This window comes from Aythya fuligula, chromosome W (genome assembly GCF_009819795.1).
Source record: "Aythya fuligula isolate bAytFul2 chromosome W, bAytFul2.pri, whole genome shotgun sequence".
Taxonomy (NCBI): domain Eukaryota; kingdom Metazoa; phylum Chordata; class Aves; order Anseriformes; family Anatidae; genus Aythya; species Aythya fuligula.
Genome location: NC_045594.1, coordinates 14,873,272 through 15,017,450, shown reverse-complemented (window position 1 = coordinate 15,017,450; position 144,179 = coordinate 14,873,272). Strand labels below are relative to the sequence as shown.

The window sequence follows — 144,179 nt, the reverse complement described above, 5'->3', positions numbered from 1 at the left end:
TGGCATCTGGGAGAATTTGCCTTGTGCTACCAAGGACTTGATGGGAAACTGCTCAAGACTAGAGATCCCCAGGGCAGATCTCTGGTGGTACAGTGGAGGGAAGATCTTACGGTCCACCCTACCATCTAATTGGGAAGGCACTTGTGCACTTGTTCAATCAGCTATACCCTTCACCCTGGCATTTGAAAGAGAAACATCACAAATACCCAGAAGAAGTAAAGGAGGCTTAGGAATATCATTTGATGATAGAGTATACATAGATTCTGTTGGGGTACCTAGAGGAGTTCGGGATGAATATAAAGCCAGAAATTAAATTGCTGCAGGGTTTGAGTTACTGTTCTGGTGGGTAACAATCAATAAAAATGTGGATTGGATTAATTATTTCTATTATAATCAGCAGAGATTCATCAATTATACCAAGGATGCGATGAGAGGAATCGCTGAACAACTAGATGCCATCAGCAAAATGGCTTGGGAAAACAGGATAGCATTAGATATGATGCTTGTGGAGAAGGGTGGTGTATGCGTGATGCTGGGCAACCATTGTACTTTTATCCGTAACAATACTGCCCCGGATGGCACAGTAACAAGAGCATTGCAAGGGCTTACCACCCTTGCCAATGAATTAGCAGAAAATTCGGGAGCAGACACTTCCATCACAGGATGGTTGAAATCTTGGTTTGGTAAATGGAAAGGGATGGTAATGTCCATATTTACATCCTTGATTATAGTAGCAGGAGTTTTGACAGCTATTGGCTGTTGCGTTATCCCCTGTGTAAGGGGACTTGTCCAGCGGTTAATTGAAACCACATTATTGAAACAAATGACCATAGATCCACCACCCTACTCAGATAAAATGATATTAGAGGAAATGGAGAGCAAAGAAAGTGAAGAACAGGAAGATATTTACCAAATTACACTTAAAATAAATAAATAAATAAAAATAAAAAGAGTTTTTGCAAAAATCAACAGTTTATAAAAAAAAAGAAAAGGGGGGAATTGTGGGAATAGAAATGTTGTTTTTGCAGAGTTACATTGTTTAGAAGGAGGGAATGTGGTACTGAGATATGCTTATGTCGTGGTTTAACCCGGCTGGCAGCTAAACACCACGCAGCCGTTCGCTCACCCTCCCCCCTCCCTCTCTGGGACGGGGGAGAGAAATGGAAAGTGAAGCCCGTGAGTTGAGATAAAGACAGTTTAATAAGACAGGAAAATAATAATAATAATAATAATAATAATAATGATACAATGGTGATAATACGAAAGTAATAATAGTATGTACAAACAAGTGATGCACAATGCAATTGCTCACCACCCGCTGACCGATGCCCAGCCTAACCCCGAGCAGTCCGGCCCCCTCCCCCCGGCTAGCCACCCCTATATATTGTTTAGCATGACGTCAGATGGTATGGAATACCCCTTTGGCTAGTTTGGGTCACCTGTCCTGGGTCTGTCCCCTCCCAGCTCTTACTGCACCCCCCAGCCTGCCCGTTGGCAGGACAGAGCAAAGGCTGAGATGTCCTTGGCTTAGTATAAGCACTGCTCTGCAACAATTAAAGCATCGGGGTGTTATCAGCACTCTTCTCATTCTAAGCCAAAACACAGCATTCCACCAGCTACTAGGAAGAAAATTAATTCTGTGCTAACTGAAACCAGGACATCTATCCACCCCTTATTCCATACCATTTATGTCATGCTCAGGTTACACTCTTTTCCATACATTCTAATTAGTCACCTATAGTAATCATGGTAGTGATAATATACAGTATAATATACTATTTAACATGGTGCAATTCAGTTCATGGGCTATTCTCACCCAGTATTAAATCTCCTTGAGGTACACACCGGACCTCTCCGTTCTTTTGCATTACCCACCAAGTATATCCAGGTCCCTGAGCGAAAACAATTCCACGAATAGGTTTGCCTTTTCCTGAGGCGGGAGTAGCCCAGACTGTTTTACCCAGCATATTTTTTACATGCACTACAGGAACTTTATCCCCATCTACAGTACGTAACAGGTTTGATTGGGCAGGTCCAGCTCGGTTGGTAGATCCCCTAGTATTGACTAACCAGGTGGCCTTTGCCAAATGCGTATCCCAATTTTTGAATGTCCCAGCGCCCATTGCTTTCAAGGTAGTCTTTAACAGGCCATTGTATCGTTCAACTTTCCCGGAGGCTGGTGCATGATAGGGGATGTGATACACCCATTCAATACCATGTTCTTTGGCCCAAGTGTCTATAAGGTTGTTTCGGAAGTGAGTCCCATTGTCTGATTCTATTCTTTCTGGGGTGCCATGTCGCCATAGGACTTGCTTTTCAAGGCCCAGGATGGTGTTCCGGGCGGTAGCATGAGGCACAGGATATGTTTCCAGCCATCCGGTGGTTGCTTCCACCATTGTAAGTACGTGGCGCTTGCCATTGCGAGTTTGAGGGAGTGTGATGTAATCAATCTGCCAGGCCTCTCCATATTTATATTTCAGCCATCGTCCTCCATACCAAAGAGGCTTTGACCGTTTGGCTTGCTTGATTGCAGCACATGTTTCACAGTCATGAATAACCTGTGCTATAGCGTCCATGGTCAAGTCCACCCCTCGATCACGAGCCCATCTGTATGTTGCATCTCTACCTTGATGGCCTGAGGTGTCATGGGCCCATCGGGCTATAAATAATTCACCTTTATGCTGCCAATCCAGGTCCACCTGAGCTACTTCAATCTTAGCAGCCTGATCCACCTGCTGGTTGTTTTGATGTTCTTCAGTAGCCCGATTCTTGGGCACATGAGCATCTACGTGGCGTACTTTCACAGCCAGGTTCTCTACCCGAGCAGCAATATCTTGCCACAATGCAGCAGCCCAGATAGGTTTGCCCCTACGCTGCCAGTTGTTTTGCTTCCATTGCTGTAACCATCCCCACAGGGCATTTGCTACCATCCATGAATCGGTGTAGAGATAGAGAACTGGCCATTTTTCTCGTTCAGCAATGTCTAAAGCCAGCTGAATGGCTTTCACTTCTGCAAACTGACTCGATTCACCTTCTCCCTCAGCAGCTTCTGCAACTCGTCGCGTAGGACTCCATACAGCAGCCTTCCATCTCCGATGCTTCCCCACAATACGACAGGACCCATCAGTGAACAGGGCATATTTCTTTTCATTCTCTGGCAACTGGTTGTACAGTGGGGCTTCTTCAGCACGACCCACCTCCTCCTCTGATGATATCCCAAAGTATTTGCCTTCTGGCCAGTCCATGATCACTTCCAATATTCCTGGGCGACTGGGGTTTCCTATTCGAGCCCGCTGAGTAATCAGTGCAACCCACTTGCTCCATGTAGCATCAGTTGCATGATGCGTAGAGGGGACCCTTCCCTTGAACATCCAGCCTAGTACCGGTAATCGGGGTGCTAGGAGGAGCTGCGCTTCAGTACCGACCACCTCCGAAGCAGATCGAACTCCTTCATATGCTGCCAATATCTCCTTTTCAGTTGGAGTATAGCGGGCCTCAGATCCTCTGTATCCCCGACTCCAAAACCCCAGAGGCCGACCTCGAGTTTCCCCAGGTTCTTTCTGCCAGAGGCTCCAGGTGGGGCCGTTCTCCCCGGCTGCAGTGTAGAGCACATTCTTTACATCTGGTCCTGTTCGAACTGGCCCAAGGGCTACTGCATGGACTATTTCCTGCTTAATTTGTTCAAAGGCTTGTCGTTGTTCAGGGCCCCATTCAAACTCATTCTTCTTACGAGTTACTTGGTAGAGTGGGTTTACAATCAGACTGTAATTTGGGATGTGCATTCTCCAAAACCCCACAACACCTAGGAAAGTCTGTGTTTCTTTTTTGTTAGTTGGTGGAGACATAGCTGTTATTTTGTTGATCACATCCATTGGGATTTGACGACGTCCATCTTGCCATTTTATTCCTAAAAACTGGATCTCCCGTGCAGGTCCTTTGACTTTATTTTGTTTTATGGCAAAACCGGCTTTCAGAAGGATTTGGACTATTTTCTTCCCTTTCTCGAAAACTTCCTCTGCTGTGTCACCCCACACAATAATGTCATCGATGTACTGCAGGTGTTCAGGAGCTTCCCCCTGCTCTAGTGCAGACTGGATCAGCCCATGGCAAATGGTAGGGCTGTGTTTCCACCCCTGGGGCAGCCTATTCCAGGTATATTGGACTCCCCTCCAAGTGAAGGCAAATTGTGGCCTGCACTCTGCTGCTAGAGGGATGGAGAAAAATGCATTAGCGATATCAATTGTGGCGTACCACTTGGCTGCCTTCGATTCAAGTTCATACTGAAGTTCCAGCATGTCCGGCACTGCAGCACTCAGTGGTGGCGTGACTTCGTTCAGGCCGCGATAGTCCACTGTTAGTCTCCACTCGCCATTAGACTTTCGCACTGGCCATATGGGACTATTGAAAGGTGAATGAGTCTTGCTGATCACTCCTTGGCTCTCCAATTGACGAATTAGCTTATGGATGGGAATCAGGGAGTCTCGGTTGGTGCGATATTGCCGCCGGTGCACAGTTGTGGTAGCAATTGGCACTTGCTGTTCTTCGACCCTCAGCAACCCCACAACAGAAGGGTCCTCTGAGAGACCAGGCAAGGTAGATAATTGTTTAATGCCCTCTGTCTCTAAGGCAGCAATACCAAAAGCCCACCGGAACCCTTTTGGGTCCTTGCAGTATCCTCTTCTAAGATAGTCTATGCCAAGGATACATGGAGCATCCGGACCAGTCACAATGCGGTGCTTTTCCCACTCATTCCCAGTCAGACTCACTTCAGCCTCCAATACAGTCAACTGCTGAGATCCCCCTGTCACTCCACAAATATAGATGGGCTCTGGTCCTTTATAGCTCGATGGCATTATAGTACATTGTGCACCGGTGTCTACTAAAGCCTTATACTTCTGTGCGCGTGATGTGCCAGGCCATCGAATCCACACAGTCCAATAAACTCGATTGTCCCTTTCCTCCCCCTGGCTGGAGGCAGGGCCCCCCTAATCCTGGTCAGAATCTTCCTCGTTTCTGTGTTTGAAGGACTGTCTGCTGGAAGTTGGAGCAGCAAACTTTTCGGAGAATCCCTTTTTCCTGATTGTTTTCTTTTGCAACTCACGTACCCGTGCCTCTAGGGTCGCGGTAGATTTTCCATCCCACTTTCTCATGTCCTCTCCATGGTCTCGTAAGTAAAACCACAGGGTGGCACGGGGTGAGTACCCACCATATCGTCTTCCTTGTGTGGGTGAACGCCTACCCCTGACAGCTGAGACACTGCTTTGTACAGGTGCGAAGGAGAATAATCTCTCTTCAAGTTGGTGAACCTTTTCAGAAAGTTTCTCCCAAGTGTTCTCCTTTGGTCGGTGGGCACTGGTTGGTTCAGGTGGGGAGGACAATAGATTCTCTTCAAGTTGGTGAACCTTTTCAGAAAGTTTCTCCACAGCTGAGACGCAGGCCTGTAAGGAAGAGGAGAGACTTTCTTCGTACTGCCGGAGTTGTTTAGCCGCTTCACCCACTGTGGGTTCCTCATCCTCTTTCCAGGCCATTATTGCCAATGAGCTGGCATATGATGATGGTGCACTCCGTACAAACTTCCGCCACATGGGTCGTGTACACTTGACTTCATCTGGATCTGTGGATGTTTGTTTGAGGTCTGGATCCTCATAAATCACTTCCCGTACGGCTAATTCCCTCAGGTACTGGATTCCCTTCTCCATAGTGGTCCACTTGCCTGGTAGACATAAAATATCTTCCTTGAAGGGATACCTTTCCCTCACAGCTGAGAGGAGACGCCTCCAGAGGCTGGTGGGTCGTGCTCCATCTGCAATTGCTTTGTCAATGCCGGCGTCTCGAGCAAGGGATCCCAGCCGCTTGGCTTCCCTGCCGTCTAATTCCACACAATTGGCTCCAGAGTCCCAGCACCGGAGCAGCCAGGTGACAAGCTGCTCACCTATACAGCGACCAAAATCTTTTCGCACATCTCGTAGCTCGCGCTCGTTTAGGCTTCGGGTAGTTACTGTTGCTCTTTCGGCATCCTCATCTTCCTCCTCCTGAATCCTTGACGGCCCAGCGTCGTCATCATCTTCGTCATCTCTATACTTAGTTTTGGCAGAAGCCTTACCTGGATTGGCAGAAGACTCTCTGCGTTCTAAACGACTTGAATTTCTATACCATATTTTCACCTTCTCTACAGGGGCAGCTTGCACTGCTACTGCTCGTTTCTCTGACTTTGTTACAGGGTCTGCCACAGGGGTTGGAATGCCCTCTGCAGGGTCAACTTGCACTGCTACAGCTCGTTTCTCTGACACGGCCACAGGAGCTGGAGCGGCTACAGGAGCTGGAGTTGGAGCTGGAGCAGTTGCAGGAGCTGGGACTGGAGCAGCAGTAGGAGCTGGAGCTGGAGCGGCTTCAGGAGCTGGAGCTGGAGCGACTTCAGGAGCTGGGACTGGAGCAGTTGCAGGAACTGGGACTGGAGTAGCGGCCGGAGCTGGAACTGGAGCGACTGCAGGAACTGGGACTGGAGTAGCGGCCGGAGCTGGAACTGGAGCGACTGCAGGAACTGGGACTGGGGCGGCTTCAGGAGCTGGGACTGGAGCGGCTGCAGGAGCTGGGACTGGAGCGGCTGCAGGAGCTGGGACTGGAGTGGCTGCAGGAGCTGGGACTGGAGCATCTGCAGAAGCTGGGACTGGAGCATCTGCAGAAGCTGGGACTGGAGCGGCTGCAGAGTCCACCGTAGGGGTCACAGTGGCCGTTGGATCTGTCACGGGACTTGGAGTGGCCGCAGGGTCTGTCACTAAGTTGATAGCAGTATCCATGGCAGCTCGATAGGCGTAAGCCAGGCCCCAGCATGTTACAATGATTTGTGTTACTTTGGAACTTCCCGAATCGCGACACCTTTTATTCAAGCATTCTGCCAGTTTTTGAGGATTTTGCACTTGTTCAGGGGTGAATTTCCAAAACACTGGGGGTGCCAACTGGTCTAGATGCCTGCCCATATCCTCCCATACTCCCTGCCACCCACAACTATACTGCCTCCGGGCAGATCTCCGGATGAGCTTCCTAAGTAGTTGTTTAACTTTAAGCAGAACCTGAAGTGCATTCAGGAGGCAGAACAACAGGACTATGCTGGTCTGAGTATCCCAAGGATATTCAATATCTTGGAGAGCTATTGTAATAAACTCGGAGGATAAGAGGGTGGTGAAGGAGGAAGGGAGAGTGATCAAGGAGGGTACAGGGGTGGTGAAGGAGAAAGGGAGAGTGATCAAGTAAGAAAAATTATCTTCCCCTTTCCCCTCCACAGATTGACTCCCTAATGAAAAAAGGCAACAGATACAATTGCTAATAGTTTCCAAAATACAGTTTCCAAAGTATAGAATCGAAGATGTTACTGAGTACAAATACCAGGTTAGAGTCATGGCCAGATATTTCATCATCTCATAAGCCACTGATACAACACACAGTACCATAATGGTCTGAAACCAGGGCCCGGAGAGGATAAACAACATGACAGAGAGCACATACGGAAAATAACGTGCTATAATACTCAATTTGGAAAACAGGCGCAGCACAGTTGAGATTAAAGCAATCAGCATTATGACAAGTGACTATTAAGCAGGTCTAATACTTATACCAATTTTAGTTTAACACACTCTGGTCAGATCTGCCGTTATCTCAACCTTTCGTGCCCCACGTTGGGCGCCAAAAAGACTGTCGTGGTTTAACCCGGCTGGCAGCTAAACACCACGCAGCCGTTCGCTCACCCTCCCCCCTCCCTCTCTGGGACGGGGGAGAGAAATGGAAAGTGAAGCCCGTGAGTTGAGATAAAGACAGTTTAATAAGACAGGAAAATAATAATAATAATAATAATAATAATAATAATGATACAATGGTGATAATACGAAAGTAATAATAGTATGTACAAACAAGTGATGCACAATGCAATTGCTCACCACCCGCTGACCGATGCCCAGCCTAACCCCGAGCAGTCCGGCCCCCTCCCCCCGGCTAGCCACCCCTATATATTGTTTAGCATGACGTCAGATGGTATGGAATACCCCTTTGGCTAGTTTGGGTCACCTGTCCTGGGTCTGTCCCCTCCCAGCTCTTACTGCACCCCCCAGCCTGCCCGTTGGCAGGACAGAGCAAAGGCTGAGATGTCCTTGGCTTAGTATAAGCACTGCTCTGCAACAATTAAAGCATCGGGGTGTTATCAGCACTCTTCTCATTCTAAGCCAAAACACAGCATTCCACCAGCTACTAGGAAGAAAATTAATTCTGTGCTAACTGAAACCAGGACAGCTTACAGTGATAAGAAAAGTTTAGCAGGCAACCTTGTAAAATGCAGACAATCAGACTGCTTAGGACAATTAGGTGAAAATCACGGTGTCAAGTCAAGTCAGATAAGTGAAGAAACATTACCACTTCAAGCAGTAAAAATGTCAAAAGAAATTTGAAATTTAACAGGCCGGCGACTGAAGGCCATGCATTGTTTGTGAAGCATCAGATAGATTGTGAATCTGGATTACCCACTCAGTGGGGAAACAGGGGAGGGTCCTGCCATCAAAAGGTATATAAACTGTGTTTTGGAACTAGTAGATGCGCTCTCTCCTGCTTGTGGGGCGCCCGCCTTTGCAATCGCGAATAAATTACTACTTCACTGAGATCCTCGCCTGAGCCTAAGTTATTGGCTACGGAGTGTTTCTCACAACTGCTGCTCAGCAGTAGACACAACACTGCTGTTCCAGCTACAAGTACAGAGTACGGCACTGTATGGGCTGCTGCCGGGAAAGTTAACATTCCAGCCAGACCCAGTACATCTGTGTATAAATAATGGTGCTTCTGATACATGGGATTAGAAATTAGAGAGCGATTGATTAAGAATGAATATGTGCTACATTTGCGATGTACTGTGCCTGTGCTGCGCTTAGACCTCCAGATAACAGAAGCCCCTCTCGGACCCCGAGAACCAGATCAAAACAACCTCATGGTTCGGACTGTGACCAAGGGCTCAGAGATAAGGAGGACTGTTCACAAAGGGACAAGATAAAGAATGTCAAACATGCAAGGCCTCGAAATAACAGGAGCCCCTAGGATCCCAAGAACCAGATCAAAACAACCTTATGGCCCAGATTGTGACCAAGGGCTCAGAGAGCATGCACAAAGAGATGAGGTGAAAAGTTCAGCCCTGATGAAGACATCTTACTTCATCCCCACAACCCTCAGCGCCCACCACCATAAGGCACCGCACAAGTGCAGACAAGAGGAATTTATGGAAATGATTTCTTGGAGCTAATTTTAATACTAAGCAGGGACAGGTTATGCGTATGTATAGGCGTATTGGGAAACTTCATGCATATGTAACTCTTTACTGCATATAACCAAAGCAAGTTGCCACGTTAGGTGCGCACGACTTTGGTGGGATTACCCCCCATGCCACCCAGCGCTGAATAAACATACGTACTTTACAATCTTACTGATTGTGGAGTCAGTTTTCTGTGAGTCACTTCAAGTCAGAGGTTTGCTTGCCAAGCACCTGATTCTGCAGAATTAATTAATTACACTCATGTAGATTCTGACTGTGTGCTTATTGGCCAGGTACACCAGGCACAAACCTACAGATAACACAGAGAGATAGTTAAGAAAATGATTTAATCAGAAGATATAAAAAGATAGGACAGATGGCAGTCTTGAGGTGCAGGGCTCAGACAGACTGTCCCTGTTTTATGCTTAAGTGCCCCCCTTTATTTCCTTTTCTATCTACCTCCCTCTTTGTTCCTCCCTGCTCCCTTTGCCCTGCAAATCCCTTCATGGATTTGTATAGGGTTTGTATCAAATCCTCTACCCCTCCTAGTCCAGTCGTCCCCCCCCCATTTTACAATCTTATCAGATACAAAGTCCTGGTTGGGCTTTCCTAGGAATGGTACCTGTAATTGCTAGATAGCAAATCAGTTATTGACTGGTGAAGTTTGTTTCTTGACTCTGTCTTCGTCATTTGTCATCATTTGTTTTGTCAGATCTATGTCTAAGTATGTTTGTTTATTGTTTCCCTTTTTCCTTATCATCCCAATTTAGAAGTCCTTAATTAAATAGTCCCGCTGGAATAAACATTCTCACATCAGTTACTTATCAGTTACTTATCAGTTACTGCAGCTGACCGTGCTTGTTTCTGGTCATTGTCTTTATTAACACTGATTGATCAGAATTTCTGTGTTTGTTCTCCTCCCTTTCTTCCTCATCTCAATTTTGTGAAGCACTTAGACAATTTTACTTCAAATAGTAAACTTTTTCACATTCCACTTATAATTACAAAAATATACTTTAATAAGACAATTGAATGAATAATTAAAGTTGAAGTGTGAATAGAAAATAGTTAAACAAAAGCAAAACATGTTTGGGGTCCTCCACTTTAACAGGCTGCAGAACAAGCCCTGACACGTTGGGGGGAGGGACGGGGGAACACCAAAAGGGTGAGGAGGCATAGACAAGTCAGAACATGCCCAAGGACTATGAATCCCACCTACAAGACCCACCAAGGGGTCCCTAGCACAAATCCTGTCACATGCAAAGAAGAAACTGGTCCTGTGAGCTGGGCTGAGAGGCCGCCACATCTGGGTCCGACCCAAAAGATTGACCATGCAAGATTACTGGGGCAGACTTTGGGCTTTGCATGCAAGACAGGCAACACTGTCTGTAAAAATGGAAAACCAGAATAAAATTACAGCTTCAGAAGAACATGTGCATGGGGACAATAAAGAAAAGGCCCAAAGGAGATCCCAAAAAAGACCAAACAAACAGGAAGAATTGGCCAGCGGGCCTGTGAACTGCCAACTAGATTTCAAGGTAAGTGTGCCCCAGAGAGGGTGAGTACTGGTGGGGGAACTCCTTTTCCCAGTACTGGGGGGGGGGGGGGGAGGCTTACCTGTAAAACCATTACGAGGTGCAGGCTGGTGCTATATGTATTTCCTTGTCCTTAGATCGACGCTGCAAATAAGAGGCAGAAGACCAAGCACGCAGTCACGACTGTCCTGTTAAACTATCCTGACTCCTGCAAAAGCAGCAAGACCCAGGCTTTGGGAAACAGACCACAGCCCCATGCTCTTAGAGACCACAGCTACTACAGAAAGAGCAAGCGGATCAGTAAGAGCAATGGGGGTATTGCAGAGCTGAAAGACCATGACTATTATCTAGTAGAGAGGAGTAGCCAGCAGGATGCTGTTGATAAAAGGGCTGACAGTGGTACTGTGACAGAGGCTATTGCAAATCAGGGGGGTGGTCATACAAGTGCTAGTTGTGCTCATAAGGCTGTGGCTATTGTTCACAGGACATTGAAGCAAAACACCCAGTTACAAACAAGGCCATTACTTAGTACAGATAAACTAGTTGGTGGGGCGGAGGGGAATGTAACAGTAAGCAAATGTTTTTAGCTCTCGAAGACCATCATGATTTTCAAGCACAGAAGAGTAGCAGGCAGGATGGTGGTGATAAAAGTGCTGCTGGGGCTGTTAGTTCTGATGCCTTAGCTTACAAGCAAGCAAAGCAGAGAAAAAAAAAAAAAAAAAAAAAAAAACGGAAAAAAAACAACAACCGGTAGAATGAAGATTGCTAATTAGAAAAACTAAGCAATTTTTGTGTCACTGCAAACATCTTATTGACAGGGGGTTACAGGGACCACAAGGACCCTTAAATGCAAATTGTTTTTCTGAATGTGGTGGGCCAGTGAATACATCTACCATGAAGTTTGATGATGATCCCCTTGAAGGGCCTTCCTAGTTACTGCAGCCCCCTGCAGAACAAGATGCTGTGAAACACAATGAGGATGTTTCCCTGGGGAGGCTGTCTGTTGCACTTCCAAGTTCTGAGGAGGCATTTGAAATGCCAGCTTTACCACCACCCTCAAGTGTAGTACGGGTGGTAGAAGAAGCAGCAGTCTGCCTCATGGCTTCCATGGAGCATGTTAGGCATTAGGAATGGCCAATCTAGAGGTTTGGAGTTAGGCAATATGCAGAAGAATACGGATTTGTTAGTTTAGATCAGATATTGCTACATGAAGCTTGTGAAATATTTGTTTGGGGTGTAGAGCAAAATTTTGATCACTCTACAGCACCTGTTTGAACCTGGTGATTACGCTCAGCTCTGTCTTGAAGCTGCCAGAATTCGTGACCCTTTGCATTATCCTGCTATTAATCTAAACAATACGGACACTGCAAAATTTTAGACTGTGACAGTACTCCCCTGAAAAGTAAGAGAGAACTGTGTTTTGATCAGACTTTCTGCCTGTCTGTCATTATTGTGAAAGATACTGGGGACATAGTACGCAGAACCCTGCAGTCTATCCCCTGGTCCAAAATTATAGACAAAAGGTGGTGGTATTTAATTGATCTAAATAACAGTGACAATAATCTCTAGTTCCACCCCCCCTGCCATGGGCAAGGACATCTTTCACTATATCAGGTTGCTCAAAGCACCATTCAAAATGACTTTGACCATTTCCAGGGATGGAGAATCCACAAGTTTTATGGGCATCCTGTTCCAGTGTCTCTCCAACTTGATAGGAAATAATTTCTTCCTAATGTCTAATCTAAATCTACCATTTTTTAGTTTAAAACCATTACCCCTTATCCTACCACCACAGTCCCTTCTAAAATTCTCTCTCCATCTGTCTTATAAGCCCCCTTTAAGTATTATCATAGAATCATTAAGATTGGAAAATACCTCCAAGATCATCTGGTCCAACCATCCCCCTATCACCAATATCATCCACTAAACTATGTCCCTAAGCACCATGCCCAACCTTTCCTTAAACACCCCCAGGAACGGTGACACCACCACCTCCCTGAACAACACATTCCATCCAATGCCTGACTACTCTTTCTGAGAAGAAATGTCTCCTAATTTCCAACCTAAGCCTCCCTTGCCATAACTTGAGGCCATTCCCTTGTCCTGTCACTAGTTATCTGCGAGAAGAGGCCGACATCCAGCTCCCCATAACCTCCTTTCAGGTAGCTGTAGAAAGCAATGAGGTCTACCCTGAGCCTCCTCCAGACTAAATCACCCCAGTTCCCTCAGCCACTCCTCATAGGACTTGTGTTCCAGATCCTTCACCAGGTTCGTAGCCCTTCTCTGGACACGTTCCAGGGCCTTGATGTCCTTCTTGTAGTGAGGGGCCCAAAAGTGAACACAGTACTTGAGGTGCAGTCTCACCAGAGCAGAGTACAGGGGCACGATCACCTCCCTGGCCCTGCTGGCTACACTATTCCTGATACGAGCCAGGATGCCGTTGGCCTTCTTGGCCACCTGGGCACACTGTGGGCTCATGTTCAGGTGAGCATCGACCAACACCCCCAGATCCTTTTCCTCTGCACAGCTTTTGAGCCACTCTGCCCCAAGCCTGTAGCATTGCATGGGGTTGTTATGTCCAAAGCGCAGGACCCAGCACTTAGCCATGCTGAACCGCATTCCATTGGCCTTTGCCCATCGATCCAACCTGTCCAGGTCCCTCTGCAGGGCCTTTCTACCCTCCAGCAGATCGACAGTTGGTGTTGTCTGCAAACTTACTGAGGGTGTACTCACTTCCCTCATCCAAATCATCATTAAAGATATTAAAGAGGATGGACTCTAATACCAATGCCTGGGGAACACCATTCATGACCGGTAGCCAGCTGGATTTCACTCTATTCACCACCACTCTCTGGGCCCAGCCATCTAGCCAGTTTTTAACCCAGCAGAGTGTACCTGTCCAAGCCACGGGCTGCCAGCTTCTCCAGAGAGACCATGTCAAAAGTTTTGCTGAAGTCTAGGTAGACTACATCAACAGCCTTTCCCTCATCCACCATGCAGGTCACCCGGTCGTAGAAGGAAATGAGATTGGTCAGGCAGGACTTGCCTTTCATGAACCCATGCTGACTGGGCCCGATCCCCTGGTTGTCCCGCATATGCTGTGTGATTGCATTCAAGACGACCTGTCCCATCACCTTTCCTGGCCCTGAGGTCATGATGACAGACCTGTAGTTCCCCAGGTCTTCCTTACGACCCTTCTTATAGATAGGCGTCACATTAGCAAGTCTACAGTCATCCAGGACCTCTCTGGATGACCATGACTGCTGATAGATGATGGAAAACAGCCGTCTCTTCTGTCCTGAGCCTATTGAACTGCATTTCTCATCCTATCACAGAATCACAGAATCACAGAATTTCTAGGTTGGAAGAGACCTCAAGATCATCGAGTCCAACCTCTGACCTAACGCTAGCAGTCCCCACTAAACCATATCCCTAAGATATGTTTTTTCTCACTTTTTGATTTCCCCCCCCATCCTACTGTGGGGGAGCGAGGTAGAGGCTGTGCAGGGCTTAGCCGCCTCCCAAGGTTAAACCAACAGTTTTACAGTAATATTAGCTATCATTACCTAGATTTAAAGAGCCTTAAGGTTGCAAAACCCAGTACTCAATTTTTAGAAAAAAAAGGGGGGAGTCAAAGTTGCATCTGTAAGCAATCTTAATTAATCTTAATTTGTTTCCCTTGTGCATTATCATGCAATCTTCATGGTTACCTACCTACATGATTACTTTGTATTGCCTCAAATACTGTAATTCCTAACTTTCAAGTATTGTTTTTTTCACCCCATTAATGCAGAGAAAGCATTAAGGGTACATTAAACACAACATAGCCAGACAGTCAAAAGAGGTGATTCTCCCATTATATTTAGCATTGGTGCAGCCTCACCTTGAATATCGAGTGCAGTTCTGGGCTCCACAATATAGGATGCTAAGACAATTGAAAATGTCCAGAGGAGGGCAACCAAGCTGGTAAAAGAGCTGAAAGGCATGTCCTATGAGGAGAGGCTGAGGACACTTTGGGCCAATTTGGGCAAGCCGATCGCTTGCCAAGACAATGGGCTCCGGGGCACATGCATTCTGTAGCGGAGCAGGGGATCGAGACAGGCAGGGCTTTTTTTTGGCATCGAGGCCGCTCAAGGGAGCCCTCGCGAGGGAGGCTGATGAGGCGTACCAGGATGGGCAAACAGGGCGTGGTGCGTCAGAAGGGCGGGGCGGGGCAGTTCACGCAGGGAGGGCGAGCACGGAGGGCCCCTCGCCGCTCCTCCACTGTGGTCTTTCCCATCCGTACTTGTAACCTGCTTGCGAAGAGCCTGGCCATGGTATCAACCAGGCATAAAAACATGGCTTCCACATCTCTTGCGGCCTCTCCAGCCACAGTCACCGATGTGGCTACTCAGACAGAGGGCTCGGGGAAACACACTGCCGTTCAGGTCTTGGGCTGCAGGATGTGCCTGAGTCTCCTGTCGGTATCTAACAGCAGCAGCGAGGGGTATGCCTGTGGGAGGTGTTCCCAGGTTGAAGAGCTGCTCAGCCAGGTAGCGGAGCTTTGGGAGGAGGTGAGCAGGCTCAGGAGCATCAGGGAATCAGAGAGGGAAATTGACTGGTGGAGGTGTACTCTGCCCTATCTGAGACAGACTCATGAGCCTGCCACAGCACAAGCGTCTCCTGCCACACAGAAGGCAAAAGTTCCCTTATCCCTCCAGGCAGCAGGAGGAGACCTAGGCCAAGGCGGGGAATGGAGGCAGGTTCCTGTTCGGGGTGGTAGGCGAGCCCTGTCCCTGCGCACCTCACCTTCCCATCTACCCTTATATAACAGGTATGAGGGTCTAGAATACAACAGTCAGAATGATGAAGTAGACAAAAGTCCGTCCCAGCTGAAGAGGGTGCCTAAGGCAAGGCAGCCTACCCCCCGCATTGCTACATCATCTGTCAAAAAAAATAGAAGGGTTATTGTCATGGGGGACTCCCTTCTGAAAGGGACAGAGAGCCCAATATGCCAAATGGACCCAACCCACAGGGAAGTCTGTTGCCTCCCCGGGACTCGGGTGAGAGACTTTGCTAAAAAAGTCAAGTGCCTGGTACAGCCCACCGACTACTACCCGCTACTGGTCTTTCAGGCTGGTAATGATGAGGTAGCAAAGAGAAGTCCAAGAGTGATCAAAAGGGACTTCAGGGCTTTGGGGCGACTACTTAAAGGTTCAGGGGCACAGGTTGTGTTTGCCTCTGTCCTTCTGATAGGGGGGATTGATGCTGACAAGTAGGCTCATCACATTAACACGTGGCTTTAGGACTGGTGCAACCGGCACAACTTTGGGTTCTTCGATCACGGGAAGGTCTACACGACACCGGGCCTGGTAGCATCAGATGGGATGCGTCTCTCTCACAGAGGGGTAAGGATTTTTGCTCAAGAATTGGCAGGGCTGATAGATAGGGCTTTAAACTAGAGTCGAAGGGGGAAAGGGATAAAACCAGGCACACCAGTGATAAGCTAAGGGAGGGTGCACTAGAATCAGAGGGACTGTGTGCCGGTGAGGTCCTTTGGTCAGCTCCACAAGGTGCTGCATGTAGGGAGGTGCATTTGAAGTGCTTCTACAAAAATGCACGCAGTAGGAGGAATAAAATGGATGAGCTAGAAGTCTTGGCCCAGTCCCACAGCTATGACATCATCGGCATAAGTGAAACCTGGTGGGATGAGTCCTGTGGCTAGTGTGTTGCAATAGATGGTTACAGGCACCTCAGGAGGGACAGGCAGGGTAGGCAAGGTGGCAGGGTGGCGATGTATGTGAAGCAGGGGCTGGACTGTGTGGAAGTTGGCGATGGCAAAGTTGAGAGCCTCTGGGTAAGAATTAAGGAACGAACAAATAAAGGGGATGTTGGTGTGGGAGTCCCCAAAACAGACCACCTGGCCAGGACGACAATGCCGATGAATTATTCTTTGCGGAACCAAGAGATGCCTCGAGATCAACTCCTGTTGTCCTTATGGGGGACTTCAACTTGCCAGACATCAACTGGGATCACCACGCGGCTGACACGAACAAGTCCAGGAGGTTTCTAAAGCACCTAGATGATAACTTCTTGGTTCAGGTGCTAAGGGAGCCAACTAGGAAAGGTGCCCTCCTAGACCTGTTGCTGGAGAACAGAGAGGGTCTTGTGGGAGATGTGGCAATTGGAGGCAGTCTCGGTCATAGTGACCATGAAGTGGTTGAGTTTAGAATTTATGGTGACAGAAGGAAAACTGCCACCAAAACTTCAGCCCTGGATATGGGGAAAACAGACTTCAGGCTGCTCAGGGAACTAGTCAGCAAGGTCCCCTGGGAAGCTGCTTTTGAAGGCATTGGCGTCCATCAGTGCTGGTTAGTCTTTAAGCACTGTCTCCTAAAAGCACAAGATCAGGCAATTCCAAAAAAGTCAAGCAGGCGGGGCAGAAGGCTGACCAGAGGTCCTCTTCTGGAGCTTAGACAGAAAAAGAAAATGTACGGCTGCTGGAAGGAGGGTTAGGTGACAAGGAAGGAATACAGGGATGCTGTTCGCGTTTGTAGGAAGAAAATTCGTGTGGCCAAAGCCCAACTAGAGTTGAAGCTGGTCAAGTCTGTGGGAAACAATAAAAAAGGTTTTTTTAGATATGTGAACAGAAAAACGAGGACCAAAGAAAACATAGGTCCGCTACTTGATGGGGAAGGTCTCCTCACAGACAAGGACATAGGCAAAGCAGAGACGTTCAATGCCTTCTTTGCCTCCATCTTCAACACTGATGATGGGCTTCGGGACCCTTCGGGTGCCCTGAGCTGGAGGACCATGACGGTGGGAATGATAAACTCCTGACCGACCCTGAACGTGTGCAGGATTTGCTGCTCCACCTGGATCCATACAAGTCCATGGGTCCAGATGAGATTCATCCCAGAGTGCTTAGAGAGCTGGCTGACGTCATCGTGGGACCTCTCTCAATTATTTTTCAATGGTCTTGGGAATCTGGAGAGGTCTCAGTAGACTGCAAGCTGGCAAATGTTGTACCAGTTTTCAAGAAGGGCAAGAAAGAAGACCCTAGCAATTACAGGCCTGTCAGTCTCACGTCAGTGCCTGGTAAAATTATGGAGAAGATGATTCTTGAAGTTATTGAAGCGCACCTGGGGGACAATGCAGTTATTGGTCCCAGCCAACATGGGTTCACGAGGGGTAGGTTCTGCTTAACATATCTGATTTCCTTTTATGATAAGATCACCCATCTAGTCAATCAAGGGAAACCAGCTGATGTGATGTCCGCGTACAACTTAACAAAAACATCATACGAGGGGTGAGCAATTGGCTGATGGGTAGGTCTCAAAGGGTTATGGTAAATGGGGTTACATCAGGCTGACGGATGGTCACCCCAAGGCTCCATTTTAGGGCCAGTCCTCTTCAATGTCTTTAAAAATGATTTGGATGTAGGAATAGAAGGTGTTCTGAGCAAATCTGCCGACGACACCAAACTTGGAGGAGTTGTGGACTCTGTTGAGGGTGGAAAAGCCTCGCAGGGAGACCTGGGCAGATTGGAGAGCTGGGCAATCACCAACCGCATGAAGTCTAACAAGAGCAAGTGCTGGGTCCTGCACCTGGGACGGGGCAACCCTGGCTATAGACTGGGCGACGAGATGCTGGAGAGCAGCCCTGCAGAGACGGATCTGGGGGTTGTGCTTGACAGCAAGTTGAATATGAGCCAGCAGTGTGCCCTGGAAGCCAGGAGGGCCAACCGTATCCTGGGATGCATCAAGCGTGGCATCGCTAGTCGGTCGAGGGAAGTGATTTTCCCACTCTACTCTGCGCTGCTGTGGCCTCACCTCAAGTACTGTGTGCAGTTCTGGGCACCACAGTATAAAAAGGACATTAAACTGTTGTAGATTGTCCAGAGGAGGGCAATAAAGGTGGTGAAGTGCCTAGAGGGGAAGACATATGAGGAGCGGCTGAGGTCACTGGGCCTATTCAGCCTGGAGAAGAGGAGGCTGAGGGGAGACCTCATCGTGGTCTACAGCTTCCTCATGAGGGGGAGTTGAGGGGAAGGCGCCAATCTGTTCTCTTTAGTCACCAGTGATAGGACCCACGGGAATGGTGTCAAGCTGAGGCAAGGGAGGTTTAAGCTAGACATCAGGAAGTTCTTCACCAGGAGGGTTGTCGCACACTGGAACAGGCTCCCCAGGGAAGTAGTCACTGCACCAAGCCTGTCGGAGTTTAAGAAGCGTTTGGACGATGCACCTAGTCACATGGTCTGAATTTTTTGGGTAGACCTGTGAGGTGCCAGGAGTTGGACTTGATGATCCTTATGACCCTTGATAACCCTTCTAACTTGGGATATTCTATGATTCTATGATTCTATGATCTTTTTTACCTTTTTTTTTTTTAATGGTGTGATGTTTCCCTTCTTTTCCAGTCACGGGGGACTTTGCTTAACTGCCATGACCTTTCAAACATGATGGAGACTTAGAAACTACCTCAGCCGGTTCCCTCAGGACCCTGAGATGCATCCTGTCGGTTCCCATGGACTTGTGCACATTTAGGTTCCTTAGATGGTCTCCTCCTATGGTGGGTGGGACTTCATTGCCCCAGTCCCTGCCTTGAGATTCAGGGACTTGGGAGATGGGGTAAGAGGAATTGCCAGTGAAGACCAAGGCAAAAATGTTGAGTATCTCAGCCTTCTCCATGTCATTTGTAGCCAAGTCTCCTATCTCACTCATCAGAGGAGGTACAATTTCTTTTGTCTTCTTTTTCTGACTGATGTACCTGTAGAAGCCTTTGTTATTCTTCACTTCCCTTGCCAAATTTAACTCTAGCTGTGCCTTAGCTTTCCCAATTCCATCCCTACACTCTCAGGCAGTTTCCCTACATTCTTCCCAAGATGTTTGTTTCTGCTTCTACAATGGATGGGGATGACAAACTCCCAGCCGACCCTGAACGTGTGCGGGATTTGCTACTCCACCTGGATCCCTACAAGTCCATGGGTCCGGATGGGATTCATCCCCGGGTGCTGAAAGAGCTGGCGGACGTCATTGCAGAACCTCTCTCAATTATTTTTCATCGATCCTGGGAATTTGGAGAGGTCCCGGTAGACTGGAAGCTGGCAAATGTTGTGCCGATTTTCAAGAAGGGTCAGAAAGAAGACCCTAGCAATTACAGGCCTGTCAGTCTCACGTCAGTGCCTGGTAAAATCATGGAGAAGATGGTTCTCGAACTTATTGAGGCGCACCTGGGGGACAAAGCAGTCATTGGTCCCAGCCAGCATGGGTTTGTGAAGGGTAGGTCCTGCCTAACTAACCTGATTTCCTTTTATGATAAGATCACCCGTATGGTGGACCAAGGGAAACCAGCTGATGTGATTTTTTTGGACTTCAGCAAGGCTTTTGACACGGTTTCCCATAGGATCCTACTGGACAAAATGTCCACCATACAGCTAAATAAAAACATCATACGATGGGTGAGCTATTGGCTAACGGGCAGGGCCCAAAGGGTTATGGTAAATGGGGCTGCGTCAGGCTGGCGGGCGGTCACCAGTGGGGTCCCTCAAGGCTCCATTTTAGGGCCGGTACTTTTCAATATTTTTATAAACGATCTGGATGTAGGAATAGAAGGTATTTTGAGCAAGTTTGCTGATGACACCAAACTTGGAGGAGTTGTGGACTCGAATGAGGGTGGAAAGGCCTTGCAGAGGGATCTGGATAGGTTGGAGAGCTGGGCGATCACCAACCGCATGAAGTTCAATAAGAGCAAGTGCCAGGTCCTGCACCTGGGAAGGGGAAACCCTGGCTGCACGTACAGACTGGGTGATGAGACGCTGGAGAGCAGCCTAGAAGAGAGGGATCTGGGGGTCGTGGTAGACAGCAAGTTGAATATGAGCCAGCAGTGTGCCCTGGCAGCCAGGAGGGCCAACCGTGTCCTGGGGTGCATCAAGCACGGCATCGCTAGTAGGTCAAGGGAGGTGATTGTCCCACTCTACTCTGCGCTGGTGCGGCCTCACCTCAAGTACTGTGTGCAGTTCTGGGCACCACAGTATAAAAAGGACATGAAACTGTTGGAGAGTGTCCAGAGGAGGGCTACGAAGATGGTGAAAGGCCTGGAGGGGAAGACGTACGAAGAACGGCTGAGGTCACTGGGCCTGTTCAGCCTGGAGAAGAGGAGGCTGAGGGGAGACCTCATCACAGTCTACAACTTCCTCGTAAGGGGGTGTCGAGAGGCAGGAGACCTTTTCTCCATTAACACCAGTGACAGGACCCGTGGGAACGGGGTTAAGCTGAGGCAGGGGAAATTTAGGCTTGACATCAGGAGGGGGTTCTTCACAGAGAGGGTGGTTGCACACTGGAACAGGCTCCCCAGGGAAGTGGTCACTGCACCGAGCCTGTCTGAATTTAAGAAGAGATTGGACTGTGCACTTAGTCATATGGTCTGAACTTTTGGGTAGACCTGTGCGGTGTCAAGAGTTGGACTTGATGATCCTTAAGGGTCCCTTCCAACTCAGGATATTCTATGATTCTATGATTCTATGAATATCTACTGCTCCCTGGTAATATCTGTAATAGCTTGTTATCTGTATATATGTTTACCTTTTTAATTATAGTATACTTTTTAGCAGTGATTTGTAGTTTGTAATGGCATGTAGGACGTCTGCTCCTTTAAAGGTATCTGGTTAAGGGCCTTTTCCAAGGCAACAAGGGACAATAAGAAAGGGAGGAAGTGATGGGAACAAGATCTGGTCAGGCACTAATTTATAAGAGCATGTAAGAATGTAGGAATATTTATTCCAGCAGAGTTATCTGATTGAGAACTTCTAAGGAGGGAGACAATGACAAGAAGCAAATCTCCCAGGCATACTAATTGGTGGGGTAACAAGCTACAGGCGCCACTTCCAGGAAGGATGAACCTTGCAACTGATAAGATTGTGAACCAAGGGGCAGGGTGCAGAAACTGCAGAGCTCTGTAAACCCATGGGGGGGAGGTGCAGGGGGAAGGGGAGCAGGAGGAACAAAAGTGGGGGATAGGTAGAAAAGGATATAAAAAGGCCAGTCCTGTACAAAATGGGACTGATCAGTACACTTGTCTGGCTAAGCCCTGCACCTGATCACGGCAGTCTGTCCTATCTTATATCTTTTTCTCATTAAATCCTTTTCCTAACTATCTGTATTTGCACTCTGTCCCATGTGTACATGAACTGCAATGATTCAGTGCCAACTACTAGTGAGACCTGGATGTGGGTGAGTGAACTACAGTGCGAACTACTGGATTCAGGCTGGGGAAGGGCACCCCAGCCTGTGGTGCCAGCTACTGGAGGAAATGTAAGGCTTCAGCACCAGTTTCTGGTGGGACCTGGACAAGCTTGAGAAGTGGGCCCATGTGAACCTAATGAGGTTCAACAGGTATAAATGCAAGGTGTTGCATGTGGGTTGGGCCAATCCCAGACATGAGAACAGACTGATGTGGCTACTCAGACGGAGGGCTTGGGGAAACACACTGCCGTTCAGGTCTTGGGCTGCAGGATGTGCCCGAGTCTCCTGTTGGTATCTTATTGATCTCAGTAGGTACCTTAAAGGAGGCTGTAGCGAGGTGGGGGTTGGTCTGTTTTCCCACGTGCCTGTTGGCAGGACGAGGGGAAATGGGCTAAAGTTGCGCCAGGGGTGTTTTAGGTTGGATATTAGGAAGAACTTCTTTACTGAGAGGGTTGCGAGGCATTGGAATGGGCTGCCCAGGGAAGTGGTTGAGTCACCATCCCTGGAGGTCTTTGAAATATGTTTAGATGTAGAGCTTAGGGATATGGTTTAGTGGAGGACTTGTTAGTGTTAGGTCAGAGGTTGGACTCAATGACCTTGAGGTCCCTTCCAACCTAGACAATTCTGTGATTCTGTGATTCTGTGAAACCAGGGCCCAGAAAGGATAAACAGCACGACAGAGAGCACATACGGAAAGTAACGTGCTATAAAACTCAATTTGGAAAACAGGCACAGCAGACTTGAGATTAAAGCAATCAGCGTTATGACAAGCAACTATTAAGCAGGTCTAATACTTATACCAATTTAGGTTAACACACTCTGGTCAGATCTGTCGTTATCTCAACCCTTCGGGCCCCACGTTGGGCGCCAAAAAAAGACTTGTGGTTTAACCCAGCTGGCAGCTAAACACCACACAGCGATTCGCTCGCCCTCTCCCCTCCCTCTCTGGGATGGGGGAGAGAAACGGGAAAGTGAAGCCTGTGAGTTGAGATAAAGACAGTTTATTAAGACAGGAAAATAATCATAACAATAATAATAACAACAACAATAATAATAATAACAACAATAATAATAACAATAATAATAATAACAATAATGATGATAATAGTACTACTAATAATAATGTGTATGAAACAAGTGATGCACAATGTTGCTCACCACTTGCTGACTGATGCCCAGCCTAACCCCGAGCAGCCGGCCCCCCCACCCTGGCTTGCCACCCCTATATATTGTTTAGCATGACATCACATGGTATGGAATACCCCTTTGGCCAGTTTGGGTCAGCTGTCCTGGGTCTGTCTCCTTCCTGCTCTTGCTACATGCCCAGCCTGCTGCTGGCAGGACAGAGCAAGAAGCTGAAACATCCTTGGCTTGGTATAAGCACTGCTCTGCAACAATTAAAACATCAGCATGTTATCAGCACTCTTCTCATCCTAATCCAAAACATAGCACCCTACCAGCTACTAGGAGGAAAATTAACTCTGTCCTAACTGAAACCAGGACACGTAGGAGTGTAGTACCAGACATACAAGGTTTTTAGTCTTCCTTCTATTTAACTAAACATAAAATATTTTGAATTTGGTTCTATTATTCGATCAGGGAAAAAAACATATGTCCTACTGGCTCAGTATCACCATATTTTGGAAACCATATCTCGGAAACTAGTAATAATTACACCTTTTACCTTTTCTCCTCAAGGAGCCAATCTGGGGGGGGGGGGGGGCGGATGTGAGAGACAAAGTTGTGTTTTTGCAGTAGAATGTGTTTTTGCAATGGAAAATTCCACTAACCTTGCATACTCAAAAGTGATTATGCAGGCATGAGAGTGGCATAGCAGTGGAGAGTATGTTAAGCAGATAAGGGAAAGGTCCCACTGTCCCAGAATCAGGAGGATAACTAAGAAGAACAGGACAAGCAATGTGACATCAGTAAAAACAAAAAATCATGGGCTCTCTAGTCACGAGAGAAGAAGAAAAAAAGGAAAAGGAGAAATTAACGATTGGTCAAATAAAATTGTACATGTATGGTATAGTAATAAGTGTTGAGTAGTTTGTGAAACTGTAGTACTCAGCCAATGAGGAAATGGGAGGAATCAAGTGTCGAGTAATAGGGAATATAAAGTTATGATATACTTTTGCTGTGTGCTCTTGCTTGCAGGACGCCTGCCACTGAAATCGCAAATAAAATAGCTTCACAGAAGGACCTGTCTGAAGAAAATTATTGAGATTTTTCTCGTCCAGGATCTTGTCTCCTACCAGAGAGTTCTTGCTACAGGAAGAAGCAAGAACTCTATGGCTTCCTTCTTGACAGGAAGGTGCACCCCGCTGATTTCAGCGGTCCCATCGGGGGTGGTGGCTTGTCTCAGGATATCCAGCATAGAACTGAGACTGTTAAATTGAAGACAGACTCTGTGAAGCACTAGGGAGAAGAGAGGTACAGGCACAGTTATTGAAATAGATCTGGTAATTCCGTGCATGGACCAAGGTAAGACAAGCTTTACTATATTGACTTGGGGGGTTGGGGAGACTCTTGTGTGGAGTGTGACTGAGACGCACTTTTAGTGAGACGCAAGCATGGAGTCCCAATCTGTGGTTCTGTAGTCCCGCGAGGGACATGGCTGGAGACAGATGAAGCAACTGATAGATGAATGAAAGAGAGTCTTGGGGGATTGCGCCTTTAGGTGTACAGTACTGTGGGCACGGTAAGGTGCTTGGCAGTACACCCCACCTCTATCCTTATCCTAGGTGAAGGCATGTGGTACCTTGTGGGTGGTAAAGTCCACAGCAGTACTTCAGGAAGAGATGGGGAATAAGGGCTCCAAAGAACAGCAGAATGTGCTGTTCCATAATTGTGCCTAAAGATAGTCCTTTGGGGGGAACGATAAGGAACTGGAAAAACACATGCACACCCTTAAAAAAAAAAAAAGGGAAAAAAGATAAAAAAACAGTGGTTAGATATTGTTCTAGTGAGCTTAAGTTGCAAGGTTTTGGTAGCAGGAGGGGCCATAGTAGTGTCTTCCATGAGAAGAATCCAGAAGCTGACCCATGTTAGATAAGGGCCCCCCTGCTGGCCAGAACCGAGCCAATAAGTGATGTTGTTTGTGCCTCTGTGAAAGCAAATTTAAGACAGGGGAAAAAAAAAAATTCTGGGGAACACCAGCTGGGAGAGACAGAGGAGTGAGAAACAGCCTTGCAGGCGCCAAGGTCATTGAAGAAGGAGGGGGAGAGATGCTCCAAGTGCTGTAGCAGAAGTTCCCTGCGGCCTGTGGTGAGGACCATGGTGAAGCAGGATGTCCCCCTGCAGCCCATGGTGTACCATGATGGAGCAGGGTTCCACGCTGCAGCCCATGGAGGAGACCACGGTGGAGCAGGTGGACCTGCACTGACGGAAGCTGCAGCCTGTGGAAGACCCCTGCCGGAGCAGATTCCGGGCCAGACCTGTAGCACGTGGAGAGGGCACCATGCAGGAGCAGGTGACCTGGCAGGAGCTGCTTCCTGTGGGGGACCCAGGTTGGAGCAGCGTGATCCTGATGGATGGACCCTGCGGTACAGACCCCTATCTGGAGCAGTTCTTGAAGAGCTGCTGCCTGTGATAAGCCCATACTGGATCACTTTGGGAAGGACTGCACCCCGTGGGAGGGACCCCATGTTGGAGCAGGGGCAGAGATTGACCAAGAAGGAGTGGCGGAGACGAAGTGCTATAGACTGACCACAACCCCCATTACCCAGTTCCCCTGCGCTGCTCGGGGGGAGGAGGTGGAAGAGGGTAGATGGGGGGAAGGTGCTTTTGGTTTCATTCCTTTGTTTCTCACTTCTCTAGCTTGTTAGTAATAGGCAATAAATCTTACTATCTCCCTACCCTGTTTTGTCCGTCACGATAATTGTTGAGTGATCTCTCCATCCTTATCTCAACCCTTGAGCCCTTTGCATGGTATTTTCTCCCCCATTCCTCTTTGAGGAGGGGGAGTGAGAGAGTGGCTGTGGTGGAGCTCAGCTGCCCACCTGAGTAAAACCACCACAACTGTGTAATTGTGTGGCCTAAAGAGACAATAAAAGGAACTTCAGTATTTTGGCCAAAATACGGGTCTGATGAAAATTCAGGCTTTAAATTTATATGTAAACAATAAGACTTCTTTGGAGAAGGACTCAAGTTATGTTCCCTATAATCCTAATATTGCACCGGTGTCAGCAGCAGCTGCTGCAGGAAGGGAGACAAGGACTGCAACTGACACTGTCCCTAGAGAAAGAGTGCAATCTAGGTTCTGGTAAGAATTAGAACAATTTAGAAGAGATATTGAGAATTTTGTCTTCCCTGATACTAACAGTACTAACACTAACTGTGTATCCTCTTAGGGAGGGACAAGGACAAATAGGTTATGTGAATATAAGGACATGGGGATCACTCTACAGTTATTGTCATGGACAAAACAGACAGTGTAGGGAGATTAATAAAATTTATTACCTATTGCTGACAGGCTGGAGCAGTGAGAAACAAAGAAACAAGCTGGGGGCACCTTTCCCCATCCACTCTCTTCCACCTCTTCCCCACACTGAGTGGCGTGGGGATGGCTGGGAGAGGGGGCTGCAGTCAGTCTGTGCTGCTTTGTTACCACCGCTCCTTCACGGTCACTCTCTCCCCTGCTCTGGTGTGGGGTCCCACTTGTGGGGTGCCATCCTTCCTTGGCTGGTCCTGTGTGGGTTTCTCCGTATGGAAGTGGCTCTATGGGAGCTGCTCCAGATCTTGCAGCAGATCCCCCCCCATCACCTGTTCCCACATGAGCTCCTGTCCACGGGCTGCAGCATGGAGAGCTCCTCCACCGTGTTACACCATGGGCTGGGGGGGGGGACCACCTTCTCCACCATGGGCTTTTCCACAGGCCGCAGGGGGGCTTCGTCTCCGGCACCTGGACCGCCTCCTCCCCCTCCTGCACTGACTGGTGTCTGCGGGGAGGTTTCTTGCTCCTCACTCTCCCAGCTGCTGTTGTGCAGCAGTTTATTTATTTTTTTCTTTTCCTGGATATGCTTTCACAGATGCACAAACTACATTGCTCATGGCTCGGCCCTGGGCAGAAGTGGGCCCCTTTGGAGCCGTCTGAAACTGGCTCTTATCTAACATAGGGCAGCTGCTGGATTCTTCTCACAGGGGCCACCTCTGCAACCCCCTGCTACCAGAACCTTGCCACGTAGACCCAGTACAGTAGGGCAGCTAGGTTATTGCTGGCCTGTAAAGTATCAGGGATTAAATTAACTAATGAAAACCTAAAAAGTGATGGGGGAATAAGGGACTGGGATAACAGAGCTACTTTTTGGGGATGCCAAGCTGAAACTAGGGGATAAACTGATCACTGGGCAATTATTGCATGTACCCAAGGCAGGGACTAACTTGTTTTGAAGGGATTTGATGATGAAATTGGGCATTCAAATAGTAAATTCTTAGTCTGGAATAATGGTGTTAACAATGGAATGCTCTCGGACCCTGAGAGAAAGGATTATTCGCCTTTGAGTGGAAAGAACCTGAAACAGGGCGGAAGCAACAATACAGACGGACAGTTTTATCTCATGGGTTTACAGGGGCACCAATTTATTTGGGCAAGTTCTAGAACAGATTTTGGAGCAATTACAACCTCCCGAGGAGGTGTTACTGTTACAGTATGTGGATGGTCTTTTATTGTCAGGACAGGAGAAAACAGTTGTGAAAGAAGCCACTAACAAGCTATTAAACTTTCTGGGAAAACCGGGCTTAAGAGTATTGAAAAATAAATTGCAATATGTGGAAAGAGAAGTCAAGTACTTAGGGCATCTAGTGTCTGAAAGTATCCTCCCCACTAGAAAAGCAGATATTTAGAGAAAAAGAGAAAGCAGTTTTTAAGGAAATAGGAGCCATGGAGTCTGAAGGAAAATGGATACTCCCTGAATATGCTGAAATTCAGAAATGCTGAATAAAGTACTAATGAGGTGAATATTAACTGTTTTACATCAAGAGGGTCATTGGGGAATTCAAGCAATGTGTGATGCTGTACTATTGTCGTGGTTCCGCTCGAGTGGGCAGCCGAGCTCCACCACAGCCGCTCTCTCACTCCCCCTCCTCAAAGAGGAATGGGGAGAAAATATGTGAAAAAGGCTCAAGGACTGAGATAAGGACAAGAAAATCACGCAATAATTATTGTAACGGGCAAAACAGACTCGGCATAAGGAGATAGTAAGATTTATTGCCTATTACTAACAAGCGAGAGAAGTGAGAAAACAAAGGAAAAAGCAAACCAAAAGCACCTTCCCCCATCCACCCTCTTCCACCTCCTCCCCCCGAGCGGCGCAGGGGAACGGGGGAATGGGGGTTATGGTCAGTCTACAGCACTTCTTCTCTGCTGCTCCTTCTCGGTCACTCTCGTCCCCTGTGCTGTGGGGTCCCACCCACGGGATGTAGTCCTTGATGAACTGATCCGGCGTGGGCTTCCCACAGGCAGCAGCTCTTCCAGAACTGCTCCAGATATGGGTCCGTACCACGGGGTCCATCCCTCAGGATCACGTTGCTCCAACCTGGCTCCCCTACGGGCAGCAGCTCCTGCCAGGTCACCTGCTCCTGCGTGGGCTCCTCTCCACGGGCTACAGGTCCGGCCCGGAATCTGCTCCGGCAGGGGTCTTCCACAGGCCGCAGCCTCCATCGGTGCAGGGCCACCTGCTCCACCGTGGTCTCCTCCACGGGCTGCAGCATGGAACCCTGCTCCACCGTGGTACTCCATGGGCTGCAGGGGGACATCCTGCTTCACCATGGTCCTCACCACAGGCCGCAGGGGACTTCTGCTCCGGCGCCTGGAGCACCTCTCCCCCTCCCTCTACACTGACCTTGGCATCTGCAAGGCTGTTCCTCACTCCCTTCACTCTCCCAGCTGCTGTGTGGCGCAGCGTTTTTTCCCTGTCTTAAATATGCTCTCACAGAGGTGCAAAACAACATCGCTTATTGGCTCAGCTCTGGAAAACAATGGGGCCCTTCCCAAACATGGGGCAGCTTCTAGATCTTTCTCACAGAAACCACCCCTATGGCTCCCCGCTACCAAAACCTTGCCACGTAAACCCACTACAACTATGGAAAGATGTATGTCTAGGAATATATATACTTTGGCTAAACAAGTATGCAGGAGTTGTATAGTATGTCAGAAGGTAAATAGGAAAATTATCTGCAGTCAGCCCAAAGCGGGCGAGAACCAGGAATTCGACCCTTCCAAAATGTACAGGCAGATTTTACAGAACTCCCTAAGGTAGGTAGATTTAAATACTTATTAGTCTTGGTAGATCACTTGTCAGGGTGGGTGGAAGCTTTGCCTTCAGTATCTGCTACTGTGAACACAGTAGCTAAAGTAATTCTAGAACAGATAATTCCCAGGTATGGAATTGTTGACTCTGATCAAGGAAGTCGCTTTACATCACAGATATTACAAGGGCTAATGAGGGCTCTAGGAATTAAATGGGAATTTCACACTCCTTGGCATCGTTCCTCTCCTGGAAAGGTGGATTGGATCAGTCAGCAAAGAAGCAATTGACTAAATTCTGGAAACTTGGCTCCCCTGAAAGAAGTGCTTACCTTTGGCACTTCTCCAAATTCAAACTGCACCAAGAAAAGATGTGGGAGTTTCACCATAAGAAATATTATTATATAACTGTACCACGGCAAAGGGAATTAATTACCTCAATTTGAGACAAAAGATGCTATTCTTAAAAGCTATATACTTGGGCTGTTGTCCTCTTTGTCATCTCTCAGGACCCGTGGATTATTAGCCCAGACCCCATCCTTGGAAGTGCTGATCCATCCATTCCAAGCAGGAGATTGGCTTCTGATACGAACATGGAGGGAATCAAAGCTACAACTTGAGTGGGATGGACCATTCCAAGTGCTCCTGACTACTGAGATGACAGTAAGAACGGCTGAGAAAGGGTGGACTCATTATACCCGGGTAAAAGCATCGGTTAACACTGAAACCTGACAGACTGTATTAATAGATACTTTTAAAGTTAAAAATGTTAAAACTAACTATAGTAAACATTAACCTTAACTTAAACCTTTATACTCAGTCCTGAGAAGGAATAGATTTTGAAGTTGAGCTCCCTTCACATAATCCTGGCTACAATATACTGTGTTATCAAAGGTGCCTTTTAAATAACAATGATAGAAACTCAGGGGGCAATAGTACTGACCCTGGGTGTGGAAATATTATCCATGAAGTAGGGAATAATCCATACTGTACCGAATATGGCAGCTACGGGAATGCTAATATGCATAATGCACACCAGATACAACACGGGAATTCTGTAACTGGATGACCTGTCCCGAATGGCAAGGGGTGGTACTGGCTATGTGGCCATAAATCCAGGAAGGTGTTGCACCTAGGATAGAAGGGAATTTGCACCCTGGAGGCAATAATTCCAAATGTAACTATTATCGAAGACCCACAAAGCCAAAGCCCCCTTGAGACCACACGCAGAATTAAGCGGACTCCAGATAATCCTCTAGTAAAAAGAAACAGGGCATTTCACAGTTTTCAAAGGTGGTTTCTACCTTGGTTAAGGGTGAGTGAATTAGAAAAAGCTGTTGTAAATATCTCAGCTACAACGGAAGAACTGGAAAATAACACTCTGGATGCAGTCCAGGCACTACAGGAAGAGATAACAAGTTTGTCAAAAATAGTACTCCAGGACTGAATGGTATTAGATTTATTACTAGCCTCACAAGGAAGAGTGTGCACTGTAATTAACGCTAGTTACTGTATGTATGTAGATCAAACAGGACGAACTGAGGCTGATCTCAAAAATATTTGGGAAAAAAACAAGATCCTACATAGAGTGACTCAAGATGACACTTCCTGGGGATTTAGAAACATTTGGGAGAAATTAACTTAATGGTTACCTGAATGGAATTGGCTCAAACAACAATTTGTTGGTATTATAATAATGGTATTGCGTATCTATCATCCCCCATGACATCCAAAGAAAAATATTGCTCTCTAATGTTGGAAAAATCAAGAGTGGGAAGGTGCATGAAGAGGTGCAAAAACAACAATAGGAGTAAGAAAAGAAGAGGGGGGAATTGTGAGAAACAAGTTGTGTTTTTGCAGTAGAAGGAGTTTTTGTAGTGGAAAATTCCACTAACCTTGCATACTCAAAAGTGATTATGCAAGCATGAGAGTGGCATAGCAGTAGAGAGTATGTTAAGCAGATAAGGGGAAGGTCCCACTGTCCCAAAATAAGAAGGATAGCTAAGAAGAACAGGATGAGCAGTGCAAAATCAGTAAAAACAAAAAATCATGGGCCTTCTAGTCACGAGAGAAGGAGGAAAAAAAAAAAAAAAAAAAAAAAAGGAAAAGGAGAAATTAATGGTTGGTGAAATAAAATTGTACATACATGGTATAGTGTTGTGGTTTGACCTGGCTGACAGCTAAGCACCACTCAGCCATTTGCTCAAACTCCCCCCTTCCTCACTGGGATGGGGGAAAGAATCAGAAAAAAAAATGAAAGCCTGTGGGTTGAGATAAAGATAGTTTATTAGAACAGGAAAGAAAGGAAAATAATAATAATAATGATAGTAGTACTACTAATATAATAATGTGTACAAAACAAGTGATGCACAATGCAATTGCTCACCACACGCTGACCGATGCCCAGCCTATCCCTGAGCAGCCAGTCCCCCCACCCCAGCCAATCACACCACATTAATTGTTCAGCATGACATCATATGTTATGGAATACCCCTTTGGCCAGTTTGGGTCAGCTGTCCTGGGTCTGTCCCCTCCCAGCTCCTGATGCACCCCAGCCTGCCTGCTTGCAGGACAGTGTGAGAAGCTGAAAAGTCCTTGACTTGGTGTAAGCACTGTTCTGCAACAACTAAAATATCAGTGTGTTATCTCATCCTAAATCCAAAACACAGCACCCTACCAGCTACTAGGAGGAAAATTAACTCTATTCTATTTGAAACCAGGACAAAAGGCAAACTAAAGTAATTTCTAAAGTATTTGTTAGTTTAATAGTCTGCTAATTTCCGTAACTACCATGACTATGGAAACTACCATGACTATGGAATGTGGACCTCTGTCTGATGACATTCCCAAAGGTATTTCAAATCTCGAAATTTTCTTTTTTAACAATGCTTTTACTACTTTACTTGCCTTATTGTTACAACATGGAAAAGCCAACCTGTGTATGTGTCCACAAGGACTAAGCAGTACTTTAGCCACCCCTTTTCTTGGCAATTCAGTAAAGTCTATTTGCCAAGAGGCTAGACAGTGAAGGGGACCAGAAGAAACTTCCCCAGCAGAACCTGTGGTTAAAATTGGCTGGGGGAAGATGAAACTGAAATAGAATGTTTGTTTGATACAGGAGTTACTTATTCAGTTGAGACAGGGAGTTAGGAGAATCTTATCAAGTAGTGATAGAGCGCTGATGGCATTAAACTAGGATGCTACTTAGTGTCTTTGCTAACTATGGTGCATTGTGCAAATTAACTAAAGCAAGAAGCCTTGGGCCCCTTACCAAGGTCAGTCTCCTAATAAGAGTGTGAGCCTATCTTAAGAAACTGGTAGAAACTGGTCCTGCGGATAGACAAGAGCCAAGAAGCAACTGAGTCTGCGCAAAGACAAGAGGTCAACTAGCAGTGAGGAGGAAGAGTCATCAACCTTCATCCCCAGGACCCCCAACGACCACCACCAGGACACACTGTGCAAGCACAGATGGGAGGAGTTTATGGAAATGGCACCTTGGAACTAATTTTAATATGAAGCGGGGACAGGTTATGAATATGTATAGGCGTATTGTGAAACTTCATGCATATGTAACACTTTCCTGCATACAACCATGGCAAGTTGCTGCGTCAGGTGCGCACGACTTTGGCAGGACTAACCCCCATGCTGCCCAGCGCTGAATAAGCATACCTACTTTACAATCTTACTGATTGTGGAGTCAGTTTCCTCGAATCATTTGGTGAGCCAAATGATTCGAGGAAACTGCTGGGCTGCGAGGTCGATTGTGGAGCGGACGCCCCTAGGTGCATTTTGAGTATTTTACTCGGAGGAGCCTCCACTCTCAGCCGCTCACATCGGGAGCAGACAAAGATCTCCTGAAGCTGTGGACAAATGGTATGATTTACAGAACAGGAAGGGCCTGTAAGTCATACGCGTGGCTGGGGCAGCTGGTAAATCGCGCAGAGACATCTGGCGTGCAGCATAGCCCCCGTATGGGAGGAGGGTACCCTACAGGCTGACCAATAGAGCGGTCAAGGGGTATTTGCTGACTGATAGAATCAAGGGGGATTTGCTGACCAATAGAGAGGCCGCTAGCGACCTTGAGAGTAGATCGAGCAAATCCCAGGTTACCGCTGCATCCCAGTTTTGGGAGCCAGGACAGACCTGCTAATGACTGTATAAGAAGCAGGAGAAGGGGAAGTGGGCCTCTCACAATTGTGACAAGGTTATCTGGGTAATATTTGCAGCTGCTGGAGGGATATTAATTGGAGTGTTAATAATTGTATGTCTTATTTGTGGATGTCTGGGTATCTCATGTTGAAAGCATTTGTGTAAGTGTATGTGTTTGAGACAAAGTATTGTTGTGAAGTGAATTACTCCACGAGGAACAAGGCCGGAGACGATACAAACAAGTTTGGTTATTGTTTTAAGTGATATTCTTGTGGTATGAGCAAGAAGTGCAAGGGGCCTCTCTGTATGATTGCGTGATTGTGCTGTGAGTGAGACGCAGCATTGCTGCGATGCGAGTGTGGAGTTCCGATCCACGGTTCCGTATTCTCTGCGAGGGGAGTGGCTGGAGAAGAACAAAGCACATAACAGACCAAAAAGAAGTGCTGTCTTATCCAAGTGTTGACTGGTGATGCCCAATATATGGGCTTGGCAGTGCATCTTGTAATCCTATTTTTTTGTTCTTACATGTTTTTTTGTGTGACAAGGAGAAAGGCAGGAGCATTATCTAAGTAACAGTTTAGAAGTTTTGGTATATTCTCAGTGGTGTTTGGTCAGTTTCCCAAGTATTGGGGGAGGGGGGCTGACTGATTATCAAAGCAGTAGAATGGAGAATCACTTCTTTGTTGGTTCAGGCTTGAGCCATGGGAATTTGTCAAGAAGGGGGAGAGTGAATTTATTTAGGCCTCAATACCTTTTAAACCCCCATACTGATGGATACACAGGAGTGATTCCTTGTTTTGTGTGGGCTTACTGTGAAAAACACTCCGTAGCCAGTAACTTAGGCTCAGGCGAGGATCTCAGTGAAGTAGTAATTTATTCGCGATTGCAATGGCAGGTGCCCCACAAGCAGGAGCATGCCTACTAATTCCAAAACACAGTTTATATACTTTTGATGACAAGACCCTCCCCTGTTTCCCCACTGAGTGGGTAATCCAGGTTCACAATCTATCTGATGCTTCACAAACAATTCATGGCCTTCAGTAGCCAGCCTGTCAAATTTCAATTTCCTTTTGACATTTTTACTGCTTGAAGTGGTAATGTTTCTTCACTTATCTGACCTGACTTAACACCGTGATTTTCACCTAATTGTTCTAAGGAGTCTGGTTGTCTGCATTTTACAAGGTCGCCTGCTAAGCTTTCTTATCACTGTAAGCATATCTCAGTACCACATTGCTTCCCTCTAATCAAAGTAACTCCGTGTAAAAACATTTCTATTCCCACAATTCCCCCCTTTTCTTCTTTATAAACTGTTGATTTTTGCAAAAACTTTTCTCTAAGGTGTAATTTGGTAGATATCTTCCTCTTCTTCACTTTCTTTGCTTTCCATCTCCTCTAATCTGAGTAAGGTGTTGGATCCATGGTCATTTTGTTTCAATAGTGCAGTTTCAATTAAGCATTGTAATAGTCCTCTTACACAAGGGATAGTGCAACAACCAACGGCTGTCAAAACTCCTGCTACTACGATCAAGGATGTAAATATGGACACTACCATCTCTTTACATTTACCAAACCAAGATTCCAACAGTACAGTGGTGGATGTGTCTGTTCCTAAGTTTTCTGCCAATTCACTGGCAAGGGTGGTAAGCACTTGCAGTGCTCTAGTTACTGAGCCATCTGGGGCAGGTTTGTTGGGTATAAAAGTGCAACAGTGGCTGCCCAGTATCACACACACACCCCTCCTTTCTCCGCGAACATCATATCTAATGATGTTCTTTTTTCCCAAGCCATTTTGCTGGTGGCATCTAGTTGTTCGGCAATTCCTCTCATCGCATCCCTTGTATAATTTATGACTCTCTGCTGATTAGAATAAATATAATTAATCCAATCCACATTCTTATTGATCGTTACCCACCAGAACAGTGACTCAAACCCTGCAGCAATTTGATTCCTGTCTTTCTGTTCATCGGAAACTCCTCTAGGCACCCCAATAGAATCTACGTATACTCTGTCATCGAATGATACTCCTAAGCTTCTTTAACTTCTTCTGGGTATTTGTGATGTTTCTCTTTCAAATGCCAGGGTGAAGGGTATAGATAATCGAACAAGCGCACAAGTGCCTCTCCAATTATATGGTAGGGTGGACCGTAAGATCTTCCCTCCACTGTACCACCAGAGATCTGCCCTGGGGATCTCAAGTCTTGAGCAGTTTCCCATCAAATCCTTGGTAGCACAAGGCAAATTCTCCCAGATGCCAGGTAGCACTCACACCCTGCCGTGAGAGGCAAGCTGTATGGTTACCTATAGCTGTAGAGAATGCAGGGGGAACCCTGATATTGTTATCATGCAAGAAACAGCAAAGAGAGACTTACAGGCCTCATTTCCCCAGGCAGTCTTTTCTTGGTACAATGCAATCATACATCCCCTGGGAATCCTTGGTCCACCCCATGGGAAGGGCACTATCTGGGCAATTGGTTGTCCCAAGGCACAAGCATAGCAATTGCTATGGCTGAGACTCTGGACAGTATATTTGACCCATTCTATCCAGGCATTCACATCCCCATACCCTGTTTGAATCTCAAATGTTTGAACTGCCGCATTCCAAAGAGGGCCTCCTGGTTTCTCCTGTTTTCTCCTTGAGTTTCTCCTTTTCTCTGATGGCAATAGAGGATTGTTTCCATACAGCTATTCTCAATCTGGCTGTTGGGTCTCTCCCAGTTATTTGTTCTCTCTGCTCAGTTGTCATTGGGCATTTAAATCTCCACAAGCTAACACCTCACAAGCATCAGTTTTGTACCTGCCAAGAAACATTAGAAGTTGACATAAAATCTAAAAATGGTGAGGTAGAGGTATTAATGCCTGAATCTAAATTTGTCCAAGCTTCAATATTTTTATTAAAGGAGACTGAACAAGGAGAAGGAAAAATCCTGGTTTAAGTTGAGGACGCGGTGATTCCTACTGCTTGGACAGTAGAAATACCAGAAAGATCAAAAAAGGTTGAACCCATAAGTATAGACTTTAAATCAGGATCAGCACTGTTAAGATTGAAACAGTATCTCTTAAAATTAGAAGCTAAACTTGGGCTAGTTCCTATTATATGGACATTTTTAGAATATGGGGTGTTGAGAAAGTGTGAATCTAAGTATAACACTCCAATTTTACCCATTAAGAAAGCTCATGTGAAATCTTATAGGTTAGTCCAGGATCTGAGAGCAGTGAATCAAATTGTCCAAGATATTCACCCTGGGGTAGCAAAACCATATACGTTATTAACTACTCTCACTGAAGAACAGGGATATTTTACACTTTTAGATTTAAAAGATGCTTTTTTTCTGTATCCAACTTAATACTGAAAGACAGAAATTATTTGCCTTTTGTCCTGGTTTTGACTCAGATAGAGTTAATTTTCTTCCTAGTAGCTGGTAGGGTGCTGTGTTTTGGATTTAGGATGAGAATAATGTTGACAACACACTGATGTTTTAGTTGTTGCAGAGCAGCGCTTACACTAAGCCAAGGACATTTCAGCTTCGCACACTGTCCTGCAAGCAGGCAGGCTGGGGTGCATCAGGAGCTGGGAGGGGACAGACCCAGGACAGCTGACCCAAACTGGCCAAAGGGGTATTCCATAACATATGATGTCATGCTGAACAATTAATATGGGGTGGCTGGCCGTGGTGGGGGGACCAGCTGCTTGGGGACAGGCTGGGCATCGGTCAGCGTGTGGTGAGCAATTGCATTGTGCATCACTTGTTTTGTACACATTATTAGTAGTACTATTATCATTATTATTTTCCTTTCTTTCCTGTTCTAATAAACTGTCTTTATCTTAACCCACAGGCTTTCTTTTTTTTTTTCCTGATTCTCTCCCCCATCCCAGTGAGGAAGGGGGGAGTTTGAGCGAACGGCTGTGTGATGCTGAGCTGCTGGCCAGGTTAAACCACACGAGATGGGAAGGAAAATTCAGTGTACCTGGACAGTATTACCACAAAGTATTTAAAAATATTTAAAAAGACTATTTAAAAATAGTCTGACCATCTTTGGAGATCAGCTAGCAAAAAAAAATGGAATTATGGAGACAAGACAACAAAAAGGGAATAATGGTACAATATGTTGATGATATACTGCTAGCTGGCAAATCCCGGGAAGAATGTCTGGAGCTGACAATTAGTCTATTAAATTTCCTTGGACTCAGTGGGTATCCAGTGTCGAAGGAGTACTTAGAGACAGTGAAGTACTGAAAGGAAGGAAGCTATTTCCCAACTCCCAGAACCTCAAAATGTTCATGAATTAAGAGCTTTCCTGGAAATGGTGGGATAGTACAGCATGTGGATTCTTAATTACAGACTGATGATGAAACCTTTATATGAATTGTTGTTATCCAACGGCTCCCTTCAGTGGACTAATGGAAGTTGGAGTCTACTTAAAGGAGCCTTGATGAAAGCCCTGGCTTTAGGGCTGCCTAATTTAGAAAAGTCTGTTGAACTGTTCACCTGTGAAAGGCAGGCTGTAGCCCTTGGTGTCCTAACCCAGCACTTGGGGGAATATAAGCGAGCAGCGGCATAAGTCAGCGATGGCCTGGATACTTGAGAGCAGTGGCTGCTACAGTATTGTTAATACAAGAGGCCCAGAAGCTCACCATGAGACAAAAAAATAACTGTTCATGTTCCGGACATGGTAACTACAGTATGGGACTGATAGACCATGTTTACATGAAGATAAACAATTGAGGCTGTCTATTCAAGTAGACCCGACCTGAAGGATACCCCTTGGCAAGACACAGATTGGGAACTGTATACGGATGGGAGCAGTTTTAAAGAGTATCTGGATATGCTATTGAGACAGTAGTGGAAGCTCAAACTTTACCTGCCAGCACATCAGCCCGGAAGGCCGAATTAATTGCCCTTACTCAAGTTTTGCAAGTTAAGCAAAGGTAAATGTGTAAACATTTCGACTGATTCAAAATATGCCTCCAGAGTAGTCCATGTGCATGGAACCATTTGGAAAGAGAGAGTACTACTGTTTGCACAAGGGACAGACATAAAGCATAAGTAAGAAATTTTGAGTTTACTTGAAAGCATACAAATCCCTGTTGCTGTAGCATTGTAAAGCTCACGAATCGGGGTGAACCACCCAAGAAAGAATAAATAAAGCTGTCTGATTTAGCCACAGAACAGGCTGCAGAAAGAGGCATGGAAAAGGAAGTACTAGCTATAGTGCCATAGAAAAGAGTTTATCTCCAGAAAAACCCTATTTATGATAAGCAAGATTGAAGTTTAATTAAAGTTTAAAAGTCCATCACTTGTCATGGTGGGTGAAAGTTTTCCCTTCAGTATATGCTACTGTGAGTGTGGTAGCTAAGGTAATTCCAGAACAGATAATTTCCAGGTATGTAATCATTGAAAATGTTGACCCTGATCAAGGAAGTAACTTGGAAGTGCGGATCCATCCATTCCAAGCAGGAGACTGGTTTCTGATACAAACATGGAGGGAATTGAAGCTACAACCTGAGTGTGACGGACCGTTCCAAGTACTCCTGACTACTGAGATGACAGTAAGAACAGCTGAGAAAGGGTGGACTCATTACATCCAGGTGAAGGCATCAGCTGACCCTGAGACCTGGGAGACTGTTCCTACAAAAGAACCTTTAAAAATTAGGAGATGTGAATCATAATTGTAAACTAACTTTTAACTTCTCCTTAGGAAAAATTAATGAATACCACGTGTAATTGTGGAAAGGGTTGGATTACATAGAATTAGAGTGTCCCCAGGGGATTCTGTTTTTTATATTAGTATGTATATCATTCTTCGTACTGATGGAAAATCAAGAGGCAATAATACTGACCCTGGGTGTGGAAATGTTACCGGTGGGGTAGAGGATTATCCATATTGTACCAAATAAGGTAATTATGGAAGTGCTAATATGTATAATGCACACCAAAAACAGAGTGAGAATAATTCGATAACCGGATGGCCAGTCCTGAATGGCAAAGGGTGATATTGGCTATGTGGTAATAGGACCAGGAAAGTGTTGCCCCTAGGCTGGAAGGGAGCTTGCACCCTGGGGGCAATAATTCCTAGCATAACCATTATTGAGGATATGCACAGCCAAAGCCCAGGCCTCCTTGGGACCCACCTACTCAGAATCAAGAGGACTTCAATTAATCCTCTAGTGGAGAGAGGAATGGTGTTTCACAGTTTTGTGAGGTGTTTTATCCCTTGGTTAGGTGTGAGTGAATTAGAAAAATCTATTGTGAATATATCAGCCATAGTCAAAGAATTAGACAATAACAGTCCAGATGCAATCCGAGCATTGCAAGAGGAGGTGACAAGTTTGTCAAAGATGGTATTCCAGAATCTAATGGTACTGGATTTATTACTGGCCTTGCAAGGAGGGGTTTGCACTATAATTATTGCCAGTTGCTCTATGTATGTAGACCAAACGGGGCGAACTGAAACTCAAAAATATTTGGGAGAAAACCAAGATCTTACATGAGGTGGCCAAATATGACTTTTCCTGGGGATTTAAAGACATTTGGGAAAAAATGACCTCATGGTTGCCTGGATGGGATTGGCTCAAGCAACTATTTGTTAGTATTCTAGTAATAACGTCATTGTGTATCTGTCATCCCCTATGACATCCGAAGAAAAATACTGCGCCCTAATGTTGGAAAAGCTCAATAGTGGGGGATGTGAAGAGGAGTAAAAACAACAACAATAGGAGTAACAAGAGAAGAGGGGGGAACTGTGAGAAATAAAGTTGTGTTTTTACAGTGGAAAATTCCACCAACCTTGCATATTCAAAAGTGATTGCACAGGCAGAACAGTGGCATAACAGTGGGTGGTATGTTAAGCAGATAAGGGGACAGTGGAAGGTCCCGCTGTCCCAAAATAAGGAGGATGGCTAAGAAAAACAAGACAAGCTGTTGCGGAACAGCAAAAAATACAAAAATCATAGATCCTTCGAGTCACAAGAGACGAAGAAAAAAAGGGGGGAAAAGGAAAAATTAACAGTTGGTCAAATAAAATTGTACATATATGGTATAGTAACAAGCATCGAGTAGTTTGTGAACCTGTAGTATTCAGCCAATGAGGAAACGGGAGGAATTAAGCATTGGGTAATAGGGATATAAGGTTATGATACACTACTGCTGCGCACTCCTGCTTGCAGGACACCCATCACTGCAGTCACAAATAAAAATGCTACTTCACTGAGATCCTCACCTGAGCCTGTGTTATTGGCTGCAGATTGTTTCTCACAGTGGTACCCCATTCCTTTATGAATAGTCTAGTGAAAGAAGAACATAATGCTGTGCACTGGGGAAACAGAAAACTTGATAAAGCATTTACAGAAGTCAGTTATTAGCAGGAATATGGTAGAGACTATTGGCTCAGTCACTGAAAAGCGTGAAATATGTTGTAGGAATTATCCAAAAACAATAATATTCAATTTAGAAAAAGTACTGAGGGGCAGACACCTGGAGAGTATTGGCAAATAGACTTTACTGAATTGCCAATAAAAAGGGTGGCTAAAGTATTTGTTAGTCCTCGTGGACACATATACAGGTTGGCCTGAGGTTTTTCCGTGTCATACAAATAAGGCAAGAAAAGTAGTAAAAGCTTTGTTAAAAGAGAAAATTCCAGTATTTGGAATACCTTTGGGAATATCATCAGATAGAGGTCCACATTTCATAGTCACGGTAGTTATGGAAATAAGCAGACTATTAGGCATTAGCTGGGATCTGTATACTCCCTACAGGCCCCAGTCTTGTGGACAACATTTCAGTCTGTACGAGCTGTTGTACGGACGACCATACCAAATACACGGATTGCCAGGAGAAATGCGAGTGCAAGGGGACAATGATATGAGAAATTAACTAATTGTTCTTGGGAGAGTTTTTCAAGAATTGAATGAATACGTAATGTTGAATAAATCTTTAGGTCTTGATTCCCCAGCACACACATTCCAGCCTAGAGTTGTCAAATCCTGGACTTCTGAAGAAAAGTGGAAGGGACTGTTTCAATTCTTGTTAACCGCATATACTGCAGTTACATTAGCAGGAAAAGGACCTTGGATGCATTATTCTCAGATTAAGGTGACGTCAGCATCATGGTAGATAGAAGCAACCGCACCACTTAAGACAATAATTAGAAAAATCCATAGAACAGAATCTTGATACCGAGTCAGAAAGACATATGGATCTCTCTCTGATAGAATAATAGAGACAAATACTACGTTTAGTTAGATAGAAGGAAGTTTAGAAACTTTGTATGTGTAAATGTAAACTCATGGTACGCATATGTTGTGTAAATGACTTAGCTTAGTATGCATGCCTAAATTGACTATTGACCTATCCACAAACATCGGAAGAACATGAAAGACCATCGGTAGAAACAATTGTGCACACATACTTTAACAAGTTCTGGGAAATAGTGTGAATATGTTAATTTTTTTTTGGAAAGCGAACAAATATATATGTTTTGATTGTATATGACCCCTGTAGCCTGGACAATTCGGCACACACTAGATGGAGTGATCCCCTGTGCATCCAGCGCCACAATTAAAGAATGCCTGCTTTCTAAAATTCCAAATTGAGTCTTAGAGAGTTTCTTTGACCAACTTTTACAGTAACAATCTCATGGACATAGTTTGGATGTATACAGTGGGGATAAGTACAATAAGCAAATTAATTGAATCAGCAAACCCATGGGACCAAAATACTCATTTTGAGCTGATAGAAGGGACTATGAAAATAGCAAATCAAACTGCTTGTTGGGTCTGTGCACACTTCCTTTAACATGCCAAAAAGTTGGTGTGTGTGGGGGTAACCTTGGTTGTTATCCCAATTTCCACTAATGTGAGTTGGAGGAAGTTATGGACTGGGACCCCCCCCCCCCCCCTTTAATGTATCCATTGAAGTAGAGACTCAGGAATGGGAAATAGATAATATAGATTCTCAGGAACCTTATTGAACCTTATCATATTTTCAAAGATGTAACCCTCCTAAAAGAACTGATGTTAGACTGCAAATGGGAAAATATATTTGTAGGACATATGACCAATTGTAATTGGACTATAGAAAACTCTATTCCCATAGTACATGGGAAGCTATCCTCATGGCCTGTTCCCAGAGGAAAGGGGTGGTTCTAGATCTGTGGAAAGACATCTAGGAAAGCATTGCCCTATAACTGGTTGGAAATTTGTACCTTGGGAGCAGTAGTACCTAATATAACAATATTGAGGACTTTGGGTCAGAAATTTTGGCTCAGACAAAAAAGGGATAATAGGTGTTAGTGAATTAGAGAAGGTTATTGTAAACATTTATAATAGAAAAATTGTGAATCAGACCACTGATGCAATATTGGCTTTATAACGAGAGATTAGCAGAAATTTCATTACAGGACAGAGTGCCTATGGATATGCTTTTAGCCTCGCAAGGGAGGCGTATGTACAGTCCTTAATACAAGTAGGTGTGTGGTATGTGGATCAGACAGGAAAAATGATGACAGACTTGAATGAAATTTGGAAGCAGACCAAAATCCTACGAGGTTCAACAGAATGACACATCATTTGGAATTTTTAAAATATGGAATTGGATGACATCCTGGTTTCCTGATTTAAAATTATGGGTGAAGAGAATTTTAGTTGTAATAATTACGCTACTGATTTTTAATTTGCATATATGTATTGGTACAATGTATCTGCATCTGCTGTTCAAAGCTAATCTACTAGAAAGGACATTAGTCTTGAATACAAGAATTATTTTGATCATCTTTCTATAACTGTGTGTATAATCATCTGTAAGATGGTACAGTGTTAGGTTGTAGTTGTTGCTCTAATATGATGATGGTTGTAGTTTGCTCACTACAAACCCTCAAAAGAAAAGGGATTGATACTGAGTCAGAAGGACATGTGGTTCTCTCCCTGGTAGAATAATAGAACCAAATCTGAAATGTTTTATGAACAGACAGCCCAAATCTCTTCTGTGTTTAGTTAGATAGAAGGAAGACTAGAAACTTTGTATGTCTGATGCTACTTTACTCACTAATTAGTCAGCCTTATCTGTAAGACCATACATAATTGTATCTCAGTATAGGGGAATGGAACAAGGTAACCCAGGCCTGGAGGATGTGTCTGAAAAGAATAGGTGAGGAACTCATGGTATACATAGATCCTTGGATACATAAATGACTTAGCTTATTATGCATGCCTAAATTTAAACAAGATAAGAAATAATCTGATGATCTGAGCACGTGCAAGAACTGGGTTCTTGTGCAATCCAGCGAACATAGTGAGGAAGACTACTGACAACCACCAGAGACCCCCCAAAAGAACACCAGTGGAATCAGACACGTATGTCAGAGACGTTTATATATTTTAATGAATTCCAGTAAATAGCATGAATATGTTAAATATTTCTTGGAAATCCAATGAATATGTATGTTTTGATTGTATATAACCCCTGTAGCTTGAACAATTCGGCATGCACATTAGGTGGAGTGATCCCCTGTGCTTCCAGCACCGCAATTAAAGAATGCCTGCTTTTTAAAACTCCAAATTGAGCCTTAGAGAGTTTCTTTGACTGACTTTTATGGTAACAGTATCACTTAAACACTGACAAACACTTCTACTGTACCCCACTGCTGAACTACTGCTAACAGTTTGAGCTATAGTGCATTCTGGAAATAGAGGCTCCCTCACACTTACATAACCACCTGAAGAGGAATCTTTCTGCCTTTGGTGAAATACAGTTTAAACATTATGCTTTACCTCAGTTGAATTCTATCTTATCAGTGTTCCTACTTACTTGACAAAGAAAAATAAATTGGCTAAGCAAGCAAACTTATTTCATAGGGGAAAGTGTTATACTGGCTCAACATTGAAATACTAAGTTGTTTTAAATTTATTTTTTTTAAATGAAGAAACTGCTTTTTCACAGTCTGAAGTCACATCACTACATTTTGCTCATGAGAACAAAATTTACAGTCATGAGTTGCACATAAAGGATTTATTTTAAACGTTTTAAGGATAGAGTTACATCATAATTATAAAAATTACTTACAGAATTAAGTAACAGATTTAAAGTGTTCATACTTCTAAATGCAGAAAACAGGGAACTGTCTACGTTGTTCGAAATAAAATAAAAATAATGAAATCGAGCTCTAAAGATGAAGTCATTACCTAATTTTAAAATGTGAATACAAAGACCTCTGAACTATACACATACCAAGAACCATCCAAATTGCACTAATGAAAGATGTAAAATACAAAAAGCACAGCATTTTTAAGGAACCCAAAACTGCTTTTATAATAATTTTTCCCTGAATCATCTGTAATATATTCTGTCTGAAGATAACGCCTCCCCTTTTAAATAATTCATTTAAAGAAGGCTTATGCCTATTGCAATAAATAGGATTTTCCCCAAAGTATTTCAGTCTTCATGCAGTCCAACTTATTTTAGGGTTTGGCATTCAAAAGAAAAAATGTAGTGTTTTACTAATCAGTTGTGATTTTATTTGTTCTTGAACAGAATACGTGGTCCCTTCAAATGCTGTATGACACATACAACTGGAAAATTACCTTCTGTTGGCACCATGCTCGCTTCACCAGCGCATTTAATCCTACTAACAACCATTAAAACAGCACAATAAGCAAATTCACAAAAAACTGAACACACACACAAAAAAAGAACAAAACCCAAACCTAAACATTATAACATGCAAATTCAGTTTGTTACATTGAACGTTCTAACATTCTAAGCATGCAAAAAAAAAAAAAGATGGCCTGGTTTTAAGTTTTTTTTTTTTTTTCCTTTTTAAAAGTTTTAATTGGCAGCTTGACATCACGCACACAATACATAACAATACTACAGCAGGTAAATGAGAGAGGCCAATAACTTTTATACAAAGATCCATGTCTTGTGCCATCACAAGCCCTATGATAAATTTGGAAAGTAATGTTGCACCCCTAGAACAAGGGACCAACAACCAGGTTAATGAAAGCACTGCATGCAGATCTGAAACATGAGCCTAAAACAAAGCCCAAGCAGATGGCAGGGAGTGGAATTAATCTCAAGCTACAAAAAGGTGGTTTAAGCTATAGAAAATAAACAAAACAACAAAAAAATCACAACCTAACAACAATAACAAAATTAAGAAAAAAGATTAAAAGAATAAATCATGCAACAGACAATGACATCTAAAAACTGCCATAAATTTGACAGTTTAGAGATTATATTCTAATTAGCAAAATAAGTGTTGTATTAGTGTCTTGCATAAAACCCACACGTAAGCTTAATGCTAAAAGTGTTCCAGTAAACCTCAGCTATTTCAAAACAAACCTTGTATTCCTTAGAAGTATAGCCCAAAATTCACTGTACTAAGTTATTCATGTATCTTGTGTATAATCAATACACTCACTCATTCTTGTGCCACAAATATCAACTGGGGCTCACGGAGCCAGGCTCAGCTTTAAGATTTACATGCAGGACTCGTAAGAGTCAATAGAAAGCACATAACAGATCTGCAGGATGAAAGCACTGTGTTGCAAATCTGCTCACTGTTCAAAATACAAGGAAAAATTTATGACTTAGGTACTTAGTGCTTAAGTACTAGATTGAGAAGCTGTGAACTGAAAGACAATAGTCTGCCTTTGGTTGCCCATGATGAAATACTGTACAGAATGCAATATAGTAGCAAGGGACAAAGGATTAAGGTATATTTATATGGTATTACCATTAAACAGCATAATGAGGCACAGGCCTTAAGGCTAAAATATGAAATCAGGCAAAGAAAAGGACAGAAGGGGTCTTAAACCACTTAGTTCTTGGTATCAAGGATACCCACAATAAAGGTCAGATCTCTGAGTAACAGCACTTCTCCTGCATCCTTCCACTAACTGCATAAAGTTGGATACCTATGTATTCCTTCTTTCCATCAACAGTGTTGACTGTCCTCATGTACTGTGTTTCTGTGAAGCTGTACTTTGAACCTTGTAGAGCTCTGCTTTAATGTAAGCATGATAATTTTGCTGCTGTGCTTATCCTTGTTGCAGCTCTGTAGCTTTTAAAAGCTGCTACACTTAAACAACAACAACATAACCTTGATTTAGAACCAACTTGCAAGATTAAAACTGTGGAAGGATTTGTCTGTTGTGGGCTGCTATTTACATCCACAATCTAATGCAGATGACTGAACCACTGAGACTGCCTATAGCTTCCATTAGATAGTATACCACTGGCATGCAGAATTCTAGTGTTCATAGAATGAAATTCACGTTAATAGCATACCTCTAAGCAAGTATACCACCAAAGGCAACAATGGGTTTAAGCTGTAGATTTGTCTGGTCACTTCTTACATGGAAAAGCCAGAAAAACAATACATTGGGAACATGCCTTCTTGAACCAAGATGGTTAAGAACAAAAGAAAATTAAAAGAAAAAAAAAAAAAAGCAAAGGAAAGAAATATAGCAGACTGAGCAGAAGGCAACAAACGCTTCTCCTTCTCTAAAGGAGGTCTTCAATGTAAAAGGGCCCCACCCCCACCCCCATGATTGTATTTACCATGTAAAAGATTAATTACTCTTAGGCTTCTAAATCCACACACAAATATCCAGTTTGCTAGGTTCTGATATTAAATGAGAAACTAGAGATTGCCAATGCATAGTCTAAAGTCTTCTTAAGTAGTATATATACTGTTAAACTTGTGGCACCAAACACTTGGGTTTTGCTAAGAAATGTGTATAACAAAACAAAGTACAACATTTAGGATTGAAGGCAGCTTTTTTTGTGTCTATTTTACTGGTTCCTACAACTTGTAAAAACTGGGCCATTAACCTGCATTTTCTAATTAACTGGTTATACAGATTAAATATATTTTTATACTTTAAAGCGTTTACACTGAAAGGTGCTTAAGTCAAACAACTGATATTCAACTGCTCTGTGACTACTAAAAACGCACAAGTATTTCCATGTACCACAAATTCTTAAAAAGCTTAATGTTAAATAAAGTGTAGAAACACAGTAATGTTACTTGTGTTAGGCACTCCTTACTGCTGCACAAACCATTCAAACCTTTCAGGAAAGTCACTTCTGTATCAACCTGGAAAACAAAGGACTGCCAGTAGCCAAGAAATTAAATTTAATGTTACAAAAGAAGGTATATCGAAAATAGCAAACTACATTTCCATGTGGCAGCTGAACAGGTGAGTGCAACGTTGAAGAAAGTTAAAATCTATGAAAAAAAAAATAGATTACAATACTAGATTGACTTTATACAGCTTGATTTTGCAGCTGTTCTTTGCTTTTAACTCCCTCCCACCCAAATATATTGACTTCCTTCAAGAAAAGGAGTTCTTATGCAAAACGTATCACGTTCACATAAATGTTTTTATCATTCAGTACACAACAGTTTTGATGACAGAGACTGTGGCTTCACAGGGACATTTAAGCTTTCATTTAACTGAAAAGCAGTCAAGTCTTTGTGTCTACAAATTTTACATTTAATAGTTCTACAAATTTGGCAAAAGTTCATGTTGATGTCTAGGATGTCTTCACCAAATCATAGACATAAATATGGAAATCATCATCAAACTTGATGAAATAGACAGATGGTTTGGCTTCTACTTGATGAATGACCATGCCAGTCCTTTTTGATCCATCTTCTTTGGCATATTCCACTTGTTTGCCTACCAGGCTGTCCACAACTTCTCCTGGTTCCCGTTCTGCAGGAGGTGAATCATCTGTAACACAAAAATACAGCGTACTTTGGTAGACATTTATAGATTTATTTTCAATAGAGAAAACTGCAGTCTTTAAAAGTTATGAGAAATAATCACAAGTTTAAAATGCAGAGTATGTCTAAAACAAGTTGTTCAGACAAACACCTAACTACTGCCATGCTTCTAGAAAGTACAGTCACAGAATTATTATTTTTTTCTTTAAGGTAATGCTATCTTCAATTTTATGAAGTCAGAAACAGCACTTCATTTGGTTAGAAAAGTAATTTTTTTGACATGAAGGTTTACACGCTAGTTACAGAATATATTTGTAGATAATTAAATTTAAACCCCCAGCAGAACAAGACACTGAGTCTCTAACAAAAAGGCAGGCATGCTAGGCGTCCCTCTCCCCACATGCTTTATTCAAAATGCCAATGCAAGCATGCCAGTGCAATAAAACCACATCTTCTAAGTTAAGTGTAAACTCCTTAATCAATAAGGCTGTTAAAAGGGGCTTTTGATTTCACACTGGAATGGATGCTGTTGCTGAAGTCTAACAACATTATTTGCTTTTCTAGCAAAATCTTTAAGGACACAATTCACATTATCTGAAAAAGATCCAGATTCAGGGAAGGGAGTTCATACTTTGGAGTGTCTTGAAAACAGAAGTAAATAGTAGATAACCTCATGATGAGCATGAAGGGAAAAAAGAGCACATGAAAAACAATTAATTCTTAAATGTGGAAAGCATATAGGCCTTTTCCCTTATTTTATTCCCTTATAAGAAAACAAAGCAGAACTATTAAAAGCAGAAATACCTTACAATCCTTGTTAAGGTTTTACACAGAGAACACATTACTTGGAGATGCCTGCTTTGAAAGAGCTTGCTTTATTTGTGACCATCTTATTCCTAAAGAAAGTTTTTTTAATTTGTGGCTCACTTTTTTCAAGCCACAGATATATTATTTTTGTGTTGCAAATCTGCTCACTGTTCAAAATACAAGGAAAATTTATGACTCAGATATTTAGTGCTTAAGTACTAGATTGAGAAGCTGTGAACTGAAAGACAATAGCCTGCCTTTGGTTGCCCATGATGAAATACTGGACAGAATGCATCTTTTTTTATAACTGTGTATAATCACCTGTAAGATGGTAGTACAGTGTTAGGTTGTAGTTGTTGCTCTGATATGATGAGGGTTGTAGCTTGCTCACTACAAATCCTCAAAAGAAAAAGAAAAAACCCATGTTTATTACGTAATTACCTTCTTTCATTCCCTTCACATGAACTCATTATCAGTTCCCCATTCAATAGTTATTGAATGTATGTTTGTTTTCCTACCATCAGAAATTCTAACTCAAGCAAGATAGCTTTTCTGTTTCTTATAAAACTGCATGATAATTTTCACTTTTTCTTTTATTCTTTCAACATGTCAGTTTCTGAGAAGAAAATACACTGAGCCTCACTAACAATGAGAACTTTGCATTAGGAAGAGTAAATATTTTTTAAGGTGGAAATTTAGAATGTTGTATACAAAACCTGATATTAGTGAGGAAGAGTTTCATCCTTCCCCAATTAAATATATGGTAATGTAGCAAAAATAAATACTTGCATAACTTGCTGTTACTATCCTTCTTAAACTTTTGAGCATGATCTCTAAGTAATATCATAGATTTTTGTACTGCTTTTGCTATTAATGTTGTTTGCTGTTCTTATAGCTTAAAAGGTAATTTTGTTTTCTAACTCATTAAATTCATAAGAATTTATGTTAGACACCTGCTTTTCTAATATAGTAATCACTACTGTAAAAACTAATTAAACAGAACTTTTAAGGAAAACACAACAAACCATTCACAACACATAAGACTTCAGATGTAAGTAATCAATATGTTCATGAGGATAATTTAAGACATCCCACAATCCAGTTTAAATGTGAGCATGTACAAAATACATATACACTTTTTTCAAGCCACAGATATATTATTTTTTGGTAGACTGAAAAAAAATAAATCTAAAGATGTAAGATTACTACAGAGGCTACGCAAGTAAGTGCCACCTGTTCACTCAGCCGTAAGACTATTTATCATCAGTGCTAGATCTGAAGGAAGACAGTCTCAAACTCGATGAATTAATTTTAACTAGTATTTATGTAGTGCATTGCATAACCAAACGCTAATTATCTAATTATTAATTCACTTTAAAGCTAAAATTGCCTCTCTGTCAGAGAAGTGCTTTTTAGGTGCAGGGAGAGTACAATATTTTTGACAATTTTTTTATTTTTTATTTTATATATATATATATATATATATGTATATATATATATATACTGGCTATCCAAATCTCTTGAACGATATTGATTATGTGAAAATCCTTCTATATTAATAGGAATATCACCAATAATTTTCACTTCAAGAAGGGAAGAAAAAATATCCCTCCTGACCTATTGAAACATTTTTCCTGTTACTGTGTTTAAACGTGAGAGAAAATGAGTTCTCAAAAGTTCTTTCCTCTAAAGAACTACTCAATAACTTTCCAAACTGAAGATGCCCACTCAAACTAAATTAATCTGCCTGTTTTAGTTATCCCCAAAACATTATCCTTAGAAGAACTGCTTTAGAAATCCAAATCCAGAGCCTGTCAAGGAGCTGTGACACTTTTATAAGAAAACAACAGTGGAAGGCTTCTAGTTTGTCAGTTTCCAGTTAAAAAACTCCAAACGTTCTCTCTTCCACGAAAGTATGTACATCCATCAGAATTAGGCATGACTACAGAACAGTATTTTCCTGTATTTATTGCATACTTCACCACTGATTCAAGTGAAATATTTCAAGAGTTAATACATGTGTATTTTCTGTTGTGCTATAGTTTTGATACTTTTAAGAAAATGTAAAAAAGGGAGTAACAAACAAGACCCTTGTTTGTCATCTCTCTTTTCCATAAATAAACCATAAGCCAAACAACAACACAAAGAGAGATGCCACTTTCTAAAAGAAGTAAGTAACTGTCCTACTCACTGGAATCAGGCATAATGCGAAGGTCACCTTCTTTATAATCATCTAAGAGCTGGTACATGTACAAGACAGGATCTTTCTCATAGGTAATATAAAACCATGTGTTCATAATAGGAGCTCGAGCCAAGACCATCCCCCTCCATTCATCTTTTGAGCCATCCTCTGTCTCAAACATATGTTCCACAGCTTTGCCAATCATTGTGTCTGCCAGGTGGGCATCGCTAATTCGAGATGAAGCTGAAATGACATAAGTTCATAAATCCATTGAAAAAATACAGATGTAAGTCTTTGTCAAAAATAATATTTATCCAGATTCATTAATAAATTTGTTTGAAAGTTAGTCAATTCACATATAAATCAAATACTGTCTATTCCAGATAGTTGAAGAATAAAAATCTGCAGAACTTTAGGAATTATTTTAACATGTTAAAACTTATTAACATTTTCCAGCACTGTACACCTCCCGGTCCAGATTAAACAAACTGTTATAATGCAAGGTAAAGGGAGACCAATATAGGCCATAGCAATAAATAATGTCTGTATTTTCAATATTTGTATTGTGGGGGGGAGGGGAGAGGAGGAAGAGAGGCTAATCACAGAGCAGCTCTATGAAATTATTAATGAAAGTGTTGGGTTTGGTCACCCCTAACCCCATTCTAGAGACTACTACTGATCTCTTTGCAGTCAGGAAAAACAAGATCTTACTCCATTCATAAACGAGTAATTACTAGGGTAAACTTGAACTTTGTGAAAATTTGGATTATCTGCAAAGTGACAAAATGTGATTTAATAAAATTTAAATATTCTGATGTTATCTTCAGGGAAAGTCAGGAGAGATTAGTGGAGAACATTTAATATTAAATTACAATATATGCATATATAGGAATAACCTCTTACCAACTCTGTCTGGAAGGACTTCAAGTGCTGAAACTCTTTCATCTTTGTGCAGTTCTAATCCATACACACAATCAAATCCATCATACTTTATAAGATAGAGAGAGGGATTTACAGGAACTTGATCAAGAACTGTGCCCTTCCACTGTGTTACGGGTCCACTCCCTTCTTTCCAGCCATGCTGTATTCTGCAGCCTACAATGTTTCTTCGTGGCTGAGAAATAGGTTTGCTTGGTCCCACATTGTTTCTATGCTTTCTGTACACAGATACAAACATAGTATTAAACAAGTACATACTCAAAATTCTACTCTGTATGCTTTAAGAAGGCAATATATTATTATATATTAATTAAATTAAAATTATAAAGATGCAATAAATTCTAATACATACAGTTTAGTGCACATTTTTCAAATTAGGGTATAAAGCATATTCTATTGTACTGGAAAAAGAAAAAAAAAAAAAAACATTGAAAAGTAACAAAACACTTTCAACATTTTGTATAAGGTTGCTTTCATAATATCAGTTTCCAAACCTAGCTTGCTTAAGCCAAAAGAACTATTTTACCTAGTGCAACAATGAACATCAAAACTCATGTTAAAACCCTAAATCAGGTCTCAAAGAGCAATGTTACCTGACAGTACTATAGCTTTGCTACTTTGTTGCTCTCTGCGGAACAGTAAACATAATTCCCTTACCACAGGAGGAATAAGTTAGTGGAAACTTTAGTGATGGTTGATTAAAATTCTTCAAGGCATTTGTTTTCCCTAACCTGTGTTGTCACCTGAAAGAAATTTCACTTCCCTCTGCACTTACAGGTATCTTTGACTTCAAGTGTTTTTAAAGACATATTGTAGTGACAATATTCTTCTAACATTCCTTTTTAGTACAACACAAGAAAAATTATATGCAAAGGTAAAAGTAATAAAAGGGATAGCCTTTAAAGTAGAAAACAGATTAAATATACTTTTTGCATTTCCTCAGTTTTTTAATGCAACTTGCATGGAAAGATTTCCGCTAGTGAATATCAGTTGTTCAGATAAAGTCATGTAAGCTATTTCACAGTTTCAAACCACTAAAACATTATTACACAAGTTTTATTCTACTCAGATTAAAAAACAAAACAGTTTCAAATAAAAAAACATGAGTGTTTTTTACAACAGTACATTGGTGATAAATGTATATTATATTTATTTATTTTAGCCTGTTATGATATACATATTAATTCCTAAAATGATATTTTGAAGGTTGCCTGATTAAAATTTTCATGAATGTTAGCTAATTCCAAAATAATTTTCTGGATTAGTTAATTAAATGGCAGTAAAATATACTTTAAAACATACTAGTCATGCAATTTCTAAAAAATGAAAAATCAGTTGCAGAAAACAACATCCACCCTTAGATTAGTGACAGTGACCAAAGAGAAATGTCTCCACGAACAATGAAAGCTCATAGAGCAGTCCATGTATGATAGAGTTCCAAAAGAGACAAACAGCAATCATACAAGTAAAATCTCATAACCAGTCTTAAAGAATAATGAAAAACAGTACATAAAATTATTAATGCTGAAAATGTAATCATAATTCTATTAAAAATAAGATGTACAATTCCTTCAGCAGTTTGCCCCACCTCCAAATTTTCATTCTTCATGAAGATCTTAGCAGAGTTCCACATTATCTTTTGTCAAATTTCACTTTTGTGATGATTTAATCCTCATCAAGGATGTCACCCTGCAGTTCATACTCCTAACTTGGATAACTGATTATTATAGAAATGCTAACTTCTATTCCACTTAAGAGGCACTCCCCTGCAAAGTCAGTTCTAATTTTACAGAAACTTGAACACATGCTCAAATTCTAGTTTTTGATCAAATCTTACTTTTTTTTCTAAATATTCCATTTTAAAGCATCCTAACAGGATAAAACTTAACTACTACTGAAGCTAAAAAGTTAAAATTGAAAAAGGTAAAATAATGTTCATGTTTAAATTCATGTTTATGTTCATGCTTAACTATGCATTTTTACTTTATGCCTATAAAGCATAATCATAACATTTAAATTTGCACAATTAAGTGAAAAGCTTCCATATTTTTTAAAAATATCATGGAAAAAGACTACATAACTAAGTTCAAACTGGTAATTACCTTTTAAAGTACCTTGGAGAAAGCAAAAAACATTGTAAATGCAGTTACAAGTCAAACAGCAGTTAGGTATACTCACAGTTCAAGTTATTCTTTGTGTGACAGCTGTACTACTGAACAAATATTCACTCTAATTTGTAGTCGCTTATATTGCAATAAATTCTTTTCTAATGAATAAATTGTCAAAGAAAAACTACTTTTGCTTGCACGTGAACATGTGCTAAGAAAGGATACATACGTTTCTAACTCACAACAAATAATAGCTATCAGTATGCTTTCAAATAAGACAATAGCAACTCTTAAACCATTTTTTCTCAATAATGTGTGTTTTTTGTTTTTTTGTTTTGTTTTGTTTTGTTTTCTGATGTGCAGAGTAATACAAATGTACATAATTTGTGGTTTAACCTGGCAGGCAGCTAAACATCACACAGCTGTTTGCACACTCTCTTCTGTACCCCACAGTGGGATGGGGGGAAGAATTGAAAAGTGCAAAAACGTGTGGGTTGAGATAAGGACGGTTTAATAAGAAATTAAAAAAAAAAAAAAAGGAAAGGAAAGAAAAAACCCACACAATAACAACAAAAAAGCATACACAAAACAAATGATGCACAATGCAATTGCTCACTACCAGCTGATTGATGCCCAGCAAGACCCTGAGCAACAGCAGCCCTCCCCCAGCCAACTCCCCCCAGTTTTTATCGCTCAGCATCATGTCATATGGTATGCAATATCACTTTGGCTAGTTTGGGTCAGCTGTCCTGGTTCTGTCCCCTTCCAGCTTCTTGGGCACCCCCAGCCTCCTCCCTGGCAGGGCGGTATGAGAAGTTGAAAATCCTTCACTTACTGTAAGCACTGCTCTGCAACAACTAAAACATCCCTGTGTTATCAACATTATTCTCATCCTAAATCCAAAACACAGCACCATACCAGCTACTAAGAAGAAAATTAACTCTATCTCAGCTGAAACTAGCACAATAACCTTTTGAGATGCTATAATCAGAAGACCCAAGTAAATATTTTCTTTCTGTTTTACTGGAAATATCTTTAAAATTCCACAAAGGTTTGTTCTTAAAGACTGAGATAATATTTGAATTCCCTAGACATTCAATATTTAAATTTCCCTATGTTATAAATGAGGTCTCAACTCAATCTGAATTATGTAATATTTATAAAACAAATATTTCTAAAAGGTATAAAAGGCAAGCACTGGGTGTGTGGGGAGTCTACACTCCACCAAAATGCACACACGAACATCAAACATTCTTAATATACAGAACATTGCTTTACATACTAAACCCGAGTATGCCTATACATACGTACAATCAGGAAAGGTAACAAACAATCCTTTAAGTTCCATGACTTAACAGTCTCCATTTTCCATTCCTTTTGAGCGATATGTCTCGCTTTAAGTTGTCAAGCAACTCGGTCTTCAGGCCTTATGTATCCCGTTCTTCCCGGGATCGAAGAAAAGCATATCCATCTCCTTTTCAAGACCAATAGGCCTGGGTCAAAAGGCATGTTCAGGTCAACAGGGGGCATAACAGCAAAAGCCTTCGATGGCTGTGGAAGCAGAGGGGCCGATGGCATAGCAGTCGGATCAGTAAAGGAGCCCACAGCTCCCTCACTGTCTGGCAAACCACATGCTTCTGACTGTGGTCCCACAGGCCTCTTTAAGGCCTCAGAGATTGCTCGCCAGGTGCTGAGCAATCCCACCGCAACCTTGTCATTTTTAGTTACAGAGTCCCACACCTTGACCTCAGTTTGGTCCCATATTTCAGGATCATAAACTGTCCAATTGTTAATAAGGAGAATAAGCTGTAAGGTTACCAGGACAGTCTTTGTTCCTAAGGACGTATGATTCCCCATAATGCGCAACTGCTTACCAGTGAGAGGCAGTTGTGTGCACAGGTCTGCTTCTCTCAGCTCGAGCTTCTCTCCAGCTCCAGTGCACCTATTTCCAGCGACTTTCTGTACGAGCTTCTCTGAGCAGTTTGCTGAGTTTGGCCGAACCTATCTTCATGAGGCGATCAAAGTGCCTGTTCCCGTCCTGGTCTCCATTCTGCCAGCCTGTTCCTCTTCACTCCTTTTTCCTGCTTCTTTATTGATGACATAACTTCATCGTGTTGCCTTCCTTTTTTCTTTTTTTTTTTTATCTTGAGGGCAGGCTCCCCTCTTATACCCTTCTCTCCACAGCAGTTCTTTTCAAAACAACTTTTCATTGGTCAAACAACTTTGAATGTAACAACAACAGCAAACACCTAGAAACCTCCATGCCTTAATGGCTGGAGAACAAGAAACCCTGAGACTGCATGGAGTCTCCTGAATCACCCTTCTTTGTTCCCTCTAAACTCTTTTATATTCCTGATGGCTTCATCCTTAAGAGTCTAATGTTATCTCAACCACGGGGCTTTCTGACCCCCATGGCCACATTCCCAAATCTCCCCCTTCTTTATCAATATCAACCATTTTCAACCAAAGTTATTAAGCAGGTATTCTTCATTATGGCACCAGGTGGGAGGGGGAACGCTCCGCCTAATACACACACACTAAGGGTTACTGGCAGTGTGTTTATATTAGTGGGACAAATACATATTCATTTCATTCTCTGGAAGAATCATTAATGTAGGTTCCTGCCCCTATTCACATGCATACTGGAGTCCTAGGGTAGTCATCCTGTGTACTCTGGTGGTCTCTTGAAGGCTTCTAAATCTTGAAGAGACTTCTTGATGAAGTCTTCTAAATTCCTGACCCTTACTTTCTTTGACAGACATCAGCGGTCAAGCCAGTTCTTTCTGGTTCCATTATCTATGCACAGTCTTTTACTCCCTTATCTTTGGGGTTGTTAACATACAATTGTGCTAGCTAAGACCTAGGAATCAACATCCTTTATCTTGTTCCCTGTCTGAAGTCCCCCCTTTGCTTTATCCTAGGCAAATTCTTTTGCTTATAACACTCCTTGATTCAAAGTTTTCATAAAATTCCTACCAGTTTCTACAAGGTGCTTGATTTTGTTACACTTCCAAATTTCATAATCACCTAGTCCTTTTATGCAGCACGAAAATGTACACTCTACTAATATACAAGTTAAGAATACTACTATAAGGAAGATACATGTTCCTATAAACAATTGCTTAAGCCAAGATAAGTTGTGTAATGTTATAAATGAAGTCTCAACTCAATCTGAATTTAGTAATATTTATAAAAGGGCAAGTAAACAGCGCTGGGTGTGCAGGGAGTCTACGCTCCACCAACACGCACACGAGAACTTCGAACATTCTAAATATACAGAACGTTGCTTTTACATACTAAACCCGAGTATGCCTATACATCCTCTACATATGTACAATCAGAAAAGGCAACAAACAATCCTTTAAGTCTATTACTATCAATGTCCTCCATGACTTATAACAGTCTCCATTTTCCATTCCTTTTCTTGATTACAAACACCGGAGAATTCCAGGGCTAGTCGTGGGAACAATACATGTATGTCTCACTTTAAGTTGTCAAACAACTCGGCCTTTGGGCTGTCGGATAACCCAACCGAAAGCCCCAGGACAAACAGACACAACGACCAGCGTTCTGTGCCGTAAGCCAACTTATTGCTGCGTGACATTATCTTATATAGTGTCAAAGCCTCCCACCCAGGAACCCAGGACCCCTCCCACTGTGCTCGCAGGCACCCCCAAACACTTCCCCTCGTGCACGCAGGCACAACCCAGAATAACCCCACATCTCCCCCCTCTTTATGCAGTAGTGCACCCCCTTTAACCCGTTACGCTAAGCGTGATTTAATCATAACTATTTAGGGACGAGTATCCGTCCCAGGAACAGGTGGTGATAATGGGAACCCTTCATGATTTTTGGTGAGAATGGTCAGCAGGCTGCAATTCATTATACTGCTTTTAGCTGTTTTTGCTTTTATACATGCATATACTAGCCCTATCACAATGAATACTATTACTGGTAGCAATATTGTTTGCAAAAGTGATTTAAGCCATCCTTCTAGATGAAAGCCTAGCCCCTCGAAAGTTGCCCCCAGCCAATTCTGTTCTGCGTCACGCTGCTCTTCTTTTATTTTGTCTTCCGCACAATTGCGTCCCCGGCAGAACGGCTTCTTTTCCGTCCTCCGTCGCATGCGTGGTGCCGTCCGATGACAAGTGTGTTTCATGTGTCAGATTGATACCTGCCTGCACGGTGGCATTGATACGGATGGTAGTCAGCTTCCTTCCCTGGCAAGCAGCAGGCAGGAACAACCCACAAAGTGTCCCATTGGGTACTGGCTCAGCAGACCATAGGTTGTAAGTGTATGGCGTTGGAAATAGCGGAGCGGTCCGGTAGCCCACAGCATACTCCTGCCAGTAGCCCCTGTACACTGCAGGGCACAAGGCAAGGACAAGCAGGAGTTGCTTCGTTCAAGCCCACTCTATAGTGAGGGCAAGGAGTTCATCCCATTGTGGAAACGCAACGTGGGGCACAGACACGTAGCCAAAAAGCAGTAGGTGCTGCAGCTGGCCCTGATGTAGAATAATAATAGCTCCCTGTACCAATTGTTTTCTGGCCCGAGACTGGACAGCGGACTTGTCCACCCCTGCTCGATGGGGGTTGGGACCCACGCTTGTGGCCGAGACGGCGGGTCCCTTTTCGTCCCAGCGTTGGCGTTTCCCGACTGCCCCCCCCCCTTTTTTCCTCTTTGTAGTGGGTTTACGTGACAAGGTTTTGGTAGCAGGGGGCCATAGGGGTGGTTTCTGTGAGAAAGATCTAGAAGCTGCCCCATGTTTGGGAAGGGCCCCATCGTTTTCCAGAGCTGAGCCAATAAGTGATGTTGTTTTGCGCCTCTGTGAGAGCATATTTAAGACAGGGAAAAAAACGCTGCGCCACAAAGCAGCCGGGAGAGTCAAGGGAGTGAGAAAACAGCCTTGCAGGTGCCAAGGTCAGTGTAGAAGGAGGGGGAGAGGTGCTCCAGGCGCCGGAGCAGAAGTCCCCTGCGGCCTGTGGTGAGGACCATGGTGAAGCAGGATGTCCCCCTGCAGCCCATGGAGTACCACGGTGGAGCAGGGTTCCACGCTGCAGCCCGTGGAGGAGACCACGGTGGAGCAGGTGGCCCTGCACCGACGGAGGCTGTGGCCTGTGGAAGACCCCTGCCGGAGCAGATTCCGGGCCGGACCTGTAGCCCGTGGAGAGGAGACCACGCAGGAGCAGGTGACCTGGCAGGAGCTGCTGCCCGTAGGGGAGCCAGGTTGGAGCAGTTTTCTCCTGAGGGATGGACCCCGTGGTACGGACCCATATCTGGAGCAGTTCTGGAAGAGCTGCTGCCTGTGGGAAGCCCACGCCGGATCAGTTCATCAAGGACTGCATCCCGTGGGTGGGACCCCACAGCACAGGGGACGAGAATGACCGAGAAGGAGCGGCAGAGAAGAAGTGCTGTAGACTGACCATAACCCCCATTCCCCCGTTCCCCTGCACCGCTCGGGGGGAGGAGATGGAAGAGGGTGGATGGGGGGGAAGGTGCTTTTGGTTTCTTTCCTTTGTTTCTCACTTCTCTAGCTTGTTAGTAATGAGCAATAAATCTTACTATCTTCTTATGCTGAGTCTGTTTTGCCCGTTACAATAATTATTGCGTGATTTTCTCGTCCTTATCTCAACCCTTGAGCCCTTTTCACATATTTTCTCCCCATTCCTCTTTGAGGAGGGGGAGTGAGAGAGTGGCTGTGGTGGAGTTCGGCTGCCCACTTGAGCGGAACCACGACACTCTTTCACTTCCCCTTTGCGTTGTGAGCACTCCCGAGCGCAGTGGCCAGACCGCCCACACACCCAACAATGAACATGGCTGTTTTCGACCACAGGTTCCCTTTTCTTGGGACATTCACGAGCTACGTGACCACGCTGTCCGCAGTGAAAACAACCACCAGGATACATCTGGAGGGCAAACGCCTGGAGGGCAGACGTGACTCCCATCATCTGCTCACTGAGGGCAGCAGCAAGAGGTTGCATTTCCTGAGCCTTGCCAAACGCACAGACACGAGCGATAAGCTTGCCCGCGCTTGCTGAAGCTGGAAGTGCTGCAAGAGTGGCCTTGAATTCAGGCAGAGCTCCCGTTCTTAAGCATTCCCTCAAAAAAACATCTTGCACTTCCAGTGGTAAATTACTGCTTGCCACAGCTGTCTGCACCCTGTCTGCAAAGCGCCCAAAATGTTCCTCAGGTTTTTGCTGAATATGCAGATAACTGGGAGTCGGGCTGACTACAGCATTCATCCGCTCTAATGCTCTGCAGCCCAAATCGGCGGCGGCAATAAGCACAGGTTGCAGCAGCAATAATTGTTCCTGCGGAGTATTCCACCGCCCTCGTCCCAACAACGCTTCCCCAGGCAAACCATGTAAAGGATCCTGGGGGTTCGCCCATGCACGAGCCATTAAGGCTTCGCCTTCCTCTTCCAGCAAAGACTCAAATATGGGTACCTGCGCTGCCGTCAGGCAGGCTCGGGCAACCTGCCGCCAGTCAAACATCAGGGGCCCTTGCAAAGCCACCGCATCCAACAAAACCTGTGTCTGTGGGCTAGAGAATCCACCCTCCTGTACAGCCTTTTTTAACTGTAGCAGCATCTTATAGTCTACCGGCTGCCACTGATGTCCCTGAGACCCCGCGAAAACAGGAAAGCACCCTATCCGCACAGGACTTGGTGTTATTTCACAACCCGAGAGAAGACATTCTCGCGCACTGATAATCCATTTTTCCCTTGCCTTCTGCACCTCCTCACGGATGTGCATCGGCTGTCGCGAAGTAGCCTGTCTAGGATCCCAAGACTCCTCATCTGTTGAACTCTCACTATCCACTCATTCTCTCTCTTGGGGCGCAGCACCCGACGGAACAGGAACGCGACACATGGACGATGGTAGGGGCTTCTCCAAAAAAGACTCCACCCGCGCTTGCACCCCCTCCCGCTTTCCAGGGTCAAACGCCGGAGGGGCATACAGCGGCAGCCGGAGGGAGCCCGAAAACACCGGCGCCTGCCCGGATGCCACCCCTACCCCTTCAGGACCCCTGGCAGGGAATAGGATAAGGGAGCCCTTCTTATTTACCCCCCAAAAGGACCCGTCCGATGAAGTATGTACCGCGTTCCCTTCTGCCGGGGGAGCACTAGGCACTGCTATTTTTTCATGATCTAACCGAACTCGCAGGGGGGCCACAAGGGGGTTCCCACCTTCTTCTTTCTCCTGCTCCACATTATTTTCATCTCCCGATAGAGCCTCCTCCTTCGCCTGCCCTGACCCCTCCTTTAGATTGTTATTTACTGGCAGCTCCATAGGAGCCCGCTTATCCTCACCATCCCCATCAGACAAAGGCGTGCGGTGCACAGCAGCCCACAGGCATGTCACGTTGGCTACCTTTTCCAAAACCACTCGCACCGACCCATACGTCGGAAATAAAGTCAGCGCCTCTTTGTTCCCGATGCAGGCGCTATCAAATAAATCCCGTCCCACCATTTCTAAAACGGTCTGTCTCAGGCAATGGACAGGAGACTGCCAGATTCCAGCGTGTCACCCAGAACAAGAGGGACTGTACGTCCTTCTTTCGTAGTGTTATCCCTACTTCCTTGGCCAAGGATTTAACAGTACTCACCATCTCATCGACTCCAGGCCCCATGGCCACCCGCGTACCTAGCACGTACGCACCACGCCTAACTCGCGCCAACCGGTTTCACGTTGAGAATTGTATCACGTCGGGGTCACCAAATGTCAGATAACCCGACCGAAAGCCCCGGGACAAACGGACACAACGACCAGCGTTCTGTGCCGTAAGCCAACTTATTGCTGCGTGACATTATCTTATATAGTGTCAAAGCCTCCCACCCAGGAACCCAGGACCCCTCCCACTGTGCTCGCAGGCACCCCCAAACACTTCCCCTCGTGCACGCAAGCACAACCCAGAATAACCCCACATCGGGCCTTATGTATCCTCTTCTTCTCGGATTGAAGAAAAACATATCCATCTCCTTTTCAAGGCCAATAGGGCCTGGGTCAAAAGGCACGTCCAGGTCACCAAGGGGCGTAACAGCAAAGGTCTTTGATGGCTGTAGCAGCAGAGGGGCCAGTGGTGTAGCAGAAGGATCAGTAAACAAGCCCACAGCTCCCTCACTGTTTGGAAACCACATGTTTCTGACTGTGGCCCCACATGGCTCTTTAAGGCCTCAGAGATTGCTCGCCAGGTGCTGAGCAATCCCACTGCAACCTTGCCATTTTTAGTTGCAGAGTCCCACACCTTGACCTCAGTTTGGTCCCATATTTCAGGATCATAAACTGTCCAATTGTTAATAAGGAGAATAAGCTGTAAGATTACCAGGACAGTCTTTGTTTCTAAAGATGTATGATTCCCCATAATGCACAACTGCTTACCAGCGAGGGGCAGTTGTGTGCATGGGTCCGCTTCTCTCAGTTTGAGCTTCTTCCCAGCTCCGATGTGCCTATTCCCAGCGACTTTCAGTACGAGCTTCTTTGAGCAGTTTGCTGAGCTTGGCCAAACCTATGAGTTTGTGAGGCCAAACCTCACTTCATGAGGTGATCAATGTCCCTATTCTTGTCCTGGTCCCTGTTCTGCTAGCCTGTTCCTTTTCATTCCTTCTTTCATAACTTCATTATATCGTGTTGTCTTTTTCTTTTTCTTTTTTTTTTTTTCTTGAGGATGTAATAAAGACTGTATAAAGAATTTGTCTATCAAACCGGTGGGGGTAACCGGATAAGCTGTTTAACCTCTGTAACTTGACTATCTCCAACCGCCACATCCTGTTGAGCCAACAATTGTGATAACTACCTGCTGCAAGGTAACAATTGCAGTAACTGAAATGCCCAAATAAGGAAAGGACAATCAATCTGCAACGCAGAGGAAGACTATGACCTTCATCCCCATGACCATCAGAGAGCCCGTGAGGACCCCCTAGCAACTGTTTCCGCAACCACAGAAGGAACCAGGATGTGCCACTCAACCCGGGACCACTAGACAATAAAAGTGGACCCTGGCAGGGGTAAGGCACACCGTTGGTGGAGCAAGAGACTCCCCAGCTGCCCAGCGCTGTTTTGCCTGCTTGACCACTTGCTTTAATAAATTCTGTTTTGATAAGTACAAACGACTTCTGGCTTTTATAACAAGGACAGGCTCCCCTCTTATACCCTTCACCCCACAGTAGTCCGTTTCAAAAACAACTTTTCATTGGTCAAACAACTTTGCATATAACAACAACAGCAAACACCCAGCAACTTCCATGCCTTAATGGCTGGAGAACAAGCAACCCCAGATTGCATGGAGTCTCCTGAATCACCCTTCTTTGTTCCCTCTAAACTCTTTTACATTCCTGATGGCCTCATCGTTAAGAGTCTGATGTTACCATCAACCACAGGGCTTTCCGACCCCCATGGCCACAATCCCACATCTCCCCCTTCTTTATTAATATCAACTATTTTCTTGACACGAATTATTATGCCATATATTACAGTAATCAAGAGGTCAGTTTGTTCCATAATTCTCAAAAACCCCAGGAAGTGTCATCTTGAACTACCTTATGTAAGATCTTGGTCTTTTCCAAATACTTTTTTGAGATCAGTCTCAATTCATCCTGCTTCATTTACATACATACAGCAACTAATATTTATTAAAGTGCATACTTCCCCTTGGGAGGCTAATAAAAGGTCTAGTTCCTAAAACATTCTTATTGATTTATAAGGCCTGCCATAGAGTATCTCAAAGGGGCTTCGTTTTTCCTTGGTCCTAGACCTAGTTCTAATTCTAGGAAGTGCCATGGGTAGCGCCTGATACCAATATGTTGATTTCTTGACAGATTTTAGCAATGTATTGTTTTATCAAATGATTCTTTTTTTTTTTTTTTTCCACTTGGCCACTCACCTGTGGCCTATATAGAGTGCGTAGTTGATAATCAATCCCCAGCACTTTGCTGACGTGTTGGGTCAGTTCTGCAGTGAAGTGTGGTCCCCTTTCAGATGACGTTACTGAAGGTACACCAAAGCTCAGTATAATTTAATTCAACAATACTTTGGACACTTCTCTGGCTTTGTTAGTTCTACATGGGAATGCTTCTAGCCATCTGGAAAAGGTGTCTGTTAGTACCAATAGCATCTAAACCTCCCTTTTCTTGGGAGTCTGAAAAAATCTATTTGCCACTGTTTCCCAGGAACATTTCCCTTCTCTATTGTTCCCATTTGGGGTTTGATTCCTGTCTGTGGGTAATTTTTAAGACATATGACACCTGTCTGACAATGGTATACAAATTAGGTCCTATCCATGTCCTACTTAAAAACTGTTATAAAATTTCAGCTCCCCAGCATGTTTTATTATGTTCTCCAATTACCACCCAATATACATGGTCTGTTCTGAAAGTAGTAAGACTCATTTAAAAAAAAAAAATATTCATGAGAATAGAACAAACAATTAGAATTTTTCAAAGTAGCACCCTTCCGCATCTACACACTGCTGCCAACGAGTTTTCCAGTTTTCGTACGCCTCCAGGAACACCTGGACCGGAATGCTGTTTAGCTCCCTCGTCACGGCCTCTTGAAGCGCCTCTACCGATGTGTGATGCTTCCCCTTGAGTGTCGATTTTATTCTCGGGAACAGAAAAAAGTCTGGCGGGGCCAAGTCGGGGCTGTAGGGGGGCTGAGGCAGCGTTGCCACCTTGTGCTGAGCAAGATACTCCACTACGCGGAACGCTGTGTGGCTCGGCGCGTTGTCATGGTGCAGCCGCCAATTGTTGATGATGGCTGGGCAGACACGAGCAATGCGTTTTCGCAGTCTTGTGAGGACTTCCACGTAAAAAAATGCATTAACTGTTTGTCCGGGTGGTACAAACTCTTTGTGGATGACTCCATGTCGATCAAAAAAGCAAATGAGCATGGACTTTTGCTTGGATTTGCTCATTCGTGCTTTCTTGGGGCGTGGGGAAGCAGGGGTGTGCCATTCTGTGCTCTGCCGCTTACTTTCCGGGTCGTACACCCACGTCTCGTCACCAGTCACTACATTGTCCAAAAAGTTGGGCTCCTCATTCACATGATGAAGAAGATCCTGGCAGATCGCTTTCCGGTTGGCCTTTTGCTCCTCTGACAACACTAGCGGCACAAACTTCGCACACACTTTCCTCATGGCTAAGTTTTCTTTCACCATCTCAAAAGATTGGGTTTGAGGAATGCTCAAGTCATCAGCAATCATTCTGATACTCATCCTGCGATCACAGTTCAGTAAATTTTTCACTCGCGACACATTTTCGTTGGTCTTGCTGGTTGAAGGGCGTCCAGAGCGGTCGTCGTCTTCCACTCTTTCCCTACCTTCTTGGAACAGCTTGTGCCACTCAAAAACACTTGATCTACCCATGGCAGCATCACCGTAGGCCTCCTTAATCATGTCGTGAGTCTCTTTGCCCGTTTTACCAAACTTTACACAAAATTTGATTGCGTATCGCTGCTCCAGTAAACGCTCCATGATTCTCCGTGACGAGGCGTTTCGACAGGTGTTCACAGTACAAGCAACCTGCTCTCTTCAACAGCTGACTGCCGATTTTTCCCAGCGTTCCCAATATCCCCCTCCACCGATCCTGCGCGCGCAGACCGCCTCTCGTCCGCCCATTCGCCCAGGAAAAAGCCAGTCCTACTACTTTCAGAACAGACCATGTAATACAGTACCACAATTCTCTCATTATTTATTTGTGCTAAACCTGTAGGTAACATTTTCCCTTTACGTCTTCAATTAATTGCTTATCTATCTTAGAATATTCTACTTCATCTTCTAAGGCTTTTGTTAATGCCTGGTTTTCTGTTCCTGGTACTAGTGCCAAAATTTGACTCTCAGATGCCCGTTCTGCCTCCCCTTTGGCTTCTGCATCAGCCAATCTATTTCCTTCTTCCAATATCAGTTTCCCCTGTTTGATGTCCTTTACAGTGCATAATGGCAACTTTAGTAGGCAGGTATACCGCTTGGAGTAACTTCAGTATCTCTTCTGTATGTTTAATTGAGGATGATAAGAGTCCTCTCTCCTTCTGAATTGCCCCGTGTGCATGCACCACACCAAAGGCATATTTCAAATCTGTCCAAATGTTAATTCTTTTCCCTTTTGCCAGCTCAAGAGCTCTTATCAAGGCAATGATTTCCACCTTTTGGGCTGATGTTTCTTACCACATACCCTGTGAGGTAAATTCCCTGGCAGACGAAGCTGCTGCCATCTATGTAACAATCCTCTGCATCTTCTAGGGGTGTTTCCTTTAAGTCTGGTCAGCTGGAGTATACCGTGTCCATGGTCTTGATGCAATCATGAAGGGGTGATCTGGAAACTCTGTTACTAAGGAAAGTCTGGGTTCACGGTATTAGTGCCGAAAAAAAAAAAAAAAAGTGAACTAATAGTCCATTCCACGCACTCCTTTTCTTCTTCGGTAGCTATCAACAGGTCATCTATGTATTGCAGCAGTGTCCCCTTTTCCTGAAGGGGTTTTCCAAGCTTCAAGATCACAGGCTAACACAGTCCAAGTAAGCTGAGTTTTTCTTCATGTATTGGGATTTTCCCATTCAAAGGCAAAGAGTTTCTGGCTTTCAGTCACCATGGGCAGGCAGGAAAAGGCATCCTTTAAATCTAGTACCATGAACCAAACTTGACCGTTTTCTAATTTTGTCAAAAGTTTATAGGGGTTGGCTACTACAGGGTATAAATCTTTTGTGACCCTATTGATGGCCCTTAAGTCCTGGACTATACGATAGGTTCCATCTGCCTTTCTAACTGGGCCTATATGGAGTGTTATATTCTGACTCACATTCTACTAATAGTCCATATTTAAGAAAGTTATTAATTATTCCTTCCATTCCCCTTCTGTCTTCCACCTTTAGTGGGTATTGCTTTTGGCATACCTTGGGAGCATTTTCCTTTAAATCAATTTTTTTTTCAGTTACTATATTCTTTGCTCCCCCGGGTATTCCTGTAGCACAAACTCCCAGATACACTTGGTTCATAATTACATCCATTCAGCGAGTCCTGTCTGGAGCTTTCTCTGGACTCGCCAGGGATAGACTTACGAGTTTAATATGTTACTTTTATTTCCATTTTCCCTTGTTCAAAATAAATTTTTGCATCCAATTTTTCTATGAAGTCCCTTCCCAATAAGGGCCTTGGCAAATTTGATAAGTAATAAAATTGATGTATTACAATTATTTTTCCCAATTTAAATTTCAAGGATTGCAAAAATGCCTTTTCCTGTTGGCCAGTTGCTCCTATTACATTTATAGACTCAGCGTCTTTCCAGAATCAAATTTTGAATTAACACAGAGAAAGAAGCTCCCGTAAGCAACAAAAAAATCCAAGCCTCTCTCTTCATTCCCTAGCTTTATTTCAACCAGTGGACCTGCTAGGGTAGATGCCCCAGGTCTCCGTCATTCCTGTTCTGACTGTTGTAAATTTAAAGTGCAACCTAAGGCAATCCTCTTTTGTTTTTTTTTGTTTTGTTTTGTTTTGTTTTTTAATTATTTTTTTTTATTTTTTTTTTTATTCCCCAAATGTCCTTCCTTCTTGCAGTATGCACACTGGTTCTGTCCTGTAAACCCTCCTAAAGTCTTTTCTTTAACTTTTTCAATTCCCCTTTTGCCCCCCTCCTTCTCTCTTTCTGTTGTAGTGCAGTCACTGTTTGCTGTGGCTATTACCTTAGATAACTTCTGTCCTTTGCATCTTCCCTATTCCTAATTGCTTTCCACGCTGCATTCAATAACCTTTCTGGGTCTCCCAAGTCTTGTCCTCCAATCCCTCCAATTTCTGTAATTTCTTGCTATTTCTGTAATTCTTGATATCAGGGGCCGATTGCCCTAGAAAGAGGCTAGCCATTTGCCTCTATTTGTCTTCTGAAGCCAGGTCCAAATAGTGTTTGTTTTTTTTTTTTTCCATTGCATTTCAAAGTTGGTATTGTATTTGGTAGGGGTTTTTCTTTGGACCTTGTTGGATACTACATATGTTTGGATGATTTATAGATTTATAGCTTTTGGAACCAGTTCTCAATTCCCAATTTAATCAGATTTTGGTATTTACATAACCGTTCATAATTTCCAGGGTGATTAGGATCTCAGTGGGGGTCAGTCAGAGGAATGCAATCATCTACAAAGCAGTCCAAATGGCAATCTGAGCTTGCACATGAACTCAGGCTGTTTTAAGAATTAGCTGGTTTTCTGATTCCATCATCTCAATCATCTCCCCCATCATTAGATCAATGTCTCCCCGGTCCAGATCCTGATTTTTTTTTTACTCTCTATTGAGTCCACCATTGGTTACAATACTTAATTAAGGTCTTACGATTAACATTTCCTCCAGGTGGCCCACCAATGTCCTTCCAATGGGCCAAGATACTACCAAGAGGGGTCTTTTTATAAATAGTACTCAAAATTCTTCCCATTATGATGCCTTTTCTCAATCTCTTACACTTCATCCGTCTCCAGTCATATTCCTCACAGAATAGCAGAATCACGGATCATCAGGACTCTGCACTCACTTCGCAGCGATGCTGCGTCTCACTCACACAGCACAATCACGCAATCACACGAAGAGGCCCCTTACACCTTTGACTCAAGCAAGACAAAACAGCAATCACTACTACAAATAGTATCACTTATTACAACAGATTTCACAGTATAAATTGTGAATGTTAAGTGTTTTCTGTTATTCAATGTCAAGAACACATGCAGAGAAAAAGTGCCAAAACAAATCTAAAACGAAAACAAAGTACTGACTAAATCACATTGTAGGAATAGAAATGTTGTTTTTGCAGAGTTACATTGTTTAGAAGGAAGGAATGTGGTACTGAGATATGCTTACAGTGATAAGAAAGCTTAAGCAGGTGACCTTGTAAAATGCAGACAACCAGACTCCTTAGGACAATTAGGTGAAAATCACGGTGTTAAATCAAGTCAGATAAGTGAAGAAACATTACCACTTCAAACAGTAAAAATGGCAAAAGGAAATTGAAATTTGACAGGCTGGCTACTGAAGGCCATGCATTGTTTGTGAAGCATCAGATAGATTGTGAACCTGGATTACCCCCTCATTGGGGAAACAGGGGAGGGTCCTGTCATCAAAAAGTATATAAACTGTGTTTTGGAACTAGTAGGTGTGCTCTCCTGCTTGTGGGGCGCCCGCCACTGCAGTCGCAAATAAATTACTACTTCACTGAGATCCTCGCCTGAGCCTAAGTTATTGGCTATGGAGTGTTTCTCACAATTTGGGGGCTCGTCCGTGATCCAGTCACCTACTGGGAAGCCCCACCGCCGCAGCAGCAAGAAGGCATGCCCCGCTGATTTCAGCAGTCCTGTGCATCGATGGTGGCGGTTCTGCGGAAAGCTGACAGAGGGCCCGAGACTGGTTAAAGAGGCAGGATCCGTGAAGCAGTGGGGAAGGGAAGAAGGTAGGCACTCCAGGTTTTTAAGAATTGATCCGGTAAGTCTGTGCACAGACCAAGGTAAGAAATATTAAGTATTGCCTTGGGGGTCGGGTGAGACTCTGCGTGATGTGTGAGTGAGGCGTACTTCTGTACGAAGCGAGTGTGGAGTCCTGATCCGCGGTTCCGTGGCTGTGTTTTGGAACTAGTAGATGCGCTCTCCTGCTTGTGGGGTGCCCACCTTTGCAATCGCGAATAAATTACTACTTCACTGAGATCCTCGCCTGAGCCTAACTTATTGGCTACGGAGTGTTTCTCACAACATGGACTCCCGGTGACTAGTTCTACAATTGGTCCCATACTACTAGTCACTGGGAGTCCGTGTGATCTAGTAGTACTTTGTTTTGTAGATGTTCTACAATTGGTCCCATACTACATCCACAAAACAAAGTACTAACTAGATCACATGGTATCCCAGTGACTAGTAATACAGCACCCCAACATATAACGTCTTCTATGCTTTACAGGTACCTTCCAAACCAACACTATACCAACCAAGCAAAATTCTAAAAAGAATACCTTTACAAAAGATGGTATTTGTCTGTCCCCGTGGTGAGCCAGCTGAGGTGAGGAGTCCCTCTGAGAATCTCCCGGGGCATGCCTAGAGAGTCCTACATCTCAGCGGCTCCCACAGCTGAATAGACAGGGGCTAGGTCGCTGTTATAAATGAGGTCTCAACTCAACCTGAATTTTGTAATATTTATAAAACAAATATTTCTAAAAGGTATAAAAGGCAAGTAAACAGCACTGGGTGTGCGGGGAGTCTACGCTCCACCAACATGCACACGAGAACTTTGAACATTCTAAATATACAGAACATTGCTTTACATACTAAACACAAGTATGCCTATACATACGTACAATCAGGAAAGGTAACGAACAATCCTCCAAGTTCCATGACTTAACAGTCTCCATTTTCCATTCCTTTTCTTGATTACAAACAAGTCTCCATTTTCCATTCCTTTTGAACAATATGTCTTGCTTTAAGTTGTCAAGCAACTCGGTCTTCAGGCCTTATGTATCCCGTTCTTCCGGGATCGAAGAAAAGCATATCCATCTCCTTTTCAAGGCCAATAGGGCCTGGGTCAAAAGGCACGTCCAGGTCACCAGGGGGCGTAACAGCAAAGGCCTTCGATGGCTGTGGAAGCAGAGGGGCCCATGGCGTAGCAGTCGGGTCAGTAAAGGAGCCCGCAGCCCCCTCACTGTCTGGCAAACCACATGCTTCTGACTGTGGTCCCACAGGCCTCTTTAAGGCCTCAGAGATTGCTTGCCAGGTGCTGAGCAATCCCACCGCAACCTTGTCATTTTTAGTTACAGTCCCACACCTTGACCTCAGTTTGGTCCCATATTTCAGGATCATAAACTGTCCAATTGTTAATAAGGAGAATAAGCGTAAGGTTACCAGGACAGTCTTTGTTCCTAAGGACGTATGATTCCCCATAATGCGCAACTCCTTACCAGGGAGGGGCAGTTGTGTGCGCAGGTCTGCTTCTCTCAGCTTGAGCTTCTTCCCAGCTCCGATGCGCCTATTCCCAGTGACTTTCTGTACGAGCTTCTTTGAGTGGTTTGCTGAGTTTGGCCGAACCTATCTTCATGAGGCGATCAAAGTGCCTGTTCCCGTCCTGGTCTCCATTCTGCCAGCCTGTTTCTTTTCATTCCTTCTTTCTGCTTCTTTATTGATGACATAACTTCATTCTATCATGTTGCTTTTTTTTTTTTTTTTTTTTTTTTTTCCCCTCGAGGACAGGCTCCCCTCTTATACCCTTCTTCCTACAGCAGTTCTTTTCAAAACAACTTTTCATTGGTCAAACAACTTTGAATATAACAACAACAGCAAACACCCAGAAGCTTCCATGCCTTAACGGCTGCAAGCAACCCGAGACTGCATGGAGTCTCCTGAATCACCCTTCTTTGTTCCCTCTAAACTCTTTTACATTCCTGATGGCCTCATCCTGATGGCCGAGTCTAATGTTATCCCAACCACGGGGCTTTCTGACCCCCATGGCCACACTCCCACATCTCCCCCTTCTTTATTAATATCAACCATGTTCTCGACACGAATTACCACTCCATATATAACAATCCCTCCTCTTCTTTTTTAATATCATTAATTCGTGTCTTGTCTTCGTATTTGGCCAAGGCCAATTGAACCACAAGAGAATGCCTTCACAATATTCTCTGCAAGATTTATAAACAAGTTTTTAGCAATGGTTGGAATCCCATATCTAGAATATTTCACCCAACTCATTGTTTCACAGGGTGTATAATAATCATCATCACTAGCAGCATCACACACATCAAATTCAATTGATCAAAGTAGATAACCAATCCTCTAGGTATATTTCCCTCCTATTATTTCGATCACTACAATTAGCATCCAACGGGGGTAGCTATGCTCCGATATACTTCAAGTTCTTTTAAGCCTAACTTTCAAATCTCCAGGAGTAGACTCAATCTTCAAAGTTCATGTTATCGGTCCCTTTTCACCTGACCCATCCTGGAACCTTCAAATAAGTTCCGAATCCCTGGAACCCTCAAAGAGGTTCTGAATCCCTGGCCGAATCCCTGGAAGTTTCAAATAAGTTCCGAATCCCTGGAACCCTTAAAGAGGTTCCAAATCCCTGGCTGTGCCTGTGTCTAGAGGTGTCTTGCAAGTGGTTAACCCACCCACGAATTCCTAGAGCAATCGTTTTGGTCCTTCACCGGCCGAGTCCCTCACAGGAGATTGAAACCGTGGTTAGAAGACCTCCGCACTCACTTTGGAACTAAGTTCCATATATAACACTGCCCCTATTCGCATGCATACTGGAGTCCTAGGGTAGTCATCCTGTGTACTCTGGTGGTCTCTTGATGAAGGCCAGGAGTCTTCTAAATTCCTGACCCTTACTTTCTTTGACAGACATCAGCAGTCAAGCCAGTTCTTTCTGGTTCCATTATCTATGCACACAGTCTTTTACTCCCTTATCTTTGGGGTTGTTAACATACAATTGTGCTAGCTAAGACCTAGGAATCAACATCCTTTATCTCGTTCCCTGTCTCAATACTATAGACTATCAATAATATCACTGATAGGGGGATTGTGTGATCAGATAATTTTTATAAATGTTTTTTCCTCAATATGAGACACATTACTTGAGGGAGCAGTTTTAAATTAGTTTCTGTACTCCTTCAAAAACCATTATTCACTTCTGAAATTCATTTTCTTAGGACACTGGGATGGCCTCAAGTGAGAAGAGGTCAGTGGCTGCCCTGTCACAGATGCAACTGGTTCCAGCTGGCTTGGCAACATCTCCACCACAAGCCAAAGTTGAGCCAATCAGCGAAGTTGGTGGCGCCTTTGTGAAAACATAAAAGAAAGCGCAAAAAAGGCTGGACAGGCAGAGAAGGGGGAGGGGTGTAGGGAGAGAGCGGGAGCATGCGAGGGGGGTGGGGAGGGGGGAGAGAGAGGGAGAGAGCAAAGAGAACACCAAGTTTCAGAAAGGAGGTGTTCTATGGCACCAGAGCAGATATCTACACTGTAGTCCATAGAGGACTCATGCTGGAGCAGTCGGGTATTTCCTGACAGGAACTGTGGCCTGTAGAGAACCCATGCCAGTGCAGGGGAAAAGTATGGGGGGAAGGAATAGCAGAGAGCAATCCTTATGTACTGGCTATAAATACCCCTCCCCAATTCCCTGTGCTGCTTTGAGGAGGAAGAGAGGGTAGAGGAGTCTGGAGTGAAGTTGATCATGGGAAAGGAAAGGTATTATTTTAATGTTTGTTTCTTACAATTCAAATCCATTTTAATTGGCAATAAAATAATTTTCCCTAACTCAATTTTCCCTAACTAACTCAAGCCTCTTTTGCCTGCAACGGTAATTGGTAAGCAACCTCCTTTTTATCTTGACCCATGAGCTTTGTCATCCTATTTTCCACCCCTGCCCTGCTGAGGAGGGGAAGTGAACAGATGGATGGGAGTTTGGCCCTTAGCCAAGTACAACTTGCCACAATAAGTGTGAAATTCACAAGGGATAAATTCAGTGGTAGTTGAAAGGATAAAAGCTAAGAGACTACTGACTGATCTGACAGCTTCATATTCATCACTACCTATTGACATTGACAGAGCTCACATAAGAACTGATCTTTTGCAGCTGACCTATAACCATGGGAACCCCTTCCAAAAGAGTCAGTAAAAGAGTCAATGGTTAACTAACATATTAGTTAAGAAGAGTTCAGAAAACTAATCCACACAGCTCATTTCATCACTTCCTGAGTTCCCCTGTTCCATCCACTTGGCTCCTCCCTTCCCTGTGAACTTTCTGAACCTAGTTTAGAAGTTTTTGAAGGCCCTATGGCCTTCAAATGCCAGTAGACTTGTTCCTCTTTTTCCTTTAAATGAGCAATGTAAGAGTCATCATAACTAAATCAACTATAAAGTATGCATTACTAATTCATGGTTGGCTACAACAGCTCAGAGTAGCATCGGCATACATTTTTACATAGGCATTCATATCCCACTTGTTTAGTATAAACATGTCTACAGCACTACTTACTGTTACCTGTTCATTTCAAAAATTTAAGTAATGAATATCAAGTATAAACAACTCTATACTAGTCTCTCATTCTTAGAGAAGTCAGTGAGCAGCACACAAAAAGTCATCTTGGTTTGGTACAAAACAAAACCTTTACTAAACAATTCTAAAACAGATTAGGCTAAATTAACATAAAACTCAGTTGGGTGCTTAAGTTAAATGCCTCAAAATCATGTGACATAGGATCACAAATTAATATGCCCCAATAAAAGCCTTTATGCTAACAAATATACAACCTATTTAGCTATTTGAATAAGTGTATATCAACAGAGCAATAAAGACAAATCTAGCCACCCTCAAGTACAAAAGGCAACCCACCTCTGATAGTCTTCCCATCATACACTCCTTTCTCTGAGCGGTTGAAAAAGAACAAGAGAAATTAAGTTTTAACCAACTCTACCTGTCTCTAAACAAATAAATGTTTATCTTTGCCTTGTAAAGAGATAGACAAGAGTGAATAGTGAAGAGTTGGTGAAAGGGATTACAGCAGAGCATCATGTGTTGTGTCTGGGAAACACTTAATACTAATTCAAATATGTTAATCATAGAAGATATTCCTGCCAGACAAATTGCTTTGTATTGATGCATGTCGTATAGCACCACTATAGTAATTCATAATTAAAATATAAGTAGCAGTATCTTAATATTTCACCTTTCCCCAGCTTATTTTTAGTTCTCCAACTAGACATTGAGCCAGTTGCAACATCTAGCTGTTAGACACTAATGTCAAACATGTCCAAGCTATTACCTCTGTATTCTCATACTCATCATTTAGCTGCTACTATTTCAAAATGTAGTAGAGAGAATAATACGTGCCATGAATGTATAGGATAAGCAAGTATCCTTCACACACAAATAGCAGCCTTCTATAAGAAGTGCTTCAGTTTGTTCTTTATAAAAAAAAAAAAAAAAAGTGAAAAATCCTTTTCGAAAACTAAAGCTGTAACAAATCCTAGAGTACACGTACTCAATTTCTGGCTTGCAGTCTCTTGCATCTGAATTCCAGAGTAAATTACAAAATTGTATTCACAGGATAATTTCTCTCAGAGTAACATTCAAAACAATATTTAGAACTCCACCAATGGTGTATCCTTTCCCACCTCCCTCCCAAAAGAATTTAAGTCTGACTCTACACACATACACTGGCTGAATACTACTCCACATGATTTTCAAGAGCAAAGTGACTGGAACAATACAGATATATTTCTAGAATGGAAATTCCAGTTATTGAGAACTATTCTTTAGTAAAAATATTAGCAACTTACTTGTGGGAAGTTCTTTTCTTCATCATGCTGGCAGAGACTCCTGCATGACCTACAATATAAATAATGAAATTATTGAAAAATAAAATGTGTTTATACACAATGCCAAAAAGGTATCTTACAGAAAAGTTCTCTTTTTGAAGTCAAAATGTAAAAAACTTAAACACTTCATGTTGTGATTGATCAATGAACTCCTAGAATGGAAGAAGGTTCTGAGGGGATAACTTCATGAGTACATATTCACTGCCTAAGTAAAGAAGTAGAGTGACTGACCACAAGTGTTTTAAAAAAAATAAAACACAAAAGAGATGGGAGATAGTCTTTGTTCTAGATAAATAGCTACAATAGTTGAGGGAATCAATTGGCTGTGTCCCCTGCTTAATTAAAATAAATAAATACGTGCAAATACATGTCTTCCAGAGTTAGCCAGACCAGAATGGGTAGGGCTATATGTGGCTCAGCCAAACTGAGTATAAAAAACTCAGTATAGAACATAGAGTATAAAAACTGTACAAAAAAAAAAAAACAAAAAAAAAAAAAACAGAAAGAACTTTGAAGAGAGCAACAGGCTTAAGCCAGTTTCAACCCATGTATTCCTTCCTAGCAACTGGGGACGGCCAGAGTCATGATGAAGACCAGCAACAAGAATGGCATTTGTATTATGATTCAACTGCATATTGCAACTACTATACTCTGCTAAGCATAATTTTTATTTGTACTGTGATTGAAGTAAACTGCTATTTCATTCTGCTAAATCAAAGTCCCGTGTAGTGTCAAATAACTTCAAAAAAGTAAAGTTGGTGTGCTGGTTTGGTTAAGATAGAGTTAATTTTCTTCCTAGTAGCTCATTTGGTACTATGTTTTGAATTTGTAATGAAAATAGTGTTAACACACTGATGCTAAGCAGTTCTTACACTGAGTCAAGGTCTTTTCCGTTACTCACATTGCCCTGCCAGCAAGTAGGCTAGGGATGGATGCACAAGAAGCTGGGAGGGACACAGACAGGACAACTGACCCAAACTGGCCAAAGGGATATTCCATACCATATGATGTCATGCTCAACAATAAAACTGGGGGGAGTTAGCCAGGGGGGTGCTGCCATTGTTCGGGGTCTGGCTGGGCATTGGTCAGCTGGTGATGAACAATTGCATTTTGCATCACTTGTTTTTTGTTCCTTTGTGGGTTTTGTTTGTTTGTTTGTTTCCTTATTAAACTGTCTTTATCTTAACAGACAAGTTTTCTCAATTTTGACCTTCTGATTCTCTTCCCCTCATCCAACTGGGGAAGGGGTGGAAGGGAGCAAGCAACTGTGTGATGGTTAGCTGCCTACTGGGGTTAAACGACAACAGTTAGTATTAAACATTAAGCTCTCTACATATGGAATATCTAAAAGAACCCAGTCAAAGAGTGTTGGACTTATGTCTGCCAATTATAATAATAATAATAATAAAAACACCTCATATAGAAACATGTTCAGAATTTCATCTATGGATGCTTAAATTCACACCTATGGAGAAATACTTAATTGAGTTTCTCTACAGATCCAAAGAAACGAATTCTTTAACATTATGTGCATGTTCCAAGCATAGCTTGAGCATATGTATTTTGAAAATTAACTTTCATATTACTAGTAATGTCACATGAGTCAAGCACTGAAAATGCCATTAACCTTAAAAGTTTTCATAAATATTTTAATCTTTGGATTTTCAGATGGAGAAATAAAGAGGATGTAAATCATGTGACAGAAATGGCAGAATTAAAATAAGACTACACTTTATGTTTCCAACACTCAAGCTTGTACTGAATCCATGGAAAGATGTATCTCCAGTTTTAATGGCAGGTGGAATTTTAAGTTTTCAGAAATGAGGCCTTCTATGCTAATAGCTACAGTAAAGATCCTATTTGCAATTTTTGACTATTAAAAGACCAAGTAAATAGAATTTCCCTTTATGAGGGCTGTTTATAGGAACTATTAGCTAAAAATTAAAATTTAAAAAAAAAAAAAGATATCACAAAAAGTCTGACTAGACCTAATAATGGAGAGTTATCCAGTTCTATGTAACATGAATGTCATTGAACGGATTCAAGTTCACATCCTTTACCTTCTTCTGACTATGGAATGACAAATGCTATTGTTCTAACTAGAACACTCCATTAAATTCCATGTTTTAAACAACATTCAAAATAAACTATACAACTAAGTTGTATGGGGTGAGTGCCACACAACAAGAAAAAACAACAAAAAGACATAAAAAAAAAATCATAAATAGTGATTGTATTTGTTTTATGCTTGTTTGTAATAAACAGCGAGACTCAAAATTTGATAGATCTGAAGAAAGAGAAAATGTTTGTCTCAATCTTTTATGACTACAAAAATAAATATTTTTCATAATAAAAAGTCAGTACAAACTCTAACACCCAGTCAAGAACAAAAGCATTTACTTGTCAGTTGGTCTGTGTTTTTTGAGCCTGAATTAATTTTGCCTGATGGAGCCTTAAAATAGACCATTAAATTCAACTACAAAACTAGGAGCCATGTTTCTAAATGCTTCTACCTTACTCTCACAGAGAAAGAAAAAGGGTAAGACGAGACAGAAATAAAATAAACATCCTTTGAGGATGTGGACACTAAAGAGAGTATATGTTTCAACTGAGGGGGGGGGGAGGAGAAGAGAATAGGAAGAAGGATAAGAGAAAGCTACTAGCAATATTTTTATTTTTGTCATATCAGATGGCAATCTCCATCCAGTCCATCAAAATTAGATGGGCTCTTCAAAACACACCTCAGCATCTTATTTCTCAGAATATCCACTCTCTTTATGAGAGGTAGCAAAAGCTGGACATTTTAAAATCTGCTACAGAAACACCATATAATCACATAAGAATTATTCTTGATCTGCTGGCTTTTTTAAAATTATTTTGAGGGACCTAAGAATTCCACAGACGTGTTTATTCACACCTAAAATTGCCCAATGTGAACTTAAAGAGTTTGTGAAAGAAGACCAGGAGTACAGCAGTAAAATAAATTCCCAACTCTGCCAAAAGATTTCACCACAATTTTAAGCAAGTTGCATCTAGGAGTGGGATCTCTTTTCTTAATTCAACAAGGACAATACCGATAACAACTAGGAAGGACTGTAAAGGACCATATCTTACACTTCTACAGCATGAAACAATTAATCAGTATACTCAAAAAGGCCAAATATAAATATAAACACAAGAATAATCACAACTTAACTTACAATTATATTAGATTATGTTAATGAAAAAAATCTGGATTCACTTATTATTGGAAAGTGCCATGTAATAATTAGAAGCACAGATACAATGCCATGCATGGAGCAGCTACTCAAATTATATCTCAGAAAGCTGCTCTATATTTTAACAAAATTATTGAGGCTGCAGGCATGCACTCTACTGTTATAAATAAATAAGAAACAAGTTTGGTTTTCCTTCATTTTTCCATCTTCGGTGTTATCCTTTGTTTCTCAAGATGGAATTATTGTCTGTTTCCCAGTAGAGGCAGACTTCAAAAATCTGGATATTTTAATTAAATGTATTTTTCTCCTCTTACACCTAGTTGACAGCAAATAACAGCCTTTCCCTTTGTAAGCAGGAAGACAGAACAGAGGAAAACTAGCCTTTTCAAAGCAGCCACTGCATCTAAGTCTTTACTATTGAATGAAATCAAACTCAATTGCAAAAAGCTTTGGTAAAGCATTTAATTCAGTAACAGTAATCATGTTAGGCCATATGAACAGCTAACACAACCACTGGATCATCTATACCTACAGATTTTTTGCAGCCTGAGCATGATTGCCAAAGTCATCTAGAGTCCCATAATTCTACAATTTTACATGATCCATAGATGAAATATAAATGAAGAAGTGATTTGCGTGCTTTTACCATATCTTTAGGAGGGAAAATGAATAGGAGAAAATATACCAACTTTATATATATTCTTCTCCAAAATTATGACAATTTTATAGACAAGATTTTTATCAAATTATTTTGTAGTGAAAGTATATAATTCTCATGAAAATAACTATCTGCTCATGTAGTTTCTGGGACGTGGCCCCAATCTTTAAAAAAGGAAATTAATGAGAAGCATCAAAATATATGAAACAATATTTGCATCAACGATTCTTTAAAAACACAGCAAATCTTGTTTAAAAGTTACTTACCATTAACATACAAGACTTTGTGTTATTTTTGTTTTAACAATATGGAAAAGTTAGCAAATGTCATACTCGCCCCATTGTTAATGTCATTAATAATTTTCAAATCCATTATATTGTCAATCCAGTAATCACATGAAGTATTTGCTTTCAACTGAAAATCTCAACACCAGTAGGATAAATCCTTAACAGTCCTGATTAGAACCAAGAAACAAAACCCCAAACACTTTAAAAGTCTATAAAAGTTCACAAACATCACTGACACACAATTAATTCTAATGTATAGAATAGGTAAGATTTAGTGACAAATTTCTGGACTTGAAGTAGTTCTTCCCTAACAAATTTATTAACATGCAACTGAGGAACAACATCCCTTCACTGGTACGTAACTAAAATCTCCTTCTAAAAGAAGAGTTATCACTTAAACTGCTTTCCAATCTGGATTTCTAATTCTAGCTCTCTGTCACTTCACCTAGTTTTGCTTTTGATAGCCCACTCAACATTATAGAGTGGGCTGTTCAGTCTCCTAATGATAGCTACCTGGTACATTCCTTCCTAATATACATCCATAACTAAGAAACATACAGCAGATAATTCCATCATTGCATAATTTTTTTCAAAAATCAATAAAGGCCAACTACCCACAGCCTATGAAATATGATCAGAAGAAGAAGCAACCACAGCAAGAAGGTCAGAAATTGTTTTCTTCAAGAACATATATCCAGAGGTTGGAAGCTGGTGGCACCCAAGCCTAGGCAAAGACTATGTCGAGGGTTGAGAGTGACCAAATGTGTATGACTTGGAGGCGTGTATCAAAAAGAAAGTGATATATTAATCAGCCAGGAGCATAAATTAAGGACTCCTCAGTTACAATTAAACAAACCTCATAAAGAAAAAAGTAAAGGCCTAAATATTAATTGTTGTGTATAGATATTAAAAAGCAAAAAAGGCATCTAAAGAAATCTGAGTGTCAATTATGATTTTTCATGGAACAAAATGAAGGTGCAAATTATAGGATAAACTGTAATGACATAGCAATGGAAAGTGTGACCATCTAAAATAACCCTGGTTTGTTGCTTTTTAAGTCAAGAGGACAAATAATGAAATTTTCTATTCAACATGTAAAGTAAAATTACCTAGTTTCAGTCAGAAAATTCACTCTCTACATAAAATCCATATTATGACACCTCAAATCTGCTGTAATGTTCTTGTTCATTGTATGTTACAAATGATTAGACAAAATTATTCTAGGTTTGTAAAGGTAACTTTTAATGTCTAAATTCTTTGAACTCTTGCAGTACCCAGCTAATGCTTAGAAGTCGACCATACTGATATTAAGTACTGTGTCAAAGCCTCCTTTCTTTTCTCTTACAAAAGAAATTCTCCCACAAATATTCTGGTGGTATCAAGGAGGACTGTGGTGGTTTTACTCTGCTGGGCACCTGAACTCCATCACAACCGCTCTCTCACTCCCCCCTCCTCAAAGGGAAAGGGGGAGAAAATATGATGAGAAAGGCTCAAGGGCTGAGATAAGGACAGGGTGATCAGTCAACAATTATCGTCACAGGCAAAACAGACTCACCACAGGAAGATTAGAGAAATTTATTACCTATTGCTAACAAGCTAGAGAAGTGTGAAACAAAGAAAACAAACTAAAACAACCTTCCCCCCCCCCATCCACCCGCTTCTATGTCCTCCTCCTCCTGAGCGGTGCAGGGGAATGGCAGAATGGAGGCTGCAGTCAGTCTGTAGCACTTTGGAGACCCCACATGGGGCCCTTCCCACGGGATGTAATCTTTCCTGAACTGATCTAGTGTGTGCTTCCTACAGGCAGAAGCTCTTCAAGAACTGCTCCAAATATGGGTCAGTACTACAGGGTCCATCCCTCAGGAGCAAACTGCTCCAACATGGGTCCCCCACGGGTGGCAGCTCCTGCCAGATCATCTGCTTCCGTATGGGCTCCTCTCCATGGGCTACAGGTCTGGCCTGGAGTCTGCTCCAGTGGGGGTCCTCCACAGGCTGTAGCCTCCTTCAAGTCAGATCCACCTGCTCCACTGTGGGCTCCTCCATAGGCTGCAGCGTGGAAACCTGCTCCACTGTGGTACACCACCGGCTGCAGGGGGACAACCTGCTCCACAGGCCAAGGGAACTTCAGCTCTGGGACCTGGAACACCTCCTCCCCCGTCCTTCTTCACTGACCTTGGTGTCTGCAGGGCTGTTTCTCACTCTTCACTCTCCCAGCTGCTGTTGTTGCAGCAGGTTTTTTCCCTTTCTTAAAAATGCTCTCACAGAGGCACAAATAGCATCGCTTATTGGCTCAGCTCTGGGCAGCGGCAGGTCCCTTTGGAACCGTCTGAAACTGTCCCTTATCTAACATGAGATGGGGCAGCTTCTGGATTCTTCTCACAGAAACCACCCTGCAGCCCCCCACTACCAAGAGCTTGCCACGTAAACCCACTACATTTAACAAGTCATAAAGGACTGAGTGAAGAGCAGTTTCGAGACCTCCTGATGAAACTAAACAACTACAAGTCTATGGGACCTGATGACATGCATCCCAGGGTCCTGAAGGAATTGGCTGATGTAGTTGGCAAGCCTCTCTCCATTATATTTGAAAAGTCCTGGCAGTCAAGAGAAGTCCCTGGTGACTGGAAAAAGGGAGTAACTCCCATTTTTAAAAAGGCTAGAAAGGAGGACCTAGGGAACTACGGACCTGTGAGCCTCACTTCTCTGCCTGGCAAGATCATGGAACAGATACTCCTGGAAGCAATGTCAAGGCACATGCAAGACAAAGAGCTGATCTGAGACAGCCAGCATGGCTTCACCAAGGGCGAAGCGTGTCTGACCAATCCAGGGGCTTTCTACAATGGAGTGACTGCATCAGTTGACAAGGGAAGACCGACCAATGTCATCTACCTGGACTTCTGCAAGGCCTTTGACACGGTCCCACATAACATCCTGGTCTCCAAATTGGAGAGAGATGGATTTGATGGGTGGACCATCCAGTGGATAAAGAGTTGGCTTGAAGGTCGCACCCAGAGAGTGGTGGTCAATGGCAATGTCTCACATTTGCAGATGACACCAAGCTGAGTGGTGTGGTTGATACCAAAGAAGGAAGGGATGCCATCCAAAGGGACCTAGAAAACCTTGAGAAGTGGGCCCATGTGAACCTAATGAGTTTCAACAAGTCCAAGTACAGAGTTATGCACCTTGGTTAGGGCAATCCCAGACATGAGAACAGACTGGGAAAAGAATTCATTGAGAGCAGCCCTGCAGAGAAGAACTTGGGGGTTCTGGTGGATGAAAAGCTGGACATGAGCCAGCAGTGAGCTCTTGCAGCCTAGAAGGCCAACTGCATCCTGGGCTGAATCAAAAGAGGAGTGGCCAGCAGGTCAAGGGAGGTGATTGTCCCCCTCTACTCTGTCCTTGAGAAGACCCACTTGGAGTACTGCATCCAGGTCTGGAGCCCCCAGCACAAGAAGGATGTGGATCTGTTAGAACGGGTCCAGAGGAGGGTCACAAAGATGATCAAGGGGCTGGAGCACCTCTCCTATGAAGAAAGGCTGAGAGAGCTGGGGCTGTTCAGCCTAAAGAAGAGAAGGCTCCAGGATGACCTCATTGCAACATTTCAGTAATTAAAGGTGGCTTATAGAAAAAGATGGAGAGAGACTTTACTCAGGCAGAAAATGACAGGACAAGGGGGAATAACTTTAAACTAAAAGAGGGGAGATTTTGATTAGAGGTTAGGAGAAAATTCTTCACTCAGAGGGTGGTGAGGCACTGGAATAGGTTGCCCAGAGAAGTTGTGGATGCGCCATCATGGAGGTGCTCAAGACCAGGTTAGATGAGTCCTTGGGCAACCTGATCTAGTGTGTGGCATCCCTGGCCATGGTCAGGGGGTTGGACCTCGATGATCTTTGAGGTTCCTTCCAACCCAAGACATTTTATGATTCTATGATCTATGAGTGGTTACTCCTATTTTCAGTTTCTTCAAATTAATAATTATTTAAAAATCTTTGACTAATTATTTCAATTTACGGAGCATACAATGTAGCAATGATCTTTATGTACATTTAGAAAAATCTTGAAGTTATTGTGAGAGATGCTCTCACAATTATTACCTGATTAGCTTCTATAAAAAGATTAAATAGTTTACAGCGAGTTATATCACAGAATGGTCGAGGTTGAAAGGGACCTCTAGAGGTCATCTAATCCAACACCCCTGCTCAAGCAGGGACACCTAGTGAAGGCTGCCCTGGACCATGTCCAGATGGTTTTTGAAGATCTAAGATCTCCAAGGAGGAAGACTCCACAACCCCTGTAGGCAATCTGTTCAAGTGCTCAGTCACCCACACAGAAAAGAAGCGCTTCTTGATGTTCAGATGGAACCTCCTATGTCTCAGTTTGTGCCCATTGCTTCTTGTCCTGGCATGGGGGAACCAATGAAAAGTCTGTCTCTTTGCACCGTCCCTTCAGGTATTTATACACATTGATGAGATTACCCCCACCCCGAGCCTCCTCTTCTCCAGACTGATCAGTCCCAGCTCTCTCAGCCTCTCATAGGAGAGATGCTCCAGTCCATTATTCATCCTCATGGCCCTACACTGGACTCCTTCCAGGATGTCTATGTCTGGGGGGCCCAGAACTGGACATAGGGCTCCAGGTGTGGCCTCATAAGTGCTGAGGAGAGGGGAAGGAGCACCTCTGTTGACCCGCTGGCAATACTTTGCCTCATGCAGACCAGGCTACCGTTAGCCTTCTTTGTGGCAAGGACATTGTCATGGTTTAACCCCACCGGCAGCTAAACACCACGCAGCCGTTCGCTCACCCTCCCCCCTCCCTTTCTGGGACAGGGGAGAGAAATGGAAAGTGAAGCTTGTGAGTTGAGATAAAGACAGTTTAATAAGACAGGAAAATAATAATAACAATAACAATAACAATAACAATAATAATAATAATAATAATAATACAATGATGATAATAGTACTACTACTAATAATGTGTACAAACAAGTGATGCACAATGCAATTGCTCACCACCCGCTGACCGATGCCCAGCCTAACCCCGAGCAGTCCGGCCCCCTCCCCCGGCTAGCCACCCCTATATATTGTTTAGCATGACGTCAGATGGTATGGAATACCCCTTTGGCTAGTTTGGGTCACCTGTCCTGGGTCTGTCCCCTCCCAGCTCTTACTGCACCCCCAGCCTGCCTGTTGGCAGGACAGAGCAAAAGGCTGAGATGTCCTTGGCTTGGTATAAGCACTGCTCTGCAACAATTAAAACATCGGGGTGTTATCAGCACTCTTCTCATCCTAAGCCAAAACACAGCATTCCACCAGCTACTAGGAAGAAAATTAATTCTGTTCTAACTGAAACCAGGACACCTATCCACCCCTTATTCCATACCATTTATGTCATGCTCAGGTTACACTCTTTTCCATGCATTCTAATTAGTCACCTAAAGTAGTCATAGTAGTGATAACATACAGTATTATATAGCAATTAACATGGTACAATTCAGTTCATGGGCTATTCTCACCCAGTATTAAATCTCCTTGAGGTACACACCGGACCTCTCCGTTCTTTTGCATCACCCACCAAGTGTATCCAGGTCCCTGAGTGAAAACAATTCCACGAATGGGTTTGCCTTTTCCTGAGGCAGGAGTAGCCCAGACTGTTTTACCCAGCATATTTCTTACATGCACTACAGGAACTTTATCCCCATCTACAGTACGTAACAAGTTTGATTGGGCAGGTCCAGCTCGGTTGGCAGATCCCCTAGTATTGACTAACCAGGTGGCCTTTGCCAAATGCGTATCCCAAGTTTTGAATGTCCCAGCGCCCATTGCTTTCAATGTAGTCTTTAACAGTCCATTGTATCGTTCAACTTTCCCGGAGGCTGGTGCATGATAGGGGATGTGATACACCCACTCAATACCATGCTCTTTGGCCCAAGTGTCTATAAGGTTGTTTCGGAAATGAGTTCCATTGTCTGACTCTATTCTTTCTGGGGTGCCATGTCGCCATAGGACTTGCTTTTCAAGGCCCAGGTTAGTGTTCCGGGCGGTGGCATGGGGCACAGGATATGTTTCCAGCCATCCGGTGATTGCTTCCACCATTGTAAGTACGTGGCGCTTGCCATTGCAAGTTTGAGGGAGTGTGATGTAATCAATCTGCCAGGCCTCTCCATATTTATATTTCACCCATCGTCCTCCATACCAAAGAGGCTTTGACCGTTTGGCTTGCTTGATTGCAGCACATGTTTCACAGTCATGAATAACCTGTGCTATAGCGTCCATGGTCAGGTCCACCCCTCGATCACGAGCCCATCTGTATGTTGCATCTCTACCTTGATGGCCTGAGGTGTCATGGGCCCATCGGGCTATAAATAATTCACCTTTATGCTGCCAATCCAGGTCCACCTGAGCTACTTCAATCTTAGCAGCCTGATCCACCTGCTGGTTGTTTAACTTTAAGCAGAACCTGAAGTGCATTCAGGAGGCAGAACAACAAGACTATGCTGGTCTGAGTATCCCAAGGATATTCAATATCTTGGAGAGCTATTGTAACAAGCTCAGATGATAAGAGGGTGGTGAAGGAGGAAGGGAGAGTGATCAAGGAGGATAAGAGGGTGGTGAAGGAGAAAGGGAGAGTGATCAAGTAAGAAAAAATATCTTCCCCTTTCCCCTCCACAGATTGACTCCCTAATGAAAAAAGGCAACAGGTATAATTGCTAATAGTTTCCACAATACAGTTTCCAAAGTATAGAGTTGACGATGTTACTGAGTACAAATACCAGGTTAGAGTCATGACCAGATATTTCATCGTCTCATAAGCCACTGTTACAACACACAGTACCATAATGGTCTGAAACCAGGGTCCGGAGAGGATAAACAACATGACAGAGAGCAAATACGGAAAATAACGTGCTATAATACTCAATTTGGAAAACAGGCGCAGCAGAGTTGAGATTAAAGCAATCAGCATTATGACAAGTAACTATTAAGCAGGTCTAATACTTATACCAATTTTAGTTTAACACACTCTGGTCAGATCTGCCGTTATCTCAACCTTTCGTGCCCCACGTTGGGCGCCAAAAAGACTGTTGTTGTTTAGCCCCGCCGGCAGCTAAACACCACGCAGCCATTCGCTCACCCTCCCCCCTCCCTTTCTGGGACAGGGGAGAGAAATGGAAAGTGAAGCTTGTGAGTTGAGATAAAGACAGTTTAATAAGACAGGAAAATAATAATAACAATAATAACAATAATAATAATAATAATACAATGATGATAATAGTACTACTACTAATAATGTGTACAAAACAAGTGATGCACAATGCAATTGCTCACCACCCGCTGACCGATGCCCAGCCTAACCCCGAGCAGTCTGGCCCCCTCCCCCGGCTAGCCACCCCTATATATTGTTTAGCATGACGTCAGATGGTATGGAATACCCCTTTGGCTAGTTTGGGTCACCTGTCCTGGGTCTGTCCCCTCCCAGCTCTTACTGCACCCCCAGCCTGCCTGTTGGCAGGACAGAGCAAAAAGCTGAGATGTCCTTGGCTTGGTATAAGCACTGCTCTGCAACAATTAAAACATCGGGGTGTTATCAGCACTCTTCTCATCCTAAGCCAAAACATAGCATTCTACCAGCTGCTAGGAAGAAAATTAACTCTGTTCTAACTGAAACCAGGACAGACATGTTGCTGTCTCATGTTCGACTTGGTGTCCACTAGGACACCCAGGTCCTTTTCCGCCAGGCTGTTTTCCAGCTGGGTAACACACCCCTCCCCCCGCACGTACTGGTTGTTCCTCCCCAGGTGCAGGACTTTGCATTCCCCCTTGTTCAACTGCATGAGGTTCCCATCAGCCCATTTCTCCATCTTGTCAAGGTCAGTCTGGATGACAGCACAACCCTTTGCCATATCAGGCACTCCCCTTTGTTCTGTGTCATCAGCAAACTTGATGAGGATATACTCTGCCCCATCATCCTGATCATTAATGAAGACGTTGAACAGGACTGGACCCAGTATTGACCCCTGGGGTACTCTGCTAGTTACTGGCCTCCAGTGGTGAATATGTACGGTGAATACATTACTGTTTATTTTCAAGCACTTCTAGGATGAGCAAAATGTTACTCTAGTCATATCACAAGCTCCTTTGTAGAATTTTAATTAACTTCCAGTTATACTAAGCCTTTGATATTATAGACTACTAACAAGCATTTCAGTTGTAGATTAACCCTGGTAGTGAGCTAAGCACCACAGCTACTTGCTCACTCCCCCACACACACACATAGTGGGATGGGGAAGAGATTCACAAAGGTAAATCAAAAGAGAAAACTCGTGAGTTGAGATAGACAGGTACAGCAAAAGCTGCACTTGCAAGCAAAGCAAAATAAGGAATTAATTCACTGTTTCCCTTTGGCAGGTAGATGTTTAGCCATTTCCAGGAAAGCAGGGCTTCATCATGCGTAACAGTTTCTCGGAAGACAAACACCACAACTCTGAACATCCCCCCCTTCCTCCTTCTTTCCCACAGATTTTATTGCTGAGCATGACATGAGATGGTATGGAATAACTCTTTGGTAAGTTTGGGTCAGCTGTCCTGGCTGTGTGCCCTCCCAACTTCTTGTGCAACCCCAGCCTTCTTTGCTGACAGGGCAGCATGAGAAGCAGAAAAGGCCTTGATGCTGCATAAGTGTTGTTAAGCAATAGCTTAAACACTTATACGTTATCAACACCATTTTGGTCACAACTACAAAATATAACATCATATGAGCTACTATGAAGAAAATAAACTCTATCCCAGCCAAAACCAGTACAATTTCTTATATGTAAGTCTGTACAGCTTAATTAAAATTTGTGTATATCCTTTCAATTCCACAGTTTCTATAATAAAAGTATAAGTCTTATCTTTAAAAACAAGCAGAAAAAAAAAAAAGAAAAAAAAAAAACATAAGGAAACAGTAACAGCTTCATAAAGCCATTATTTTATAGATTTTCTTATATATTAAGAATATATTTTACCTACTAAAAACCAATCAACAAACAATGAAAACAAATTCCATAACACCTCACCTGCATCAGCTCTGGACCGCTGACCTGGTGATTTTCCAAATGGGGTCTTCATTCATCTGTGTTTAAGTGAGCAGCAAAGCTGCTGAACTAGGGTGAAAATCCAGTTCTTCCCAAATCCCCAAATATCTTCTTACTCTTGTAATACGACAACTACTTATTAATCCACCATCCAAACAGCAATTTGTTCTTCCTCAAATATAGGAGAAGCACTTTCAATTATGTTACTCTGAAAAACAAAACAAAGCATAGCCTGATTTGAGACTCAGTTAAGACAGATACTGAATTTAAGATATTTGTTTGTTCATGCTCCATAAGAAGTCCCTTTGTATTGTTATTCTGGACACATTCTGCAATCAGAGGGCAGGTATGCAAGAAGACAGCCAAATATTAAGGCTGATACTTTTCCTCACATTCAAAGTGCAAGTTCCATATCAGATCAAAGTCATCCACAGACACACAAAGAAAAAAAGTTCTTAAAAATCACTTACCTTAGTACAGGGAAGAATGACTACTACTTTAGAAACCCCACCTAAAAGTAGAAGAAACTGAATTACCTTGACCAGAGGTAAAGCAGAAGCCACCTACTTCCATTTGTTCTAACAAATGGAAGGTTTTTTTTTGTTTGTTTTTGTTTGTTTGTTTGTTTGTTTTTTCTCAACAACAACAACAACAAAAGCTTCACACCCACATAGCAGAATTACTTCTCTTACAGATATGTTTAAAAAAAGGTAGAATAATATCCTAACACTTAAAAGGTACAAAACCCACATATTCCACTGCAACATTCAAGCTACCAATTTAAGTAATTAGTTTATAGAAGATCTACAAGATATCATCAGTGATTTGCAACACAGTTTCAGGAATCTAAATCGTTTAATCATCACATTCGTCTAGATTAGAGAGAGATGCAAGGATGTTTTAAAGTCTTTTCCAAGAATTAAGTTACAGACATTTGTTATCACCTAAAAAGTTGAAGAATTACAGATAACTATTTCAGACTAATGTTTCTGGACTGCAAACATTTCTCCTAATTAATCCATTAATTTCAATGCTGCACATAGCTAAAACGACAGGCTAGGTCAGTTCATCCTTTTAGCCTAGTTTCCTTAAGAAATCCGATTGCTGTAAACATATTCTTTGTAATTTGTCAGTCAGTGGTGGCCTTCTCCCTTTCACTTTTTTAAAGAACAAAAACTGTTGAGGGATTTTTGAAACAGCAAGGAGGCCATGACTTGCTTCAGCTGAGTAAACCAAGCTACCAGGGCAACTACGAGAAGTTCCCATGACAATGTTCCCACATCGCCTGATTGAGGAATTTAAAAAAAAAAAATTGTTGCCAGCAGCTGGCTTCAAGGACAAGGTCTACGTGACTGCTAATCACAAGAGGGTTGTTTTCTTGCAGTTGTTTGTCTGAGTGCTTTTGACCAATAATCTTGTGTGAGACACTATCCGCCCCTGTTAAATTTACTATAAAAGTCAGGCTATTCGGGTAATAAAGAGAGAGCATGATCTGACCATACTGGTGTCTGTCGTGTTTTCGGCCGTTCTTCCTGCAACAAAAAAAAAAAAAAAAAAAAAAAACAACAACAACAACAACAAAAAACAGCAGCTTTGGAACCTGCTGTCAATTTTGACAAAAGGGTCAAAAACAGAGGAATGCCCCTAACTACTGACCCAGCTGTGGGAAAAGGTGTTCATGCCTTACCAAAGGAATGAATATACAAGGATATGCTTTATGGTATGGTACGAGCTGAGGTATGCTGAAAATCTCATTTACTAACACTTTGACGCTTTGCTAATTCTTCTGTGAATCACATACACTAACTCCTAGGAGTATTAGAGCAATGTAGAGAAACATTACTAGGAATAAAGAGCAATAGAGACAAAAAGAAAATAAAATGAGAGTTTCTGGCGTTTCTAGTTTAAGCAAGTATTTAATTTGAAGGTTTTCAAAAGATTTAGTGATATTTAGAAGATATTTCTAAATTTCTAAAACTAACATTTTAGACATTCACGGTCATAAGAATTTCATAGAATCATAGAATGGCTTGGGTTGGAAGGAACCTCAAAGATCATCGAGGTCCAACCCCCTGACCATGGGCAGGGATGCCACACACTAGACCAAGTTACTCAAAGCCCCATCCAACCTGGCCTTGAACACTTCCAAGGATGGGGCATAAACTTCCCTGGGCAACCTATTCCAGTGCCTCACCACCCTCTGAGTGAAGAATTTTCTCCTAACCTCTAATCAAAATCTCCCCTCTTTTAGTTTAAAGTTATTCCCCCTTGTCCTGTCATTTTCTGCCTGAGTAAAGTCTCTCTCCATCTTTTTCTATAAGCCACCTTTAATTACTGAAATGTTGCAATGAGGTCATCCTGGAGCCTTCTCTTCTTTAGGCTGAACAGCCCCAGCTCTCTCAGCCTTTCTTCATAGGAGAGGTGCTCCAGCCCCTTGATCATCTTTGTGACCCTCCTCTGGACCCGTTCTAACAGATCCACATCCTTCTTGTGCTGGGGGCTCCAGACCTGGATGCAGTACTCCAAGTGGGTCTTCTCAAGGACAGAGTAGAGGGGGACAATCACCTCCCTTGACCTGCTGGCCACTCCTCTTTTGATTCAGCCCAGGATGCAGTTGGCCTTCTAGGCTGCAAGAGCTCACTGCTGGCTCATGTCCAGCTTTTCATCCACCAGAACCCCCAAGTTCTTCTCTGCAGGGCTGCTCTCAATGAATTCTTTTCCCAGTCTGTTCTCATGTCTGGGATTGCCCCAACCCACGTATAGCACATTGCACTTCAATTGTTCAACCTTGTTATCCAACCGAGGGTGCTGAGGGAGTTGGTGGATGTGATTGCCGAGCTGCTTTACATCATCTATCAGCAGTCATGGTCATCCAGAGAGGTCCTGGATGACTGTAGACTTGCTAATGTGATGCCTATCTATAAGAAGGGTCGTAAGGAAGACCTGGGGAACTACAGGTCTGTCATCATGACCTCAGGGCCAGGAAAGGTGATGGGACAGGTCATTTTGAATGCAATCACACAGCATGTGCAGGACAATCAGGGGATGAGGTCCAGTCAGCATAGGTTCACAAAAAGGAAGTCCTGCCTGACCAACCTCATCTCCTTCTATGACTGGGTGACCCTCATGGTGGATGAGGGAAAGGCTGTTCACGTAGTCTACTTAGACTTGAGCAAAGCCGTTGACACGGTCTTCCACAGTATTCTCCTGGAAAAGCTGGCAGCCCATGGCTTGGGCAGGTACACTCTTTGCTGGGTTAAAAATTGGCTGGACGACGAGGACCAGAGACTAGTGGCGGTGAATAGAGTGAAACCCAGCTGGCGACCAGTCATGAGTGGTGTTCCCCAGGGGTCGGTATTGGGGCCCATCATCTTTAATATCTTCATTGATGATTGGTACAATGGAACTGAGTGCACCCTCAGTAAGTTGTCACATGACACCAAGTTGGGGGGAGGCGTCGATCTGTGGGAGGGTGGAAGGCCCTGCAGAGGGACCTGGACAGGTTGAATCGATGGGCAGAGGCCAATGAGATGAGGTTCAACATGGCTAATTGCCAGGTCCTGCACTTTGGCCACAACAACCCCATGCAACACTATAGGCTTGGGGCAGAGTAGCTCAAAAGCTGTGCAGAGGAAAAGGATCTGAGGGCGTTGGTCGATGTTCGCCTGAACATGAGCCAGCAGCGTGCCCAGAACACCAGGACATCGAGGCCCTGGAATGTATCCAGAGAAGGGCTACAAAGCTGGTGAAGGGTCTGGAACACAAGTCCTATGAGGAGCAGCTGAGGGACCTGGGTTTCTTTAGTCTGAAGAGAAGGCTCAGGGTAGACCTTATTGCTTTTTTCTACAACTACCAGAAAGGAAATTGTGGGGAAGCTGGGGGGTCAGTCTCTTCTTGCAGATAACTAGCGATAGGACAAGAAGGAACGACCTCAAGTTGCACCAGGGGAGGTTTAGGTTGGAAATTAGTAGACATTTTTTCTCAGAAAGAGTAGTCAGGCATTGGAATGGGTTACCCAGGGAGGTGGTGGAGCCCCTGGGGGCGTTTAAGGAAAGATTGGGCATGGTGCTTAAGGTCATGATTTAGTGGGTGATATTGGTGGTAGCGGGATGGTTGGACCAGATAAGCTTGGAGGTCTTTTACAACCCTAATGATTCTATGATTCGATCTGCTATATCAATGGTATTACAGTACGAGTCACCCAGATTAACTTAAAATTAATTTTTACAGAACCAGAAAAGTGCAGTGATGACGTAACTAGAGCTGGCTTCAGCATGCAGCAATCCAACACCACAACCCATCTCACCTACCCTGAAGAACCATGATGATAGATGGAGCCCAAAGTCAGGGAGTAAACAAACTCACTGGACATTCTATAGGTATGGCCCATAGTCTAAGGGAATTATATCTGTATACATATATCAAAAGACGGGAAAAGCAGACGATAATTAATTGGGATGTAGTCGAAAGCGTAGGACCCAAGCATAATGCAAATGATAGAGAATAAGGGGTGGATACTATCCTGGTTTCAGTTGGGATAGATTTCATTTTCTTCCTAGTAGCTAGTATGGTGCTGTGTTGTGGATTCACGATGACAATAATGTCATGTTTTAGTTGTTGCAGAACAGTGCTTATACTACTTCAAGAACTTTTAAGCTTCTCATATCACCCTGCCAATGAGGAGACTGGGCACCTCACCTAAGAAATTGGGAGTGGAAAGAACCAGGACAGCTGACCCAAACTGGCCAAGGGAATATTCCGTACAATAAGACATCATGCTGAACAATAAAACTGGGGGAGGTGATGAGGCAGCCTCTGTTCCTTGGCAGACTAGGCATGGCTCAGCTGGTGGTGTTCTGCATCACTGCCTTCATATATTCTTTTTTTTTTCTTCTTCCTCTTCTGTGCTATTAAACTGTCTTTTCTCAACCCTTTTCATCATTTTCCACCCCCCCATTCTCTGCACAAACCCGCATTGGGGGAGGAACAAAGAAAACTGCATGGTGTTTAGCTGCCTGCCAGATTAAACGACAACACAGAATCCCTCAACCCTCCCAGCCCAGTATCCTTTTTGGTTTAAAATCTTACAACAGCTCTATATCCATGTGGATGCATTGACAAATGGTGTCCCTCAGGGGTCTGTCATGAGACCGGTACTGTTTTGGGCCAAACAGCCCAAAACTCCCTCACTGAGGCTCACAGAAGGGAGGGGGATCAATAACAGTGGATGTACTGGGTCTGGCTGGAATGTTAACTTTCCCGGCAGCAGCCCATACAGTGCCGTACTCTGTACTTGTAGCTGGAACAGCAGTGTTATCACAGCAGTGTTGTGTCTACTGCTGAGCAGCAGTGGCACAGCATCGGGCCTTTCTCTAACCCTCCTAGGGGGTGGGCAAAAAGTGAGGAGAGAAACATCACTAGGGCAGCTGACCTAAACCAATCAAAGGGATATTCCATACCATGTGGTGTCACACTCAGCAATAAAAGGTGGAAACAGGAAGAAGAGGGGAGGGGTGGGCTCTCGTTGGGAAAACGTCGGTCCTCCTCTCGAACACCGGCTACGTGCGTTGAGGCCTTGCTTCAAGGACGTGGTCAATCATCGCTCATTTGTGGGAAGTAGAGAGTAATTTCTTTCCTCTGCACTTCCATATAGCCTTCATTTATTTTATTTGTTTGTTTTCCTCCCTTCTTTTTATTTTTCGCTTTTCCCCTCCCTTTTCCCCTTTCCCTTTTTATTTCCCCTTAGTTAAATTGTTTAGTTCATAATAATCTTTATTTAATTATTATTATTTCCCTTTAATTAAATTATCCTTATCTCAACCCGTGAGTTGTTCTTTGCTTTACTTCTCCCCCTCCTCATCTAAAGGAGGGAGAGTGAGAGAGCGGTTGTGGGGTTTAGCTGCCCAGCATGGTAAAACCACCACAGTCCTTTTTGGCGCCCAACGTGGGGCTCGAAGGGTTGAGATAACAATAGAATTGATTAAACGCATACAACTAACACACTTGCTTGCTAGTAACCATGTCCATTGTCCTGTTAATAATAGCTTTGATCATATGTCATGCAATCCATGTCATATTCTCCTTTCTCCTATATATCCGATCTGACAAAGTGCTACAATCTGTGTTCACTTTTTTTAATTCGCTGTGCTGCCAAGCACTGGCCTCGAGTTTAACCTGGCATTCAGGCTCTGCACTGTTATCATTTGGGTCTCATGGAAACTATCTTTTAGAGCATATTCAGAACTACACTGCCTTCCTTTCCTCATCTGGATGTCAGTTTATGAATAATATCAGGAATGGTACCTCTTCCTTCTTTCATAGTGGGCTAATTACAACAGCTTGGGAGTATTTTGAACATCCATGTATAACCCATATATTGCTATTTCTAATTCTGAATAATGGGTTTCCTCTTCTTTCTTTCTAAGATTAGTCGATTGTTTAGAAAGCTTACCTGGGAATCTGTCTCGAAACAGTCTTGTGGCAGGTGGCAAGGTGTGTGGGATGATGTTGGCAGGTACCTGTCACGGGTGTCTCCTCCAATAGTTTTGAACTTTACCCCTGAACAAGTGTAAAATCCTAAAACCCTGGTAGAATGTTTGAGAGTTTGTCCTGGTTTCAGTTAGAACAGAATTAATTTTCTTCCTAGTAGCTGGTGGAATGCTGTGTTTTGGCTTAGGATGAGAAGAGTGCTGATAACACCCCGATGTTTTAATTGTTGCAGAGCAGTGCTTATACCAAGCCAAGGACATCTCAGCTTTTTGCTCTGTCCTGCCAACAGGCAGGCTGGGGGTGCAGTAAGAGCTGGGAGGGGACAGACCCAGGACAGGTGACCCAAACTAGCCAAAGGGGTATTCCATACCATCTGACGTCATGCTAAACAATATATAGGGGTGGCTAGCCGGGGGGAGGGGGCCGGACTGCTCGGGGTTAGGCTGGGCATCGGTCAGCGGGTGGTGAGCAATTGCATTGTGCATCACTTGTTTGTACATATTATTATTACTTTCCTATTATCACCATTGTAACATTATTATTATTATTGTTATTATTATTTTGTTATTATTATTTTCCTGTCTTATTAAACTGTCTTTATCTCAACTCACAAGCTTCACTTTCCATTTCTCTCCCCCGTCCCAGAGAGGGAGGGGGGAGGGTGAGCGAATGGCTGCATGGTATTTAGCTGCCGGCCGGGTTAAACCACGACAGTCTTTTTGGCGCCCAACGTGGGGCTCGAAAGGTTGAGATAACGGCAGATCTGACCACAGTGTGTTAAACTAAAATTGGTATAAGTATTAGACCTGCTTAATAGTCACTTGTCATAATGCTGATTGCTTTAATCTCAACTCTGCTGCACCTGTTTTCCAAATTGAGTATTATAGTACGTTATTTTCCGTATTTGCTCTCTGTCATGTTGTTTATCCTCTCCGGGCCCTGGTTTCAGATCATTATGGTACTGAGTGTTGTAGCAATGGCTTATGAGACGATGAGATATCTGGTCATGACTCTAACTTGGTATTTGTACTCAGTAACATCGTCGACTCTGTATTTTGGAAACTGTATCTTGGAAACTATTAGCAATTATACCTATTGTTTTTTTCCATTAGGGAGTCAATCTGTGGAGGGGAAAGGGGAAGATATTTTTTCTTACTTGATTACTCTCCCTTTCTCCTTCACCACCCCTGTATCCTCCTGGATCACTATGCCTTCCTCCTTCACCACCCTCTTACCCTCCGAACTTGCTACAATAGCTCTCCAAGATATTGAATATCCTTGGGATACTCAGACCAGCATAGTCCTGTTGTTCTGCCTCCTGAATGCACTTCAGGTTCTGCTTAAAGTTAAACAACTACTTAGGAAGCTCATCCGGAGATCTGCCCGGAGGCAGGATAGTTGTGGGTGGCAGGGAGTATGGGAGGATATGGGCAGGCATCTAGAGCAGTTGGCACCCCCAGTGTTTTGGAAATTCACCCCTGAACAACTGCAAAATCCTCAAAAACTGGCAGAATGCTTGAGAAAAAGGTGTCATGATTCTGGCAGTTCCAAAGTAACACAAATCATTGTAACATGCTGGGGCCTGGCTCATGCCTATCGAGCTGCCATTGATACTGCTATCAACTTAGTGACAGACCCTGCGGCCACTACAAGCCCTGTGACAGATCCAACGGCCACTGTGACCCCTACGGTGGACTCTGCAGCCGCTCCAATCCCAGCTCCTGCAGCCACTCCAGTCCCAGTTCCTGCAGATGCTCCAGTTCCAGCTCCTGCAGCCACTCCAGTTCCAGCTCCTGCAGCCACTCCAGTCCCAGCTCCTGCAGATGCTCCAGTCCCAGTTCCTGCAGATGCTCCTGTTCCAGCTCCTGCAGCCACTCCAGCTCCGGTTCCTGCAGCTGCTCCAGCTCCTGCAGCCGCTCCAGCTCCTGTGGCTGGGTCAGAGAAAAGAGCTGTAGCAGTGCAAGTTGACCCTGCAGAGGGTATTCCAACCCCTGTGGCAGACCCTGTAACGGGGTCAGAGAAACGAGCAGTAGCAGTACAAGTCGACCCTGCAGAGAGTATTCCAACCTCTGTGGCAGACCCTGTAACAAGGTCAGAGAAACGAGCAGTAGCAGTGCAAGCTGCCCCTGTAGAGAAGGTGAAAAAATGGTATAGAGATTCAGGTCGTTTAGAACGCAGAGAGTCTTCTGCCAAATCTAGGTATAGAGACAACGGAGACGACGACGACGCTGGGCCATCAAGGGTTAAGGAGGAGGAAGATGAGGATGCCGAAAAATCAACAGTAACTACCCGAAGCCTAAACGAGCGTGAGTTACGAGATGTGCGAAAAGATTTTGGTCGCTGTATAGGTGAGCAGCTTGTCACCTGGCTGCTCCGATGCTGGGACACTGGAGCCAATTGTGTGGAATTAGACGGCAGGGAAGCCAAGCGACTGGGATCCCTTGCTAGAGACGCAGGCATTGACAAAGCAATTGCAGATGGAGCACAATCTCACAGCCTCTGGAGGCGTCTCCGCTCAGCTGTGAGGGAAAGGTATCCCTTCAAGGAAGAACTTTTATGTCTACCAGGCAAGTGGACCACTATGGAGAAGGGAATCCAGTACCTGAGGGAATTAGCCGTACAGGAAGTGATTTATGAGGATCCAGACCTCAGACAAACATCCAAAGATCCAGATGAAGTCAGGTGTACACGACCCATGTGGCAAAAGTTTGTACGGAGTGCACCATCATCATATGCCAGCTCATTGGCAATAATGGCCTGGAAAGAGGATGAGGAACCCACAGTGGATGAAGCGGCTAAACAACTTCGGCAGTACGAAGAAAGTCTCTCTTCTTCCTTACAGGCCTGCATCTCGGCTGTGGAGAAACTTTCTGAAAAGGTTCACCAACTTGAAGAGAATCTATCATCCTCCCCACCTGAACAAACCAGTGTCCACCGACCGAAAGAGAACACTTGGGAGAAACTTTCTGAAAAGGTTCACCAACTTGAAGAGAGATTATTCTCCTCCGCACCTGTACAAAGCAGTGTCTCAGCTATCAGGGGTAGGCGTTCATCCACAAAAGGAAGACGATATGGTGGGTACTCACCCCGTGCCACCCTGTGGTTTTACTTACGAGACCATGGAGAGGACATGAGAAAATGGGATGGAAAATCTACTGCGACCCTAGAGGCACGGGTACGTGAGTTGCAAAAGAAAACAATCAGGAAAAAGGGATTCTCTGAAAAGTTTGCTGCTCCAACTTCCAGCGGACAGTCCTTCAAACACAGAAATGAAGAAGATTCTGACCAGGATTAGGGGAGCCCAGTCTCCAGCCAGGGGGAGGAAACGGACAATCGAGTTTATTGGACTGTGTGGATTCGATGGCCTGGCACGTCAGACGCACAGAAGTATAAGGCTTTAGTAGACACCGGTGCACAATGTACTATAATGCCATCGAGATATAAAGGACCAGAGCCCATCTATATTTGTGGAGTGACAGGCGGATCTCAGCAGTTGACTGTATTGGAGGCTGAAGTGAGTCTGACTGGGAATGAGTGGGAAAAGCACCGCATTGTGACTGGCCCGGATGCTCCATGTATCCTTGGCATAGACTATCTTAGAAGAGGATATTTCAAGGACCCAAAAGGGTTCCGATGGGCTTTTGGTATAGCTGCCTTAGAGACAGAGGGCATTAAACAATTATCTACCTTGCCCGGTCTCTCAGAGGACCCCTCTGTTGTGGGGTTGCTGAGGGTCAAAGAACAGCAAGTGCCAATCGCTACCACAACTGTGCACCGGCGGCAATATCGCACTAACCGAGACTCCCTGATTCCCATCCATAAGCTAATTCGTCAATTGGAGAGCCAAGGAGTGATCAGCAAGACTCATTCACCTTTCAATAGTCCCATATGGCCAGTGCGAAAGTCTAATGGCGAGTGGAGACTAACAGTGGACTATCGTGGCTTGAACGAAGTGACGCCACCACTGAGTGCTGCAGTGCCGGACATGCTGGAACTTCAGTACGAACTTGAATCGAAGGCAGCCAAGTGGTACGCCACAATTGATATCGCTAATGCATTTTTCTCCATCCCTCTAGCAGCAGAGTGCAGGCCACAATTTGCCTTCACTTGGAGGGGAGTCCAATATACTTGGAATCGGCTGCCCCAGGGGTGGAAACACAGCCCTACCATTTGCCATGGGCTGATCCAGTCTGCGCTAGAGCAGAGGGAAGCTCCTGAACACCTGCAGTACATCGATGACATTATTGTGTGGGGTGACACAGCAGAGGAAGTTTTTGAGAAAGGGAAGAAAATAGTCCAAATCCTTCTGAAAGCCGGTTTTGCCATAAAACAAAATAAAGTCAAAGGACCTGCACGAGAGATCCAGTTTTTAGGAATAAAATGGCAAGATGGGCGTCGTCAAATCCCAATGGATGTGATCAACAAAATAACAGCTATGTCTCCACCAACTAACAAAAAAGAAACACAGACTTTCCTAGGTGTTGTGGGGTTTTGGAGAATGCACATCCCAAATTACAGTCTGATTGTAAACCCGCTCTACCAAGTAACCCGTAAGAAGAATGAGTTTGAATGGGGCCCTGAACAACGACAAGCCTTTGAACAAATCAAGCAGGAAATAGTCCATGCAGTAGCCCTTGGGCCAGTTCAAACAGGACCAGATGTAAAGAATGTGCTCTATACTGCAGCCGGGGAGAACGGCCCCACCTGGAGCCTCTGGCAGAAAGAACCTGGGGAAACTCGAGGTCGGCCCCTGGGGTTTTGGAGTCGGGGATACAGAGGATCTGAGGCCCGCTATACTCCAACTGAAAAGGAGATATTGGCAGCATATGAAGGAGTTCGATCTGCTTCGGAGGTGGTCGGTACTGAAGCGCAGCTCCTCCTAGCACCCTGATTGCCAGTACTAGGCTGGATGTTCAAGGGAAGGGTCCCTTCTACGCATCATGCAACTGATGCTACGTGGAGCAAGTGGGTTGCACTGATTACTCAGCGGGCTCGAATAGGAAACCCCAGTCGCCCAGGAATATTGGAAGTGATCATGGACTGGCCAGAAGGCAAATACTTTGGGATATCATCAGAGGAGGAGGTGGGTCGTGCTGAAGAAGCCCCACTGTACAACCAGTTGCCAGAGAATGAAAAGAAATATGCCCTGTTCACTGATGGGTCCTGTCGTATTGTGGGGAAGCATCGGAGATGGAAGGCTGCTGTATGGAGCCCTACACGACGAGTTGCAGAAGCTGCTGAGGGAGAAGGTGAATCGAGTCAGTTTGCAGAAGTGAAAGCCATTCAGCTGGCTTTAGACATTGCTGAACGAGAAAAATGGCCAGTTCTCTATCTCTACACCGATTCATGGATGGTAGCAAATGCCCTGTGGGGATGGTTACAGCAATGGAAGCAAAACAACTGGCAGCGTAGGGGCAAACCCATCTGGGCTGCTGCATTGTGGCAAGATATTGCTGCTCGGGTAGAGAACCTGGCTGTGAAAGTACGTCACGTAGATGCTCATGTGCCCAAGAATCGGGCTACTGAAGAACATCAAAACAACCAGCAGGTGGATCAGGCTGCTAAGATTGAAGTAGCTCAGGTGGACCTGGATTGGCAGCATAAAGGTGAATTATTTATAGCCCGATGGGCCCATGACACCTCAGGCCATCAAGGTAGAGATGCAACATACAGATGGGCTCGTGATCGAGGGGTGGACCTGACCATGGACGCTATAGCACAGGTTATTCATGACTGTGAAACATGTGCTGCAATCAAGCAAGCCAAACGGTCAAAGCCTCTTTGGTATGGAGGACGATGGCTGAAATATCAATATGGAGAGGCCTGGCAGATTGATTACATCACACTCCCTCAAACCTGCAATGGCAAGCGCCACGTACTTACAATGGTGGAAGCAACCACCGGATGGCTGGAAACATATCCTGTGCCTCATGCCACCGCCCGGAACACTATCCTGGGCCTTGAAAAGCAAGTCCTATGGCGACATGGTACCCCAGAAAGAATAGAGTCAGACAATGGAACTCATTTCCGAAACAACCTTATAGACACTTGGGCCAAAGAACATGGTATTGAGTGGGTGTATCACATCCCCTATCATGCACCAGCCTCCGGGAAAGTTGAACGATACAACGGACTGTTAAAGACTACATTGAAAGCAATGGGCGCTGGGACATTCAAAAATTGGGATACGCATTTGGCAAAGGCCACCTGGTTAGTCAATACTAGGGGATCTGCCAACCGAGCTGGACCTGCCCAATCAAACTTGTTACGTACTGTAGATGGGGATAAAGTTCCTGTAGTGCATGTAAGAAATATGCTGGGTAAAACAGTCTGGGCTACTCCTGCCTCAGGAAAAGGCAAACCTATTCGTGGAATTGTTTTCACTCAGGGACCTGGATACACTTGGTGGGTGATGCAAAAGAACGGAGAGGTCCGGTGTGTACCTCAAGGAGATTTAATACTGGGTGAGAATAGCCCATGAACTGAATTGTACCATGTTAATTGCTATATAATACTGTATGTTATCACTACTATGACTACTTTAGGTGACTAATTAGAATGCATGGAAAAGAGTGTAACCTGAGCATGACATAAATGGTATGGAATAAGGGGTGGATAGGTGTCCTGGTTTCAGTTAGAACAGAATTAATTTTCTTCCTAGTAGCTGGTGGAATGCTGTGTTTTGGCTTAGGATGAGAAGAGTGCTGATAACACCCCGATGTTTTAATTGTTGCAGAGCAGTGTTTATACCAAGCCAAGGACATCTCAGCTTTTTGCTCTGTCCTGCCAACAGGCAGGCTGGGGGTGCAGTAAGAGCTGGGAGGGGACAGACCCAGGACAGGTGACCCAAACTAGCCAAAGGGGTATTCCATACCATCTGACGTCATGCTAAACAATATATAGGGGTGGCTAGCCGGGGGGAGGGGGCCGGACTGCTTGGGGTTAGGCTGGGCATCGGTCAGCGGGTGGTGAGCAATTGCATTGTGCATCACTTGTTTGTACATATTATTATTACTTTCCTATTATCACCATTGTAACATTATTATTATTATTGTTATTATTATTTTGTTATTATTATTTTCCTGTCTTATTAAACTGTCTTTATCTCAACTCACGGGCTTCATTTTCCATTTCTCTCCCCCGTCCCAGAGAGGGAGGGGGGAGGGTGAGCGAACGGCTGCGTGGTATTTAGCAGCCAGCCGGGTTAAACCACGACAGAGTTGTATGTCCTGACCCTGATAATGCCGGAGAATGACAGCTTGCAGCATTGTGCTGGGTCCTGGCTTACTTCTATCAAACACTCTTTAACATCATCCAGCACCTTGAAGAGAGGGAGGAAGTCTCTGAATCTGATGACCAAGTAACACATGCTGTGGCTGACCCAGAGGACCAACCGACTATGGTATCAGTCGCCCCCATAGTCAAGTCAAAACAATGGAAACGGAGGTCAGCTTGTTTAGTAAGGGAAGAAGCCTCTCCTAAGAAGGAGGGAGAAGAGGAAATAGCAGGCACCTCTAAAGCAGAGCCATCACAAAAACGGCAGGAAGAAGAGATGGAAATCATAAAGGAATCAGAAATCACTCGATCCTTATCCCTGAGTGAGTTGCGAGAAATACAAAAGGATTATGTTCAACACCCAGGTGAACACATCCTCACCTGGCTGCTTCGATGCTGGGATGCTGGGGCCAATAGCCTACAATTAGAAGGCAATGAAGCCAAGCAGCTGGAATCCCTCTCTAGAGAAATGGTAATTGATAAAGTAATCGGGAGAGGAGCACAGGCCCTCAGCCTCTGGAGACGACTCCTGGCAGCTATGAGAGAAAGATATCCCCATAAGGAAGATATTGTATATCACATAGGCAAGTGGACCACTATGGATAAAGGTCTCCTGCATCTGCGGGAATTAGCTGTGTGGGAGATGATTTATAGTGATTTGGACAATGCCCAGACACCTCAAGACCCCGATGAAGTCCAGTGCGCAACATCCATGTGGCGTAAATTTGTGCGGAGTGCACCATCAGCACATGCCAGTACGCTGGCAGTAATTAACTGGGATGAGGGGATGGGACCAACAGTGTATAATCTGTCCTGCCAGCTTCAAAAATACGAAGACAATCTCTCTGCTCCGCTACAGTCCTGTGTCTCAGCTGTGGAGAAACTGTCTAAAGGACCGGACCAGCTCGTGGAACAAGTATATTCCCCCTCATTTAGACGGAGTGATACTTCAGCCACTAAGAATCAGCATTTTCCTGCTCAAGAGAGAGAGTACCCAAGATGCACACCACGTGGCACCTTGTGGTTTTATCTGCGTGACCATGGGGAAGATATGAGGAAATGGGATGGTGTACCTACTTCAACCCTAGCTGCTCGGGTACAAGAACTGAATGGAAATACAGGAGCAAGAAGAGGGGCTCCTAAGAGAAATGCTGCTCCAGTTTCTATTGGGCAGTAACCCAGAGGCAGTAGAAGAGCTGATGTTATTCTTGACCATGATGAAGGGACCTCTGCCTCTCATTTGCAAGAATTAAGTGGCAGACGCTCCAGCCAGGACTAGAGGGGCCCTGCCTCTGGCCAGGTAGAGGAGAGGGATAACCAGATTTAATGGACTGTGTGGATCCGATGGCCTGGCACATCAGAACCACAAGAATACAAAGCTCTAGTGGACACTGGCGCACAATGTACCTTAATGCCATCATGCTACCAAGGGACAGAACTCACCTGTATCTCTGGAGTGACAGGGAGATCCCAACAACTATCTGTACTGGAAGCTGAAGTGAGTCTAACTGGGAATGAGTGGCAAAAGCATCCCATTGTGACTGGCCCAGAGGCTCCGTGCATCCTTGGCATAGACTACCTCAAGAGAGGGTACTTCAAGGATCCAAAAGGATATCGGTGGGCTTTTGGCATAGCTGCTTTGAGCACAAAGAAGATTAGGCAGCTGTCTACCCTGCCTGGCCTTTCAGAAGACCCTTCTGTTGTAGGATTGCTGAAGGTTGAAGAACAACAGGTACCAATTGCTACTACAACGGTGCACCGACGGCAATATCGCATCAACCGAGACTCCCTGATTCCCATCCATGAGTTGGTTCACCGACTGGAGAGTCAAGGAGTAATCAGCAAGACTCGCTCACCCTTTAATAGTCCTATATGGCCAGTACGAAAGTCTAATGGCGAGTGGAGGCTAACAGTGGACTATCGGGGCCTGAATGAAGTCACGCCACCGCTGAGTGCTGCAGTGCCGGACATGCTAGAACTCCAGTATGAACTAGAGTCAAAGGCAGCCAAGTGGTATGCCACAGTTGATATTGCTAATGCATTTTTCTCCATCCCTTTGGCAGCAGCATGCAGGCCGCAGTTTGCTTTCACTTGGAGGGGCATCCAATACACCTGGAATCGGCTGCCCCAGGGGTGGAAACACAGCCCTACCATTTGCCATGAACTGATCCAGTCTGCACTGGAGCAAGGGGGAGCTCCTGAGCACCTTCAGTACATTGACGACATCCTCGTGTGGGGCAACACAGCAGAAGAAGTTTTTGAGAAAGGGAAGAAAGTAATCCAAATTCTCCTGAAAGCTGGTTTTGCCATTAAACAGAGTAAGTTCAAGGGGCCTGCACAGGAAATCCAGTTCTTGGGGGTAAAATGGCAGGATGGACGTTGCCACATTCCAATGGATGTGATCAATAAAATAACAGCAATATCTCCGCCAACTAGCGAAAAAGAAACACAAGCTTTCCTAGGCCTTGTGGGATTCTGGAGAATGCATGTGCCAGGCTATAGTCAGCTTGTGAGTCCTCTATATGAAGTGACTCGAAAGAGAAACTATTTTGAGTGGGGCCCTGAGCAACAACAGGCATTTGAACAAATCAAACAAGAAATAGCTCGTGCAGTAGCCCTTGGGCCTGTCCATACCAGACCAGCTGTGCGAAACATACTGTAACATACTGTACACTGCAGCTGGGGAGCATGGCCTCACCTGGAGCCTTTGGCAGAAAACCCCAGAAGAAACTCGAGGTCGACCTCTGGGCTTCTGGAGTCGGGGCTATTGAGGATCAGAAGCCAATTACACCCCAACTGAAAAAGAAATACTCACGGCATATGAGGGTGTTCGAGCTGCTTCAGAAGTTGTGGGTACAGAAGCACAGCTCCTCTTGGCACCGCGGCTACCTGTGTTACATTGGATGTTCAAAGAGAAAATTCCCACTACACACCATGCAACTGATGCTACATGGAGTAAGTGCATAGCGTTAATTACACAGCGGGCTCAAATGGGAAAAGCCAATCGCCCAGGAATCCTGGAAGAGATTATGGACTGGCCGGAAGGCAGAGATTTCGGAGTACCGATAGAAGAGATAAACCGTGCTGAAGAAGCACCACCATACAATGAGTTGCCAGAAGACAGAAAGCAGTATGCGTTGTTTACTGACGGATCCTGCCGTGTGGTAGGGAGCCATCGGACATGGAAAGCTGCTGTGTGTAGTCCCATACGACAAGTTGTGGAGGCCATGGAAGGGGAAGGTGAGTTGAGTCAGTATTCAGAAGTGAAAGTTATACAACTGGCCCTAGAAATTGCTGAAAGAGAAAAATGGCCAGTACTGTATCTCTACACTGATTGGATGGTGGCAAATGCTCTGTGGGGGTGGCTGCGACAATGGAAAGAGAGCAACTGGCAGCGCAGAGGTAAGCCTATCTGGGCTGCTACCCTGTGGCAAGATATTGCTGCCTGGGTAGAAAATCTGGCTGTAAAAATACATCATGGAGATGCTCACATGCCACTGTGAGCACAAGAATCGTGCCACCGAAGAACATTAGAACAATGAAGAAGTAGATCGAGCTTCGAAAATTGAAGTAGCTCAGGTGGACCTGGACTGGGGACGTAAGGGTGAGCTGTTTGTAGCTTGATGGACCCATGAAGCATCAGGACATCTGGGGAGGGATGCCACATACAGATGGGCTCGTGATCGAGGGGTGGACCTAACCATTGAGGCCATCACACAGGTTACCCATGAGCGTGAGACCTGTGCTGCAATCAAACGAGCCATGAGGGTAAAGTCTCCCTGGAATAGGGGGAGGTGGCTAGGGTTTCAATATGGTGAGGCCTGGCAGATTGACTACATTGGACCACTCCCACGCCAAGGCACATGTTACATATTTACCATGGTAGAAGCAACTACTGGGTGGCTGGAAACATATCCAGTAAACCATGCCACGGCCCGAAACACTGTCTTGGGCCTGGAAAGACAAGTATTGCGGCGTCATGGTACACCAGAGAGAATTGAATCTGACAATGGGAGTCAGTTCTGAAACAATTTGGTCACTTCCTGGGCCAAGAGACATGGCACTGAGTGGGTGTATCACATCCCTTATCACCCACAAGCCTCTGGGAAGGTTGAGAGGTACAATGGACTGTTAAAAACTATGCTATGAGCATTGGGTGCTGGGACATGGAAACATTGGGATATAATTCTACCAGAGGCCACTTAGTTAACAACAGGGGGTCTGACAGCCGTGCTGGTCCTGCTGAAACAAACCCCCTACACGCTGTGGGAGAAGCTAAAGTCCCTGTAGTGCATGTGGGGAAGTGGATGGGGAAGGCGGTGTGGGTTGCCCATGCCATGGGAAAAGGCAAAGCCACTCATGGGATTGTCTTTGCCCAAGGACCAGGGTATACCTGGTGGGTAATGCAGAAAAATGGGGATATCAAGTGTGTGCCTCAAGGAGATTTGACATTGGGAGAAAACTAATCTGTAATCTAAGTTGTATGTTGTAGGAAGATGCTGTAGGATCAACGACAGGTCAACTTTGCAAGGAGCCGGGCAGTGCAACAAGGACTTGAGCTAAGCTGGTGCTGGTGTCCAGACATCCAACTCCGCCTGCCTTGAGTGGCCACTTTGGCAGATGAAGACCTAATCATCAACAGTTCTTATGAACATTTTCCAAGAAAAACCTATGGAATGAAAAGATACATCTGCCTATTAATCCTGTCCTGTTAAATCCTTGCCCTGTTAAAGGACAAGGAATAATGATGAGAATGCTTGTATGCTAAAATATGGGGATCTGAGTGTGACACAAATGTTATGGAATAAGGGGTGGAGGTTGTACTGGGTCTGGCTAGAATGTTAACTTTCCCGGCAGCAGCCCATACAGTGCCGTACTCTGTACTTGTAGCTGGAACAGCAGTGTTATCACAGCAGTGTTGTGTCTACTGCTGAGCAGCAGTGGCACAGCATTGGGCCTTTCTCTAACCCTCCTAGGGGGTGGGCAAAAAGTGAGGAGAGAAACATCACTAGGGCAGCTGACCTAAACCAATCAAAGGGATATTCCATACCATGTGGTGTCACACTCAGCAATAAAAGGTGGAAACAGGAAGAAGAGGGGAGGGGTGGGCTCTCGTTGGGAAGACGTCGGTCCTCCTCTCGAACACCGGCTGCATGCGTTGAGGCCTTGCTTCAAGGACGTGGTCAATCATCGCTCATTTGTGGGAAGTAGAGAGTAATTTCTTTCCTCTGCACTTCCATATAGCCTTCATTTATTTTATTTGTTTGTTTTCCTCCCTTCTTTTTATTTTTCGCTTTTCCCCTCCCTTTTCCCCTTTCCCTTTTTATTTCCCCTTAGTTAAATTGTTTAGTTCATAATAATCTTTATTTAATTATTATTATTTCCCTTTAATTAAATTATCCTTATCTCAACCCGTGAGTTGTTCTTTGCTTTACTTCTCCCCCTCCTCATCTAAAGGAGGGAGAGTGAGAGAGTGGTTGTGGGGTTTAGCTGCCCAGCACAGTAAAACCACCACAGTGGAGAATAGCAGCTGTCAACAAAAAGGACCAGCAGGAGGAAGAGTCTTCCCCCAAAGTCTTAGGTGCCTTTACAGAACCTCTTCACCCCTCTGCAGACTGAAAAGGAAAGACCCATTGCAGGGAGGGTGGAGCTGAGTAAGGCAGCCCAGTCTGCTCCCTGCGTAACAACTACTCCAAATAAGAAAAGGTAATGGGTGATAGTAGTAGGAGACTCTCTTCTGAGAGGTACAGAGGCACCCATCTGCTGACATGATCCACTCTTGAGAGAAGTCTGCTGCTTACCAGGGGCTCGTGTCAGCAATGTTACCAAGAGATTGCCAAGCCTTGTACGGCCTAAGGACTATTATCCACTGCTGCTCTTTCATATAGGCACCAGTGATGCAACCAGGAGCAATCTGAGGCGCGTCAAGAGGGATTACAGAGCCCTGGGAGCAGCAGTAAAGGACTCAGGAGCGCAGGTAGTTTTTTCATCAGACCTCCTGGTCAAAGGGAAGGGGATTGAAAGGGCCAGTTGAATCTGGCAAATCAACAGATGGATGCAGGACTGGTGTCACAGACAGGGGTTCATCTATTTAGACCATGGGACTCTCTACGGAAAAGCTGGTCTGCTGGGAGCTGATGGGGTCCACCTATCAGAGAAGGGGAAGAGCATCTTTGGTCATAGGCTTGCTGAGCTGGTGAGGAGGGCTTTAAACAAGAGTTGCTGGAGGAGGGGAACCTCAATCCATCCTGCTCCTCCCAGCTTGATGCCAGTGTCAGTGATAGATGCCCAGAGCCTGGAGAAGGGTCATGGGTCATCAGGAGAGCACCTGATAAACAGCACAAAGGAAGGCCAAACTCTATGCTAACACAGGTAGCATGGGGAATAAACAGGGTCTGTCTGAGCTGGAGTCACCTTTTCCCTGCAGCAGCCCACACAGTGCTGTGCTCTGCACTCGTAGCTGGAACAGCACTGATATCACTGCAGCGTTGTGTCTATTGCTGCATAGTGCTGGCACAGCATCAGGACTCCTTCCAAGCCCCCAAGAGCCAGCAGGCTGGGGGTGTGCAAGCGATGGGGAGGGGACATTGCCAGGGCAGCTGACCTAAACCAACCAAAGGGATATTCCATAACACCTGATGTCACACTCAGCAATAAAAGGGGGGCTCTCGTGGGGGAGGGGGCTGTTCCTCCTGAACAACCACTACGCGTTTTGAGGCCCTGCTTCCCAGGACATGGCCAAACACTGCTCGTTGATGGGAAGTAGAGAATAATTTTTTTCCCCTCTCTCTGTGCTTCCGCACGGACTCATTGTTTCTTTTGTTTCTTTTTTTTTTCCTCCCCATTCCCTTTCCCTTTAATTAAACTTTTCTCATCTCAAACCTCGAGTTCTCTGTGTTGTATTTTCTCCCCCTTCCTCTTTGAGGAGAGGGGGAGTGAGAGAGCGGTTGTGGTGGAGCTCGGCTGCCCACCTGAGTAAAACCACCACAGTCCTTTTTGGCGCCCAACGTGGGGCTCAAGGAATTTGAGATAAGGATGATAGTTAGTAGAAGTAACGGGCAAAAATATGTGCAGGATGATTGTTAGGAATGTATAAGTTGTGAAGAATTTAAGAAAGCAGTAACTGTGAGATGTTAGTGTGGTGAAGGGACGAGGGGTGGTGTGTATGTAAAATGTCCACCTTGTCCGTGCTGTGATGATGTTATGTTTATTTTGGTGTGGTGAATTCTTTTTCGTTTTGATTTAAGTGAATTTTGTGAAGGTTGTTGTGATAATTGTAAAGTAAGAGTATATTATGAGTAATCTTAAATATGCTTTTAACAGAGGCGAGGGGTGGAATGTAGTGGGTTTACGTGGCAAGGTTTTGGTAGCAGGGAGCCGTAGGGGTGGTTTCTGTGAGAAAGATCTAGAAGCTGCCCCATGTTTGGGAAGGGCCCCATTGTTTTCCAGATCCGAGCCAATAAGCGATGTTGTAGTAAAATCACCACATATGCTAATACAGGTAGCATGGGGAATAAACGGGAGGAGTTAGAGACTACGCACGCCTGCAGGACTATGACCTCGTTGGCATTACAGAGACACGATGGGACAGCTCCCATGACTGGACTGTTAGTATGGAAGTATACAGGCTCTCTGGGAAGGACAGACAGGGGAGATTAGGAGGGGCATTGTCCTTTATGTCAACAAGCAGCTGGAGTGCATGGAGCTCTGCCTGGGGATGGCTGAGGAGCTGACAGTTTAAGGGTCAGGATTACAGGGAGAGCAGGGACAGGGGGCATTCACTATAATGTCCCCTGTCCCTGCCTTCCCTATAATCCTGACCTATAATCCTTCTCTCCTATACAGAGATAGAGAGCTGAGGATGTTCAGCCTAAAGAAGAGAAAGCTCCAGGGAGTCCTCACTGCAGCTTTTCAGTACTAGAAGAGGGCTTATAAAAAAAAAAAAAAAAAAAAAAAAAAAAAGATGGAAAGCAAATTCTTTCTCAGGCAGACAATGATAGGACAAGGGGGAATGGTTTTAAACTAACAGGGGAGATTCAGGTTAGATATTAGGAGAAAGTTTTTCACTCAGAGGGTGGCGAGGCACCAGAACGGGTTGCCCAGAGAGGTTGTGGATGCCCCATCCCTGGAGGTATTCAAGACTAAGTTGGACAAGGCCCTGGGCAACTTGGTCTAGTGGGTGGCATCCCTGCCCATGGCAGGGGGGTTGGACCTAGATGATCTTTAAGGCCCCTTCCAACCCAACCTGTTCTTTGATTCTAAGTAGCTCAGGTGGATCTGGGCTGGCAACATAAGGGTGAATTATTTATAGTTCAGTGGACCAACACCTCAGGGCATCAAGGAAGAGATGGAAAATATTGATGGGCTTGTGATCAAGGGGTAGACTTGACTGTGGACAGTATTGCACAGATTATCCATGCATGCTAAACGTGCGGTGCAGTCAAGCAAGCCAAGCGGTTAAAGTCTCTATGGTATGGTAGACGATAGCTGAAATATAAATACAGGGAGAAGGCCTGGCAGATTGATTACATCACACTCCCAAAAACCCGCAACAACAAGCACTACATACAATGGCGGAAACAATCATCATATGGCTGTAAATATATCCTATACCACCACCCAAAACACTATCCCAGACCTTGAAAAGCAAATCTTATGGTGACATAACACCCCAGAAAGAACTGAATCAGACAACAGGACTCATTTCCTAAACAACCTCATAGACATCTGGGCCAAAGAACACTACATTGAATGGGTATATCACATCCCATTTCATGCACTAGTCTCTGGGAAAATCAAACATCCCTTTCAACATCAACCATTCTGTGATTCTGTGAAACCCATCTGGGCTGCTGCACTGTGGCAAGATCATAGAATCAGAGAATGGTTTGGGGTGCAAGGAACGTTAGGGATCATTCAGTTCCAACCCCCCTGCCATAGGGAGGTATACCTCCCACTAGACCAGGTTGCTCAAAGCCCCATCCAACCTGGCCTTGAACACTTCCAGGGATGGGGCATCCACAACCTCTCTGGGCAACCTGTTCCAGTGCCTCACCACCCAAAGAGAAATGAATGTCTTCCTCACATCTAACCTAAATCTCCACTCTTTTAGTTTAAAGCTGTTACCCCTTTGTCCTGTCACTATACTCCCTAATAAAGCATCCCTCTCACACTTCCTTGTAGGTCCCCTTTAAGTACTCAGACTGCTATAAGGTCTCCCTAGAGCCTTCTCTTCTCCAGGCTGAACAACCCCAACTCTCTCAGCCTGTCTTTATAGGAGAGGTGGTGTTCCAGCCCTCCGATCATCACTCTGAATAGTTTAAAACATACATCTATAATGAGAAATGCAAGTCTTAACATCTCATCTTGGGCATTTGAAAGCAATTGCAAACAAAAAAAAATAAATAAATACAAAGTATCTTCCAGCATAACCAGAACCATGGACAGACTCACAGCTCTATTTTTGTTTTCTCCCCATACCAAAGGATTCTACAATGCCTTCCTTAGAAGCTAGAAGTATTTCCTACCTGCTATAGCATCCACCCTAGCATGCTGCAATAACTTTGAAATAGGATACCATTTTTCATCCTTAATTTTGGAGCAATCCAGATTTTGAGCAGCTCCTAGACACTGGTGTATCAATTCTGTTAGAGGAAATATGCTTCTTCCCAGTTTTAGAATTAGTGGTCCCTTCTTTCCTTCCACCTGGTGATCTCTCATAACAATTAAATTTCCAAACTACTGTCAAATTATTTCCTTTGTACTTTAAGCCAGAGCAAGTCTTTTCATTGCAGTAGGTGAAACCCAACAACTTATAGTTTATCTTTAATTATTATTTAATCTTATATTACTAACCATTTTTAAGAACAAAATAAAAGTCATAACATGAGATTTTTTAAAATTTGATTCCATTTAAAAACAAATAGTTTTACCAGCAAGTTCTGTAAATGGACTAAAATGAATTAAGACTATTGAGAAACAAAGTTCTGCCCAGTAACCTAAAAAACACTTTATTAGCCCTAACCATGTCAGCCTTTCTCCCCTTGATAAGTGAATATGCAACAGAAAATGGTTGGTTTTCCTCCCTGTTCAGCAGCTAACACACAGTAAGAAAACCAATGAAAACAAAAAATGATTAGAATGAAAGTACATGTATCCTCCATGCATACACAACTGTTTACAGCAAAAGAGAAAGAACTATACCTATTCATGTGAGCATTTTACCTTATGAATCTGAAAGGTGAAAAAACAGGCTCTACAACCACAAATAACTTCACCTAGTACAGCTGAAAACAAGTTAAAATATCAGTATATAATTGCTTCACATACATTAAGCAATTGACAGTTTCAAGATCTACAAAATGAATAATCACCAACATTTCTAGAGAAAGAGCAAACAAGTTTTCCTATCTTGTAGTTAAAGCCAGTAAATTCATCAACACCATCAGTTGTAGACTGCAAAAAGGAAATTAATTCCTGTCCCAAGTTGCGTTGGGTCTGTCTGGGATGGAGTCACCTTTCCCTGCAGCAGCCCACACAGTGCTATGCTCTACACTCATAGCTGGAACAGCACTGGTATCACTCCAGCGTTGTGTCTATTGCTATTGCTGCATAGTGCTGGCACAGCATCAGGACTCCTTCCAAGCCCCCAAGAGCCAGCAGGCTGGGGGTGGGCAAGTGATGGGGAGGGGACATTGCCAGGGCAGCTGACCTAAACCAGTCAAAGGGATATTCCATAACACATGATGTCACACTCAGCAATAAAAAGGGGGGGCTCTCGTGGGGGAGGGTCTGTTCCTCCTGAACAACCACTATGCGTTTTGAGGCCCTGCTTCCCAGGACATAGCCGAACATTGCTCATTGATGGGAAGTAGAGAATAATTTATTTCTTTCTCTCTGTGCTTCCGCGCGGACTTATTGTTTCTTTTGTTTCTTTTTTTCCCCATTCCCTTTCCCATCTCAAACCTCGAGTTCTGTGTTGTATTTTCTCCCCCTTCCTCTTTGAGGAGAGGGGGAGTGAGAGCATGGTTGTGGTGGAGCTCGGCTGCCCACCCGAGTAAAACTACCACACAAGTACACAGCAGTGGTGTGTTTGTTTTGTTGTTGTTGTTGTTTTTGGGGGGGTTGTTTGTTTTTGTGAAAGAGGAATAAACATAGACACAGTCTCCCTTCTATGGAGAAGCAATACTGTCATAGAATTATTTAGGTGGGAAAAGACCCTTTAGATCATCAAGTCTAGCCATCACCTAACACTACCAAGTCCACCACTAAACCACGTCCTTAAGCGCCACATCCACACATCTCTTAAATAAATTCAGGGATGGCAACTCCACCACTTCCCCAGGCAGCCTGTTCCAGTGCCTAATCACTCCTTCCAGGAAGAATTTCTTTCTGACATCTAATCCAAACCTCCCCTGCTGCATCCTTGCATTCTATCACTTGTCATCTAAGAAAAGAGACCGATATCCACCTCACTATGACGTCCTTTCAGGTAGTTGCAGAGAGTAACAAGATCTCTCCTCAGCCTCCTTTTCTCCAGACTAAACAACCCTAGTTCCCTCGGACCTCTTGGTTTCTAGTCCCTTCACCAGCTTCACTGCTCTTCTCCGAACACCTTCCAACAACTCAGTATCTTTCTTGTAGTGAGGGACCCAAAACTGAACACAGTACTCAAGGTGCAGTCTCACCAGTACCAAGTAGAAGGGGATAATCACTTCCCTAGTCTTGCTGGTCACACTATTTCTGATGCAGGCCAGGATGACATTGGCCTTCTTGGCCACACTGCTGGCTCATGTTTAGCCGGCTGTTGACTAACACCCCCAAGTCCTTTTCTGCATGGCAGCTTTCCAGCCACTCTTCCCAAAGCTTATACTGCTGCATGGGGTTTTTATGACCCAAGCATAGCACCTGACATTTAGCCTTGTTGAATGCCATACAACTGTACATGACCCATCTATCTTGCCTATACAGATCCCTCTGCATAGCCTTCCCAGTCCCACAACTACAACATCATCGGCATAAGCGAAACCTGGTGGGATGAGTCCTGTGACTGGGGTGTTGCGATAGATGGTTACAGGCTCTTCAGGAGGAACAGGCAGGGTAGGCGAGGTGGTGGGGTGGCGATGTATGTGAAGCAGGGGCTGGACTGTGTGGAACTTCAGGTCGGCAATGGCAAAGTTGAGCGCCTCTGGGTAAGGATCAAGGGATGAACAAATAAAGGGGATGTCGTTGTGGGAGTCTATTACAGACCGCCTGGCCAGGACGATAGCGCCGATAAATTATTCTTTACAGAACTAAGAGAGGCCTCGAGATTAACTCCCCTTGTCCTTATGGGGGACTTCAACTAGCCAGACGTTAACTGGGAGTGCCACACGGCTGACACGAGCAAGTCCAGGAGGTTCATGAAGCACCTAGATGATAACTTCTTGGTGCAGGTGCTAACGGAGCCAACTAGGAAAGGTGCCCTCCTAGACCTGTTGCTAGAAAACAGAGAGGGTCTGGTGGGAGATGTGGTGATTGGTGGCCGCCTCGGTCATAGCGACCATGAAGTGGTTGAGTTCAAAATTTACGGTGACAGAAGGAAAAGTGCCACCAAAACCTCATCCCTAGATATGGGGAAAGCGGACTTCAGGCTGCTCAGGGAACTAGTCAGCAAGGTCCCCTGGGAAACTGCTCTTGAAGGCCTCGATGTCCACCAGTGCTGGTCATTCTTTAAGCAATGCCTCCTAGAAGCACAAGATCAGGCAATTCCTAAATATCGCAAGTCAGGCAGGCGGGGCAGGAGGCCGGCGTGGCTGATCAGGAACATTCTAATGGAGATTAGGCGGAAACAGAGTGTTTCGCTACTGGAAGGAGGGCCAGGTGTCATGGAAAGAATACAGGGATGCTGTTTGTGTTTGTAGGAAGAAAGTTCGTGTGGCCAAAGCACACCTAGAGTTGAAGCTGGCTGTGTCTGTGAGAGAAAATAAAAAGGGTTTTTTTAGATATGTGAATGGAAAAAGGAGAACTAAAGAATACATAGGGCCGCTCCTTGATAGGGAAGGTCTCCTCACAGACAATGACATAGGCAAAGCAGAGACGCTCAACGCCTTCTTTGCCTCTGTCTTCAATGCCGATGATGGGCTTCGGGACCCAGGGTGCCCTGAGCTGGAGGACCGGGACGGTGGGGATGACAAACTCCCAACCGACCCTGAACGTGTGCGGGATTTGCTACTCCACCTGGATCCCTACAAGTCCATGGGTCCGGATGGGATTCATCCCCGGGTGCTGAAAGAGCTGGCGGACGTCATCGCGGAACCTCTCTCAATTATTTTTCATCGATCCTGGGAATTTGGAGAGGTCCCGGTAGACTGGAAGCTGGCAAATGTTGTGCCGATTTTCAAGAAGGGTCAGAAAGAAGACCCTAGCAATTACAGGCCTGTCAGTCTCACGTCAGTGCCTGGTAAAATCATAGAGAAGATGGTTCTCGAACTTATTGAGGCGCACCTGGGGGACAAAGCAGTCATTGGTCCCAGCCAGCATGGGTTTGTGAAGGGTAGGTCCTGCCTAACTAACCTGATTTCCTTTTATGATAAGATCACCCGTATGGTGGACCAAGGGAAACCAGCTGATGTGATTTTTTTGGACTTCAGCAAGGCTTTTGACACGGTTTCCCATAGGATCCTACTGGACAAAATGTCCACCATACAGCTAAATAAAAACATCATACGATGGGTGAGCAATTGGCTAACGGGCAGGGCCCAAAGGGTTATGGTAAATGGGGCTGCGTCAGGCTGGCGGGCGGTCACCAGTGGGGTCCCTCAAGGCTCCATTTTAGGGCCGGTACTTTTCAATATTTTTATAAACGATCTGGATGTAGGAATAGAAGGTATTTTGAGCAAGTTTGCTGATGACACCAAACTTGGAGGAGTTGTGGACTCGAATGAGGGTGGAAAGGCCTTGCAGAGGGATCTGGACAGGTTGGAGAGCTGGGCGATCACCAACCGCATGAAGTTCAATAAGAGCAAGTGCCGGGTCCTGCACCTGGGAAGGGGAAACCCTGGCTGCACGTACAGACTGGGTGATGAGACGCTGGAGAGCAGCCTAGAAGAGAGGGATCTGGGGGTCGTGGTAGACAGCAAGTTGAATATGAGCCAGCAGTGTGCCCTGGCAGCCAGGAGGGCCAACCATGTCCTGGGGTGCATCAAGCACGGCATCGCTAGTAGGTCAAGGGAGGTGATTGTCCCGCTCTACTCTGCGCTGGTGCGGCCTCACCTCAAGTACTGTGTGCAGTTCTGGGCACCACAGTATAAAAAGGACATGAAACTGTTGGAGAGTGTCCAGAGGAGGGCTACGAAGATGGTGAAAGGCCTGGAGGGGAAGACGTACGAAGAACGGCTGAGGTCACTGGGCCTGTTCAGCCTGGAGAAGAGGAGGCTGAGGGGAGACCTCATCACAGTCTACAACTTCCTCGTAAGGGGGTGTCGAGAGGCAGGAGACCTTTTCTCCATTAACACCAGTGACAGGACCCGCGGGAACGGGGTTAAGCTGAGGCAGGGGAAATTTAGGCTGGACGTCAGGAGGGGGTTCTTCACAGAGAGGGTGGTTGCACACTGGAACAGGCTCCACAGGGAAGTGGTCACTGCACCGAGCCTGTCTGAATTTAAGAAGAGATTGGACTGTGCACTTAGTCACATGGTCTGAACTTTTGGGTAGACCTGTGCGGTGTCAAGATTTGATGATCCTTAAGGGTCCCTTCCAACTCAGGATATTCTATGATTCTACTCTCCACCAGATCAACACTCAAGCCTAACTTGGTATTGTCCACTTATTAAACTTGTTAAAGGGTGTCAACCTTATTAAGGGTTGTCCACAAACTTATTAAATCCCCTCATCAAGATGATCAATAAAGATACTAAACAAAACTGGACCCAATACTGAGCCCTGGGGAACGTCATTTGTGACCAGACAACAATTAGATTTAACTTCATTCACAACAACCCTTTGTGCCTGGCCACCCAGACAGCTTTTTAAACAGCAAACATTACACCCGTCCATCCATGAGCTGCCTGTTTTTCCAGGGGAATGCTGTGGGAAGCAGTGTAAAAAGCTTTGTGTAAAAAGTCCAAGTAAACAATATCCACAGCCATTCCCTCATCCACTAAGCGGGTCACCTTGTCATAGGAGATCAAGTCAGTCAAGCAGGACCTACCTTTTAGAAACCTGTGCTGACTGGGTCTGATCACCTGGTTGCCCTATACATACCGCATGATGGCATTCAAGATGATCTGCTCCATGACCTTCCCTGGCACTGGGGTCAGACTGACAGGCCTGTAATTCCCCAGATCCTACTTCCTACCTTTCTTGCAGATTGGCATCACATTCATCAACCTCCAGTCAACTGGGACATTCCCAGTTAGCCAGGACTGCTGATAAATGATGGAAAGCGGCCTGGTGAGCACTTCTGCCAGTTCCTTCAGCACCCTTCGGTGGATCCCATCTGGCCCCATAGATTTGGGTGTGTTCAAGTGGTGTAGTAGATTGCTAACAATTTCCCCTTGGAAGGGCTTCATTTTGCTCCCTGTCTCTGTCTTCCAGCTCAGAGGGCTAGGTACCCCAAGATCAATTAGCCTTACTACTAAAGACTGAGGCAAAGAAGACATTAAGTACGTCATCCTTCTCCTCATTTCCTATCTCGTTTCCCCCTGCATCCAGTAAAGGATGGAGATTCTCTTCAGTCCTCCTTTTCTTGTTTATGTATAAAAAGACATTTTTGTCTTTTACTGCATATTCTTTCAGACCTGCTTACCATTCACTCGTTGCTTTGATGAAACAGTATGTACTGTAAACATGCAACTACTAACTACACGTTAGTTTCTACCCTGTTTTCTGCAGCTCAAGCTCTCAGAGAAATGGTTCTTTTAGTGTTTTCTCATTTCTAATAGCGTCTTTCTTCAAGTTTGAGACATGACTTCTTCCTGTGTATAGCAGACAGCCTGTGATAACAAAAGCTACTGGTATTGAAAATGCTTCAGGCATCATCAACATCCTCCTAGGTGCAGAAGATTCCAGCTGTGAACAATACATTGAACAGTATAATCATTAAGGAAAGTTAACATTGTGATTTAACATAATCTTGTTGCTGTGAGAAGCATTAAAGGGATGTTTTTCCTGTATTGGTAAAGTTATGGACGAATCCAGCAAACATCCCTCCTACAGTGACATAAAAAAGATGAATAAGAGTTGGTAGAAAAACCTCTCTCCTTTCTATTCCCTTAATTGCCAGTGTCCTGGGAAGTTAAGTTACGGCTTCACTGACAACTTGGTGGATTTTTGTTTCCTCCATTAGTAGCCTTAACACTTAGTTCTGCCATTACGTAGATAGTCCCCCTAATGAAGTATGCTAATCCTGGCCCTCAGAAGCAAGATGAGGTGATCACACCATTCAATTCTCTTCATACAGAATTAGAAAAATGATATCTTAGCTTTTTTGGAGAAAAGTGAAAGGAGAAGACTTTCCTCAGCGGTAAACAACATGATCTATATAACCTTAAACCATTCTTTAAAAATGGTTATGCAAAACAATATACCTTAACTAAATTCTCAAGTTGTATTTGAATTTTATCAGTATTTTATTAACTTTTTTCCAGAAATGCTAGTAACTCGTACAAAAAAGCAACACTTTTCATAAAAACATCTACATCAGTCTACAGCTTTTCCAATTATTCCTGAAGTATTCTGTATGCTGAAGGCTTCAGAAACATATCAAGTGCACTCCCCCTCCCTATAGTATCTATAACGAAATAGCATCACAGATAAGTAGGCTTCAAAGAGTCCTCAAAATGATCATCTACTTTAAGCTGTTTTCTTGATAGAAGGTTGATTATAGCTAAGCCACATTTTCCAAGTTTTGTGTTTTCTGTTTACTATCTTTCTGTACTTCCCAATTATTTTCAAGCATACAGCCCAAAAATGCTTCTTTCAAATTTTGTTAGCATATCTATATTTTATCTTTTAAATCACTAATAGTATTTGAATGAAAGCTAATCCAAGGATATGCCAAGTATGGTTCATAAGAACTTCCCAGGAGACCATGCAAGAAGTTCCACCTACAAGAATCATCAACAACTGAAAAAAACTAACCTTCCTAATGAAAACGACCTCTCAGTGTGCATTTATAGTTTCTTTGTTTCTTACACTACGGCTTCCTTAAATGGGCTAAAGCCAGCCATGTTTTTGATTTGAAGAAGGGTAGCTTATCAAAGAAACAAAGCTACTTTATCCTTTTTAAGATCAACCCAAGAGATGCATCGCTGTTTAATTCACATATGGTACAAGGTTACCAAATAAGTTTTCCTTCCTGCTAATAATTTAAGGAATTAACTCACTGCATCTTCCTATTTATTCAGCGCCTATCAACCACCAAAACCAGTCAATACTATTAGAAGCTATACTGGCATTTCCCAAACTTGCTAGTTACTTTTTGTAAAAGATTTACTGTTGTAATAAACACAAGCATTATAAAAATCAGGAGTTTTTAAAAGTTTGGATTTTATACAGAATACCAGAAAAAAAAACATATGTTAGCAGATTTTGCAGGGAACTACAGATTATTAGCCATATACAATTGCCAGACACCTATTCTGATAAAGTTCCCCCTGCCATACCTCACTGTATTTAAGAAAAACACTTCTGTTCTAATAGGTTACACACTTTCCTTCCCAAAATTCAGAAAAGCTTTTGTTACCATTGCAAATGAGCCTTATGAAGCAAAAATACTTTAAAATTTAACAATGATGGAGTAATAACATACTTCCAGATAGACGTTTTGGTATTGTGACATATAAACTTAGGCCACTTGATAGGTCATTTATGAAGTTCTAGCTCATTTCAATGAGCTTTACCCTAGTTTTGGCAAATTTTATGTGAATCACTGGCCACAACGACTTTGCCTGATAGCAAACCTGCAGAAATCTGCTCTGAGCTGGTAGCAGACAAAGAATGAAAAACAGCCCAGACTATCATCTTGGAACAACAGCTATGTTGAGGAGATTTCACGGTGCACATTAAGGACTGATTGTCTGACTACAGATAAATTTAGGACTGGGCTGTAGCCCACATGTGGGCTATATTTTCCACCGTGGAAAAATATACTTTCAGAGAACAGCTACATGAGTGAGTATATGAACTGCCTCTACAAACAAGCAAAATGCCTCCATCAAACATTTAATTCTTCTTGTCCTATATTAACAAAAAGGTAAAAAAAAAAAAAAAAAAAAAAAAAAAAAGGTAGCCAAAAAGGAAGTCAAGATTAAGAATCAAGACCATCTCGGAATCTCTTTTCCCTACCATACCTTGCTTATCCTACATAAGATGTGCATTCATTTCTTAAACTCTTACCAAAAATTTCTGCATCTAAATTATTCTATTTATTGTACATGCAGCCCAAATAGAGAAAAAAAAAAAAAAAAAAAAAAAAAAACAGGAAATTATGGAGGTACTTTTGTCTTGAAGAATATAAAAATATATTTTAAAAGTGGGAGAAAATACCAGAGGAAGAGAGAACAAGAAGGAGTAGAAAACAGAGTGAACACCAAGGTCAAAAGAGGAAGAGTTGCATAGCAGAGCAAATATTCCTGAAGGAACTGCAGCCCATAGAAGACCCACACCAGTGCAAATATTTCTGAAAGGTGTACAGCCTGTGGAGAACCTATGCCAGAGCAGAGAAAAAGTGTGAGAAGAAAGCAGCAACACAAGGGTAGGAGTTTGGAATGAGGTTGAGCCTGGAAAAAAAGAGAGAAGAAAAAGTATTTCCATAAGTTAAAACACCCCAAGTTAAGTCTGTTCTGCCCATGACAATAATTGTTAAGTGTTCACTCTGTCTTTACAAGCTTTCTTGCTCCTATTCTTCCTATTTTCTCCCCTCCATCACGCTGGGGTGGGTGGGGGGAACAGCAGCTGGGTAAGACTCTGTCTGCCAGCCAGGGCCAACCCACCTATCCCTGCTTCGTATTTCAACTAGATACCCCCATCTGAACAGTCTCCTATAAGCATGGACAGAGGCCTCAGATAGGATGTTCATTCACAGCAAAAAATCCTGTCTCAAGTTGTTATCGTTTTAAAATGTACTTTTCATCCATTATTAATACAGCTACACCCCTAGACATATTAAGTAACGTTTGCCTCATTGTCCTCTCTATACAAGCCAACACAGCTATAACTGAGGGTAGAAGTGAACCCCCCACCCCCAACCAACTTTAAACAATCAAACTGTTAAGACAGTGCACGAATCAGAAAAGAGGTTGCTTGCTCTTTGTCTTGTGGCTGACACATAACAATAAAGTATATTTCTACTAATGAGATTGTGGAACAGAAGATAAGAAGAGATGTAACCTGAGGTGCCCTCAGCAGTCAGTGGACCAAGAAAGATTTCTATTCATATTCACTTCTAAAGAAGCCTTTACCTTCTTCCTTCAGTGATTAAGACATGAACCTCTGGGATCTAAGGCTAGCCTTTGTGGATGCTCCCCCTACCCCATAAGGGCCCAATACTTTCCAGTTTCCAAATATGTCAAACACCTGTGTACTCCCTAACTCTAAAAGTATTTAAGAGCCAGATTTTTTAAGAGTATTTGTGCCACATGACACTATTATTTTATACTGTTGTGTTAAGGGTATATGGATGAGGGAGGCCCTCCCATTGAGTCACGAGGTTCAGAAAGAACCCCCTTGCTTTCTAAACTCCTACTCAGAGAGGAACCTAGGTGCGGCTGGATCAATTCCTAGTCCCAGACTTGGCCAATGGTTTATGTTTAAAGGATTATCGGTATAGCCACTTATTAGAGTCAATGTTTGCCTGTTTCAGAGCCCTGCCAAGGACTTTCACTGAGACAGTTTCACAAAGCTGTAAAGATAGGTAATTTATTAAGGTGACAGATATCACAGATTCAGAATTGCCACTGATAAATTCACTTACTGCAATAATTGAGCTGAAGTTAATAGTATAGCACTTTAGTTATCAACATTTTCCCAGGTAACATCTGACAGTCAGAGGCGAAAGAAAGTCTTACCAAGAGGCACCCCTGCTTGGGAAGGAGAGAGGTCCAGGCCTGTCAACCCGCCTGATAATTGGAGTTCTCATCCTCTATACCTCCCCCCAAAAAAAAAGGATTCTGAATACTAGATTTACACTCCTGGTGAGGTGGGACCGAGTCATTTATCATGTGACTAGCTCTCAGCAAGGCTTGTTGCACTGTTTGATCAAGAGGAAGGGGGAGGTGAGACCAACTTTCTGTACAGAGACAGGTTGCTTTCCCGGCTTTACTTGAAACATCAGGTTGTGAGGCTCCTGCCTCACCCCACACACCGCTTATTTGTTGTAGTTCCCGGGCCCATTGTTCAACTGCAAATCTCCAACAACTGTCCTGTACTTTGGCCAGATAAGCAAGATATGCATGTTAATCAATTCACATTCCTGCATGTTAATTAAATCACATTCCTGCTCACACCCAGTCTCAGCAATCCCCTGCTGATTTACAGTCACTCACTATTCCAACACCAATAAGCCTGGGCAATATTCTACAGACAGGCAGAATTTTCTGATTAGCCTTTTTTTTTTTTTTTTGAAAAGATATTCCTGTCAGCATATATTTTGACTGAACAGGTCCAGAATCATACAGACATAACTGACTGTTTTGAGTAAAATACAGGTCAGACAACCTACATCTTCCAAGCCTATTTTCATTATTTGTATCACTCCCAGAAAAATGAATAAAAAAAGTCTACTCTCCAAACATAAGGAACATAGGCACAACACTCATCAGTATGATAGGTAGTTTTCTATGCATATAAGAGACATCTACTAAAATTCAGTATAGTACATTATATTTGACACAGCATTTGAAAAAGGATAGCAAGAAAAAAAGACAGACATGTTGTGGGCAAGAAAAGTTTAGTGATTTGGGGGAGGGGATTTCAATCAATTTGATTTGTTAACTCCAAAGATGGCAAGTAGATTCAACAGCTGATCACCATGATATAAATGTTCTCCCTATAAAAGGCTACTATAAGTCATCAATATAAAAACAGTTGGAATATTAATGAAAAAACAAAAATATAGAGTTCTCCTCTATCCAAACTACCACCTGCAACTGAAGGTCTAAAGTTCAGCAGCTCATCTGTTAAGGATGTATTAAGTTGTTGAAATCCACAGATTCCACTCTTGAAATTAAGATCTACTTTCACCACTATATAGAAGCACAGAACTTGAATAGCACAAGAGCATTCAACACTAATATTAAAAAAAATAAAATAAAAAAAAAATCAACACTAAAAGCTAATGGGGAAGACAGAACTATAAAAACCTACTTGCAAGTGTTTACAGCATATTGTCAGTAACTCATCTTTTATAATGGTATTTTCTTGGAGATCTGTCTATAAAGAAAACATAACAGTTAATTCAACAATACCTTTCAACCACCTTGCAATAACTGCACATATTAGAATGAAATTAGGTAACATTTAAGTCTAATATAGTCACCATGGTTAATAGCAACAATTTGTAATGGATCCACAAACTGCTGAAATATATAGTTACCAAGTAAAGCAAGTCAAACATCACATAACATGGACTTATAGCAATTTTACAACCTACATTACATAAAATAAATATAAAAAGATATTCTCCTCAACCTCTCCAATAGCTAAATCAATTCACCTCCTAAATTCTGCACAACAAAGCCAATAACCAAATTCACATTTTAGATTAAGTTAAATCCAACCACTCTCACATGGTAAAAATAATAATTACTGTATGTCATTTAATTAAATAATTTCATTATTATTTGAAAACTACTTCAGTGATCCCAGGCCTGTTTTTCACTGTTCACAGATAAAATACAGATTAACTACACTTTTTCAAGAAACTCAACACCTGTCTTTGTCATGGAGATGTATATGGAAACAGTCTGGATGTTCATATAAGAAAGGTCGCATTCCCCATTCCTTTATGTCACATGGTATGATGACATGTAGGCAGCATTTGCTTTGGATAGCAAGTGGGCCTCATCTTGATATGGAAAAAGTAGCAATTAGGAAAAGCAACATCAAGAAAGGTCACTATTTGCCTTCAAACTATAAGCTTACCAAATTCCAAAGAGTACTAATACAATGAAAACAAACAAAAACCCTAGCACCTATTAGAAACAAGCTATCTGACCACCCAAACAGAAAATGAGTTACCATATTAACAAACAATTGGGGGGGGGCAAAGCACAAGAAGTTTACAACAGCAGACTTCAATATCTAAAAAGACTGGTTGTTACTCTCCTTCAGAGAACACAATCTTATTGAAAGCTGTTTCATTTGTCAAAACTTAAGCAAATAATGCATTACATTTAAACAGCTTTAAAAGGCCTATTGTATCAGTATGATATTTACAAATCTTAACATATCAGAGTTCAACTTGGCAACAGTTAGCAATGAAAGCTACAGATAAGTCAATAGAAGAACATTTTTCATAAGAAAAATATAGGAAAATATTAACGTATAAGATGGACCAAAAATGTTTGCTACCTTCAGGACTTCATATTTTAGTTGGAAATTTCACAAATATTTAGTACTACATTCAGTCATGATTTGTTCCGTGATCAGTTTTACTGAAAAATATTTCTCGTAAGAAGTAATCAATTTATTTCTAACATCTCTCAGCATGTCTATCACAGAGCCTGTACATTTCTTGAAGTCTTCCCCCAATCCCCCACCTCATTTCACAATATGAGCAAGCAAACAATTTTGAAAGAGACAATTTTAATAATAACTATAGTTTTTGATTTGGCTAAGCATAGCCTAAAATTACCCACAAGGACCAAAATATTGGAGTGTCTTCACTACTTGGCACCAAAGGTACAAAGATTTTGCAGATTCTTCAACTAGATCAACTCCCCATGGGACCCAAAGGAAGACCAACAATATTGTTTTTTGACAAACTCATCTAGATAACCAAGGCAGGAAGAAAAACCTTCTAAGTATCATTCAAAGGAACACAATCACAAGTTATAGCAAAGATGCTATAAACAAGAAATATTTATAAAGCTAATAATGTATGCAAGAAACTAAGTTATGTTTTTGCAGTAGAGAACTAATTTTCTGTATTCCAAGGTAGTTGTGTAGTCATAACAAGAAGAAATGCTAAGTAGATAAATGGACAGTAGAAGGCCTCACTGTTCCAAAATAAGGTAGAAGACTGAGAAAAACAGGATGAGCAGTGTGGGAACAGTAAAACAAAGATCACAGGCTCTCAAAACATAAGGGAAAAAAAGGAAAAGGGAGAAATTAAAGGGTTGAAAAAAAGAAAAATTGTAAATATATGGTATAGAGGATTATTGAGTAGCTTGTGAACCTGTAATACTCAGCCAATGAGGAAACATGGGAGGTGATCTGGCATCGGATAGTAGGGAATAAAAGGTTATTTGTTTACTATAATGCGCTCCTAATTGGCAGGACACCCACCATTGCAATCGCGAATAAAATAGCTTCACAGAAGATCCTGTCTGAAGAAAACTGAGATTTTTCTCGCGTGTAGAGCTGAACTTTACCAAAAAAATAAACTCTAGCAAGAAAATTACAGTATACTAGAATAAAAACCCATCATGACTATTTCAAAGTGAAATATTTCCACTTTAAACCCATTATTTAAATGGATTCTTGGTGGTGAATTGTATGTTTTTGTCTAATTGTTTATTTTTAGTTCTGCATGCAAGATAACTTGCTTAAGCATCAAAAAGACTATTCAGAGGGAGAAACTGCATATCTCATCATTTCACGCTTTTAATAAGAAAGTTAGCAATAATTTCAACATTTGGTCACTATCATAATGAATGACAAAGTATCAAACCATTCTATTGTGTTGGTTTTTTTTTTGTTTGTTTGTTTTACCAGTATTACCTTGTTGGATAGTTCGTTGAAAGTAAAAAGACTGCTGCACAAATCCACTAATATATCAGATTACAGACACTCCCTCAGACTTCACTATCTAGAAGTATTACCGATAGCTCGGGATCTGTGACACAGATGCACATTCTAAAATGTAATTTGGATGACTCCATTCAAGTTTTATGTTGTTGCAAACTCAATATTATCATTTATTTTCTCCTCCAGGTAATCGAGAATTGTTAATGGGAATGGAAAAATTTGAAGAAAAAACAGTCACAAATTAAAAAACTAAGAGTATTCATATATGATACTACACTTAAATGCTAGAATTAGGTAACTACTTACTTCTATATCAGTAAAAACAATGATTATGCTATATCAATGCTTCTCCACTAGAAGCTTCCAAAGCAAAGTTGACAATGAAGAGTTAAAACATTACTTTAGGACACTGCTCAGATTGATAGTCATGACTATCAATGGGTATGTGCTTTGAATAAAGACTGTTTTTTAAATACAATCTTTGAAAATAAAACATTTACTATGAGTTACAGTAACACATCTAGAAAGCAACACATTCTTTGCACCTTGAGCATTCATCCTTCAGTTAAAATCTAGATCTACAACCCCCCCCCCAAATCAACATTTGAATGTTATTTGGGCTTTATACCATTTACATTTTTTATATATATATATATATACACACACACATATACACACACACACACATTTAATATGTAGTAAATTATAAAATATTTATAAACATATTATATATACACAAAGATATTTCACAAAGATATTTTCATTGAGACCAGGAGGTGCTCTGAATAACAGGTTGGTGGTGCTGAACTGAACATTTGCCTTGTATTAGGTCAGAAACACAATGTCTTGCAGTTCAGTATCACACTTCAGTTCACAATGCTTTGTCTTTTAAAGAAAAAAAAAAAAAAGTATTCCTTTTAACAGAAAAAGGCACCTATTTTGCGCTATCGTCATCACTAGGGCAAAGTAATCTGTGACAGAAAACCAGCAATGCAAAGAGACACAGCAAGTGTTAATTCCAGTTTTGTCTACTATGAGCTGTGAGCTATTTAAGATATTGACAAGGAGATACAGGAAAAGCCAAGACACCACCACCCTCCCCGCCGCCCCCCCCCCCCCAAAAAAAAAAAAAAGCTACTGCTCTTACCTACACAGTGTCTATTCTAACATGATTAGCTCAATTTTTTTTTCAACTGTGCTGAGTTGATACCTTATTCTGAACTACATCCTAAAGTTAAAGAAACAGCACTAGATCATTCTGCAAGTGTAATACGGTGGTATTTCATCTCAGCCAGTATATTTGGCACATCACACACACATCAAAAAAAGAAAGATAAAAGAATTCCACTCTAGCCTCTTTCAGCAGGACTCAGCTAATTCTCCCCCACCAGCCCACCTTCCAGGCCTTGCCAGGTTCCCAACTCCATTCTGATTTTAACTTTCGTTTTGTTTACAACAAAACGAAAGGAGAAAGCTTTCAAAGCGAGGATCCTTACCCTTGAAATCCCACCACGCACGCAATAAGGACGGTGCATTGTTTTTCCTCCTTTTTTTTTTTTTTTTTTTTTTTTTTTTTTTTTTGACAGCAGATGAGGGCGAAGAAACAAAACCCTTAATGGAGGAGAGACTAAGCGGCAGAGACAGAGAAGGAGAGCCTAATGGAGAACCAGGGCAAAGCGTCAGCCATGTTGTAAGTGTTGGTCCAGTATCTACAAACCTGCAGCAGCGCTTAGAGTCTGGGAGAAAGGGGAAAGAAAGGAGGGGGAGAAAGCAGCGGCAGCAGCAGACAAAGGAATCCCGCAAAGCCCAAGCGGAGCGCGCGCATACACATACGCCCTGGGTGCCCCAGGTAGCGGTGCGTGCAGTCCCAGCGCAGCCAGCCCAGCGCGTTAGCACGGCGGCGACTTTCCCAGCTACACCTTCTAGCCGCTGTGACGCAGCCGAGCCCCGCCGCCACCCTCACACCCCCTTCGCCTTGTTTTTTCGCGACGGGAAGGGGGGAAGGGCGGAGGCATGCCTCCCTCCCCCAACGTGCGCTATCGACAGAGAGGTTGAGAGACCCTCGGTGGGCCCCAGCCCACAATACAATAGCTCCGTAGAGGGAAGGGGGGAAAGATATGCAGCCGAAATCCTTCCCCTCCGGCGGGGGATGGGGATGGATACACAGACACCGTGCCAGAGGACAGCAGTCCCTCCGAAGACCGAAAGGGCGGGGGTTGCTAAAGAGCCGGGGCACTAAGGGGGAAGAGAAGAGAGAGAGACGGCAACATAAGCCCGAGAGCCCCGCAGCCCCACTCTCGCCCACTTCCCGCGGTTTCCGGGCGGGCCGCCGAGGCGGGCGCCGAAGAAGGAAGGGTAACAGAGCCTGAACACTGCAAGTATATAAATAACATCAGCCTCAGGGGAGGGAAAGCTAGGAATGGTGGCTCCAGCTCATCTCACAGCGACTCCCTCTGGCTCTGCCCATTACTAGGCATTGCTAGGCTAGGCCAGGCCAGGCCAAGCCATGCCACGCCACGGGCCACGCGCTCTCCCCCCACTAGCGTTCACCACTCACTTACCTGCCGGGGGAATAGGAGGTCGGGACTGCCAGGCGAGCAGACCAGGACTGCCGGAATTGCAGCCTCAGCAGCCCTCCTGCCTCGCCAGGCCACTCAGCTTCTCTGCGGCAGTAGCGGGAACAGCTGCTCTCCTCGTCTCGTTTGCCCTCCTCCGCCGTCAGTGTTGCTGCCTCCTGCTTGCCTCTGCCACATTTGGATCCCCCTCTCTCTACACAAGCTCTACCTCCAGAATAGAGGCCTCCTCACCTTCCTGCCAAATTGTGAGTTCACCGCATTGAGCCGTTCAAAACACAGGGCCGGACACCGCCCTCGTCTCCGTCAATGCGCAGGCGCACTGTGAATTCCGAACTGCGACAGGAGCGCAAGCAATCCTCCACCCAGTCCACCACCACTCACTATTACACAAGCGCCCTCACCTTCCTCTTCTACTGCCGTCTCCCCCTATCCTGCTGGCAGTTATAACGAAGTGTAGTGTGGGCTGGTCCGTAGCTAGATGGCAGGCGTCTGTCTGATGGCTCTCAAAATGGAGGCTACCAGGCCCTGGGACGGTGAGCATCCGCCTTTTCCCCTCCCCTCTTCCCTGCCGTGGGGTGCCTAGGGTTTCCCCGCGAGGGTGGCAAGTGCTTCTGTTGTGGTTTAACCCGGCCGGCAGCTAAACATCACACAGCCGTTCGCTCACCCTCCCCCTTCCCTCTCTGGGATGGAGGAGAGAAACAGGAAAGTGAACCCTGTGGGTTGAGATAAAGACAGTTTATTAAGACAGGAAAATAATAATAATAATGATAACAGTATTACTATTAATAATGTGTACGAAACAAGTGATGCACAATGCAATTGCTCACCACCCGCTGACTGATGCCCAGCCTAACCCCGAGCAGCCAGCATCCCCCACCCCAGCTAGCCACCCCTATATATTGTTCAGCATGATGTCAGATGGTATGGAATACCCCTTTGGCCAGTTTGGGTCAGCTGTCCTGGGTCTGTCCCTTCCCAGCTCCTGCTGCACCCCTAGCTTGCCCACTGGCAGGACAGAGCGAGGAGCTGAAAAGTCCTTGGCTTGGTGTAAGCACTGATCTGCAATAATTAAAACATCAGCATGTTATCAGTGGTCTTCTCATCCTAATCCAAAACATAGCACTCTACCAGCTACTAGGAGGAAAATTAACTCTATCCTAGCTGAAACTAAGACAGCTTCATAGCAGCGGTACCTCTCCCTGGTTACGGCAGTAGGCAGCAGCACATCCCTAAACAGGCCTTGGGAGCCAGAGGCAGTCTAATGTTTCCTCACCATCATAAGAACAAAAAAGTATCCTGCTAGGAATGCAAATAAAGATCTAGACAAAATGATAAAAATAAGATGCACTTTCACCAAATCAGTCTATCACATTTTCTTACATCATTCAAGGATGTAACGTCAAGAACTATTCATAGCTTTAAACTGACAAAGAACAAAATGGAAAACATCAATAATATTATGTTATCCTCTACCAAATCAAATAATTGATTCAAAAATAAAAACAAGTGAATAGCTGAGGCACAGTTTGCCTTAACAAATCAAATGGGTATTTAATTAAAAGTAAAAGTAGCGTGATACATGACATTTTCTGTTACAACATAGACAAAAACTTCAGCTTTGAAGTACTACCTAGTTTGATTGGGAATAGAATGGCTGAACTCTTCTAGAAACTTTGAATGCTATTAAGTAGCCTTGGGTAAGAACCAGGTTTCCTCTGATCCCAGAAACTTTTGCTATTCTGACATCCTCCCAGCTTAAACAGAATCAGCCTTAACTACTGTAAAAAAAATCACAGTCTTCTCAACTGGATGATAGAGTTAAGAACTCTCAGAATTCAAGTGGACAGGGCTTTCTGGGATCTGGATTTGAAAGAAGAATGATAGCACCTCTAAGCATGATCTTCAGTTGAAATCTTTAAATATTGGGATCAGTCAGCCACTTTTGCTTTAATTTCACCTTAAAGGAACAGTTATCTGCTTCAGATTATCTGGCTACCCGACCAATTTGTCTTTTCTAAGCAAGCTACCATGAAGCTAACACAGGAATTATTTAAAGTCAACAGAAACAGAGGCCTCCTTCCAATGTGTTTGCCCTCTGACATGGTTACAACATCAATGAAATTTATCATGCTGACAGGAACCAACCATCTATCTCTGATCAACTTCAATAAAACAGCAATAATTTTCAAATTCAGGTGATCTAAATTACAATTTTCTTTCTTTAAGCAAATTCTTGCATATTACAGGAAGTGGTGCATCAAGCCTGGCTTTTAAGTGAAATGTTCCAATTATTACTAAATTAAACCCCAGCTGTATCAGGTATTCCTTCCTTCTGCCAGTAGAGATAGTGACTTCTGACCAACATATTTAATTTCTATGAACATATTTGTGTTATATATGGAGTGGTAATTCGTGTCAAGAAAATGGTAGATATTAATAAAGAAGGGGGAGATTTAGGAATGTGGCCATGGGGGTTGGAAAACCCCATGATTGAGATAACATTAGACTCTTAACGACGAGGCCATCAGGAATGTAAAAGAGTTTAGAGGGAACAAAGAAGGGTGATTCAGGAGACTCCATGCAGTCTCGGGTTGCTTGTTCTCCAGCCATTAAGGCATGGAAGTTGCTGGGTGTTTGCTGTAGTTATTATTTGCAAAGTTGTTTGACCAATGAAAAGTTGTTTTGAAAAGAACTGCTGTGGAGAGAAGGGTATAAGAGGGGAGCCTGCCCTCAAGATAAAAAAAAAAAAAAAAAAAGAAAAAGAAAAAGGCAACACGATGAAGTTATGTCATCAATAAAGAAGCAGGAAAAAGGAGTGAAGAGGAACAGGCTGGCAGAATGGAGACCAGGACGGGAACAGGCACTTTGATCGCCTCATTGTGGGAATAGAAATGTTGTTTTTGCAGAGTTACATTGTTTAGAAGGAGGGAATGTGGTACTGAGATATGCTTACAGTGATAAGAAAGTTTAGCAGGCGACCTTGTAAAATGCAGACAATCAGACTCCTTAGGACAATTAGGTGAAAATCACAGTGTCAAGTCAAGTCAGATAAGTGAAGAAACATTACCACTTCAAGCAGTAAAAATGTCAAAAGAAATTTGAAATTTAACAGGCCGGCGACTGAAGGCCATGCATTGTTTGTGAAGCATCAGATAGATTATGAACCTGGATTACCCACTCAGTGGGGAAACAGGGGAGGGTCCTGCCATCATAAGGTATATAAACTGTGTTTTGGAACTAGTAGATGCGCTCTCTCCTGCTTGTGGGGTGCCCGCCATTGCAATCGCGAATAAATTACTACTTCACTGAGATCCTCGCCTGAGCCTAAGTTATTGGCTACGGAGTGTTTCTCGCAATTTGGGGGCTCGTCCGGGATCCAGTCACCTACTGGGGAGCCTCACCGCCACAGCAGCAGGAAGGCATGCCCTGCTGATTTCGGCGGTCCCATCGACAGGGGTGGTTCTGCGGAGAGCTGACAGAGGACCCAAGACTGATTAAAGAGGCAGGATCCGTGAAGTAGTGGGGAAAGGAAGAAGGTAGGCACTCCGGGTTTTTAAGAATCGATCCGGTAACTCTGTGCACAGACCAAGGTAAGAAATATTAAGTATTGCCTTGGGGGTCGGGTGATCTGGTGTATGGTAAGTCCTTGCACGGGGAAGTGCTGGCACTACACCAGGGGAATCTGGTGTACGGTAATCCTTGCACGGGGAAGTGCTTGGAAGTACACCAGGGAATCTGGTAAACTCAGGTGTGCGGTAACTCTGGCACGGGGAAGTGCTTGGAAGTACACCAGGGAATCTGGTAAACTCAGGTGTGCGGTAACTCTGGCACAGGGAAGTGCTTGGCGGTACACCCCCATCTTTCAGTACGTTGGTGTGTGGTACACTGCAGAAGGGAAAATTCTGTAGCACATACTGGCGAGGGTTAGGAAAGATGGGAAAATATGAGTTCCAGGGGACAGGGAGATATCCCTGGGAGAGTGCCTACCAATAGTTCTTCCTGAAGAATGATAAGAAATTGGAAACAATCCCAAAATTAGAGGGATTGTAAAAGAAAAATAATTAAAAAAAAAAAAAAGGTTAAATATTGTGTATCAGTCTGGACAAAAGAACCAATTAAGGAAACAGCAGTATTTTGGCCAAAATACGGGTCTGATGAAAATTCAGGCTTTACGTTTATGTGTAAACAATAAGCTTCCTTTTTCAGAGAAGGAGCCAAGTTATGCTCCCTATAATCCTAATATTGTACCCGTGGCAGCAGCAGTCACTCCAGGAAGGGAGACAGGGACTGTAGTTAACACTGTCCCTAAAGAAGGATCGTACTCTAGGCTCTGGCAAGAATTAGAACAAGGTAGAAGATATATTGAGAATTTTGCCTTCCCTGATACTAACAGTACTAACACTAACAGTGTATCCTCTTAGGTGAACTACCCCCTCCTCCTTACCAGCAGAGAGGTTAGGACTTTTAAGAAGGAGAGGAAGTCTTTATTCGAGGACCCCAACAGCCTAGTTGAACAATTAGACCAGTTCCTACGACCTGACTTATACTCTTGGGGGAGGGAATTATGCCTATAAGTATGTTGTTTACAGGGAAAGAGATGGGAATGATCAGGAGGAGAGCTGCTATACAAGAATGGGAAAGAGCTCATCCTCCAGGACCAGGGGTACTACCGGCAGGGCAGAAATACCCACTTGCCAACCCTGGCTGGAGTAAGGATAGTGTGCAACACAGAAATCATATGAGAGACTTGGGGTCAGAATGAGAAAGTACTCGGGGATGAGTCCCGAGGACCCGGTATCCCAAGGGCTCTTGAAAGTTCATTGTGTGATTAAAGCCTGGCAAAATACGCAGAAAATGCTCCAGAAGGTGGGGGGATGTAGTGAACAGTCACTGGGGGACCCTCCTGCGGGAGGCCCTGGAGGTGTGTGTCCGGAGGGGAGAAAAGAAGGAAAAAAAAAGAGAGATCGAAACTAATGGTATTGACAGTGCAGCGGGTAGTGAAGCAGAGGGTTGGAGAAAGAGGAAGAAAATCTTCAGGGGGAGTCAGGGCCAGGATGGAAAGGAGAGGAAGAGAGATGAAGGAATGGCAGGCAAAGAAGGCTGCCTGTGTTGTGGCCTGAATCCTAGCAGGGACAGGCTTTGATAAGATGTTTTAAGTGTGGCCAGGCTGGCCACTTCGAATAGGAATATCCAGAGTGGAAGAAGGAGGAAAGAAGGAAAATGGGATGAAATATGCTATATTGATATGTTGTTTCAGTATCTTGGAGGGAAAAGGTATGGAATTAAGTTGGACCCTGACTGAGCCTTTGGTGCTGGTATTAGAAAAGTACAGGCTGGAGAAAGATGAAGGAAGTGTTAAAAGGGTTGCTGAAGGTGTTAAAGGTGTGGCATGTAATATTTAACAGAGCTGTTTGAAGTTGAATGAGCAGGGAAAGAGGATGTAGGCATTATCTAAGTAACAGTCTAGAAGTTTGGGTATATTTGCATATTTGCTGTGGTGTTTGGTCAGTTTCCCAAGCATCGGGGAGGGGGGAGCAGCCTGCTCCACCAGGGGCCTCTCCAGCGGCCGCAGGGGGGCTTCGGCTCCAGCGCCTGGAGCGCCTCCTCCCCCTCCTTCTGCACTGACTTTGGTGTCTGCGGGGGGGTTTCTCGCTCTCTCAACTGCTGTTGAGAAGCAGGTTTTTGTTTGTTTCTTTGTTTGTTTGTTTTCGTGGATGTGCTCTCACAGAGGCACGGACTGTATTGCTCATGGCTTGGCTCTGGGCAGCAGTGGGCCCCTTTGGGGCCAGATGAAATTGTCCCTTATCTGCCACGGGGAGGCTTCCGGGTTTTTTCTCACGGGGGCTGCCACTGCACTTTCCCACCCCCCTACTCACAGCCCCCGAACCTTGCCATCAAACCCAGTACACTGGGGAACAGCTACGTCATTACTGACTTGTAAAGTATCAGGGATTAAATTAACTAATGAAACCCTAAAAAGTGATGGGGTGTCGTGGTTCCGCTCGAGTGGGCAGCCGAGCTCCACCACAGCTGCTCTCTCACTCCCCCTCCTCAAAGAGGAATGGGGTGAAAATATGTGAAAAGGGCTCAAGGGTTGAGATAAGGACAAGAAAATCACGCAATAATTATTGTAACGGGCAAAACAGACTCGGCATAAGGAGATAGTAAGATTTATTGCCTACAACTAACAAGCGAGAGAAGTGAGAAAACAAAGGAAAAAAAAAAAAACAAAAGCACCTTCCCCCCCATCCACCCTCTTCCACCTCCTCCCCCCGAGCGGCGCAGGGGAACAGGGGAATGGGGGTTATGGACAGTCTACAGCACTTCTTCTCTGCCGCTCCTTCTTGGTCACTCTCGTCCCCTGTGCTGTGGGGTCCCACCCACGGGATGCAGTCCTTGATGAACTGATCCGGCGTGGGCTTCCCACAGGCAGCAGCTCTTCCAGAACTGCTCCAGATATGGGTCCGTACCACGGGGTCCATCCCTCAGGAGAAAACTGCTCCAACCTGGCTCCCCTACGGGCAGCAGCTCCTGCCAGGTCACCTGCTCCTGCGTGGGCTCCTCTCCACGGGCTACAGGTCTGGCCCGGAATCTTCTCCGGTAGGGGTCTTCCACAGGCGGCAGCCTCCGTCGGTGCAGGGCCACCTGCTCCACCGTGGTCTCCTCCACGGGCTGCAGCATGGAACCCTGCTCCACCGTGGTACTCCATGGGCTGCAGGGGGACATCCTGCTTCACCATGGTCCTCACCACAGGCCGCAGGGGACTTCTGCTCCGGCGCCTGGAGCACCTCTCCCCCTCCCTCTACACTGACCTTGGTGCTGTTGCTCACTCCCTTGAGTCTCCCGGCTGCTGTGTGGCGCAGCGTTTTTTTCCCTGTCTTAAATATGCTCTCACAGAGGCGCAAAACAACATCACTTATTGGCTCGGATCTGGAAAACAATGGGGCCCTTCCCAAACATGGGGCAGCTTCTAGATCTTTCTCACAGAAACCACCCCTACGGCTCCCTGCTACCAAAACCTTGCCACGTAAACCCACTACATTCCACCCCTCGCCTCTGTTAAAAGCATATTTAAGATTACTCATAATATACTCTTACTTTACAATTATCACAACAACCTTCACAAAATTCACTTAAATCAAAACGAAAAAGAATTCACCACACCAAAATAAACATAACATCATCACAGCACGGACAAGGTGGACATTTTACATACACACCACCCCTCGTCCCTTCACCACACTAACATCTCACAGTTACTGCTTTCTTAAATTCTTCACAACTTATACATTCCTAACAATCATCCTGCACATATTTTTGCCCGTTACTTCTACTAACTATCATCCTTATCTCAAATTCCTTGAGCCCCACGTTGGGCGCCAAAAAGGACTGTGGTGGTTTTACTCAGGTGGGCAGCCGAGCTCCACCACAACCGCTCTCTCACTCCCCCTCTCCTCAAAGAGGAAGGGAGAGAAAATACAACACAGAGAACTCGAGGTTTGAGATAAGAAAGGTTTAATTAAAGGGAAAGGGAATGGGAGGGGAAAAAAAAAACAGAGACAAAAGAAGCAATCAGTCCGCGCGGAAGCACAGAGAGAGGAAAAATTATTCTCTACTTCCCATCAGCGAGCGGTGTTCGGCCACGTCCTGGGAAGCAGGGCCTCAAACGCGTAGTGGTTGTTCAGGAGGAACAGCCCCCTCCCCCACGAGAGCCCCCCCTTTTATTGCTGAGTGTGACATCAGGTGTTATGGAATATCCCTTTGGTTGGTTTAGGTCAGCTGCCCCAGCAATGTCCCCTCCCCATCACTTGCCCACCCCCAGTCTGCTGGCTCTTGGGGGCTTGGAAGGAGTCCTGATGCTGTGCCAGCACTATGCAGCAATAGACACAACGCTGCAGTGATATCAGTGCTGTTCCAGCTACGAGTGCAGAGTACAGCACTGTGTGGGCTGCTGCAGGGAAAAGGTGACTCCAGCTCAGACAGACCCAACACAGATGTTGTGCTAAGAAAGTATGTCTGTGTAGGAATATACACTTTAGGGAAGCACGTATGTAGAGGATGTACCATATGTCAAAAGGTAAATAAAAAGGTCTTCTGTAACCCATCTAGAGGGGGACGGGAGCCAGGGGTTTGACCTTTCCAAAGTATACAGGTAAACTTTACTGAGTTACTTGTTTGTCCTAATTGACCACGTGACTGGATGGGTGTAAGCTTTACTGCAAGGGTTAAATCAGGCCTTAGAGATTGAGTGGGATTTTCACAGCCCCTGGCACCCCTCCTCTTCTGGGAAGGTGGAGCAAATGAATCAGACATTAAAGAAGCAATTAACTAAACTAGTGTTAGAAACCCAACTTCCTTGGGTAAAATGCTTACTCCTATAGGTTTAAACAGCACCAAGAAACGATATAGGAATTTCACCATATGAGATGCTGTTCAGATTGCCCTATCTGGGCAGAAGGGATGAGATACCACAATTCAAAACAAGAGAGTTTTCTTAAGAACTGTATTCTGGGGTTGTCCTCTTCTTTGTCATCTCTCAGGACCTGTGGGTTGTTGGCTCAAACCCCACCTTTGGAATTCCCCATTCACCACCATCACCCAGGAAACGGGGTCCTGATTTGGACCTGGAAAGAGTCAACTCCGGCCTAAATGGGAAGGACAATTACTGACCACTGAAACAGCCGTAAGAACTGCGGAAAAAGGTTGGACTCACTATACTCCAGTGAAGGCATCTGTCGACGCTAGTACCTGGGAAGCTGTTCCTACAAAAGACTTGTTGGAAGTTGAAATTGAAGAGAAAAATCTCATAGTGGACTCTGAGCAGGATAAGAGCTTACAATTGTAAACTAACTCTTTATTTTCACAGGTAACTAACGAGTGTGACTTGTGATTGAGAGAAAGGACAGAACTGCAGTGCTCCCGAGGGGGGGGTTGTTATAGTAGTAGTGTACATCTTATTTTTGTATCGATAATTATTTGGAAACCTAAGGTTTAAAAATAATGACAGGGAAAAATCGATTACTAATTTTGTTTTTAGTGATTCTAGGCCTCAGAGAAGGCCTTGTTCAATTGGTAACTTGGAAAAGGCATGACCAGATAATAGCAAAAACGGGATACCCCATCAAAATATGGGTGACTGTGACAGAGGGTTACGTACCACAAGCTGTCACGTTTGATGCTTGTGAGATGTTAGCTTGTGGAGATTTAAATGCCCAATGACAATTGAGCAGAAAGAACAAATAACTGGTTGAGACCCAACAGCCAGATTGAGAATAGCTGTATGGAAACAATCCTCTATTGCCATCAGAGAAAGGGAGAAACTCAAGGAGAAAACAGGAGAGAAAACAGGAGGCCCTCTGAAATGTGGCAGTTCAAACATTTGAGATTCAAACAGGGTATGGGGATGTGAATGCCTGGATAGAATGGGTCAAATATACTGTCCAGAGTCTCAACCGTAGCTACTGCTATGCTTTTGCCTCGGGATGACCGATTGCCCAGATAGTGCCCTTCCCATGGGGGTGGACCAAAGACTCCCAAGGGATGCGATGTATGATTGCATTGTACCAAGAAAAGACTGCCTGGGGAAACAAGGCCTGTAAGTCTCTCTTTGCTGTTTCTTGCATGATAACAATATCAGGGTTCCCCCTGCATTCTCTACAGCTATAGGTAACCATACAGCTTGCCTCTCACGGCAGGGTGTGAGTGCTACCTGGCATCTGGGAGAATTTGCCTTGTGCTACCAAGGATTTGATGGGAAACTGCTCAAGACTTGAGATCCCCAGGGCAGATCTCTGGTGGTACAGTGGAGGGAAGATCTTACGGTCCACCCTACCATATAATTGGAGAGGCACTTGTGCGCTTGTTCGTTTAGCTATACCCTTCACCCTGGCATTTGAAAGAGAAACATCACAAATACCCAGAAGAAGTTAAAGAAGCTTAGGAGTATCATTCGATGACAGAGTATACGTAGATTCTATTGGGGTGCCTAGAGGAGTTTCCGATGAACAGAAAGACAGGAATCAAATTGCTGCAGGGTTTGAGTCACTGTTCTGGTGGGTAACGATCAATAAGAATATGGATTGGATTAATTATATTTATTCTAATCAGCAGAGAGTCATAAATTATACAAGGGATGCGATGAGAGGAATTGCCGAACAACTAGATGCCACCAGCAAAATGGCTTGGGAAAGCAGGATAGCATTAGATATGATGTTCATGGAGAAAGGGTGGTGTATGCGTGATGCTGGGCAACCGTTGTTGTACTTTTATCCCTAACAATACTGCCCCGGATGGCACAGTAACAAGAGCATTGCAAGGGCTTACCACCCTTGCCAATGAATTGGCAGAAAATTCGGGAGCAGACGCTTCCATCACAGGATGGTTGAAATCTTGGTTTGGTAAATGGAAAGGGATATTATGTCCATATTTACATCCTTGATTGTAGTAGCAGGAGTTTTGACAGCTATTGGCTGTTGCATTATGCCCTGTGTAAGGGGACTTGTCCAGCGGTTAATTGAAACCGCATTACTGAAACAAATGACCATAGATCCACCACCCTACTCAGATAAACTGATGATATTAGAGGAAATGGAGAGCAAAGAAAGTGAAGAAGAGGTAGATATTTCCCAAATTACACTTAAAATAAATAAATAAATAAAAATAAAAAGAGTTTTTGCAAAAATCAACAGTTTATTAAAAAAAAGAAAAGGGGGGAATTGTGGGAATAGAAATGTTGTTTTTGCAGAGTTACATTGTTTAGAAGGAGGGAATGTGGTACTGAGATATGCTTACAGTGATAAGAAAGTTTAGCAGGCGACCTTGTAAAATGCAGACAATCAGACTCCTTAGGACAATTAGGTGAAAATCACAGTGTCAAGTCAAGTCAGATAAGTGAAGAAACATTACCACTTCAAGCAGTAAAAATGTCAAAAGAAATTTGAAATTTAACAGGCCGGCAACTGAAGGCCATGCATTGTTTGTGAAGCATCAGATAGATTGTGAACCTGGATTACCCACTCAGTGGGGAAACAGGGGAGGGTCCTGCCATCAAAAGGTATATAAACTGTGTTTTGGAACTAGTAGATGCGCTCTCTCCTGCTTGTGGGGTGCCCGCCATTGCAATCGCGAATAAATTACTACTTCACTGAGATCCTCGCCTGAGCCTAAGTTATTGGCTACGGAGTGTTTCTCACATCATGAAGATAGGTTCGGCCAAACTCAGCAAACTGCTCAGAGAAGCTCATCGCTGGAAATAGGCGCACTGGAGCTGGAGAGAAGCTTGAGCTGAGAGAAGCAGACCCGTGCACACAACTGCCTCTCAATGGTAAGCAGTTGCACATTATGGGGAATCATACGTCCTTAGGAACAAAGACTGTCCTGGTAACTTTACAGCTTATTCTCCTTATTAACAATCGGACAGTTTATGAGCCTGAAGTATGGGACCAAACTGAGGTCAGGGTGTGGGACTCTGCAACTAAAAATGCCAAGTTTGCAGTGGGATTGCTCGGCACCTGGCGAGCAGTCTCTGAGGCCTTAAAGAACCATGTGGGACCACAGTCAGAAGCATGTGGTTTTCCAGATAGTGAGGGAGCTGTGGGCTCCTTTACTGATCTGACTGCAACGCCATGGGCCAACTTAAAGTGAGACATATTGTTCACACGACTAACCCTGGAATTATGGAAAATGGAGGCTGTTGTTTGTAATCAGGAAAATGGAGACTGTTAAGTTACAGAACTTAAAGGATTGTTTGTTACCTATCCTGATTGTATGTATGTATAGGCATACTCAGGTTATTATATAAAGCAATGTTCTGTATACATGTATTTAGAAAGTTTGATGTGTGTGTGTGCATGTTGGTGGAGCGTAGACTCCCCGCACACCCAGCGCTGTTTACTTGCCTTTTATACCTTTTATAGCTTTTATACCTTTTAGAAATATTTGTTTTATAAATATTACAAAATTCAGATTGACTTGAGACTTCATTTATAACAGTGTTAAAAGTTAGTGTTAGAAAAAAAGAAGAGCATGAGGGAGAAAGAAGAAATTTGAAACCTAGAAGAGGCAGTCGATAGGCTGTGCTCCTTCTCCTCCACCAAGACAGGGACACCTTTTTGGTAAGTTCTGCACCTTCACCCTTTGGTGAGGAATACCTGTGTTATATATGGAGTGGTAATTCGTGTCGAGAAAATGGTTGATATTAATAAAGAAGGAGGAGATTTGGGAATGTGGCCATGGGGGTTGGAAAGCCCCATGGTTGAGATAACATTAGACTCTTAAGGATGAGGCCATCAGGAATGTAAAAGAGTATAGATGGAACAAAGAAGGGTGATTCAGGAGACTCTATGCAGTCTCTGGTTGTTTGTTCTCCAGCTGGTTCTCTTGTTCTCCAGCCATTAAGACATGGAGGTTTCTGTGTGTTTGCTGTTGTTGTTACATTCAAAGTTGTTTGACCAATGAAAAGTTGTTTTGAAAAGAACTGCTGTGGAGAGAAGGGTATAAGAGGGGAGCCTGCCCTCAAGATAAAAAAGGCAGCATGATGAAGTTACATCAATAAAGAAGCAGGAAAAAGAAGTGAAGAGGAACAGGCTGGCAGAATGGAGACCAGGACGGGCTCGAGCTGAGAGAAGCGGACCCATGCACACAACTGCCTCTCGCTGGTAAGCAGCTGTGCATTATGGGGAATCATACGTCCTTAGGAACAAAGACTGTCCTGGTAACCTTACAGCTTATTCTCCTTATTAACTTTACAGCTTATCTTCCTTCACCGTTGTCACCGCCAAGCCCTCGGCCGCCGTCGTCGTCGTCATCCTCGGAGACCTTCAGCCTTCATCGTTGCCCACAGGGAGCCCCTGGCTTTGGAGCCCTCTCTGGAGCAGCCTTCGGCCTCATCATCCTCATCTTCAGCCATCAGGTGGCCCCCAGAGCCCCCTCGTTCCTCCAAAACCTTCATCCCTCACCAGCATCATCATCGCCATTGGCACCGTCACCCGAAGGCCTGCGTCACCGCCAAGCCACCGGCCCCTCCGTGTCCCCCTCGTTGTCCCCGCATCCCCCCCTCACCGGGGGGGGGGTGACGGCACCACTAAATTATTGCAGCCCCCCCCTGGGCAACCAATTTGCCCCCTTCTTTCCCCAAAACCACTGCCCAGGCTGCAGGGGGTTTCCAGGGCGGCCCCGTCCCCGCCGTGTCCCTGGCTGAGGGCTCTCCTGTCCCCTCCGTGTCCCTTTTCCCCCCGAATCCATCCCATTTTTTTCTTTTCTTTTTTTTTTTTTTTAAACCCTTTTTAAGCTTTTCTTTTTTTTTTTTTCATATTGAAAAGCCACCCCTGGGCGAGGAATAAACCCGGGATGTATTTTTTTTTAAAAAAAAAAAAAAAAAAAAAAAAAAGCTGTAGCGAGGTGGGGGTTGGTCTGTTCTCCCACGTGCCTGGTGACAGGACGAGGGGGAATGGGCTTAAGTTGCACTAGGGGAGTTTTAGGTTAGATGTTAGGAAGAACTTCTTTACTGAAAGGTTTGTTAGGCATTGGAACAGGCTGCCCAGGGAAGTGGTGGAGTCACCACCCCTGGAAGTCTTCAAAAGACGTTTAGATGTAGAGCTTAGGGATATGGTTTAGTGGGGACTGCTAGCATTAGGTCAGAGGTTGGACTCGATGATCTTGAGGTTTCTTCCAACCTAGAAATTCTGTGATTCTGTGTGATTAACAATTGGACAGTTTATGATCCTGAAGTATGGGACCAAACTGAGGTCAAGGTGTGGGACTCTGCAACTAAAAATGCCAAGTTTGCAGTGGGATTGCTCGGCACCTGGCGAGCAGTCTCTGAGGCCTTAAAGAACCATGTGGGACCACAGTCAGAAGCATGTGGTTTTCCAGATAGTGAGGGAGCTGTGGGCCCCTTTACTGATCTGACTGCAACGCCATGGGCCCCTCTGCTGCTACAGCCATCGAAGGCTTTTGCTGTTACGCCCCCTGCTGACCTGGACGTGACTTTTGACCCAGGCCTATTGGCCTTGAAAAGGAGATGGATATGCTTTTCTTCGATCCCGGAAGAACGGGATACATAAGGCCTGAAGACCGAGTTGCTTGACAACTTAAAGCGAGACATATTGTTCAAAAGGAACTTAAAGGATTGTTCGTTACCTTTCCGGATTGTACGTATGTATAGGCATACTTGTGTTTAGTATGTAAAGCAATGTTCTGTATATTTAAAATGTTTGATGTTCGTGTGTGCATGTTGGTGGAGTGTAGACTCCCTGCACACCCAGCGCTGTTTACTTGCCTTTTATACCTTTTAGAAATATTTGTTTTATAAATATTACATAATTCAGATTGAGTTGAGACCTCATTTATAACACCTGAGATAGCATTTCACAGAATCACAGAATATTGGGGATTGGAAGGGACCTTAAAAGATCATCTAGTCCAATCCCCCTGCCAGAGCAGGAACACCTAAATCATGTCACACAGGAATGTGTCCAGGTAGGTTTTGAAAGAAAGGTGACTCCACAACCCCCTGGGCAGCCTGTTCCAGTGTTCTGTCACCCTCACTATAAAAAAGTTGTCTCATATTTAAGCAGAACCTCCAATGTTCCAGCTTGCACCCATTGCCCCTTGTTTTGTCATTGGGTGTAACCAAGAATAGCCTGACTCCATCCTGGAGCTGGATTGTTTCAAGCAGTTTCCTGTCCCTCTTGAACTGAGGGGCCCAGAACTGGATGTAATATTCTAGATGTGGTCTCACTAGGGCAGAGTAGAGGGGGAGGAGAACTTCTCTCGACCTACTAACCACACCCCTTCTGATACACCCCAGGATGCTATTAGCCTTCTTGGCCACAAGGGCACAGTGCTGGCTCGTGGTCATCTGGCTGTCCACCAGGACCTCCAGGTCCCCTTCACTGCTTTCCAGCAGGGCAGTCCCCAACCTGTACTGGTGTCTGGGGTTGTTCTTGTCCAGATGCAGGACTATACACTTGCCCTTGTTATATTTCATTAAATTTCTCCCCGCCCATATATCATATATTAGTACTATTGCAGTAAGTGTATTTATCAATGGCAATTCTGAATCTGTTATGTCTGTTGCCTAATTTAATAAGATCAACTCTGAGAAACTGTCTCAGTGAAAGCCCTTAGCAGGGCTC

The 144,179-nt window shown here is 43.9% G+C and overlaps 1 protein-coding gene across 4 annotated transcripts; it reads right to left on the bottom strand.

Annotated features, from left to right (window-relative positions):
- Positions 1–44,419: 44,419 nt before the first annotated feature.
- On the bottom strand, positions 44,420–129,437 carry LOC116501469 (spindlin-Z). 4 transcript variants are annotated; one of them, XM_032207053.1, is made up of 6 exons: positions 129,028–129,436; positions 88,736–88,961; positions 75,482–75,530; positions 52,055–52,308; positions 51,161–51,394; positions 44,420–48,169 (listed from the first exon to the last, which is right to left on the bottom strand). In XM_032207053.1, the coding sequence occupies exons 2-6, from the start codon at positions 88,785–88,787 to the stop codon at positions 47,970–47,972; spliced, it is 789 nt and encodes a 262-aa protein (XP_032062944.1). In that variant the 5' UTR covers positions 88,788–88,961; positions 129,028–129,436; the 3' UTR covers positions 44,420–47,969. The 4 variants fall into 4 exon arrangements, with proteins under 4 accessions (XP_032062944.1, XP_032062947.1, XP_032062946.1 ...); XM_032207056.1 differs by lacking the exon at positions 129,028–129,436 and adding an exon at positions 127,963–128,266; XM_032207055.1 differs by lacking the exon at positions 129,028–129,436 and adding an exon at positions 89,224–89,264.
- Positions 129,438–144,179: the final 14,742 nt, after the last annotated feature.

Excerpts from the sequence above, each read along its gene's own strand:
- LOC116501469 (XM_032207053.1), bottom strand. The coding sequence starts at position 88,787 with ATGAAGACCCCATTTGGAAAATCACCAGGTCAGCGGTCCAGAGCTGAT. Across the intron at positions 75,531-88,735 it reads GCGGTCCAGAGCTGATGCAG|GTCATGCAGGAGTCTCTGCC; the intron begins GTGAGGTGTTAT and ends TTTATATTGTAG. Across the intron at positions 52,309-75,481 it reads AAGAAAAGAACTTCCCACAA|AAAGCATAGAAACAATGTGG; the intron begins GTAAGTTGCTAA and ends ATCTGTGTACAG.